Below are 144,179 nucleotides of genomic sequence, written 5' to 3' on the forward strand. Positions count from 1 at the left end.
TCATCATAGTCAGGTCAACTTAATTTTCCTGAAGCTACAGCGGAAGCTACAGCTAACCGCTAACTTTTAGTATTGACTCCAGTGTCACAGACCGAACAATCCCCCTAAAAACTAATCTCCCCGATGATGCGGTTCATGGATTAACACCTCGTTTCTGCTTCAAACTGCTCTCCAGTTATCATCTATCTCAGCAACAGATATCTGAAGCTTTTGCATAATGATCATTTCCACATAAATTCAGCATTATTTCATCATAAAAGGCGGCATAAGCGATCAGACCTCTACGGGTAAACGAGCTGCTAGCTGATGCATTCACTGCGCGTCGGGCATTTTAAAGTGTCATGGAATTTCACCTCGTTTCTGCTTAAAACAGCCTTGTTTCTGCTTAAAACTGATTTTAGAATGATTTAAGCAGTTTTACTATCATCTGATGGTTAATAATTCCATTAATCCATTGATCGCTTTGGGTGAAGAGACTCCGTCTCAGACGTGCTGCTGTGGTCCGAAATGATGCATGCACAGATGTAAAAGGTGGACCGATTATTAGGGATGGACCATTCGGTCTGTGACACTGGTACACTGTCAGCTACTGACAAGCCAGTTTTGAGGTTAAGCACAGCCAGCGTTTCTGAGTAAAAACAAAGGCGATCACAAATCCAATACAAACGAGTGAGAGCTTCTGTCTTTGAGTTCAGGAGAAAGTGTCATTTACTTTCAACGTGGAACAGTACTGACATTTCACAGAAGACATTAAAAGCAAAGCAGTTTTGAATTATGGTTTTGATTCATAAGCCAAAGTAATTCCAGACAGTTTATCAACAATGAGTGAAAAACAGGTTGGAGAGAGCACTGGTAGTCCAAACATGGGCTCACCATGGATGTGTGTGGGCGGGAATGCGTGAAGTACAACCCCAATTCCAGTGACGTTGGGATTCATTGTATTCTGTTTTTATTTACATTTTACGAGCACAAAAAAAGCTTATTTCTCAACTTTTCCATTTATTTGGGCCTATTTTTTTCCTACTCTGAAAAAAAACTTAAGTTGTCTAAGCTTCTTTTTTTTTTTCTTTAGAGTAACAAGCCTTTCCTTTATGATGTATTTGAAGTAGAAAATGCATTCAAGCATCATTAAGGGCAACAAACTAAAAACAGATTCACACTGATGTGCAGGATCAAGGTAGGTGGCTTTGACTTTGACTAACATCTGCAGGACAACATTCAGCTTCTGCTTGGTCTTTATGAGCACAACATCAGGATCTGATCAAGACTGACCCTGACTTGATGGCCAATCTAAAGACGTCTACAACTAATTTGAAAAATTAGGCTTCATTAATATTGAGCCTATACAAACTATATTTCATTCAGTTAATGTAATCACCTGTTTGCATTACATTTGTCGTTACTTTTCTTCAGGGGTTTATCCAATCAGATTTTTAATGATGTAGTTGACTCCACCCGTCATAGAGGTTTATTTCTGAAACTTTTCAGCACCAGAAGTCATGAAGTGCTTCAGAATTAAATATGTATATTAAACAGAATGCAGGCACATTAAGACCAGGTAAAGGTTGGTTGTTATTATTCAGCTGAGCCATGTTCTGCCCAGGTGCTTTTCTAGTTTTTACATTGAAATCTTAGATTGAATTTTCTTTGTAGATGATTTAACTTAAAGTGTTTCGTTTTTCGCATTTGTTCCAGTTGAACTAATCTTGTTTTATGGCCATTTAAATTTTGATCTGCTTGATCATGATGATGAGACTGAAGGGCTGGTGCACATGGCCGAGGTCATGATGCATTGTTTCCGTGATCCCGGATACCCCGAGCACACAGCTCCTCCTCCTGCACCTCCTGTGGAAGAACAGGTAGGGTTGGACAGAACACACAGTCAGCAGGAGTATTTTGTCATTACATCATAAATGAAAAGTTACAAAACAATTTAAAGTGTCACAAAAGCAACAAATAAAAACATTAAATACTGTGTGTGTTCAGTAACACATGGATGTAGATTTGACAGATCTACCACTCACACAGTATCAAAAACAGATGAGTACTAATATTTCTCAGTACTCCTAATGATACTTTATGTTGTAAATTAGGCATGTGAATCTCATCACTGACAATTATTCGATACACACCTTGATACACTACCAGCAATACGATACATATAGCGATACATGATGATACGTTGCGGCACGAGTCACCGATGTTCCCGATTCTATGCGATTTGATACGTATTTGATGGCAATTCAATTCCTCACAATGCGATAAGATGCAATTTGGTGGGATACGATTAGGGATGGATAGTGATAAGATTTTATCAATATCGATGCCATTATCGATTCTGCTTTTCGACCCGATTCTTTATCGATTCCCTTATTAATATCCTTTGTGAATTTTCTGTGTACTAAAAGTAGGCTTTACAGGTTTTCCATGTCAACAGCATTTTATTGAGTCTTAAAATAAATAAATATGAAATTTGTCACTGGATCCTTGATCTCTGGACATAAATAAAAATCAATAAATTCTGTACATGGTCACTGGATCCTTTGTGGTGCATTAAAAAAAAATAGATGCAAGCAGGCAGCGAGCGAAGCAACATGATTCAACCCCTCAATTGAAACGATGCACATTGAAGGAATCGATGCACTCGCATCGCTCATGTTTGTATCTACAACCCCTGGCAAAAATTATGGAATCACCGGCCTCGGAGGATGTTCATTCAGTTGTTTAATTTTGTAGAAAAAAAGCAGATCACAGACATGACACAAAACTAAAGTCATTTCAAATGGCAACTTTCTGGCTTTAAGAAACACTATAAGAAATCAAGAAAAAAAGATTGTGGCAGTCAGTAACGGTTACTTTTTTAGACCAAGCAGAGGGAAAAAAATATGGAATCACTCAATTCTGAGGAAAAAATTATGGAATCACCCTGTAAATTTTCATCCCCAAAACTAACACCTGCATCATATCAGATCTGCTCATTAGTCTGCATCTAAAAAGGAGTGATCACACCTTGGAGAGCTGTTGCACCAAGTGAACTGACATGAATCATGGCTCCAACACGAGAGATGTCAATTGAAACAAAGGAGAGGATTATCAAACTCTTAAAAGAGAGTAAATCATCACGCAATGTTGCAAAAGATGTTGGTTGTTCACAGTCAGCTGTGTCTAAACTCTGGACCAAATACAAACAACATGGGAAGGTTGTTAAAGGCAAACATACTGGTAGACCAAGGAAGACATCAAAGCGTCAAGACAGAAAACTTAAAGCAATATGTCTCAAAAATCGAAAAATGTACAACAAAACAAATGAGGAACGAATGGGAGGAAACTGGAGTCAACATCTGTGACCGAACTGTAAGAAACCGCCTAAAGGAAATGGGATTTACATACAGAAAAGCTAAACGAAAGGCATCATTAACACCTAAACAGAAAAAACAAGGTTACAATGGGCTAAGGAAAAGCAATTGTGGACTGTGGATGACTGGATGAAAGTCATATTCAGTGATGAATCTCGAATCTGCATTGGGCAAGGTGATGATGCTGGAACTTTTGTTTGGTGCCTTTCCAATGAGATTTATAAAGATGACTGCCTGAAGAGAACATGTCAATTTCCACAGTCATTGATGATATGGGGCTGCATGTCAGGTAAAGGCACTGGGGAGATGGCTGTCATTACATCATCAATAAATGCACAAGTTTATGTTGATATTTTGGACAACTGAAAGGATGTTTGGGGATGATGAAATCATTTTTCAAGATGATAATGCATCTTGCCCTAGAGCAAAAACTGCAAAAAACATTCCTTGCAAAAAGACACATAGGGTCAATGTCATGGCATAGGGTCAATGTCAATGAGCAGATCTGATTTGATGCAGGTGTTAATTTGGGGGATGAAAATTTACAGGGTGATTCCATAATTTTTTCCTCAGAATTGAGTGATTCCATATTTTTTTCCTCTGCTTGGTCTAAAAAAGTAACTGTTACTGACTGCCACAATCTTTTTTTCTTGATTTCTTATAGTGTTTCTTAAAGCCAGAAAGTTGCCATTTGAAATGACTTTAGTTTTGTGTCATGTCTGTGATCTGCTTTTTTTCTACAAAATTAAACAACTGAATGAACATCCTCTGAGGCCGGTGATTCCATAATTTTTGCCAGGGGTTGTAGATACTGATTCATATCAATTAATCGCCTATTGTAATTGAAAATGGAGCTGTTGTGATTCAGAATTTTAATGAATGGAGAGATGGATTTGTGAAAATGTGGACAGATGACATCTTGTAATCACTGGTTGTGTCTGTCTGTCTCTCCAGGATCAGGATCCCCTGATCATGGACCTCGGAAGCCCTCAGACCATCAGTGCTCCTGGTCCACAAACTATTTTGTTGCCGGTTGTCCCTCCTTATACCACTGCCCCTCCCACATTTTATCTAGCCCAACAACCAGCCAGGCTATGAACTTGGCCGAGTACTGGCCTCCCTTTTGGAATGAGATTTCTCAGTCCTATACGACCAATAGGAGAGCAGTTTTTCCTGTGCCGCCGCACCGCGTCGGCTGCGTCCCGACGCGCGGACCCGTCCGCACATCTTTCATTAAAAAAAATCTCCTTTAACAGTGGAATATCCGGATAAAATGCTGAAACCGACTTCTTCTGAAACTTCTCTGTTCTCTCACGACGTCCTGGATCAATAGAGCCTGAAATGTGGAGGTTTTCAGCTTGAAACAGGCTGACGACGGCTCCTGGGAGTGCTGCGCGACGTCTCGCACCGTGGGAAGTCCTTAAAGCGACAGTATCACCTCAAAATCTCTCATCAGCCGTTAAAATTTTCAGTGAAAACCAGCTTAATTTTTCGAACCGTGTCCACTTCGATGTGTCTCACAGGTTTAGAAAAAATTTTGATCAAACAAATCGCCAGTCTCTCAGCAACTTTTCAGACAAAGGAATTCCGACGAGGGGCTGGACGACTCCTCCCACAAGGAGTGCTCACAGGCGAATGACGTCACCGACAGGCGTGGAAAAACTCACGCATGCGCACGAGGGTTCAAGCATGTCTGACGTAAAAACATATGAATGAAATCCATATAGTTTTTGAAAAAAAATAAAAAGGACCTATACTTTATTGACAGCCCTCGTATATTTATGTTTCTGTGTGCAGGTTAAAAAGGTCAAACAGTCTTGTCCCTGACTTTCAAGCGGCCTGTAGAAATCATCCAATCCACTTTATTTATTAGCTGTAAATATGACATTTTAATAAATTGTCTTTTTAAAATAAAATGTTCGCTTTGTTTTGTTTTTGTGCATTTTTCAAAGAACTAACAGGTCACTGATTCCATCCTTACTGCACAGAATTCATCTGTGAGCTGACAGAAAGTCCATATCTCCTGAAAATAACATATTCCTGACTTTTTCCAATGTAAGAAATAGAGCTGTTCAGGTAGGCTGTAAAAACAGTGTCGTGGTGGAGTTTGAGCATGTTCTCCACGTGTTCACATGGCTTTTCTCTGAGGAACAAGTGGGAAGAGTCACAACAGAAACACAAAGCAGGTGAGAGGGACCAGTGGCGTTGCTAGGGTCTCTTGGGGCTCCAAGCAAGAAATCCATGGGGCCACCACCCCACCTGTGCATACTGCAAAAATGTAGTTTTTCCACACGTAATTGCATTATTTCCGGGACATTTGAGATCAATTTCCCTGAAGGAGTCTTCCCAACGATCAGTAAAGTTCTATCTAATCTAATCTAATGAATACTGAAAAAATAGACGAGTGGTTCTCAAAGTGAGGTCCAGGAACCAACAGAGGTCTCTGAAAGCCCAGACCTATCAATAATCATTGTTGTAAATAATCTGACACCAACAAAAATATATAAAACATGAACTTTCCTTTATTCCAGAAGTGCTCTGCAAATAAGTATAACCAAATATAAAAAATACAAACCTGAGTAAATAAATAAACAACGTATAAGGCCACATCAAAAGAAAAATAAAATTGCCACAAATACATATAAAACAATCAAATAGTGGAAATAAATAACATCAAAATAAAAAAATTGTACAAAATTAGGCTTGGCTAGAACAAAATTCACAGTGGAATAGTAGTGGACTGAAACTCCCAGGGTACCCATAGGTCCACTAGTTCTAAAAATGGTGCTTACGAGCCTTTGTTTGTGCCAAAGCTGTCACAAGGTTGTCCAGATCCAAAGACATTCACACACTGGGCTCTATGGAAATAAGAGCAAGTACAGAAAGTCTCTCCTGGGCCATGGTTGACCTGCTTATGTGTTTTTGACATTAAAGTATGCAAAATTATCTTTTACTACCTTTTATTTAGCAGTACTGTGGTGGCTCCAGAGAGATTTTTTTCTCTTCTTCTTCTTCTTGCTGGGGCTGTGTGGGTAGGGCATGATTATTTAAAGTGGGTTTCAAGTGTCTACTGCGTAAACTGTTAATTCACAATGACCAAACACAACAGACAGAAGTAACAATATTTTAAATCTTAAAAATCACAGCAGTCACCTTTCTCACATAACGCAAATGTAAACTGTGAAAAAAAAGTTACAGGCAGGTCAGGTTTGGTCTTGGGGCATAGCCTCATCCACCATGGATTTTAGTCTTTATCCAGGACAATTCCAAGCCTCTGTCTCCTCACTCAAGTTCTGCAACTGCATCTATTGATTCCACGAAGATCATTCCTATGTAAAGTCCTGGGCCCGTACGAGCTCCTAACTTAGCCTAAAATTTACTGCCAAGGAATCCTAGCCTAAGAGAGATCCAGGAGTAGTCTGAGAGCAAGTCTGAGCAAGGAGGGGACAGAAACTCACCCCCTTGCTAGATATGACACAGTCCTCTAAGAGCTGTGATTGGTTGTCACAGAAATGGAAGGATAAATAAAAAAAACAAATGTGCTCCTTGCTCCTAGTTATGAATGGACAGTAAAATAAACTATATTATATATACAGTATAATGTGAATTATATAACAGCTGAGTGGATCGTTGTCATTTGATTGGTGGGTTGTATATCACATGACATGGATAAGTCATACCATTTGCTGTTGTGTTTCATTGACCGTGCAATAGTTCTTTTTTGGCGTGCAATTTTGGTGCTATATGAAATTTGTTATTGCATGCCTGACCACCATGTATGCTCACACTACCGGAGGCAGAGTATAGGTAAACATGGCAGAGTTTGGTTTGCGGACGGACGATGATTTGAAGGAGCTAATGGACAGTGCTAATTCTTCTAACACATAAAAACAAAACAAACAAACAAAAAAAAAAATCCACTACGCTGTAAGCCATCTGGAGGCATGAAGAGCTGTTAGGATGAAAAGCTGAAAAGCTTGAGAAATTTCTGACGTGATTTTTCGCTGGACTGAGGAACTACACAAAGTCTTTTTTTTTTTTTTTTTTTATTTGTTTGTTTTTTTTTGTTTTTTTTTTGTTAGTACGTAATGTCTGTGCACAGTATCACGAACTACATCGCCGCAATTTTGCACTCCTATTTAAAGTTCGTGTTGGACTGTTTTTCCCCACTGGCAACAACTGTTGCCGAAGTGTATCACTGTCATTTTCTATTCACAATAATAAAATTTCAACGGTACTAATGCAACTTTTTCCACTTATAAAACAAATCTGGGCACAACCTTTTCTGTTGTTTATAAATTAATAAAGTATCAAATGACAAGAATCTATCTTAGCCCTTATATAAAACAAATAATGAATGTTTTTTAATTGTTTCAATGGAACAAATATTTAATTCTGTGAATTAAGAAATATTTAAATTCATGAAATATTCATACCATTGAACTCATAAACATTCATTATTTGTATACTGTATGAAGACGTGTAATCATGAGAATAACTTAATGTCATGATGATGAAAATTAAATGATTTCTTAAACTGCTTAAAAATGTTTGAATTTATGTGATTCACTTGCTGATTATCTATATATTAAATGCATGCAATGTACGTGCATGTGTGCGTGCGTGCGTGAGTTTATTTAGTAAGTCAATTGTAAGTACATAATATAACTGTAAATACATTAAAAATACATGGATAACACAAGGAAGTGAAAACATTTATTTCCACTGGGGTCCATTTAAAATCAAAAGACAGGATAGAAGTAATAATAAACTAAAATAACAACAATAATACTGACAGTAATAATAAATAGTAATAAAATAAAATAACAATAATAATACTGATAGTAATAATAAAGATAATGAGAACATTAAAAATGTGTATATGATAACACAAACCTAAACAATTAATAAATACATTAAGACAGTAAATTAACTGTAAAAAAATTACCATTATGAAGAAACTCTGACACTATTCTTTGCTGCGCATCAAATGTTTTGTTGAATGATGAAAACCTTTTGTGTTCTAAAAAATGTCTTGAGTGATAAAAAGGAACATGCAGTAACTGCAAAATATTGTGAAAGGTGTTTTTGTCTTAAACGTCTGGTACTGCTTCTGCAAAAATGAGGCCGAAACCGAATAAAAAAGACCGAATTGGCAAAGCTCAAAAAATTCCAGCCGCTGTCAGGAGGGACAGACGGTTGGACAGCCATGTACGGATGCTGTAACGGTCTCGCAGCGATGGTATGGTGCATGCTTGTGTGCACATGCATGAACACAGTGTGACCATGTGAGAGGTGTGATACCATATCACTCTCACACAGCAGTGGAAGCAAATAAATGTTGTAGAAATGTACATAAATCGAAGAAAATGTGTAAGGACCAAATAATGAGAGAGCACAGAACATTATAAGAACAATAAATGTATTGTTTAAATGTAAGACAATCGTGTTACTGGTAATGATGTGTAATTGATGCCTGATGACTTAACGGTCTGTGTTGGAATTGAGGAAACAAATGGATTTCGTTTTGTCTGTTAAAATATTTTATTCCTGTTATAAAGAGCAGACAATACAAGAATTATCATCCTTCTGTTCCTTTATGTTCATGAACTATGGCCATGGATGTAAACAAGGAATTAATGAACTGACATGAATGAATTAACACACTCACATCATGCAGCCACACAGATGGTTCGTCTGTGCATCCAGCTGTCTCTGCCCAATTGGCACACGGCACACGAAAGGACATGCATCATCTGGACTATATCTCACATGGTAGACATAACATTTGTCTCGCCAGCTGGCCATTCACATGATCAGAAGGATATTTGCACATGGGGCAGGCTGGCTGATGGTGTCTGTATTGCGCACTGAGGTGCAGCTGATAGCGTTCCAAAGGTGATATGTGTTTTATTTTTCACGATGTCATGAGAGCCTGCACATACATGTGCATCACGGTGGCGTGTTGAGAGGTGATGTTCATCATGGCATGATATGTGTTCTCCAGCTGTGAGTAGTGATGGCACAGTGGTCAGCTGTGACATGATGACTGCCTCCCCGGCGATACACCCAGATTTCCGGAGCAGAAAAGCATTCACATGAATGGGCTCACGGCTCCAGGATGTGGGCAAACGAGCTGCCCACACTGGTCTGTCAGTCATGCTGACAGTCAGGATGTCACATGGCAGACAGAAAATGTGTACGTTGTGATTGCATGCCACATGAGGCGCAACGGGTCAGTGAGCTGTTTTGATTTTCCACCATGTCATGAGAGCCTGCCTACACTGCACATGTGCATTGCAGTGGCATGTTGAGAGGTGATGCTCTTCATGCCACGATATGTGTTCTCCAGCTTTGAGTAGCAATGACACAGTGGTCAGCTGTGACATGATGGTCGCCTTGGTGAATGCACTTGTGATCATCTGACGGCTTTGGTGCACCAGTGTATGCTGGCATCATCTGATTGCCTCAGTGGGTGCGCCTGGGCTGTGATCACATGTCACCTGATGTGGCTATCCGGTCGGATGGCGTGCTAACACTGTGACATGCAGCTGGAGCAGCGGGGTTGTTATTTCTATCTCTTTTGTGGTGGTGTGAGCACACTGCTGGCCGGTGATTCCACCTCCAGTGTTCCACAGCTGTCAGCTGTTCCATCATGGACATGACAGCTGCTCAGGTGTGTGCGCTGTGCTGGACAGCGATCACGCTGCACTTCGGCCACCGTTCAGGCCTTTTCCACCTCAGCTGCACCTCGACAATGTTGAAACGTGGGGTATGTGTGTGTGTGTGTGTGTGGGGGGGGGGGGACACAACACACTCGCATGCCTTTCGTGTAGCTGGGGGAGGGGAACGACACACTCGCATGCCATTTGTGTTGCTTTTTGGCAGACACGACACACTGGCCAACCTTTGAGCTTTCATCACCTGGACTGCAGCTCGAAAATGGTGTCCTGCGCGCTACATTCGTGCTGGCCGCATGAATGGCCCCATATTTTCTAAGTGCCCAGTGACTGCTGTTGGAAGTTCATGGGTGGCACCTCGATTCTGACTGAGCATGGGTCAAATTGCCATTTGGCACCATTCGCTCTCATTCAGCCGCTGGTGTGAAGGCTAGCTTGTTCACCATATTTGGCCAGAGTGCGATGTGGCTGATCATTTCGTGCAGCGCCTCGACCATGGTCCGAATGGTCCAACCTGTGTACGACATGCTGTACGAATGTTGTGACCATGGTCAGATGGCAGTACGACCTCATCATGATTAGGGATGGGTATTGATAAGGTTTTATCGATATCGATGCCATTATCGATTCTGCTTATCGATCCGATTCCTTATCGATTCCCTTATCGATACCTCATGAATTTTGTACTAAAAGTAGGCTTTACAGGTTTTCTATGTATTTCCTTGAGTCTTAAAGTAAATAAATATGAAATTAGTCACTGTATCCTTGATCTCTGGACATAAATAAAAATAAACAGAACTGTGTTTCGCTTTGAAGTTATTAATTCAGACTGAATTCTATCATTCTATATTGACTGTCACAGAGCCGCGCAACATTTGGAGCTGTGTGAACAGAACGGAGGATGATTCTCGTTTCTTTCTCGCAACAAGACAGGAGTGTTGGGAAAGTGTAGTGACACGGACCCACAACAGGGGGCGCAAATGAATGGACAATGGAGGAAGTCAAATAACAACACTTTACTGTTGTGAATAAGCACAACAAACACAGCAGATTACAATAATAGTCAATGAAGTCAATTCACAAAAATGTGTCGCGTGGGCAGGCTCGAAGATAAGAGACGTCTGTCCAAAGCAGAACCGGAACCACACGATTTCCTCCGCCACCGAACCCCGGGAATACTGGAGCCGCCAAGTCCCGAACTCCCAGGTGGCCACTGCCTCCGCTTGTCGGATCTGGTACTGCTGGCGAGAAACAAAAACAGTTAGATGTGGGTGCGTCTGCACCCAGCAACACGTATGGTGGAAAACCACCTCCACCTCTCGTCGGAAAAAAGGAAACAAAATATCTGCTATCCAACACACAAAGTAACAGGTATTCCTGTCAGGAAGACAACAAAGTCGGCTGAGTACGTTACCTCCTCGGTAGAGCGATATCTCGGCAAAGAGGTGGAGATGTCGTCCTGCTGATATACCACTGCTGATCGGATGATTGGTGACAGCTGTTGTAGGCGATAAGTGACAGCTGTCACCCCGGCTGCTCCTGTGAGGCGGCAGCACCCTCTGGTGCCTGGAGCCCGCACTCCAGACAGGGCGCCCTCTGGTGGTGGTGGGCCAGCAGTACCTCCTCTTCAGCGGCCCACACAACAGGACCCCCCCCTCAACGGGCGCCTCCTGGCGCCCGACCAGGCTTGTCCGGGTGGCGGCGGTAGAAATCGGCCAGGAGGGCCGGGTCCAGGATGAAGCTCCTCTTCACCCAGGAGCGTTCTTCGGGTCCGTACCCCTCCCAGTCCACCAAATACTGGAAGCCCCGGCCCATCCTACGGACATCCAAGAGCCGGCGCACAGTCCAAGCCGGCTCGCCATCGATGATCCGGGCAGGAGGCGGCGCCGGACCCGGAGCACAGGGTGGTGAGGTGTGATGTGGCTTTATCCGGGACACAAGGAAAACAGGATGGATCCGCAGTGAGGCCGGAAGCTGAAGCCTCACTGCGGCTGGACTGATGACCTTAAGGATTTTGAAGGGGCCGATGTAACGGTCCTGTAGTTTGGGGGAGTCCACTCTTAGGGGAATGTCCTTTGTGGACAACCACACCTCCTGCCCTGGCCGATACGCAGGGGCCGGGGTCCGCCGACGGTCTGCATGGGCTTTTGCCATCGTCCGGGCCTTTAGCAAAGCAGAACGGGCGGCGTGCCACACCCGACGGCACTTCCGCAGGTGGGCCTGGACCGAGGGCACACCGACCTCTCCCTCAACCACCGGAAACAACGAGGGCTGATACCCCAGACACACCTCAAAAGGGGAGAGGCCGGTGGCTGAAGACACCTGGCTGTTATGGGCATACTCAATCCAGGCCAAATGGGTACTCCAGGCCGCCGGGTGCGCGGCCGTCACGCAGCGCAGGGCCTGTTCCACCTCCTGATTCACCTGTTCTGCTTGCCCGTTGGTCTGAGGATGATACCCGGACGAGAGACTCACCGTGGCCCCCACTTCCCGGCAGAAGCTCCTCCAGACTTGCGAGGAGAACTGGGGACCGTGATCGGAGACGATGTCTGTTGGAATCCCATGCAGCCGGACGACGTGGTGGACCAGGAGGTCCGCTGTCTCCTGGGCAGTCGGGAGCTTCGGGAGGGCCACAAAGTGGGCCGCCTTGGAGAATCGGTCCACTATCGTGAGGATGGTGGTGTTGCCCTGGGACGGCGGGAGGCCTGTGACAAAATCCAGGCCGATGTGGGACCAGGGGCGATGAGGCACAGGCAGCGGCTGCAGCAGTCCCGATGCCCTGCGGTGGTCAGCCTTGCCCCTGGCGCAGGTGGTGCAGGCCTGATATAATCCCGGACGTCGGCCTCCAGGGATGCCCACCAGAAGCGCTGCCGGACAACTGCCACGGTCCTACGCACCCCTGGATGACAGGAGAACTTGGAGCCGTGACAGAAGTCCAGGACTGCAGCCCTGGCCTCTGGTGGGACGTAAAGTTTGTTCTTCGGCCCAGTTCCAGGATCCAGGCTCCGTGCCAGGGCCTCCCGGACGGTTTTCTCTACGTCCCAGGTGAGGATGGCCACGATAGCGGACTCCGGGATGATAGGTTCCGGTGGATCCGACAACTCCGTTTTGACTTCGTCTTCATGCACCCGGGACAAGGCATCCGATCTCTGGTTCTTGGTCCCGGGGCGGTAGGTGATCCGGAAGTCAAAACGGCCGAAGAACAGTGACCAGCGGGCTTGCCTGGGGTTCAGCCGCTTGGCGGTCCTGATATACTCCAGGTTCCGGTGGTCAGTGAAAACCGTGAATGGCACGGACGTTCCCTCCAACAGATGTCTCCACTCTTCAAGAGCCTCTTTCACCGCAAGGAGTTCTCAATTGCCGAAGTCATAGTTCCGTTCAGCCGGGGTCAACCTGCGTGAAAAGTAGGCACACGGGTGAAGTACCTTATCGGTCTCTCCGCTCTGGGACAGCACGGCTCCTATCCCTGAGTCAGAGGCGTCCACTTCAACCATGAACTGGCGGCTAGGGTCGGGCTGCACCAAAACTGGCGCAGTAGAGAACCGTCGTTTCAACTCCTTGAACGCGGCTTCGCACCGATCCGACCAGGTGAAGGGGACTTTTGGAGAGGTCAGGGCTGTCAGGGGGCTAACTACCTGACTGTAGCCCTTAATGAACCTCCTATAGAAATTAGCGAAGCCGAGGAACTGTTGCAGCTTCCTACGGCTTGTTGGTTGGGGCCAATCTCTCACCGCCGCAACCTTGGCCGGATCAGGGGCGACGGAGTTAGAGGAGATGATAAACCCCAGGAAGGACAAAGACGTGCGGTGAAACTCGCACTTCTCGCCCTTCACAAACAGTCGGTTCTCTAACAACCGCTGCAGGACCTGACGTACATGCTGGACATGGGTCTCAGGATCCGGAGAAAAGATGAGAATATCGTCCAGATATACGAAGACGAATCGGTGCAGGAAGTCCCGCAAGACGTCGTTAACCAAGGCTTGGAACGTCGCAGGGGCGTTGGTGAGGCCGAACGGCATGACCAGGTACTCAAAGTGACCTAATGGGGTGTTAAATGCCGTCTTCCATTCGTCTCCCTTCCGGATCCGAACCAGGTGATACGCATTTCTAAGATCCAGCTTAGTAAAGATTTTGGCTCCATGCAGGGGGGTGAACACGGAATCTAACAATGGCAACGGGTATCGGTTGCGAACCGTAATCTCATTCAGCCCCCTGTAATCAATACATGGACGAAGTCCGCCATCTTTCTTGCCCACAAAAAAGAAACCTGCCCCCATCGGGGAGGTGGAGTTCCGGATCAGCCCGGCAGCTAATGAGTCCCGGATGTAGGTCTCCATTGATTCGCGCTCAGGTCGTGAGAGGTTGTACAGCCTGCTGGACGGGAACTCAGCGCCTGGAACCAAATCAATGGCACAATCGTACGGACGGTGCGGGGGAAGGGTGAGTGCCAGATCCTTACTGAAGACGTCAGCAAGATCGTGGTACTCAACCGGCACTGCCGTCAGATTGGGAGGGACTTTGACCTCCTCCTTAGCCTGTGAACCGGGAGGAACCGAGGATCCTAAACACCCCCGATGGCAGGTTTCGCTCCACTGAACCACCACCCCAGACGGCCAATCAATCCGGGGATTGTGCTTCAACATCCATGGGATGCCCAAAATCACGCGGGAGGTAGAAGGAGTTACAAAAAACTCAATCTCCTCCCGGTTGTTTCCAGACACTACCAGAGTTACTGGTGGTGTCTTGTGTGTGAGTAAAGGGAGGAGGGTGCCATCTAGTGCCCGCACCTGCAACGGCGAAGGAAGCGCCACCAGAGGGAGCCCTACCTCCCTTGCCCATCTGCTGTCTAGCAGATTCCCTTCTGACCCTGTGTCCACCAGTGCTTGGGCTTGAAGGGTTAAATCCCCGCTCAGGATTGTGACTGGGAGTCGTGTGGCAATTTGTGTGTGTCTCACTTGAATGTTTTGACCCCCCTTAGCCCAGTCTCTAAGGGCGAGTGTTGTCGTTTTGGCCGTTTGGGGCAGTTTCTCTGTGTGTGCTCAGTTGAGCTGCAGAGAAAACACTCTCCACGGATCAGCCTCCCCATTTTGGCCCTGTGCGTTTCCCTAACAACGTCAGCAGGGGGAGCTGTTGCCCCACAAAGCGCTGCGGCTGTGGAGCGTGGGGAGGGCGGCCCCTTTTCGAACCCGGAAGGGAGAGGGGCGGCGCGTATCCGGTCACGTCCTTCGCCTCGCTCCCGACGGCGTTCCTCCAACCGATTGTCTAACCGTATAACGAGATCGATAAGCCCGTCTAAATCCCACGGTTCCTCCTTAGCTACCAGCTGCTCCTTCAGAACCAACGACAGTCCGTTTATGAAGGCGGCGCGGAGCGCAACGTTATTCCAGCCGGACCTCGCAGCCGCGATGCGGAAGTTGACTGCATAAGCGGCTGCGCTCTCGCGTCCCTGTCTCATTGACAGCAGCACGGTTGAAGCGGTCTCTCCTCTGTTAGGGTGATCAAACACTGTTCTGAACTCCCCCACAAACCCAGTGTATGCTGATAACAACCGTGAGTTCTGTTCCCAGAGCGCTGTAGCCCAGGCGCGTGCTTTACCCCGAAGCAGAGCAATCACATAAGCTATTTTACTAGCATCTGACGCGTACATGACGAGACGTTGTGCGAAGACGAGCGAACACTGCATAAGAAAATCCGCGCACGTCTCCACACAACCTCCGTACGGCTCAGGAGGGCTTATGTATGCTTCAGGGGATGGTGGGAGGGGTTGTTGAACCACCACTGGAACGTTTATATCCTGCACAGGGTCGGCACGAGGACGAGCTGCAGCAGCGCCCTGAGCGCTCGCCGCCATCTGTGTGGAGAGAGCCTCCACCCTGCGGTTCAGGAGGATGTTTTGCTCAGTCATTTGATCCAACTGAGCCGTAAAGGCGGTGAGAATGGGCTGCAGCTCACCAATCACGTCTCCTGCAGACGCCTGTGCTCCCTGCTCTCCCATTGGTCGTTCAACAGCCGGGTGACGCCCCTCGGAGTCCATGACGCTGGCCGAGATATCCTGTTGGGAAAGTGTAGTGACACGGACCCACAACAGGGGGCGCAAATGAACGGACAATGGGGAAAGTCAAATAACAACACTTTACTGTTGTGAATAAGCACAACAAACAGCAGATTACAATAATAGTCAATGAAGTCAATTCACAAAAATGTGTCGCGTGGGCAGGCTCGAAGATAAGAGACGTCTGTCCAAAGCAGAACCGGAACCACACGATTTCCTCCGCCACCGAACCCCGGGAATACTGGAGCCGCCAAGTCCCGAACTCCCAGGTGGCCACTGCCTCCGCTTGTCGGATCTGGTACTGCTGGCGAGGAACAAAAACAGTTAGATGTGGGTGCGTCTGCACCCAGCAACACGTATGGTGGAAAACCACCTCCACCTCTCGTCGGAAAACAAAATATCTGCTATCCAACACACAAAGTAACAGGTATTCCTGTCAGGAAGACAACAAAGTCGGCTGAGTACGTTACCTCCTCGGTAGAGCAATATCTCGGCAAAGAGGTGGAGATGTCGTCCTGCTGATATACCACTGCTGATCGGATGATTGGTGACAGCTGTTGTAGGCGATAAGTGACAGCTGTCACCCCGGCTGCTCCTGTGAGGCGGCAGCGCCCTCTGGTGCCTGGAGCCCGCACTCCAGACAGGGCGCCCTCTGGTGGTGGTGGGCCAGCAGTACCTCCTCTTCAGCGGCCCACACAACAAGGAGTCCCAGTTAGTAACTTTAATCCGCACAAAAGTGAATCACAACTCATCTTCAGGGATGAAAGTGGTGAAAAACAAAAAAAGCTGAAACCCAAAATTACCCCCCAACACCACCTGCATGAAAATGTTTGAATTCTAGAAGCTCTGAAATGCAATCTGGAACTATTCCAGACAATAAACTGGAGTGAGTGCTGAATCCATTTAGGTGAGAAAAAAAAATACAACTTTCCTTATTCAAATTCATTCCAGTAGTATTCTGCTCTTACAAGGATGCAGCAGTTTTCTAGTTTGGCAGATAGTTCTGGAGGAAATCACTGAAGAAATTAACAAACTGAAAATATGGTTTGACCGAAACAAACTGTCATTAAACTTAAATAAGACAGGGATGAAATGGAGGTGTAAGAGTCACGAGGTGTTCACAGGAAACACTTATTTATTTCTGTATGTATTTATTTATTTATGTTAGTTGCTATTATATATTTTCTGTTGTGTTTCTACTCAGGTTCTTTTTGTCTCTTTCTCTAAAATTGTATATAATAATCATTAGATTATTCATATATAAGCAAAAATAAATTTAAGGAATATTACAATTTGAAAACAAATGCACCCGAACGTGATGACGGCTGCAATTGCTAAATGCTAACTTTTAACATGGAAAACGCCATAGACATGCTAACGCGTTAGCATCGCTCCCGTTTTTAAGTTATAAAATACATCTATCAACTGTTTCAAAGACCATAACAGGTCGATTTAACATAGAAAAGGTAAATAATACTCACAGATGTATGCTCTTTAGGGTTTTACCAGGGGAAAATTAAGCAAAAGAAAGAAATAAACGAAGCAATGACCGAAGCATTGCTTCAATCTGCGACCACGCTTCGATTGGTTCAAGGTTCAAAGCAAAGCCGCGCTACATAAAACTTGATTAAGGACCCGCTGCAGGGTCTGTAATCAATGTAGAGAAATGATCATTTTCCTGACAAACACCCGCCAAAACAACGACCACTCTGAAGGACCGATAACAGAATCGTTAAGCACAAAGCTTATTGATGTCGGTGGATCGAATCATTTCTTAACGATACCCGAAAAGAACCGGTTCTCGATACCCATCCCTAATCATGATGTGCTTCGAATGGATTTCCAGCACAAGCGCAACATGAATGTGGAGTGCATGTGCTGTGGCTGAATGGTTGTGCCGACTGCTGTACGAGGTATTTGAGGCGGCTCAGATTTTTCACGAGTGCCATGCGAATCCTCCTTTGTGCGCCATTCGGCCTCAATCTTGTGTGAAGGGGCCATTAAGAAAGAAATGAATGTGTCCAGCTACAAAACCATCTGGGATAGAAGAATCCACCCACTCAGAAGTATTGTATAAATAAAGTTGTGAAACCATTTGCATGTTGTACTAACTCTGCTGAATTACACTCTGTAAGTGTAAGGGCCCCTTCACACATAATGCAAATTTAGTTGATTTGCACAGAAAGTGACAGCCACCTCCAGTGCCTTGTACACCTGTTGCTACAACTATTTGCGCACACCAGCGGCTGAAAGAGTGTGCACTGTGCGAGCCCATCAAACCGCGGCAGGTGTCGGCCAAATTCCAGCTGACACGCACGAACATCTAACACCGCTCGCATGGCACTTAGAAAATGTGTGGCCATTCATACTATTAATATGAAAATCTGCAGACAATCACTGTCGAGTGGGATGTGAAATTTGTCTAAGTGTCCCATGACTGTGAAATTGCCGAGTGTACATGTGGCCAGAGTGTCGGCTCCCCCACAACACGTTTGCGTGTGTTTCATGCACTCCCCCCCTGCTCCCCCCCACAACACATCTGTGCATGTGGTCCCCCCGCAGGCGAGGCATCTCTCATCTAACCACAGAGTGACTTCTTGGGGGGCGTGGCTGGCTGCCCACAGGTGTTGAGACATCTCTGGTTCTGGACATCACAGCTGCAGCACACACCCTGTGTTTTGATGGACACGTGTGTGTGTGCTTGTTTGGAAATACATAAAAACATATATCACTTTTGTGATGGGAGGAGAAACAGGCCGTCAGTCCGTTTGGACATGGAGCAGGTGATCTGAATGTCAAGTCTGACAAGACACGTGTGTCGGGCCATGAGGCACGCAGCGCGCCACCAGGGCAAGCCAACAGTATAACAAATACACCACTTTCAGTCATGTATCAGATGTATCAGCAGAAATACACTGTACCAAACAGTTATCACGACATTTTTTTTATTTTTTTTTAGAAAATATGTTTATGTGCTTGTTGATTTTATCCATTTCACGCTCTTGTTATAAGATAGTAGCGTAGTGGTAAAGTTTCCATTTGGTAATCAGAATGTGTGGGTTTGAATCCCATGTTGTTTTTTTCTTTTAATTTAACCAGGATTATTTAATGGCACCTTCATGACTGTATGTCTGTGACCATGGGTCATCTACAGAGGAACAGATGGATCATATTTGTACGCATTCCTCGCTTGATAAATGCAGTGTTTTTATATGGTGTGTGGGTTTATTTCATTTTAAATACATCCATCTCCTTCCTTATATAAGGTAGTTTCCCGCAACTTTCACAGGACTGTGATCGTAGCTCAGTGGTAAAGTTCTGACTGGCATTCAGAGCTTTTGGAAGGTGTGTGTTCAAGTCCCAATTTTTTTTATTATTATTATTTTCACAGCAGCTGTGAAAAGCTGCTGTGTTCCCGCGTGCATAAAACCATTGCAGCATGTATTCTTTTATTTTTTATTCATTTTTTTTCTTCACAGCAGCTGCACTACCTACCTAACTAAAAGATACATCCTAAGATGCTCTGGGACACATCTTCAGTGATGTTCCGGAGCTCATTGGAGGTTTCGGGTCTTTCAACATCATACGCCCTCCCTCCGTTGAGCCAGCCAGGGTTGATCCGGCCCTGGCTTGTGTCCCAGTAGCTTTTGCTCACAGATCACTCCTCCTGATCCAAAGTCATCTGGAGCCTCTCTCTGCTGCCTCCATGGCGGACTTGATGGCTTTCCTTTTTGCAGCCCCCGTGATGCCAAGCAGCGAGTACACCTTGCACAGTGAGCGGCCAGCAAAACCCCTACACCCCACTTCAATGGGCTCGCAGTGTGCTTTCCAGCCTCCTCTTTGGCATTGCTTGGCCAGCTCCTGGTACTTTGACCGCTTTCACTCATTTGCCTCCTATGCAATCCACCCAGGGAACTGTCAGCTCAGTCAATAGCACCTGCCTTGAGGAAACTGAGGACAGAGTCTGCACCAACTGAAACCTGTGCACAGTCGAATCTGGGACTCAGAGAGAAGACTTATACTCTGAATTGAGTGACAACCAGAGGCCAGTTGGTCAATCTTGTAGCAGTCCTGTGAGAGTGACAAGACTCCGATGACACCATATGAGACAACCAAGGTGAGGATTTAACACAAACAGGATGAGTGACGAGGACAAGCCAAAGTGAATAGGTTTTTCAAAGATACGAGTAACTCAGTGTAACATGTTAAAAAAAATAAGACTTGGGGGCACCAAAAAAGAAATAAGAATCAGGGACTCCAAACAGCTTTATACCGGTAGAGAAAAAGTTCAGAAATAAATACAATAAAGGAAAACAAAAAAGAAAAAAAGAGGGGGAAGTGAGTGAATGGTTCTGTGCGAATGAAGGTTCTCCAGTTGTTGGAATCAGCGGGTGGGTGGAAACCTTACGGTGTTAATTGAAACTCACTGTCAGTTGAAGTACGCCTCTGGAGTAACCTTATGCTTTGAGTTCAGAAAAAAATGCGTTCATGTTGTAGTTGTTGCAAAAAGGATGAGGAAGAAATTAAGGGGATGTAAAATACATGAACAACAAGGATGCAAAAAATATGAAGAAAAAAAAACTTAATGAGCTATGAGCCTAAATTAGAGGTAACAGCTTGCACCACTTTGGTAGAAAAAAAATAAAAGTAAATCAAAAGATAACCCAAAAAACAGGAGAAAGGAGGCCTTGAGGAAGCAAAAAAATGACTAGAAGAAGCTGAAAAAAGGGGAAAAGGCAGACAGAAAAACATTCATGACAAAAATCAGGACAGGAAGGTGGAAGAACCGGCTCCCTTACCAGTTCCAGTAAATCCCCCACAGCCCATACGACCTCCTTATGAGAATCCTCCAAATACATTGCAATTATATCCCTGCCTGACAAATACATTTTGCCCCATGATAGAAATGCTAAACCCCAGAGGGGGTGCCATCGCAACTCCAAGAGTGCGTGCTTTCTGACCCTGAACTGAGACGCGGTAAAAGGTGTGAGGTCTCCTAACGAGAACCCATTTGAGTATGTACAGCAGGAGTTCAGTTCAGGATTTTTTATTTACATTATCACCACACACTAACATAAACAAAAAGATTAAAAGAAGAAATATAAAATAATCATAGGTAAGACGTAAGCCTGTCCAGTAACTTAGAAGCTAATCTAGTAGGACAGCCAAGAATTAGTTATAAAATAAAGAAAACAGAGATTATACAAGACATAGTATAAGCCAAAAATAAACAAAAAATAAATACTGATAATGAAATGCATTCTCCCTTAATATAGCACCACTTGGGCACATATTGCAGCGTTTTGGGGTTACCTTTGACTGCTATGCTGATGATACTCAGTTATACATGCCGATAACTGCTGGTAATCTCGTTCACATAAAATCCTTAGAAGATTGCCTTGCATCAGTGAGAAGATGGATGTCTAGAAACTTCCTACTTTTAAACTCTGATAAGACTGAAATGATGGTTCTTGGTCCAGTGAGACATCAGCATCAATTTGACCAGTTAACGCTTGCCTAGGCTCGTGTGTCATACATCACACTGACAAAGTGAGGAGCCTTGGGATAATTTTTGATCCTACGCTGTCCTTTGACCTCCACATTAGAAATATTACAAGGACTGCTTTCTTCCACCTGCGAAATATAGCGAAGATTCATCCCATCCTCTCTATGGCTGATGCTGAGACCCTGATTCATGCGTTTTTCTCTTCTACAACCCCTGGCAAAAATTATGGAATCACCGGCCTCGGAGGATGTTTATTCAGTTGTTTAATTTTGTAGAAAAAAAGCAGATCACAGACATGACACAAAACTAAAGTCATTTCAAATGGCAACTTTCTGGCTTTAAGAAACACTATAAGAAATCAGGAAAAAAAAAATTGTGGCAGTCAGTAACGGTTACTTTTTTAGACCAAGCAGAGGGAAAAAAATATGGAATCAATTCTGAGGAAAAAATTATGGAATCATGAAAAACAAAAGAATGCTCCAACACATCACTAGTATTTTGTTGCACCACCTCGGGCTTTTATAACAGCTTGCCGTCTCTGAGGCATGGACTTAATGAGTGACAAACAGTACTCTTCATCAATGTGGCTCCAACTTTCTCTGATTGCTGTTGCCAGATCAGCTTTGCAGGTTAGAGCCTTGTCATGGACCATTTTCTTCAACTTCCACCAAAGATTTTCAATTGGATTAAGATCCGGACTATTTGCAGGCCATGACATTGACCCTATGTGTCTTTTGCAAGGAATGTTTTCACAGTTTTTGCTCTATGGCAAGATGCATTATCATCTTGAAAAATGATTTCATCATCCCCAAACATCCTTTCAATTGATGGGATAAGAAAAGTGTCCAAAATATCAACATAAACTTGTGCATTTATTGATGACATAATGACAGCCATCTCCCCAGTGCCTTTACCTGACATGCAGCCCCATATCATCAATGACTGTGGAAATTTACATGTTCTCTTCAGGCAGTCATCTTTATAAATCTCATTGGAACGGCACCAAACAAAAGTTCCAGCATCATCACCTTGCCCAATGCAGATTCGAGATTCATCACTAAATATGACTTTCATCCAGTCATCCACAGTCCACGATTGCTTTTCCTTAGCCCATTGTAACCTTGTTTTTTTCTGTTTAGGTGTTAATGATGGCTTTCATTTAGCTTTTCTGTATGTAAATCCCATTTCCTTTAGGCGGTTTCTTACAGTTTGGTCACAGACGTTGACTCCAGTTTCCTCCCATTTGTTCCTCATTTGTTTTGTTGTGCATTTTCTATTTTTGAGACATATTGCTTTAAGTTTTCTTTCTTGACGCTTTGATGTCTTCCTTGGTCTACCAGTATGTTTGCCTTTAACAACCTTCCCATGTTGTTTGTATTTGGTCCAGAGTTTAGACACAGCTGACTGTGAACAACCAACATCTTTTGCAACATTGCGTGATTTACCCTCTTTTAAGAGTTTGATAATCCTCTACTTTGTTTCAATTGACATCTCTTGTGTTGGAGCCATGATTCATGTCAGACCACTTGGTGCAACAGCTCTCCAAGGTGTGATCACTCCTTTTTAGATGCAGACTAACGAGCAGATCTGATTTGATGCAGGTGTTAGTTTTGGGGCTGAAAATTTACAGGGTGATTCCATAATTTTTTCCTCAGAATTGAGTGATTCCATATTTTTTTCCCTCTGCTTGGTCTAAAAAAGTAACCGTTACTGACTGCCACAATTTTTTTTCCTGATTTCTTATAGTGTTTCTTAAAGCCAGAAAGTTGGCATTTGAAATGACTTTAGTTTTGTGTCATATCTGTGATCTGCTTTTTTTCTACAAAATTAAACAACTGAATGAACATCCTCCGAGGCCGGTGATACCATAATTATTGCCAGGGGTTGTAGATTGGACTATTGCAATGTTCTATTTTCTGGTTTACTGCAGTCTAGCATTAGGGCTCTCCCATTCATTCAAAATGCTGCAGCCAGACTTTTGACACGAAGCAGAAAGTTCGACTACATTACACCCATTTTGGCATCCCTTACTGGCTTCCTGTCCCAGTGAGATCAGATTTTAAGGTTCTGCTACTAGTCTATAAAATTGTTCACGGACTGGCACATCCCTATCTAGCTGACCTAATTAAACCTTACGTACCGGCCTGGACTTTGTGTTCTCAGGGTGCAGGACTACATTGTGTCCTTAGAGTGAATAAGAAGTCTGCAGGTCACAGAGCTTTCTCTTATCATGCCCCTGTTCTGTGGAATGATCTCCCTGCATCAATAAAACAGTCAAATTCTGTGGAGACTTTCAAGTCCAGACTTAAGACGCACTTATTTTCCCTTTCGTATGGCTGGCATACTGGTATAGTTCTGTTTTACGCTTTTTACTCTTTTAATTCATTTTATTAGGAAATGGAGCGTGCTGCGGCCTCAACGTTACCTAAATTCTGGGTCTTTTAGTGAAGCTTAGGGCTAGTGGCCGGTGATCACCTTAGTATTTCCTGTTTTTCTTGTTGTTTAATGCTGGCAAATTATACTATGTTTCTTGTCTTTCTGATGCCTGATTCTGTTTTTTTTTCTCTCTCTCTGTTTAAGGTGCAGCTCCATCCAGAGGTGGGAGTTGTATTTGTGCTGGAGACCCTCCTGTCCTGTGCACAAACAGCATTTCCTGTATATTCTTTTTGGGAATTGTTTCTGTGAATTGTTCTGTAATTTATGTTTGTAGCATGGCCCAAGCAGAGGGTCACCCCTTTGAGTCTGGTCTGCTTGAGGTTTCTTCCTCAGAGGTTGTTTTTTCTTACCACTGTCATGTATTGCGTGGTCGTGCCTTGGTTGGGGTTTCTGTTTCTTTCTCTGTGTTGTCCCTGCATGGTTATTATGTTTTTATCGGGGTAGTTGTTGGTTTGTGCTGTTTGCATTACTTCTCTTGCTGGGTGTTTCCTGCTTGGGCTTCTCTGTTCCTGTTTCTCTTGCCTGTCTCACTTGGTGCTTGGTGGCAGGGGATACACTCTTTCTAGGCCACACCCTGTTCCAGTTCTTTCCACAGGTGTTCCTAATCTGTAGCTCACTGCCGGATATATTTAAGCTTCACTGGTTGCACTGATTGTTTGCCTGATCGTTGCGCCTTGTGCCCTCGCTTCTAGCTCCGTCTTTGTATTATTCAAGTCCTGCTGCCACATGTGTGTTTTCACCCTTCGCCTGTTTTTCTCGACCACGTTACCTGCCTGATGATTTTGATCTGTTTGCTACTCTTGGACTGCCTCTCTGTGTACCGGACCCCAGTGACACCGTCAGTAAATGTCCTATTGAACCAGAACTACTGTGTCCAGTCTTGCATTTGTCTCCAGCCATCCCAGCTAAAGTATCCTGTCAGAACGATCAGGTCAACGATGGAGACATCGGACTCGGACCCATTCTAGTTGGCGGTTCGCCACCATAGCCGCCAGCTGGCAGAACAGGAAGATCGCCTAACAGCTATAGGTGCTGGTCTATCAGATCTTGCCAAGAGGCAGGACACTTTTATGACTTCTGTAAGTGCTCAGATCGATCAACTGGTCACCTCTGTGACTCATCAGGCCTCACCCACCCCGGTCACTGCCAATCCACCACCACCGGGGCCCAGTGCTGCCCCGCCTGTGCTTACAGCATCCCCTGTTGTTTGCAACCAGCTTTCACGGCCAGAACGGTTCTCCGGAGAGACTGGAGACCGCGAAACCCTTCCTCACTCAGTGTGACCTCCATTTGAATTAGCATCAGCAATGTTTCCATCTGACAGGACAAAGATCGCATTCATTATTACTCACCTGACTGGCTGGGCAGCAGCGTGGGCTTCAGCTGAGTGGAGCAGGCAATCTCCAGCTTGCGTCTCCCTCCAGGTGTTCAAGACAGCATTCCTCCAGGTGTTCCAACACACATCTCCAGGCCGGGAAGCGGCCCGTTCCCTGATGCGGCTTCATCAAGGAAACCGACGTATCGCAGATTATGCCATCGACTTCCGCATCTTGGCAGTTAAGAGCGAGTGGAACCCGGCTGCTCTCTACAATGTGTTTTTCCAAGGCCTGTCAGCACAGATCCAGGATCAACTGATCGCTGTCGACCTCCCGGAAGAGCTGGACCAGCTGATTGCGCTGGCTATCCGCACCGACCACCGGCTGGTGGACCAGCCTTAATGTGACGCATGCCCCCCGGCCCAGCGCTCGGAGGCATTTCCTGTTCATCGCGCTGGGCCCTCTTCCTCCAGCTCCGGCTCCAGTTTGTCTCACTCTCCCCCGGAGGAGCCCATGGAGTTGGGTCGCACCCGGCTGTCCACAGAGGAGCTGCAGCGCCAAAAGGACCAGGGCCTGTGTTTTTATTGTGGTCAAGCAGGTCATATGGTCACAGAATGCCAAGCCAGGGGTGCCCCCGTGCGGTCGCCATCGGTACGACGGGTGAGTCAGAATTCCATAACTTCAATAACCCCCCAGAATGTTATCACGGCAAGCTTCGTTTCCGATCATTCGTCATGTTCTGTACCAGTGTTTATTGATTCTGGTTCAGATGCAAACTTACTGCAATCCTCTCTTGCCAGGTCTCTACACCTAAAGCTGTACCGTCTCTCATGTCCTCTGGTTATGTCTGCCGTAGATGGCCATGAACTCGGTCAGATCACTCACCGCACCCAGTCAGTTCAATTGATCATAGCCGGAACACATTCCGAAGCCATAAGCTTCCACGTATTCAATAGAATGACTCACTCCGCAATTTTGGGGCATCCCTGGCTAAAGAAACACTGTTCACAGATAGACTGGTCTGCGGGACGAATTAGTTTGCGGGGTCCTGCGTGTTCAGGGCGATGTATAGTTACGTCCGCAAGGATCACTTGTTCTCCAAATCCCGATCTTAGCGGAGTTCCTCCGGATTATCACGACCTAGCAGAGGTGTTTAGCAAAACAAGGGCTAAATCGCTTCGTCCACACAGAGCTTATGACTGCGCTATTGAGCTGCTCCCCGGGGCCAGCCCTCCTCGGGGAAAGTTGTTTTCTATGACTGCACCTGAACGCATCACCATGAATGTTTACATCCGCGAGTCTTTAGAGGCTGGCTTGATTCGTCCGTCGTCCTCTCCCGCCGGGGTGGGGTTCTTTTTTGTCAAAAAGAAAGACAAGTCACTCCGGCCCTGTATTGACTACAGGGGACTTAATGAAGTTACTGTTAAGAACCGTTATCCCCTACCACTAATCGCTACGGCATTTGAGCCACTAGAGGGCGCCGACATCTTCACTAAACTCGATCTCCGCAATGCGTACCATTTAGTGCGGATAAAACAAGGTGATGAGTGGAAGACCGCATTCAACACTCCTACTGGTCATTATGAATATTTAGTGATGCCCTTTGGCTTGACAAATGCTCCTGCAGTGTTTCAAAATCTGATCAATGATTTCTATGGGACTTCCTGAATAGGTTTGTGTTTGTATATTTGGATGACATTCTGATCTACTCTCCCGATGTAGATGCTCACTGCTGACATGTGCAGTTAGTCCTAGAAACTTTATTACGCAACCAGTTGTTTGTCAAACCCGAGAAGTGTGAGTTTCACAAATCGACAATATCATTTTTAGGATTCGTAATTTCCCCAGGGAGGATACAAATGGACCCAGAAAAAGTGGCTGCAGTGTGGGAGTGGTCAATTCCAAAGGACCGTAAGGAGGACCAGAGGTTTGTGGGTTTTGCTCATTTTTACCGAAAGTTCATTCCTAATTTTAGTTCAGTAGCAGCTCCCCTACACAAGTTAACCTCGTCTCTCCAAACTTTTCAGTGGTCGCCTGAGTGTGACAAAGCTTTTCAGGTCCTAAAGAAACGGTTCACAATGGCCCCCGTGCTTCTCCTCCCTGACCCCGCCAGACAGTTCGTGGTCGAAGTGGACGCTTCCGACGTAGGTATTGAGGCCGTTTTGTCTCATATCAATCCAGTTGTTAAAAGGTTACATCCTTGTGCCTTTTTATCAAGAAAATTAAGTCCGGCTGAACGCAATTACCATATCGGCGATCGCGAACTGTTGGCGGTCAAACTGGCCTTGGAGGAGTGGCGCCACTGGTTGGAAGGGGCACAAGTACCATTTTTAGTATGGACCGATCATAAGAACCTTGAATACCTGCGTTCTGCTAAGAGACTAAATTCCAGGCAAGCTCGGTGGTCACATTTTTTCAGTCGGTTCAGTTTCGTACTATCATTCAGGCCGGGATCCAAGAACGGAAAGCCAGATGCTCTCTCCCGACGGGAGGACCCCGTCGGGAGAGACGTCTGACCATGACACTATCCTACCCACATCCTGTTTCCTCTCTGCGCTCACTTGGGATATTGAGACCAAGATCCGGACCGCCGCACAAGACCTTCCCGTCCCTCCGGGTTGTCCTCCGGATAGGCTATTCATTCCGGAATCTTTACGAGGGAGGTCATATGTTGGCACACAACAGTCGTTTCGCTTGTCATCCGGGTATCACTAACACGGTGACTCTCCTCCGAGAGAGGTTCTGGTGGCCGCGATTACTTTCTGACGTCACTGAATATGTGGGGGCTTGTCCTACCTGCACTATGTGCAAGTCCTCTACCCGACCACCTACTGGCAAGATTTTTCCGCTGCCCATTCCTACTCGACCGTGGTCGCACATCTCGGTGGATTTCGTAACGGGCCTACCACTTTCCAAGGGTAATACTGTAATTCTGACAGTTGTGGATCGCCTATCTAAGATGGCATACTTTGTGCCTCTTCTGAGAATACCAACCGCTAGAAAGATCGCTGAAACACTATTGAACTACGTCTTTAGACTACATGGTTTTAATCAGGACATAGTTTTCGGATCGGGGTCCACAGTTCGTCTCCCCTGTTTTGGGATGAATTCTGCCGATTACTGGGCGTTACCTCCATCTCACCTCCGGGTACCACCCACAGGCAAATGGACAATCCGAGAGGATCAATCAGGAACTGGAAAAGGGTCTTCGCATTCTCGCATCACAACACCCAACATCCTGGTCTATACAATTAGTTTGGGTAGAACTTGCCCACAACAGTCTGCCGTCTGCATCCACTGGCTACTCCCCGTTTCATGTGTCGCATGGGTTTCAGCTTACTCTGTTCTCCTCCACAGACCTGACTACTCGTGTGCCCTCGGCTCTCTCTCTCATCCTCTGCTGCCGACGGACCTGGGAGCGGGCCCGTCGAGCCTTACTACATTCCACAGCAGCCTACAAGGCCTCCGCGGACAGGAAACGGTCTCAGGAGCCTGCATACTCACCTGGACAACATGTGTGGCTCTCCACCCGCCACCTGGCCCTTCGGGGTCTACCACGGAAGCTTGCTCCCAGGTTTCTGGGTCCATTTCCCATTACTAAGATCATTAACCCAGTTTCTGTTCGCCTTCAGCTGCCCAGGTCCATGAGGATACACCCCACTTTTCACATCAGCCAGGTGAAGCCTGCCCGTGCCAGCCCTCTGTGCTCTCCTGCCATTCCCCCGCCGCCCGCCCGGTTCGTGGATGGTGGGCCTGTCTTTTCTGTGCGGCGCCTCTTGGCATCTCGGCGGCGTGGGAGGGGGGTGCAGTATCTGGTGGACTGGGACGGGTACGGGCCTGAGGAGTGTTCCTGGGTTCCCGCCCGCTTCATCCTGGACCCGGACCTGATTTCTGACTTTCACGCTCGGCATCCTGGCTCCCCTGGGTTGTCAGGTGCCAGTCGTTAGGTGGGGGGTACTGTCATGTAATGGGTGGTCGTGCCTTGGTTGGGGTTTCTGTTTCTTTCTCTGTGTTGTCCCTGCATGGTTATTATGTTTTTATCGGGGTAGTTGTTTGGTTTGTGCTGTTGCGTTACTTCTCTTGCTGGGTGTTTCCTGCTTGGGCTTCTCTGTTCCTATTTCTCTTGCCTGTCTCACTTGGTGCTTAGTGGGAGGGGATACACTCTGTCTAGGCCACACCCTGTTCCGGTTCTTTCCACCGGTGTTCCTAATCTGTAGCTCACTGCTGGATATATTTAAGATTCACTGGTTGCACTGATTGTTTGCCTGATCGTTGCGCCTTGTGCCCTCGCTTCTAGCTCCGTCTTTGTATTATTCAAGTCCTGCTGCCATGTGTGTGTTTTGACCCTTGCCTGTTTTTCCTTCCTCGACCACGTTACCTGCCTGATGATTTTGATCTGTTTGCTACTCTTGGACTGCCTCTCTGTGCAACGTATAAATTTATTCTGCCTAACAGAAACCTGGTTACAGCAGGATGAATATGTTAGTTTAAATGAGTCAACACCCCCGAGTCACACTACTGTCAGAATGCTCGTAGTACGGGCCGGGGCGGAGGATTAGCAGCAATCTTCCATTCCAGCTTATTAATTAATCAAAAACCTAGACAGAGCTTTAATTCATTTGAAAGCTTGTCTCTTAGTCTTTCCATCCAAATTGGAAGTCCCAAAAACCAGTTTTATTGTTATTATCTATCGTCCACCTGGTCGTTACTGTGAGTTCTTCTGTGAATTTTCAGACCTTCTGTCTGACTTAGTGCTTAGCTCAGATAAGATACTTATAGTGGGCGATTTTAACATCCACACAGATGCTGAGAATGACAGCCTCAACACTGCATTTAATCTATTATTAGACTCTATTGGCTTTGCTCAAAAAGTAAATGAGTCCACCCACCACTTTAATCATATCTTAGATCTTGTTTTGACTTATGGTATGGAAATAGAAGACTTAACAGTATTCCCTGAAACTCCCTTCTGTCTGATCATTTTTAATAACATTTACATTTACCCTGATGGACTACCCTGCAGTGGGGAATAAGTTTCATTACACTAGAAGTCTTTCAGAAAGCGCTGTAACTAGGTTTAAGGATATGATTCCTTCTTTATGTTCTCTAATGTCATATACCAACACAGAGCAGAGTAGCTACCTAAACTCTGTAAGGGAGTTAGAGTATCTCGTCAATGGTTTTACATCCTCATTGAACTTTGGATGCTGTAGCTCCTCTGAAAAAGAGAGCTTTAAATCAGAAGTGTCTGACTCCGTGGTATAACTCACAAACTCGTAGCTTAAAGCAGATAACCCGTAAGTTGGAGAGGAAATGGCGTCTCACTAATTTAGAAGATCTTCACTTAGCCTGGAAAAAGGAGTTTGTTGCTCTATAAAAAAGCCCTCCGTAAAGCTAGGACATCTTTCTACTCATCACTAATTGAAGAAAATAAGAACAACCCCAGGTTTCTTTTCAGCACTGTAGCCAGGCTGACAAAGAGTCAGAGCTCTATTGAGCTGAGTATTCCATTAACTTTAACTAGTAATGACTTCATGACTTTCTTTGCTAACAAAATTTTGACTATTAGAGAAAAAATTACTCATAATCATCCCAAAGATGTATCGTTATCTTTGGCTGCTTTCAGTGATGCCGGTATTTGGTTAGACTCTTTCTCTCCGATTGTTCTGTCTGAGTTATTTTCATTAGTTACTTCATCCAAACCATCAACATGTTTATTACACCATTCCTGCCAGGCTGCTCAAGGAAGTCCTACCATTATTTAATGCTTCAATCTTAAATATGATCAACTTATCTTTGTTAGTTGGCTATGTACCACAGGCTTTTAAGGTGGCAGTAATTAAACCATTACTTAAAAAGCCATCACTTGACCCAGCTATCTTAGCTAATTATAGGCCAATCTCCAACCTTCCTTTTCTCTCAAAGATTCTTGAGAGGGTAGTTGTAAAACAGCTAACTGATCACCTGCAGAGGAATGGTCTATTTGAAGAGGTTCAGTCAGGTTTTAGAATTCATCATAGTACAGAAACAGCATTAGTGAAGGTTACAAATGATCTTCTTATGGCTTCGGACAGTGGACTTATCTCTGTGCTTGTTCTGTTGGACCTCAGTGCTGCTTTTGATACTGTTGACCATAAAATTTTATTACAGAGATTAGAGCATGTCATAGGTATTAAGGGCACTGCGCTGCGGTGGTTTGAATCATATTTGTCTAATAGATTACAGTTTGTTCATGTAAATGGGGAATCTTCTTCACAGACTAAAGTTAATTATGGAGTTCCACAAGGTTCTGTGCTAGGACCAATTTTATTCACTTTATACATGCTTCCTTAGGCAGTATTATTAGACGGTATTGCTTAAATTTTCATTGTTTACGCAGATGATACCCAGCTTTATCTATCCATGAACCAGAGGACACACACCATTAGCTAAACTGCAGGATTGTCTTTACAGACATAAAGACATGGATGACCTCTAATTTCCCTGCTTTTAAACTCAGATAAACGGAAGTTATTGTACTTGGCCCCACAAAATCTTAGAAGCAGGTACTCTAACCAGATCTTTAATCTGGATTGGCATTCCCTGACCTCTAGTATACTGTGAGAAATCTTGGAGTCATTTTGATCAGGATATGTCATTCAAAGGCCATATTAAACAAATATGTAGGATCTGCCTTTTTTTGCATTTACGCAATATCTCTAATAATCAGAAAGGTCTTGTCCTCAGAGTGATGCTGAAAAACTAATTCATGCATTTAATTACTCTAGGCTGGACTATTGTAATTCATTATTATCAGGTTGTCCTAAAAGTTCCCTAAAAAGCCTTCAGTTAATTTCAAAATGCTGCAGCTAGAGTACTGACGGGACTAGCAGAGAGAGCATATCTCACCCGTGTTGGCCTCTCTTCATTGGCTTTCCTGTTAATTCTAGAATAGAATTTAAAAATTCTTCTTCTTACTTATAAGGTTTGAATAATCAGGTCCATCTTATCTTAGGGACCATCGTAGTACCATATACCCCATTAGAGCGCTTCGCTCCTCAGACTGCAGGCTTACTTGTATTTCCTAGGGGTTTGTAAGAGTAGAATGGGAGGCAGAGCCTTCAGCTTTCAGGCTCCTCTCCTGTGAACCACTCCCAATTCAGATCAGGGAGACAAGTACAACCTCTCTACTTTTAAAGATTAGGCTTAAAACTCCTTTTCGCTAAAAGTCTTATAGTTAGGGCTGGGATCAGGTGACCCTGGAATCATCCCTTGGTTATGCTGCTTTAGACGTAGACTGTGGGGGGTTCCCATGATGCACTGTTCTTTCTCTTTTTGCTCTGTATGCATCACTCCGCATTTAATCATTAGTGATCGATCTCTGCCCCCTTCCACAGCATGTCTTTTTCCTGGTCTTTCCCTCAGCCCCAACCAGTCTCAGCAGAAGACTGCCCCTCCTGAGCCTGGTTCTGCTGGAGGTTTCTTCCTGTTAAAAGGGAGTTTTTCCTTCCCACTGTAGCCAAGTGCTTGGCTCACAGGGTGTCGTTTTGACCGTTGGGGTTTTTCATAATTATTGTATGGCCTTGCCTTACAATATAAGCGCCTCGGGGCAACTGTTGTTGTGATTTGGCCGTATATAAAAAAAAAGTGATTGATTGATTGATTGTACCAGGACCCCCAGTGACACCGTCAGTAAATGTCCTATTGAACCAGAATTACTGTGTCCAGTCTCGCATTGTCTCCAGCCCTCCCAGCTAAGTATCATGTCAACCACTGTTGCTCTGGGGGTTGGTAAAGGTTAGACCTTACTTGTGTGAAGCTCCTTGAGGCAACTCGGGTGTGTGATTTTTGGCGGCTATATAAATGAAAATAAATTGAAAATTATCGTCCTACTTCTCCAACCTCCAGCCTGTCTCTCCAGCCTCTCAACATCTCTGACTAAGACGCGTGTGTGCGCGCACATGTTGTCAAGACAACGCAGCTGCAGGGAGTCTGTGCTGTCCACAGACTTACTGCAGAAATGATCACTTTGCTGGCAGCTTCGTGTTGATTTTGGTTTATTAGTGTCAAGGTCGCCATTCACTTTGTTTTTCTTTTATTAGTTTTGGTTTCATTTGGTCTTTTATGCGCTATGCACTCGCAGGCTTTTTGGTGATGGGAGAAGTCCAGGCTCAGTTCATCCACTTTTCTCAATGATTTGTGACTCTGGGGACTTTTTTCCAACAGCATTTCTTGTATATTCGTTTTGTGAATTGTTCTGTAATTTATGTCTGCAGCATGGCCCAAGCAGAGGGTCACCCCTTGAGTCTGGTCTGCTTGACGTTTCTTCCTCAGAGGGAGTTTTTTCCTCCACCACTGTTGCTCTGGGGGTTAATAAGGTTAGACCTTACTTGTGTGAAGCGCCTTGAGGCAACTCTGTTGTGATTTGGCGCTATATAAATGAAAATAAAATGAAATTGAATTGAAATGACAATGACATATATAATTACTGATAAAGAATCTAATATGAAAATAGAAGTTTTGTTTGTAACTGATATTTAAATTTACCAATATTCTTCATTCAGATTGTTCCACATAGGAGCCCCTTTGAATCGAATATTAAATTTTCCATAGTCCTGTATATCCTGAGGGTAGTGAGTAAGCAGATCTTAATGCCAGTCCTGGTGTTATATTTGTGCCCTGATGAAATAGAAGTAAATAGTTATCAACGAAGGAGGAATTCTAATGTTGCTGGTTGGGTGTTTCATGTGTCATTAATTGTTGCTATAATCGTCGCGTGCCCTCCTCACCCATGTTGAAAATCTGAACTTTTTGTCTTGTCGCATCGCGATGACCAATCAGGGACTGGATATGTAGTGACGTGGAGATGTCTGGAGTTTTATACTTGATGTTGTCATGTCCTGTCTCTGGCAGCCAGTCTGTGAGCAGGACTTATGTCCCTTTTGTCCTTTATTTCACAATTATGACAGAGTTTGTGGGGAATGCAAGCAGCAGCACCGCAGCAGCGGCAGCAGCCAGCTTTTTTTTCACGTGCATGCGTGAAAGAATCATCCGTAAGATTAATTTTATTAACTACACAGATGTATAATAAAACAATGGTGACTGGTTTATAACACTATTATGACAGAGTTTGAGGGTGAGAGCGAGCAGCAGCACCTGTAGCAGCAGCGGCAGCCAGGTTTTCACGTGTGCACCGCGAACGGGACAGGAGGTCCTCAAACTGGGTCCTGGAGAGATAGAAGTACCACTGAAAGCGTTCCGTCATCCAGACGCAGCTCCTGCAGCAAATAATTGAAACTCCCCGAATTGGAACGTCTCATGAGGATGTTGTGAACTAGGGACGGGGCCGCTGGTGATGTTTGTCATCTTTCCACAACAAATAGAGCACAGTGACTTGCTCCGTGTGATCAAGGTCCGGCATGTTGACACAGTGAGTGGAATGGAAGCTTCTCCTATTTGATGACGCATTTGGGCGAAGGTGGCACATCCATCGCCAGGCAAGGGATGCAAATTTGTGGCATCGCGTGTCATCCGGTGTGAATGCGGCATAAGCTTCACGTACCCAGTGGAGCAAGCAGGCCATGGAGAGACAGCACCTTACTGGCTGGGGGCTGCCAAGCTTGAGGCAGACAGTAGCTGTCTAATGAGATGGGATGATCCCTCCCACCGTCAGAAGTGACCTCTGGGGCTGGTTTCCTTCGCCAAACAGATGAACATCTCACCGACAAATTGCCACTTCTCGTGTTGTGCCAGCATCATGTGATGAATGCTGGAGTGGCCTCTCCAGTGGACTACAAAGCCTGGATGGGCAATATTTGAGATTCGCTGTTGCCATTAGCAGTCCCCCTCTCATCCAAGCTTCGTCACTGGGTCCCAAGGACAGCCAGAAGCCAATGCAGTTTGGTATTTGAAGTGTCGCAGGAGTTGCTGAGAAAGTGCTGAAGTTCATCAACAGACCACCTATGGGATCTGACTCTGGATTGTTTCTCAAGGTTTTTTCCTGAAAGACTGTTCCAAGCCTGGATTATAGCTGCAAGGGTAGCGGAGGTTTGAGATCAGAGTTTCCTTCTCCTACAGGAACTGCCTTCCTCGGCTGACGAGTTCCATCTAACCCTTAACAAACAGCTAAAAAAATGAATAAATACAAGGTCTGTTAGAAACTATCCTTTTTATTTTTTGCAAAAACTATATGGATTTGAATCAGTGTGCGCTTGCATCAGCCAAGCTTGAACCTTCGGCGCATGCGTGAGTTTTTTCACGCCTGTTGGTTGCGTCATTCGCCTGTGAGCACGCTTTGAGTGAGCAGTGGTCCACCCCCCCTCGTCGGATTTTTATTGTGAGGAAAATGTCTGAATGATTTGGAGCTTTGCTGCATCAATTTTTTTTCCAGAAGCTGTGAGAGACAGCCAGGTGGAAACCATTCGGAAGATTCAGACGGCTTTCAGGGACGATTGTATAGGGATCACACAGATTAAGGAGTGTTACTACCGGTTTAAATCGGGCGCACAATGGCGGAGGCGCGCCGCACTCCGAGCGGCGATCGACAGGCTGAACGACCAGATCATTTCCAAACTGAACGCTGTGTTGATCCGGGACGTCATCTGACTACTACAGAAATGGCAGAAGAGGTGGACATACCACTTTTTCGGCACATTCCACTGTTACAGGAGTTTTTGTCATGGAAAGAGGAGCGGAGGAATTCGCCACGGAGCAGCTAATGGCGTGGGACAAAAGCACCTCCGTGTTGGTCTCACAGGACATGTTGTAACATGTCCAGCTCTTGCACCATTCGGAAGATTCAGATGGCTTTCGGTGGCTTTTCAGTCGTGTGACTATCCGAGAAATTGTGGACGAGCTGGACATGCCACAGCATGTCCTGTGAGGCTTCATCACGGCGTTGCTTTTGTCCCGCGCCATTAGCGGCTCCGTCCCGATGCGCGGATTCCTCCACACGTCTTTTCATGACAAAAACTCCTGTAACAGTGGAATGTTGCGAAAAAGTGGTATGTCCACCTCTTCTGCCATTTCTGTAGTAGTCAGACGATGTCCCGGATCAACACAGCGTTCAGTTTGGAAATGATCTGGTCATTTCAGCCTGTCGATCGCCGCTCGGAGCGCGGCACACCCTCCGCCATTGTGCGCCATCTTTAAACCGGTTGTCACACTCCTTAATCTGTGTGATCCCCATAGAATCGTCCCTGAAAGCCGTCTGAATCTTCCAAATGGTTTCCACCTGGCTGTCTCTCACAGTTTCTGGAAAAATTTGATGCAGCAAAGCTCCAAATCGTTCAGACATTTTCCTCATAAAAATCCGACAACGGGGGTGGACCACTGCTCACTCAAAGCATGCTCACAGGCGAATGATGCAACCGACAGGCGTGAAAAACCTCACACATGCGCACAAAGGTTCAAGCTTGGCTGATGCAAGCGCACATGATTCAAATCCATATAGTTTTTGCAAAAAATAAAAAGGTCAGATAGTTTTCTAACAGACCTCGTACATACATACATGTGAAGTAAGAATAAAAATAACAAAGAACTTTATTAATCCCAAAGGAAATTATTTTGCCAGAGTGCCGAAACAGTAAACAGTAAACATTGCTTCTTTTTTTTGTTACAGTAAGAACAGTGAGTACAACATTTTTATACAAATTGACTGAAATCCACTTGCACAAGATGTTTGACAGTATTGCACACAGCTCTAAGTAACTGAAAACTCTGTTCGCTATGTATTCATCCTGCTGAAGGGGGAGGAGTTATACAGTCTGATTGCCACAGGTAGGAAAGACCTCCTGTGGTGTTCTGTGGCGCATCTCGGTGGCCTCAGTCTTTGGCTAAAGGTGCTCTAACAGGACATCAGTGTGGCATGCAGGGGGTGGGAGGTGTTGTCCCAGATGGTGAGCAGTTTTCTCAATATGCTCTCAGATGCCTCCACCACCGACTCCAGTTCCACCCCCAGTACAGAGCCAGCCCTCCTGATGAACTTGTTCAGTTTGTTCATGTCAGCTGCCTTCAGCCTGCTGCCTCAGCTCACTACACCACAGAAGATGACACCAGAGACCACTGAGTGATAAAACATCTGAAACATATTTCTGCAGACATTGAAACATCTGAGCCTCCTGAGGAAGTACAGTCAGCTCTGAACTTTCTTATAAACAGCATCTGTGTTTACAATCCAGTCCAGTTTGCTGTCTATGTGGACACGCAGGTACTTGTAGTAGTCCACAATGTCCACCTTTATTCCATTGATGGTAACTGGGTTTTGACATGTCTTTTGTCTTCTGAAGTCCACCACCAGCTCCTTCATCTTAGATATGTTGAGCTGCAGGTGGGTGAGTCCACACCACTCCACATACCTGTCCACCACACTCCTGTACTCAGCCTCCTGGTCACTGTCAATGCAGCCCACAATGGCAAAGTCGTCCAAAAACATCTGCAGGTGGCAGGACTGTGACCACAACCTGAAGTCTGTGGTGTAGAGTATGAACAGAAAGGGAGACAGGACTGTCCCCTGTGGTGCCCCTGTTCTGCTCCTGATGGTTTTTGATGTAATGTCCCGAAGCCTCACATACTGTGGATGGTCCGTGAGGTAGTTGGTAATCCAGGCCACCCGTGGACCCTCCATCTTCATGTCACGTAGCTTATCACTGAGTAAGTCAGGCAGGATGGTGCTGAACACACTGGAGAAGTTGAAGAATATGAAGATGATGGCATCCTCCACTCCCCTGTTGGGCTGGTATGCAAACTGCAGGGGGTCTAGTGATGGTGCGACAATTGTGCGGAGGTGCCTCAAGATGAACCTCACAAGTGACTTCATAACATGTGATGTTAGGGCCACAGGTCTGTAGTCATTAAGTGTGTTGGGGTTCTTCTTCTTGGGCACAGGAGCCAGACATGAGGTTATCCATCGCTCCGGAACAACCATCTGGCAAAGGCTCAAGATGAATATGTGCTGGAAAATCCCATACAGCTGGATAGCACATCCCTTCAGCACTCTGGGGCTGAGGCCGTCAGACCTGGACACAGGCGACTAAATTCTCTTCTTACATCCTCAGCAGTGGTGGTGATGGGAGGTGTTTGGGGAGATGAGGGAGTGGTGGAGGGAGGGGAGAGGAGGCAGGTTGGTGGGAGGAGGGGGTGGTGTTGATTGGGGTGTGAGATGAGTGCATGGGGAGAGGGGGAGCAGTGAGAGGAGCTGGGGGAAGGGTGGGCAGAGTCCATGTCATCAAACCTGTTGAAGAACAGATTTAACTCATTGGCCTCAGGAAGGTCTCCTTCCATTACCTGGTCTGCCTTCTTACCATGACTAGTGATGGTTCTCATCCCCACCCCCTTCCTGGAATTTAGCTTATGAAAAGCCACTTCTAACAGAACTTTGACCTTGAAATTTTTTTTCCAAGGTAAATCTTTTGTGGAATTGGAAACTTGTGTTGAGGTTTGCACTCTATGAGTGCAGTGCTGTAGTTTACTCTTGCATTGGATGATTTGTTTAGTATAGATTTGAAATTAGTAATTGTGTTTCTGTTCAAGATTCAAAATTCAGAGGCAAGGGAACGGATAACTTAAAGCTAGATGATAAAAAGTCACTGGTGAGTCAAATCTATTATGTCACAGAGCTGAAAACATGGAACTGAAAAAAAATTAGTACACACATGAAATCAAATCCTTGGATTATATTATGGACAATAATGGGCCTTTCACACTGAATACTTCAGGCCAATCCGTCGCGTCGGACGCGTCAGACGCGACGGATTGGCCTGACATCTCGCTTCGCTTCGGAAGTGGTAAGGGGCGGAGAGTGCTACGTCACACTGTGGCTGTTTCCACAACCTGAAAAAAGTTCAGCGATCGCCATCTTGAATTTGCGTCGCCTGAACCACAAAAAAGCTTTTAAAAACAGCAGTAGAATGATTCTCCCATCACCCTGCTGGGAGAAGCTTTTTTTTTTCAGCTACTTTTCGGAGTCACGTCGACCGGGGGAGGACTGACGACTTGGTGGGATATCAATCGAACCGTGACAGCGCGCCAACCCGCACGAAGAAGCCGGCCTTCAGGCATCATCACTAGGCAGACCGAGGCAGGCAGCCGGGGTGACGGAGCAAACTCACTCAGTCCAAAATCTCCCACTTTTTGGATATATGCAAAGTCCCAGTTTGAACAACGGCGTTTAGTTCTGCAGCTTTATCAAGGTGAGAATAAAATAAAAGTAAAACGTGACATTTCTGCACTGCTATGAAGGTTTATTGGGGGGGTTTATAGGGGAGGTGATGGTCTAGTGGTTAAGGTGTTGGGCTTGAGACCAGAAGATCCTGGGTTCAAATCCCAGCCTGACTGGAAAATCACTAAGGGCCCTTGGCAAGGTCTTTAATCCCCTATTGCTCCCGGTGTGTAGTGAGCGCCTTGTATGGCAGCACCCTGACATCGGGGTGAATGTGAGGCATAATTGTAAAGCGCTTTGAGCGCCTGATGCAGATGGAAAAGCGCTATATAAATGCAGTCCATTTACCATTTATGCAGTCCATTTATTGATCGGCTAACGTTAGTTTAGCTTTTTAGCACAGTTGATCTGAGTGAATGCTTTAATTTGTAAATGCTTCAGTCTTTCTTATTTTTACCAAATAAAGTTACAGCTTTTTTTCAGAGACCACAAATTTCAACTTTAAATAACTTTTATTTTCGGGCATTTTTTTCCATCTTTTTTTTCCCCTTTTTTTTCTTTTTTATATATAAACTGTTTAGTATTTCTTTATATTTAAAGAAATATTTTTATTTGTCCCAATCAGGAACATTTGCTGTGCAGACAACCAAACTTCCATTGATGAGCTGAACACCATGAAGTCCAGTCGAAAGAAAACATCTCTGCTCTTCAAAATAGGACAAAAGTGTCTTCAGCAACACCACCAGAGCTCAAAGCTGCAGAAGAGACCTTCATCTGGTCCCGAGAATCCAGCATAACATCACCTGCTTCTAAATAAAAGGCTCTATCAACAGCAACTATTTTATTATTTTTTAAAAAGCTGTTTCATTTTCGGGCGGCACGGTGACTTAGTGGTTAGCACTGTTGCCTCACAGCGAGAAGGTCGTGGGTTCAATTCCCGTGGCCTTTCTGTGTGGAGTTTGCATGTTCTCCCTGTGTTTGTGTGGGTTTCCTCCAGGTGCTCCGGTTTCCTCCCACATCCAAAGACATGCGGGTTACGTGGATTGGAATCTTTAAATTGTCCTTAGGTGTGCGTGTGGGTGTGTCTGTGTTTGTTTGTCTGTTTGTGGCCCTGCGACAGACTGGTGTCCTGTCTTGGGTGTACCCCGCCTCACACCCTATGACTGCTGGGATAGGCTCCAGCCCCCCGCGACCCTTAATTGGACTAAGCGGTAGAAGATGAATGAATGAATGAATGTTTCATTTTATATTTTAACAATAAATGAACGGATCATTAAAAATGTCCACGAATAAAAGTCAAAAGACATTTGCACAGGTAGAAGCTCTCCACTTATTGCGCTCAAATTCATATTTCAGAAATGACTGTCCTGATAACAACATTAAAGGCAATTACATATTTTGGCGAAATTACAAGTTGAAATGACTATAAAAAAAATTCATCATGAGGTTTATGTCACAGAAATCCTACTTTACAATCACACTGCAGTCAAGTGTTCTAAACTTTTTTTTAACAGTAATCAGAAATTCTGAGGTAACAAACAACAACAAAAAACGTTTCCAAGGATTTTTCTTCAGAGTCCTGTGACACGTTTGTTTTGCACAGATCAGTGGTTTCTGCACCGATCCATTTTGTAGAGATCAGTGGTTTCTGCCACTGGTCTTCCATGTTTTGGCCTGACGCGTCGTTCCTATTGGACAGCGCGAAGGTACGTCACAGTTCAGAGCGTCGAAAGTTGGATTGGATTGAACTTTGAGTGCGTCAGCCTGCTGACAAGCGGCAATGTGCACTTCCATCAGAAGCGTCGGTTTAGCTCGGCTTTTGACGCGACGCTTCTGACGCATCTAAAAAGCAATGCGTCTCATTGAAAATAATGCTCTTTAGACCGATTTTTGACGCATTTGATGCTTCGAAATGTTCAGTGTGAAAGGCCCATAACATAAACAATATTAGTAAAAATATTGAACCAGTTTCCATGAAATGTGAAAAAACAGAAAAGGGTGGAAGTATCTTGGATTATCAGCTTGGGACTCAGACGAGGGCGGTCACATCTCCTCCTCTCTCCTCTATCTCTGCTCCAACCTTCAAAGTCCCTACTTCACCAGGCTGTGAATTCTTCAAACTATATTGGATTAATCATGGAATTGATCAGCTGTTCTCTGAACGCTATTGACACCATTTTTTTTTACAAGAAGATCAGGGCCGGGGGACCCTGCATGCCCGGATGGAACTTACCCTGCAGGCTATATTCTCGACGCGTGGGAGACTTGGCGGGTCACATGCTTTCCGCCTTTCTCTGTGCAGGACGTCAAGGATTTATTCATATTTGGATTCATAGTAGGAGGGCTGGTACTTATTGGCTTATGTGCTGCCCTGAGCTACAAGAAGATTGGCAAGATGGCTGCCGCCAAAACCACGACCCCTCGCTTGTCCGTCATGATTAATGAATTGGGCAAGGCGATGCATTCTCAGACTGCGTTAACCCTTGAACTCAGACGCAAATTGGATAACATCTCGGAGCAAATGCGTGCCTTGCAGGAGAAAGTGAAGATTTCAGAGGCCGGAGAATTTTTCATAATTGCGTTTTGTTTGTTCATGTGAAGCTGGAAAAGTGTTTTTCACTACTCAACCACAAACACGGCAGGCTTATCAGCCTGTCAAGGATAAAATGCCCATTGTTTATCCTCCAGAAGAACTTCTATGGCCTTGGGAAGATTTCCCTTCTACCTCCCCTCCTGTCCCCATCACACACCCCATCCCGGCCACCGCTCACGCCACCCCTTTCCCCTCTGGGGGCTGCGTGATTTTAGCTGCGGCAGGTCCCCGTTCCCTCAAGCTAGCAGCAGCGTGACTCCAGTTGCAGTGGCTACCACACACTCACATCGCCTCAATTTGGATAACGGACTGTTTCAAGTTTAGTGCACATAAACAATGTTAAATGTATATATGTTGTCTTAATTCTGATGTGTGCCATTATTACGGTAAACAAGTAATAATTGTGGATTAATTGCTGTTTGTCTGTGGTAATGTGAGTGTGGACGTAATCTCGTTGTTGTTGCACTTGTAATGACAATGACAATATGAGGTCTGTCCATAAAGTATCGTACCTTTTTATTTTTTTCAAAAACTATATGGATTTCATTCATATGTTTTTACGTCAGACATGCTTGAACCCTCGTGCACATGCGTGAGTTTTTCCACGCCTGTCGGTGACATCATTCGCCTGTGAGCACGCCTTGTGGAAGGAGTGGTCCCGCCCCCTCGTCGGATTTTCATTGTCTGGAAATGGCGGAATGAAAAGGACTTTTTTCCATCAGAATTTTTTCAGAAGCTGTTAGAGACTGGCACCTGGAAACCATTCGAAAAATTTATCTGGCTTTCAGTGAAAATTTACGGGCTTCACAGAGAATAAGGACTTTAACTACAGGTTTAAGGACCCCTTTAAGGACGGTCGGTGCGCCGCGCTGCGAGCTGCGACGATGCGGCACAAACCACTGGATCATTTCTAAGCTGTTGGCTCTGTGGATACGAGACCGTCGTGTGCTCTTTCTCTGGTTATCACAAGACCTGGACATCAGCCATTTTCCGGCAGATTTCACTTTTAACAAGAGATTTTGTCATGGAAAGCCGCGCGGAGGCTTCGCACGTCACGACCGATTCGCTGATGAAGCGAGACAAAGGAACACCTCCGTTTCGGAGTGTTAGAGGACAAGTTGGGACTGTCCAGCTCTCCACAAGTTATTTTATACTCACTTGACTGGTAAGCACTGAAAGCCGAGATAGACATGTCCCAACCTTTCCTCTAACACTCTGAAACGGAGGTGTTCCTTTGTCTCGCTTCATCAGCGAATCGGTCGTGACGCGCGAAGCCTCCGCGCGGCTTTCCATGACAAAATCTCTTGTTAAAAGTGAAATCTGCCGGAAAATGGCTGATGTCCAGGTCTTGTGATAACCAGAGAAAGAGCACACGACGGTCTCGTATCCACAGAGACATCAGCTTAGAAATGATCCAGTGGTTTGTGTCGCATCATCGCAGCTCGCAGCGCGGCGCACCGACCATCCTTAAAGGGGTCCTTAAACCTGTAGTTAAAGTCCTTATTCTCTGTGAAGCCCGTAAAATTTTCACTGAAAGCCAGATAAATTTTTCAAATGGTTTCTAGGTGCCAGTCTCTAACAGCTTCTGAAAAAATTCTGATGGAAAAAAAAGTCCTTTTCATTCCGCCATTTCCAGACAATGAAAATCCGACGAGGGGGCGGGACCACTCCTTCCACAAGGCGTGCTCACAGGCGAATGACGTCACCGACAGGCGTGGAAAAACTCACGCATGTGCACGAGGGTTCAAGCATGTCTGACGTAAAAACATATGAAATCCATATAGTTTTTAAAAATAATAAAAAGGACCATTAATTTATGGACAGACCACGTAAATCTCATCCATCCAATATATTTCATTAACTGGAGCCAGGACATTTAAAAAAAAAAAAAAAAAACACCCACGATGGACTGGTTTGTCCAATTAACAAATTTCTTGTTGAACTTGATGAAATATGTGATCTGACCTGAAACAGGCACTACTACATTTTGAGGCTCATCGCTACAAAAGGAACCAAGCCAGGAAATTTCAAATTCTATTTAAATGGCAAAACAGGGCACGTTATTTGAGTCCATTTTCTCGAAACTTGCTGAAAAGTCTGGCAAGGAATAGATCCCAATACATTTGGAAATGGATATCCCAAAAAGGAGCACAGCCAGAAAATATGAAAAGGTTTTTGAAAGACATTCAGTGTTTTGAATGCGCACTAATGAATGCCTTTCTGGTTGTTTTTTGATTGTTTGTGTTAAGCCATGACCAAATGATAAATGATAGGCACTTCATGTTTGTAAAAAGCTTGACAGATGAAAGAAAGTAATCATAGCTCTGCGTCAGTCAGACCAGAAAAGTGAATGGAAATATAAATGGAAGGGTGTGGTATGCTGCAATTTAACTCAAAGTGGTGATTGTGCAAACAGAATATGGATGCATTCTGTTACTGGTTCTTTTTTCTAAACGTTGTGGGGGTTTTCTGGTAAAATGCTGTTTTCAGCAGAAAATCACTCTGTGGTGGATCTGTTCACAATACTTGGACATGTGCAAACTATAATGATGGGTTAGAAGCCAGCAAAGCTTCATTTTGAGAGATAACAAGCTGGAACATTCTGGAAACTACTAGTGCACCTTTTTAAACATCAACCCTCCAAAAGTATCATTTCAGTCAACTATTATGTTTTTATTATTTTGCTTATTTGTTTGAATAATTATTAAAAACTGATGGAACAGCATGTCAAAAAGGTGAAACTGGACCAGACAAGTTACCAAGTGAATTTTTTTTTCTTTGTTCGCTTTTTGAGCAGCTTTAGATAATTACATAAGGCGTTACAGCTTCATCTACATTGCCTCAGTCCACCCATTTATAAATGCATACTGGTGTTGCAGTCTGAATAGTCCCCCCTAAAAATTGTCCCCCCACTCCACCCCTTCAAAGCACATGTATCATTCTGGAGCGTCAGTGGCATTTCACCCATTATCAGCTTGTTTCTGATTAAAACTGCACTCCAGTCATCATCTATGTCAGCGACAGATACCTGAAGCTTTTGTACAACAATCATTTCCACAAAAGTCCAGCATTATTTCATAATAAAAGACGGGGGAGCGATCAGAGCGCCACAGCAGCACGTCTGAGTCTGACTCTCTGAGTCTGACTCTACACCCAAACTGATCAAAGGGAATAATGTGATTATTAACCATCAGATGACAAAGTAAAACCTCTTAAATCATTCTAAAGTCAGTTTAAAGCAGAAACAAAGCGATAATCTGTTAATTGCTGTTGATGCTCCAAAATAACTATTGATTTCTATTTAACACACTAGACCAGGCAACTTGTTCCACAAAGGGCCAAGAGGGTGCAGGTTTTCGTTGCAGCCAATGACTCCACCAGATGGTTTCACTGATTAATATCACTTTGAGCAGATGGAATCAGTTAATCATTTAATCAATTTAACAGTTTTATTTCGGACATGAAAAACAAAACAAATAAAGAAGAACAACAACAAACATAGAAAAACAAATCATATCAAACTTAACTTCATAATGAAATGAATTAAGGCTCAGACTAGTATCTCATGTTGTGGCAGACATAGTGTGTTTAAATGTTTATGTTTGACAAACTGATGGTATTATTTTCTATCATGATAAAGATAATGACTTAAGTGGTCAGGATAGTATAAACAAAACTCTTCCCAACAGCTGGACTGGAATTCATTTGTCTATTATATAAATGATCTGATCCTCTTCTGTATTTGTTTTGACAAATATTGATTGTACAAATATGGGACAGCATTTGAATACAGCACAGTAATAGCACGAAAATGCAGATTTATGGTGAAACTCTCTTAAAAACATTGATCATGCCCATCGATTTCTATTTAGACGATAACGAAGATGGCGGCACTCTGGCAACAGCCAGTAAATGAGTGGATTGCCACAGGCCTTCATCTTGTGATTTAATAAAAATTGACAGAAATGACGCATGGTTTGAAGGCAGGGGGACTGATCAGACGGGGGGACCAATAAGACTGCCACACTGGCCTTGGCTGAGGTAGCACCTGTTAGGACTTAGGGGTGTCTCCTGACCTCGCCTTACCCCTGTACCTTGTCCCGTGCGTCCTCTGATTAAATGAAGTAAGTACCAATTATTTAAAATTGAACACAATTACTCCGGCAGATAGACCTCCACATGGAGATTTATTAAACAGAATTTAAATGTAACAGAATGAGTAAGGTGAGTTTACCATACACAGAATTCTGCGGGTCCGTTCAGCTGCCTGTCCTTGACGTAAGCTTAGCAGGTCATCAGCGGGTGAGACTGGAACTATCTTTCACTGGCTCCTTTTTGTACACGTTGTCCTTTATCTGACTGACCTTGACCATCTTCTTCGGGGCATGCTCCTGCCCACGGGCACCATTAAGTCTTCATTATTCTTTTTCCTAAAATGACACCGGGCCTATCCTAATAAGGCAGAAACTTCTAACTGTAGCACCAAATTATCTTCTAACTATCAGCAAGCCTCATCCCCATGGTTACACCACCGATATTTTGACATTTCAAAGTTGTACAACATCCTGACAAACAAGTCTAATCATACCCGTGCAGCAGTTTCATTTCCTGTTCCACAAACATGTTCTTACACAGTATGCATGTTTCTCACTTGACATCAGTATAGCAACAGCAAAAGTCACCTCAACTTCACAGCACTTCAAAAATGGTTGTATGAGTAATGCTGTGTTTACACATAACGACGGCAAGTCACAAATGCCACGGGAGTCTGGCACAGGGGGCGGATGGCTGCTGTGGGTTTGGGGGCCGCGGTTTCCGTGGTGTAGGGTGTTGCCCCATTCTTGCTTAGGCAGTTCACGACCTTGGGCTTGGTTCCGGGGTGGGATCCGGTGTGGGGGTGGTTTGGGTGCTGGGGGTATCTGGGGGGTCCTGCGGGCTGCTTGGGGGGTCTCAAGTGTCAGGGGGACCTCGTGTGCTTCCTGGCCCGGGGGTGGGTCTCGCCTCCTTTCCTGCCCAGACAGCAAATAGATCCGGGCCGGATGTAGTCCAACATCTGGTACCAATCCTGAAAACAGATCCGGTCCAGACAGTTTTTGCACCCTGGCCCAGATCCGGCACGGCTCTGCTTTACAGTTCTGGAACAGATCCGGACCAGATCTGAACTGGATCTGCAAAAGACCAACCGTTTACAGACCATATCTGGCACGGATCTGGGGCAGATGTGGACCGCATCACAGCACCGTGGCAGGAACAAGTTTTACAGGGGTAAGTTCTGTGGATCTGAGGAAACTGATTTGTATCTATAACACACAGATCAGTGTCCCTGGACTTATAAAACTTAATTGTCATAAAGAAACAAACCACTTTGCAATAAACATTTAAAAAAGCCTCAGTGACGATCACGATTACAGAATACAGAGTTTACAACCGCTAATGGATAGTTTCTACCGAGTGCAGATAAAATTGCTTATCGTTATGCCCCATGTTCCTGCCACGGTGCTGTGATGTGGACCACATCTGTCCCAGATCCGTGCCAGTTATGGTCTGTAAACGGTTGGTGTTTTGCGGATCCAGTTCAGATCTGGTCCGGATCTGTTCCAGAACTGTAAAGCGGAGCCGTGCCGGATCTGGGCCAGGGTGCAAAAACTGTCTGGACCGGATCTGTTTTCAGGATTGGTACCAGATGTTGGACTACATCCGGCCCGGATGTATTTGCTGTCTGGGTGAGGGCTGGGCCCCGCCCTCATGTGCCGGTGGTCCCTGCCTGCGCTCTGGGTTCAGTTGCGGTGTCTCCTTTGCCCCCGTCCCCGCCGCCGCTTGCTCCTCCCTCCAGGGTCGTGGGCGGGGCGGTGCAGTTCTGGGACCCTTCCCTCTTGGTGGGCCCTGCCGGCACCCTGCGTGCTTCCCTCGGGTGTGGGGTTAGTTCCTGTGCCTCTGTTGGGAGGGGTGGTTCGGTGGGGTGTTCCGGCGCCGTCAGGCGCTCCCTTGTTGGTCCGTTGTGCTGCCCCGGTGGCTCTGGTGGCTGCCCTTCCTGGCCCCTGTGCCCTTCCGCTTCCCTTTTTCTCCTGGTTCCTCCTGGGGCCCTGCGTCCTGGGCCCTTTTCCGTTGTCGCTTGTGGTTGGCCACATGGCTTCTGACGTGCCGGAGTGGTCTATGTCTTATGGTAGGGTTCTGTACTTTTATCTTGGCCCAACACACCAGCCACAGTAGTGATCGGATATATAGCTGTGATCTGGGGTCTCTGTGTGTGGTTGGTTATATGTTCGTGGCCGACACCACAATTCGGTTTTGGGTGCCCCCATGGGATCAAGAATCTGGTGTCCTAGATTAGGGAATGAATGCTCACTAACTAGACAACAGACTGTCGCTGTCACTGCTTGTTCATGTGTGGTGGTTTGTTCTGGCATGTTTTATGTTGGGGCCCCATCTCCTCGGTGTCCTCACTTCACAGTTATTGCTTTCACCACTTGTCTTTCGTTTTTGTCTGTCTTCGTGTTGTTTTGGTGGTCAGTCCCTACTGATAGAAGTTGTCAGTTGGCTTTGAGTAGGATCTTGTAGGGTCATCAGGAAGGGCGGATGGGGGTCACACATGCACAACACATTCACTCATGCACTACATACCTTCTGTCCTGCAAGAATAAATTGCATATATGTGTATTAATGTTCATAAATGGTTCTGCCAGTGTGGCATTTACCATTACTATATATGAAGACAGGGAACAAAAACAAATGCCACGAAGTATACATTCTTGGCCGCTGATGACAAATGTGATGATTCGCGGCAGAGGTGTCAGGTGTCCTCAGGAACTGCTGCAACCTGTTACCACACGTTATGATAATGCATGTGTTGCTGGAGAATTATCAGGAACCATTACGCACGGTCAAGAATAATGTTCCGCGTTGTTGCACGCTGTTGCAAGCATCGTTAAGTTCTGTCACATGCCCATATTCATCCAACCGTCAGTTGCTGAACAATTCAGATCGCTTTAGTTTGCTCCTCAAAATCTAGATTAATACACAGCAGAAGAACCTTGTGATTGCATGCTTAGTTGGGCTGTGTGCCATGGAGTGGCACAGAGAGGAGGAGGAGACTGAAAGAGCCAGATGTGTGGCTTCACATGGCTCTCATCTCGCTCCTTTTTCCAAACATCAGGCCCATGCAGCAGGTGGAATTATATGTAATTAATCGTAATTAATTACAGCGTAATTAATCTTAGCTGATTGCTAGACATTGATATATGTTGATTACTATGCAAGTATAAGTAATATATCCTTCATACCATATCCAAGCTTTGGGTGGACAGATGCTTCACTCATGCATCTGTCCACACCCTCTTCAAGCAGAATTTTGTGGGGAACACACTGGGTGTAACGATGCACGAGTACAGTAACTGTGTTGGACTGACAGTGTATCCATGGGGAGGTGTAGGCTGTGTCTCACTTAAGGGGCTGCATCATTTCAAGGCTGCATTCATCAACAGTGTGCATCACAGTGGTACATTTAAGCTGTCCGATTTCAATAGCTCCATGGAGTGCTGCTGATAAATGTAGCCTTCTTTCTCCGGAAAACAAAGGACACAACAGGTGCACCTTCATGGCACAAACAATCCCAAGACTCACTATGCAATCCCCCAACCCAAAATGGTTGTCAAAAATGAAACAGGACAATTCCAGACTCCATATCTACAACTGTAAATAAGTGTAAGTGCAATAACTTTTGAAAAATCATTACTAAGCTGCAAGTTACACCCACTACGCTAGCTTGTCACATGCAGTCGTGGATGTTGTGAGGAATTTTTGGGCAGCTCGCACTACCATAGTTTACGTGCATGCTGCCACCTACTACAGAGTAAAACTAAAAATCAAGACATCACTGACGAAAAGCAAAAAACAGGCACTCCCACACCCAGCGCAGTTGACGCAACATCATAGCTCGTGTCTGCAACCCCCAGATACTTTTCACTTGCAGTGATTTTGAGTCATACAGTTCGATTGTCAGTTTGATGATGTCAGCCAAAAATAACAGAAAAGTAGATTTGGTCACCAAGCAGTGTGTCTTCATTCATTGGCTCACATTTCTGACAATTCTGCAGGACAGTTTGTTGTGATGAGACAGTGGGTGGGGGCACTGCAGTGTTCATTTTTCCTGCCTGCACCTTCCTCTGCTTTCTTGCTGGCCTCTCAGCCTCTACGCAGTCGTCTCTGTGGTTGTAGCATTTGCCTGATGCGCCTTCCTCACGTGCTGTATTCATACTGGCCTCTGCGTTACAGTCCACCAACGAAGCAAGAATTGTTTTTTAAGGACAGAAAAAGCCACTTTTACACAGACTTTTTCAGCATGAACGTCTGCCACCTTTTCTTTATTCTTCTTCTGTCCTCTTTTTCTTCACAACACACTCTGTTCCCACAACAGCAGAAGCAGGCTTAACCAGTCGATCACTGATTAACATATTCACAATAAGACAAAATAAACTAGAAATATCAACGTTTTCAAACACAACTTAAAGTGTACTTTTCCTTATAGCAAAGGGAATTAATAGACTGTAAACAAAAATAATCACCATCTGTAGGCATACAATTCTCATCTCTTGTCACCTGCAAGACAAAACTAATCAATCACAGATAGCTGATCCCTGTATCACTGTTAACATTTGTAAATTGGACCATATATGACAATGAAATGTTATGTCCTTTGGAACATTCTTAATCATGAACTATGTTTTCAAATATACTTAATAATGTCTTAGTCTTTTTTATTACTTTAAAGCGATGAATCCTGTTTTTAATTACCCTAGTCAATAAAGTTGATCTTTTTATGAGCATATTGAGTCCAGGTTTTGCTGTAATCATTACACAGTGTTTGTTACATCATATTCTAACCATGACACATTCCCCTTCAACATAAATGTCGGCCTCGACATCTCAAGCAGCAGGTGAGTCATGCTGATCAGATCAACTATGTAACAGTCTGTTTACGATCACTCTGTTTACCTTCAAGCCCAGAAATGTACGTAGCTTTCACTTTGTCTATCAGTCCATCCGTAACTGTATAATTATGTGTGTGAATGAATCAACAGTCCATAAATACATGGATGAGTATATCAACACTTAAATGTCCAACAGTCCATTAATGAGTGATGTGTGTGTGTGTGTGAGCATACCAACACTCAGTGTCCAAAGTCCATCAATGAGTGTATGATATATAGGTGTGTGAGTACTTGTGTTTTCTTCATTCAGTAGCTCAGTACAGCAAGTTGATGATTCCAGCACTGGACTGGGACTGTCCAGGTATTCACCACGTGCACGGGTTCATAGAATGTTGGAGGATAGAAGTGTCTGATGTTACCTGAGAGCCTGGTGCCACAGCAACTGGGGTTGCCCAACTGGTGATATGTGAAGATTTGCACGGGTCGTCTCTCTCAAACTGGTCACTGGTGCTGTTGTTCACTTTCACCGAGATTGCCATCTTGAACAGGTGGTGGTGGTGTTGCTACTGGGACTCCCTCCTCCAATGCCTCCTCCTCTTGAAATGACATGTCCTCCTCTAAGGGCCCTGTCCCACTGGCGTTTAGGAGGATTTGCAGATGGCATGCGCACAAAAGTGGCCCACATCCGCCAAACAACCGCAATAACCGTGTAACATTCCTGTATGAGTCGGCCGCCATCCGAACATGTCCGTGATCATCCGCAGAGGCACGCATGTCCGCAGCCAGAATTTTTGAGCGGCTCCAAAATCCTGCTGCGGATGAGATCCGCATCACTGCCTGAACACATACTGAAGACATACACAACCAATGCACCGCATATCCCCTGTCATCCGCTGATATCCGCAACCGACGGGTTGGCGCGGCATGGCAGCGGACCGGGACAGCGTGCAAAACAGATATGACGCGTGCCCAGCACGGCCACATCACGGTCACAAATGGTATGTCACGCATGCAGACAGAGTGGGCACGGATGGAGCGAGTGCATCACGGCCGCTGTGCCCCTCATGGGGGCGCCTCCGCGGTCGCCTTTGCTTCTGTTCCCTGTTATATCCGCTTTTCTTCCTCATGTATTCGCTGATCCACCCAGGGACATTTGTCATTTCCGCCCTCCTTTGTTGCGGACGCTCAGCTTTTGTCTCCTCATTTCATGCGCAAATCCTCCTAAACGCCAGTGGGACAGGGCCCTAACAGTGGATCCCTTGCATCCTGCTCCAACTGAATGATGTCCTGGTGCTCAGGGTCAGCATTATGCATGAGCTGTGTGACTTCTTCATCAGTATCCTCTCGGTCTGTGTGCACTTGAGGCCGTGGCACAGGAAGTGACTGATCTCTGAGGGGATAGTATCCATAGTCATTCACTTCACTATCACCACTGTCTGCCTCTTGGTCTCTTTGATCCTGATCTCTGTTCATCTGAGCTGTAACTCGTCTTTTCACTGTGGCTGGTTTCAACTGTATTTCGAGGGGTAGGTGGTCACATGGCATCAAGAGGTTACGGTGCAGAATCCTACGTCCTCTTGCTTTGCCCTGCTCAGGTATCACTTCATATATGGGCATATCTTCACCCACCTGACAAATGCAATCCTCCCAGTGGATCCTGAGCTTCCCTGTACCTCCTCTTGGTGTCATATACTTAATGAGAACATGGTCGCCCTCGTGCAAGACAGAACTCACTTTGATATCGCGATTCCTCTTGCTCCTCTCAGCACATTTTTTTGTGTGTGTTTGCTGTTGTGATTTCATACACCTCTTGCATGTGTTGTTTCCACTTTTTCATGTAGTCCTGATGGTCAGCGGTTCCTTTCTCAGGAGACAAGCCAAACAGCAAGTCTACAGGGGAGTCTTGGTGACCTACTGGACAGGAGGTAAAATGGTGAAAATCCTGTCACTTCACTTCTGGTGCTGTTATATATGAAGCAGCAGGACCTTCGTGGCCGGGACAACGGTGGGGGATCGAACCCATGTGGCTTGCACCAAAAGACCATTCCTCTACCAGGTCAGCCAAAGGGGAACTCCCCGTTAGCCAAGCTAGCGGGAACGTCTTTTCAACTGGGACCCGGGACTTTTATCCCGCTACACATCTCCCCACCATTTCTGACTTCGTCCCGAAGTCACAGGTGCATGTTAGCATACTCTGTGACCCACATCCTGTTCGTGACGCCAGATTGAAGCAGCAGGACCTTCGTGGCCGGGACGATGGTGGGGGATCGAACCCACGCGGCTCGCACCAAAAGACCGTTCCTCTACCAGGTCAGCCAAAGGGGAACTCCCCGTTAGCCAAGCTAGCGGGAACATCTTTTCAATTAGGACCCGGGACTTTCATCCCACTACATATACATAGATGAGCTTAGGCAATGCCTCTCTCCAATTTGATTTCTCCTTCTCAGTGAGTGTCTTCAGCAACTGGAGCAGGGGTCCTGTTAGAGACGTTCAACCTGCCATTGCCTTGTGGGTGATACGGTGTGCAGTTTTTCTTCAGCTGTTTGAATAGCTAAGTCTCAAATTCACCTCCCTGGTCGTGGTGAAACCTCAAAGGGAATCCAATCGCATAGTCATTGAATATTTTATCAGCAACAGTCGTGGCAGATTTTGATGTTGTGAGGGAGGCTTGTGCAAAGTGCATGAAATGATCTACTGTCACCAATATGTATTCATATCCACCTTTACACTTATCGAGATGTAGGAAGTCGATAGATACAAGTTTGAATGGCTGGGCGGTGACAAGGGGTACAAGTAGAGCTCTTGTCTCTCTACAGGGCTTTTTCTGTTTCTGTTTCATTTACAGCTTTGCCTGACATTTTGTTCAATCTCTTGCTGCATGTGTGGCCAGAGGAAGTGGTCTTGGATGAGTGATGTGCATTTCACCCCTTGATGTCCCATTTCATTGTGGAGCTGTTTCAAAAGTGTTGATTTGTATCTTTCAGGCAAGACAAGCTGAGTTCTTGTGGCAGTCTTTCGGTGAAGTACAACCCCAATTCCAATGAAGTTGGGACGTTGTGTAAAATGTAAATAAAACAGAATACGATTTGCAAATCCTCTTCAGCCTATATTCAATTGAATACACCACAAAGACAACATATTTAATGTTCAAACTGATAAATTGTATTGTTTTTGTGCAAATATTTTCTCATTTTGAAATGGATGCCTGCAACACGTTTCAAGAAAGCTGGGACTGTTGGGAAAGTGTAGTGACACGGACCCACAACAGGGGGCGTAAATGAACGGACAATGGATAAGCCAAAAACAACAATTTACTGTTGTGAATGTGCACAACGACATACAAACAATCACAGATTTTGAAGACAGTCAATGTACAAAGGTGACGTGTGGGCAGGCTCGAGGATAGAAGATGTCTGTCCAGAGAAGAGCCGGGTCCCACACGATTTCCACTGCCAACGGATCTGGAACACACCGGAGCCACCAAGTCCTGAATCCCCAGGTGGCCACCGTCTCCAGCTGTCAGACCTGGTACTGCTGGCAGGAAGCAGAAACAGTTAATGGTGGGTGTGTGTGCACACACCCAGCAAAACAGTCAGCAAGCAGTTCCTTTTTAGTGGGAAGAACACTTCCACCTCCTGATTTCACTATGTCCAAAGTTCGTGCAGATCCCAAATTACACTCAACCACTGCAGGAGTGAGGAGCGGGAACGCCAACTCCTCCCAACTTCTACAACCTCAGCTTCAAGCTGCAAGTGTAACGGGTTACGTTTGCAAACTCAGAATTGACAGTTTAACAGCTCTCCAAGCCTAGATGCAAAGAACGTTACAACTAAACTTGCTGCAAACTAAATATGTGCGAACTGCACCAGACGGCTGAGTCGTTTTACCTGAAAGGTTTGACGATTTCTCGGCAGGGAGGTGGAGTTGCTGCCCGGCTTATATGGGATGTGGTGATGAAGTGGTGATGAGTGACAGCTGTCAGGTGGTAATGAGTGGCAGCTGTCATTCCCGGCTGCGCCCTCTCGTGCCTGAAGCCCGCCATTCAGGCAGGACGCCCTCTGGTGGTGGGCCAGCAGTACTTCCTCTTCAGCGGCCCACACAACAGGGACAGTGGTATGTTTACCACTGTGTTACATCACCTTTCCTTCTAACAACACTCAATAAGCATTTGGTAACTGAGGACACTAATTGTTGAAGCTTTGTAGGTGGAATTCTTTCCTATTCTTGCTTGATGTACGACTTCAGTTGTTCAACAGTCCAATGTCTCCATTGTCGTATTTTGCGCTTTGTAATGCGCCACACATGTTCAATGGGCGACAGGTCTGGACTGCAGGCAGGCCAGTCTAGTACCCGCACTCTTTTACTATGAAGCCACGCTGTTGTAACGTGCAGAATGTGGCTTGGCATTGTCTTGTTGAAATAAGCAGGGACGTCCCTGAAAAAGATGTTTGGATGGCAGCATGTGTTGCTCCAAAACCTGGATGTACCTTTCAAAATTGTTGGTGCCATCTGTAGGGACGAGGATGTGAGGAGATGGCATTTGATTAATGCGCGACATTGTGCATTTTCACTTGGGCGGACTGATAAATGGAGATGAAAACCTGATGGATGACCATCTGTGTGCGGGATAAGGTATTTTACTCTCACTGAGATATGGGCGTTATAGAAAGCAGATACGTCTAGTTTATCATCAAAGACCTTGTCTATGTCATTTTGTGGACCATATAACCAGTGGGACACTTGCAAAAAGCTGTCCCCAACATTGTGCACTGTTTAACGAAATTCCCAATTTCTGCAGGTGCAATAGTTGTTATGCTGTATATAGAACACCAAGGTGTCATACATCATCCTTCCATCCATTTTCTATACCTGCTTACTCCAATTAAGGGTCTTGGGGGGGGCTGTAGCCAATCCCAGCAGTCATAGGGCATAAGGCAGGGTTCACCCTGGATAAGATGGTCTGAGTTGTTTTCATTAGTTACTTCATCCAAACCATCAACATGCTTATTAGACCCCATTCCTGCCAGGCTGCTCAAGGAAGTCCTACCATTATTTAATGCTTCAATCTTAAATATGATCAATCTATCTTTGTTAGTTGGTTATGTACCACAGGCCTTTAAGGTGGCAGTAATTAAACCATTACTTAAAAAGCCATCACTTGACCCAGCTATCTTAGCTAATTATAGGCCAATCTCCAACCTTCCTTTTCTCTCAAAGATTCTTGAGAGGGTAGTTGTAAAACAGCTAACTGATCACCTGCAGAAGAATGGTCTATTTGAAGAGTTTCAGTCAGGTTTTAGAATTCATCATAGTACAGAAACAGCATTAGTGAAGGTTACAAATGATCTTCTTATGGCTTCGGACAGTGGACTTATCTCTGTGCTTGTTCTGTTGGACCTCAGTGCTGCTTTTGATACTGTTGACCATAAAATTTTATTACAGAGATTAGAGCATGTCATAGGTATTAAAGGCATTGCACTGCGGTGGTTGAATCATATTTGTCTAATAGATTACAGTTTGTTCATGTAAATGGGGAATCTTCTTCACAGACTAAAGTTAATTATGGAGTTCCACAAGGTTCTGTGCTAGGACCAATTTTATTCACTTTATACATGCTTCCCTTGGGCAGTATTATTAGACGGTATTGCTTAAATTTTCATTGTTACGCAGATGATACCCAGCTTTATCTATCCATGAAGCCAGAGGATACGCACCAATTAGCTAAACTGCAGGATTGTCTTACAGACATAAAGACATGGATGACCTCTAATTTCCTGCTTTTAAACTCAGATAAAACTGAAGTTATTGTACTTGGCCCACAAATCTTAGAAGCATGGTGTCTAACCAGATCGTTACTCTGGATGGCATTTCCCTGATCTCTAGTTATACTGTGAGAAATCTTGGAGTTATTTTGATCAGGATATGTCATTCAAAGCGCATATTAAACAAATATGTAGGACTGCCTTTTTGCATTTACGCAATATCTCTAAAATCAGAAAGGTCTTGTCTCAGAGTGATGCTGAAAAACTAATTCATGCATTTGTTTCCTCTAGGCTGGACTATTGTAATTCATTATTATCAGGTTGTCCTAAAAGTTCCCTAAAAAGCCTTCAGTTGGTTCAGAATGCTGCAGCTAGAGTACTGACGGGGACTAGCAGGAGAGAGCATATCTCACCCGTGTTGGCCTCCCTTCATTGCTTCCTGTTAATGCTAGAATAGAATTTAAAATTCTTCTTCTTACTTATAAGGTTTTGAATAATCAGGTCCCATCTTATCTTAGGGACCTCGTAGTACCATATTACCCCATTAGAGCGCTTCGCTCTCAGACTGCGGGCTTACTTGTAGTTCCTAGGGTTTGTAAGAGTAGAATGGGAGGCAGAGCCTTCAGCTTTCAGGCTCCTCTCCTGTGGAACCAGCTCCCAATTCAGATCAGGGAGACAGATACCCTCTCTACTTTTAAGATTAGGCTTAAAACTTTCCTTTTCGCTAAGGCTTATAGTTAGGGCTGGATCGGGTGACCCTGGACCATCCCTTGGTTATGTTGCTTTAGACGTAGACTGTGTTTCATAATTATTGTATGGCCTTGCCTTGCAATGTGGAGCGCCTTGGGGCAACTGTTTGTTGTGATTTGGCGCTATACAAGAAAAAAGTTGATTGATTGATAAGATGCCAGTCGTTCCTAAGGCATCATATAGCATAATACAGCTTTCTTATGGTATCCACATTGAACATGTATATTTCATACCATAAAAACAACAGCATAAAGTGTCATTGTACCCCTCATATTTATTGGCTGAAACATTGACCAAACTTGTAGTATGGATACTGTCATATATACACCTATAACTACTACTACATACCGTTTTTTTCACTGTTACAGTTTCATTTCATGTTCTAGAGGCCTCAAGGTTTCCAAAAGACCTTGGTTCTAAGATGTGGGTAGTTTCACACACACCAACCCTAGCCCATGGCCTAATTAGGTTCTGTTGTACCTGTTCACATCATTGATGCACCACTGCATGGAAATGTCTTGTACTGTTAGACACTACCGCTTAAGATATGAGTCTTCTACCTGAAGCCATTCCCTGTTGCTTGTACCCCTTGATTTTTCGACTACTTGCCATAATCTCCTCCTGCTCATTTTGTTGTGGATGTTAGTTTGGTGTCAAAGATCGTGCCCAGAGAAAAATGCCGTACCTGACATTTCTTCACACTGCAAGTGGTAGTCTTCATCTCTTTAGTCTCCCGAAGTAAGAATTTGTGTGACACAAAGTCATTCCAGCGGTACCCAAGGATCCTCTGAAGAGACCTAATGCCAAGTACATCTGGTCATTACTTTAGTTTACTGTTTAGCATCCAAGTCTTGCAGCCAACCATGCAGTAAGATAGGAAACATCAAAACCCTAGAGACTTGGAACTTCATTCTCCTTCAAAGATATTGACATCAACTAACACCTCCATCCAGGGACCTCAGAGGTCTCTTAACCTCAAAGGCAGAGGACCCGGACAGACATAAACCTCACTGTTGAAAAAATTGGGAAAAGACCCTATTACCAGTAATCCTCAGTGGGTGTATCATGTACATTTTAAGGTCACAAAAATGGTTCTACCCAAAAGCAGAGGAACCTGAGTTGCTCTGGATGCATTTTCTTCGTCTTCATTGGATGTTAAAATCCAAACGATCATCCACATCATGACAACTGGGTAATGGATCAAGTAGGGTATTGACTGTTGTGGTAAAATTCAGTGGGGACCTTGTGTGCCTATCGCCACTATGAAATCCTGAGCGTGAAACAGCTAATGGGGCTACATCATGTCCTCAGACCCCAATCGTCTGGGATCTCCCAGCCATCGGACCAGGCTAACGATTTGTCAAGGACTGTGTGTTTATCTGCACACAGCGACATTCCAACTTGCAACAAACCCACACGCAAGCATGTCTAGATCAACTCTAGGTGTTGATGTTCTCTGTGTCCACCATCCCATCTGGAAGAATTTTCCTTTCATATGAGTAAAATAAAAGCCATCTTTGGGGTTTCCTTGTGTCTGGTGTAGATGTTCTAATCACAACAAATGCACCTGAACACATGTTTTTACACTATGGTTATGCCTGTTAGGAAAATCTTCCATGAGCCTGCAATTGATCTGAAGCAATACCCAGTAGAGTCAAATAAATGAAATGTCAACATCTATGACATGTGATGAAAATTAATGTATTGCACATGGGAAAAGTGACAGCAAAGTTAGACTATGGTCACATCAACTGTCATTTCTGTTCAGGTAGTCGAGGCAAATTAAATTTATTCTGCAGTGTTCAAAGTGCATGACATCTGTAATAGCCAAAGGCAGAGTGTCTTTCCAGAAAGCAATAACTTTGATGATAAATATACATGCAAACATCTCCAACTCTGCCACGTTTATGACACAACGTTCTCAGCACTAACCAGGACATGATTTCTCTTCATTTCATGTTTAAACCTGTGCATGGTCTGTTGGGCCACACATTCAGATTGGCAAATCTATTGGCACAATGTCTTGAGAGTGGTAGCATTAGCGTAGCTTGGTCTCCCAGAGGTTTGCACACCATCTTCCACTAAGGCCCCACAGCTCCTTTTTAAGCCCTGAACCACATTCCAAAATGTATTAGACCCTAGACATTCACGCCATCCTGAAAACACTCACCTTTGATCCTGATTGTTCAGCTTTCTGAACTGTGTGATTCTGAACCTGATCTTTAATCTGGATTATACATTGCTTATCCTGATTGATGATCAAAGGACAGTGGCTGTCTTCAGTGTTTGATTCCTTTGAAAGAGGTGCTGACTTTGATCACTGATGTCTGGTCTTGATTTAGGATCAAAGATGAGTGATCAGGATCAAAGATAGATACTCATTGGTCAAGGGCAATGCCTGTGTTCGATATTTGATTATGATTTCTTTAATAGCGGTACTGCCTTTGATTATTGGTCTCTGATCTTGATGGCAAGATGGAATCAAACAGGATCAAAGGTCAGAATCAATGTTGAGGGATCAGGATCAAAGCTAAATTAATCTTGATCCTGATCCATTTTATAGTGATACTGGCTTTTATCATTGATGCCTATTCTTGATTACATCATGGAAGCATTCAGGATCAAAGGTCAGTGATGACGGACCTGATCCACCCCTTGATCCAAATCTGCACTAAATCCTAGTGGTTATTCCTTGATCCAAGGCCTACCTCTATTAAATTTGATTTGATTGATCGTTTCATAACTTTTTGAGATATCTTGCTGACAACAGACAGATATTAAAAAAAAAACCTTTTCTAATATATCCCAAATACATTATTGCATTACACTGCTGCCATTATTTAATTATAATCAGGTCCCATCTTATCTTAGGGACCTCGTAGTACCATATCACCCCAATAGAGCGCTTCGCTCTCAGATTGCAGGCTTACTTGTAGTTCCTAGGGTTTGTAAGAGTAGAATGGGAGGCAGAGCCTTCAGCTTTCAGGCTCCTCTCCTGTGGAACCAGCTCCCAATTCAGATCAGGGAGACAGACACCCTCTCTACTTTTAAGATTAGGCTTAAAACTTTCCTTTTTGCTAAAGCTTATAGTTAGGGCTGGATCAGGTGACCCTGAACCATCCCTTAGTTATGCTGCTATAGACGTAGACTGCTGGGGGGTTCCCATGATGCACTGTTTCTTTCCTCTTTTTGCTCTGTATGCACCACTCTGCATTTAATCATTAGTGATCGATCTCTGCTCCCCTCCACAGCATGTCTTTTTCCTGGTTCTCTCCCTCAGCCCCAACCAGTCCCAGCAGAAGACTGCCCCTCCCTGAGCCTGGTTCTGCTGGAGGTTTCTTCCTGTTAAAAGGGAGTTTTTCCTTCCCACTGTAGCCAAGTGCTTGCTCACAGGGGGTCGTTTTGACCGTTGGGGTTGAGATAATTATTGTATGGCCTTGCCTTACAATATAAAGCGCCTTGGGGCAACTGTTTGTTGTGATTTGGCGCTATATAAAAAAATTGATTGATTGATTGATTATTTTAATTTTTTTTTTTTTTTTTTTTGAACCATAAAGGATGCGTGACAGCTTGGGGCTTCTTGTAGATGTTAAACCAGCTGCACACACATCCCAGCGGTGCCTCCAAATGTTACAGTCCACAGACGGAGCAAGAACTGTTTTTTTAAGGACAGAAAAAGACACTTTTATACGGATTTTTTCAGCGCGAACATCTGCCGCCTTTTCTTTATTCTTCTTCTCTCTTCTTTTTTCTTCACAACACACTCTGTTCCCACAGCAGAAGCAGGCTTAACCAGTCGCTCACTGATTAACATAGTCACAATAAAACAAAATAAACTAGCAAGATCAATGTTTTCAAACACAACTTAACAGTGCACTTTTCCTTATAGCAAAGGAAATTAATACACTGTAAACAAAAATAATCACCATCTACAGGCATACGATTCTCATCTCTTCTCATCAGATAGCTGATCCCTGTATCACTGTTAACAGCATTTGTAAATTGGACCATATATGACAATGAAAGGTTATGTTCTTTAGAACATTCTTAATCATGAACGATGTTTTCAAGTATACTTAATAATGATTTAGTCTTTTTTATCACTTTAAAGCGATAAATCCTGTTTTTTTAATTACCCTAGGCAATAAAGTTATTCGTTTTATTAGTATATTGAGTCCAGGTTTCACTGTAATCATTGCGCAGTGTTTGTTTACATTGTGTTCATATTCTGACTATGACATATGCTCATACATACAGCAGCCACACGACCAAACCACTGACAGTTGGCCCATTATAAGGCCTAACTTGACAACTCAAATGCCCTGTAAACACTCTGCTGGCCAGTACTTCTGCATTAAATGTCAGCATGACAGAAGAGCTGCCAGCTGAGCCCAGGGTTACACACGAGTGTGCAGTGAGACAGAAATGCAGGGAAATGGTGGAAGAGAGTGGTGGTTTCCAGATGGTGACATGATTGGTGGTTGAGACATGGTGAGGAGTCCGGTGACCGTGGGCAACCAACTGGGGGAGTCAGGCGGAGGCTTGAAGGTGCCGGGGGGGGCATCGAGTGATGGTGATGGTGGGGCTGGTTTGGGGTAAGGGGGGTTTAGAGGGTGCTGTTGGGGACTGGGGATTGTGGGTCACATTGCCACACAGTCGACCTTGCTAGAGCTTTGGGCAAAGTGGGTGATTTCAAGCGGGCTAGAATTTTGCAAAGCAGAGCATAGTTGCTTGTTTACAGTGATAACAACCAGTTGTATGGGTGTGTGTGTGTGTGTGTGTGTGTGTGTGTGTGTGTGTGTGTGTGTGTGTGTGTGTGTGTGTGTGTGTGTGTGTGTGTGTGTGTGTGTGTGTGTGTGTGTGTTGGGGGGATGGGGATGATGCAGCCAAGTAGGGTTTTGAGAAGGAGTTTGAAGGTCGAAGAACTGTGCAGGAGGCATTTAATCAAAAGGAGTGTTATGTGGTGTTTCTGTTGCTATGACCACAGACAAGATGTTAGAGGAGGTGTGTGGAGATGGAGTGGTGTCTGCCAAGTGCCTTGAGATGAAAATGGATGGAGAGTGCGTTGACGGCACTTCTCTCATGCTGACATTTTAAGCAGATGTACAGCCCAGTGGAGTGTTTATAGGATGTTTAAGCAAACGAGATGAACTCTAAAAGCAGTCCCCGCTCAGGTGCTATAATTGTGATCATGTGACAGCTGTGGGCAGGAGTAAACAGCAGGCGGTGTGACGGCCACCACAAATATGGAAAGTGTAAGGAGGGTGCAACAGTGAAGTTAACATTTCACCAAGCGCATCAGCGCCTCCTTGTTGCTTTTCATGTTGGACATGGCTGCAGGTGTAAAACTTGTTTCCCAAGTGGCAGTGGTGGGCACAGCTAACCGAACAGTTAGCTTTGATAACCATAACACTGGTACCACAGTCTCTTGTACAAAGAGACTGGTAGAGTGTTTTTGAAAACATGGCTGTGATTGGTCCATCTGATACGTCGGCCACTATTGGCTATCATGCCACGCTCTGTGATTGGCTGTGGCGCAACCGCAGAAAATGTGAAAAACAAACTGAAAGACTTGAAAAGTGAGACAAACTAGTTGCAAAATGTCGCAAATGTCAGGAGTAGGAGTTTATCTCACCCCTGTCAAACCGAAATGGAAACCAGGTATGTGCTTTGTGTGTCTGGAATTTGCACGGCAACCAAAAACATTTGGAGGTTTGAGGAGTGGAACCAACTTACGATCCTCATTGCATTGCCGCCATTCTGATTTTGAAACGTTGTAAACAAAGGCTGCAGCCAATCAGAGAGTGGCGTGTCTCAGCCAATCAGCAAAATGTCAGAATCCTGACTAAACGTCACGTGACCAAATAACCCGATTCCGACTCCTTTGCCTTGGCTGGAGGAGTGGAACCAACTTACGATAACCATTAAACCACTGAGTGAAAAGTTAACTTTTATAACGCTAAACCAATAAACTGATAAAAAAAATTTAAATATAGCGGAGGGTTACTGTTAACCATTAATTTTTAGTACTGACTTGGTCACAGCCACATCAGATTACACAGTTGGCAACTGATAAGCCAGTTTCGTGTTTAAGAACTAATAAATATCAAATAAAAGTCCAAACTCTGTCATCATCTTTATCAAAAGCAATAAATCGCAGCATTAGAAGTAACAATTTCTGTCTATATTATATATTTATAAGCCATCAATGGAGCTACAGCTCACCTGTATTGCATTCACAAACACAAAACAAATGCACGAAAAATAAATAAATAAAAATACTGACTTTTGAGCTGCTTACATACTGTTTTTGTCTACAGTGTAACTTCTTGTCTTTTTTCCAGTGCTTGTGTGCTTTGACCTGTGAACCGGAAGTGTTAGCTAGCTCTACATTCATAAACAGGAACTAACATGTATGATTTTAGGGTTTACAAACATTTTTGACTGTTAAATTTGCTCACTTTACCAGCAAAAAAAAAAAAATGTTAGCAGACTGAAAATTAGCAGAATTAAATTTTGCTGAACCAAATTTAGCGGTCCGCTTATGCCTTTCAAAGTTAGCTGAAAAACTAATCTGCTAACGAAAATGTCAGCTTCACTAATTAGCAGTTAGTGGATTAGCGGAACTGTCCACTGGGTCCGGGGCGCTCCATAGTGTGCGACCCGAGCAGAGTATTTGTCTGTTTGATTTTTCTGAGTGTGTGATTGTTCTGTTACCATCTCATTATATGTATACTCAGATTGGAATACTTGTTGCTTTTGTGTGGACTGTTTCTCGCGATTTGTACAAGTTATGAGACACGCAAACCCAGCGTGCTCTGGGGGGGAGTTTTCCCGCGCATTACCTTTAGCCGGGAATCCTTACTTCAGCTCCGGCTCCCTGCGTATGGTGTGGGGCCATCTCCGGTCATCCCGCAGGAGATTCGGCGCACGGCTGCTAAACCCGGGCGGCGCAAGCGGGGGAAACGAGGTGGATTACTCCGGAGATTGAATCACATGGATCTACTGGACCGGCGTAGGCTGCCTGCTCTCCCATCGATTGTTTTGGGAAACGCACAATCAATCCGTAACAAACTGGATGAGATTGAAGCTTGGATCACGGTTAGGCCAGAGATCAAGAATGCATGCCTGCTTGTCTTCACAGAATCCTGGCTCAGCAATTCTGATTGGGATGAGGAGCTGTCATTGAGTGGGTTTGGGGTCCCGCTCAGACTGGATCGTAACAAGGAAGTTACTAACAGGTCAGGCGGAGGTGGAGTGTGATGCTACGTAAACAAAAGGTACTGTAACACCATTGTGGTGCGAGAGAGAATCTGTACTCCCGATATTGAACTTTTGTGTTTCTCTCTCCGACCCTTTTACTTGCCGCGTGAGTTCCAACAGCTGTTTTTCACTGTTGTGTATGTGCATCCTCGCGCTGACGCTGCGGCCGCAGCACAGCTGATCGGTGACGCCACGCACCGGCTCGACACCATCTGTCCAGATGCACCGAAATTCATTTTAGGAGATTTTAATCATTGTCGTCTTGGTGATACCCTTAAGACGTATGAACAATACATCACTTGTGCTACAACGCAGAGGGACACGACTTTAGACTTGTGCTATGGCTCTGTGGAGGGTGCGTTCAAGTCCCTCCCGCTTCCTCCACTTGGATCCTTGTATCATAGCTGTGTGTATCTCATGCCGCATTACGTCCCTGTGTTTAGGCGTCTGCCAAATGAGGTAAAGACAGTGAAATGTTGGTCTGAGGACAGCATTTCTCTCCTTCAAGCCTCATTTGAGTGCACAGATTGGGACTGTTTCTTTGATGCCTCTGATGATATAGATGAACTTTGTGACTCTATCTCCTCTTACATAACGTTTTGTGTTGACTCCATTGTCCCGTCAAAAAAAGTTGTTATTTATCCAAATAACAAACCATGGGTAACTAAAGAGCTGAAATCAATAATTAATAAAAAGAAAGTGGTTTATTGCACTGGTGACCAATTAGAGAAAAAAGAAGTCTCCAGAGAAGTGAAAGGAGAGTTAAGAAAAGCTAGATTAAAATACAAAGAGAAAGTGGAGGCGCAGTACAGCAGTGGTGATCTCAGAACAGCTTGGCGTGACATTAAGAATATGGCCTCCTGCAGCCACCATAAAGAGGACAGGAAACCTGTTACTGTTAGTGGTGTGCCTGATTATGACCTGCCAAGTGCATTTAATTCCTTTTTCTCTCGTTTTGAGAGAACTGATGTGGTTGGAAATGTATCTGATTGCAGAAACTCTCTTAAACCTGAAAAAGAAATTGTAATTTCACAGAATCAAGTCACTGCCCTATTTAAGAAGGTAAAGGAAGGGAAAGCTAGGGGTCCTGACGCCATCTGTGGGCGAATCTTGCACCACTGTGCCACCCAGCTCAGTGCTGTGTTTACAAGACTGTTTCAATCATGTGTTGATCAGTGTAAAATTCCCTCTTTGTGGAAGACATCTACAGTTATCCCCCTTCCAAAATCAAATAAATCTAGGGAACTGAGTGAGTTCAGGCCGGTCGCACTCATATCTCTTGTAATGAAAACCTTCGAACAAATCTTATGCGCCCATATTTTGCCTTTCACCACGGATAAATTAGATCCACTCCAATTTGCCTATCAATCTAGCAAAGGTGTGGAGGATGCTAAACTTTTTCTTTTGAACACTGTCTACAAGCACCTGGAAAAGGTGGGCGCCCAAGTTAGACTTTTATTTGCAGACTTTTCTTCTGCTTTTAATAAAATGCAACCTCATGTTTTGATTCAAAGGCTTGCTGAGGATTTTAAACCTTCCTGACCAACTGCTGTCATTGATTTTAGATTTTCTCACTGATGGGGTCCAGCGTGTTTTGGTTAATGGTTGCTTGTCTCCTCCCACCATCTCTAACACCGGGTCTCCTCAGGGCTATGTCCTGTCTCCTCTCCTCTTTATTCTGTACACAAACAGCTGCAGGTCTTCTGAGGAGAACAGATTTCTGATTAAATTTTCAGATGACACAGTCCTGGTCTCATTATTGTCAGGAGATGAGGTGGATCATGGTCCTGTTCTGGGGCAGTTTGTCCAGTGGTGCGAAGACAATTACCTTGATCTGAATGTTTTAAAAACCAAAGACATGGTGATTGATTTTAGACGTGCTTCACCTCACAGTGTTAGGGTCATTAGTGGGGAAAATGTAGAAATTGTCAGTAGCTACAAGTACCTGGGCACTGTGATTGATGATAAATTGGCCTCTACTGGTGGTTGTCTCTCACTGCGGTATTGTATCACTTCCTGTTCCGGAGCACAGCGGTGTTTTTCTGTATCTGTTAGCTGTTTAATCTGCGCAGTTAGATTGATCTAGTTATCTAGATTGCGATTTGTTTCCCAGTGTAATCTTTACGTGCCTTAACTAAAGCACTCCTTCTGCTGAATCACCTCTAAATTATTTACACATTATTCACTTTGCGTGTTTTTAGGAATCCGCTAGCTTAGCGCAGCTACTAGCTCTTAGCCGATTTAGCATGGCGGCTTCTCCTGTCTCTCCTGCACTTTTCTGCTCTGGGTGTGAAATGTTTAGTTATTCCTCGGCCTCCTTTAGCAGTAATGGTACTTGTAATAAGTGTAGCTTATTCGTAGCTTTGGAGGCCAGGCTGGGCGAATTGGAGACTCGGCTCCGCACCGTGGAAAATTCTACAGCTAGCCAGGCCCCTGTAGTCGGTGCGGACCAAGGTAGCTTAGCCGCCGTTAGTTCCCTCCTGGCAGATCCCGAGCAGCCGGGAAAGCAGGCTGACTGGGTGACTGTGAGGAGGAAGCGTAGTCCTAAACAGAAGCCCTGTGTACACCGCCAACCCGTTCACATTTCTAACCGTTTTTCCCCACTCGGCGACACACCCGCCGAGGATCAAACTCTGGTTATTGGCGACTCTGTTTTGAGAAATGTGAAGTTAGCGACACCAGCAACCATAGTCAATTGTCTTCCGGGGGCCAGAGCAGGCGACATTGAAGGAAATTTGAAACTGCTGGCTAAGGCTAAGCGTAAATTTGGTAAGATTGTAATTCACGTCGGCAGTATTGACACCCGGTTACGCCAATCGGAGGTCACTAAAATTAACATTAAATCGGTGTGTAACTTTGCAAAAACAATGTCGGACTCTGTAGTTTTCTCTGGGCCCCTCCCCAACCGGACCGGGAGTGACATGTTTAGCCGCATGTTCTCCCTGAATTGCTGGCTGTCTGAGTGGTGTCCAAAAAATGAGGTGGGCTTCATAGATAATTGGCAAAGCTTCTGGGGAAAACCTGGTCTTGTTAGGAGAGACGGCATCCATCCCACTTTGGATGGAGCAGCTCTCATTTCTAGAAATCTGGCCAATTTTCTTAAATCCTCCAAACCGTGACTATCCAGGGTTGGGACCACGAAGCAGAGTTGTAGTCTTACACTCCTCTCTGCAGCTTCTCTCCCCCTGCCATCCCCTCATTACCCCATCCCCGTAGAGACGGTGTCTGCTCCCAGACCACCAATAACCAGCAAAAATCTATTTAAGCATAAAAATTCAAAAAGAAAAAATAATATAGCACCTTCAACTGCACCACAGACTAAAACAGTTAAATGTGGTCTATTAAACATTAGGTCTCTCTCTTCTAAGTCCCTGTTGGTAAATGATATAATAATTGATCAACATATTGATTTATTCTGCCTTACAGAAACCTGGTTACAGCAGGATGAATATGTTAGTTTAAATGAGTCAACACCCCCGAGTCACACTAACTGTCAGAACGCTCGTAGCACGGGCCGGGGCGGAGGATTAGCAGCAATCTTCCATTCCAGCTTATTAATTAATCAAAAACCCAGACAGAGCTTTAATTCATTTGAAAGCTTGACTCTTAGTCTTGTCCATCCAAATTGGAAGTCCCAAAAACAAGTTTTATTTGTTATTATCTATCGTCCACCTGGTCGTTACTGTGAGTTTCTCTGTGAATTTTCAGACCTTTTGTCTGACTTAGTGCTTAGCTCAGATAAGATAATTATAGTGGGCGATTTTAACATCCACACAGATGCTGAGAATGACAGCCTCAACACTGCATTTAATCTATTATTAGACTCTATTGGCTTTGCTCAAAAAGAAAATGAGTCCACCCACCACTTTAATCATATCTTAGATCTTGTTCTGACTTATGGTATGGAAATAGAAGACTTAACAGTATTCCCTGAAAACTCCCTGCTGTCTGATCATTTTTTAATAACATTTACATTTACTCTGATGGACTACCCAGCAGTGGGGAATAAGTTTCATTACACTAGAAGTCTTTCAGAAAGCGCTGTAACTAGGTTTAAGGATATGATTCCTTCTTTATGTTCTCTAATGCCATATACCAACACAGTGCAGAGTAGCTACCTAAACTCTGTAAGTGAGATAGAGTATCTCGTCAATAGTTTTACATCCTCATTGAAGACAACTTTGGATGCTGTAGCTCCTCTGAAAAAGAGAGCTTTAAATCAGAAGTGCCTGACTCCGTGGTATAACTCACAAACTCGTAGCTTAAAGCAGATAACCCGTAAGTTGGAGAGGAAATGGCGTCTCACTAATTTAGACGATCTTCACTTAGCCTGGAAAAAGAGTCTGTTGCTCTATAAAAAAGCCCTCCGTAAAGCTAGGACATCTTTCTACTCATCACTAATTGAAGAAAATAAGAACAACCCCAGGTTTCTTTTCAGCACTGTAGCCAGGCTGACAAAGAGTCAGAGCTCTATTGAGCTGAGTATTCCATTAACTTTAACTAGTAATGACTTCATGACTTTCTTTGCTAACAAAATTTTAACTATTAGAGAAAAAATTACTCATAACCATCCCAAAGACGTATCGTTATCTTTGGCTGCTTTCAGTGATGCCGGTAATTGGTTAGACTCATTCTCTCCGATTGTTCTGTCTGAGTTATTTTCATTAGTTACTTCATCCAAACCATCAACATGTTTATTAGACCCCATTCCTACCAGGCTGCTCAAGGAAGCCCTACCATTATTTAATGCTTCGATCTTAAATATGATCAATCTATCTTTGTTAGTTGGCTATGTACCACAGGCTTTTAAGGTGGCAGTAATTAAACCATTACTTAAAAAGCCATCACTTGACCCAGCTATCTTAGCTAATTATAGGCCAATCTCCAACCTTCCTTTTCTCTCAAAAATTCTTGAAAGGGTAGTTGTAAAACAGCTAACTGATCATCTGCAGAGGAATGGTCTATTTGAAGAGTTTCAGTCAGGTTTTACAATTCATCATAGTACAGAAACAGCATTAGTGAAGGTTACAAATGATCTTCTTATGGCCTCGGACAGTGGACTCATCTCTGTGCTTGTTCTGTTAGACCTCAGTGCTGCTTTTGATACTGTTGACCATAAAATTTTATTACAGAGATTAGAGCATGCCATAGGTATTAAAGGCACTGCGCTGCGGTGGTTTGAATCATATTTGTCTAATAGATTACAATTTGTTCATGTACATGGGGAATCTTCTTCACAGACTAGGGTTAATTATGGAGTTCCACAAGGTTCTGTGCTAGGACCAATTTTATTCACTTTATACATGCTTCCCTTAGGTAGTATTATTAGACGGTATTGCTTAAATTTTCATTGTTACGCAGATGATACCCAGCTTTATCTATCCATGAAGCCAGAGAACACACACCAATTAGCTAAACTGCAGGATTGTCTTACAGACATAAAGACATGGATGACCTCTAATTTCCTGCTTTTAAACTCAGATAAAACTGAAGTTATTGTACTTGGCCCCACAAATCTTAGAAACATGGTGTCTAACCAGATCCTTACTCTGGATGGCATTGCCCTGGCCTCTAGTAATACTGTGAGAAATCTTGGAGTCATTTTTGATCAGGATATGTCATTCAAAGCGCATATTAAACAAATATGTAGGACTGCTTTTTTGCATTTACGCAATATCTCTAAAATCAGAAAGGTCTTGTCTCAGAGTGATGCTGAAAAACTAATTCATGCATTTATTTCCTCTAGGCTGGACTATTGTAATTCATTATTATCAGGTTGTCCTAAAAGTTCCCTAAAAAGCCTTCAGTTAATTCAAAATGCTGCAGCTAGAGTACTGATGGGGACTAGAAGGAGAGAGCATATCTCACCCATATTGGCCTCTCTTCATTGGCTTCCTGTTAATTCTAGAATAGAATTTAAAATTCTTCTTCTTACTTATAAGGTTTTGAATAATCAGGTCCCATCTTATCTTAGGGACCTCGTAGTACCATATCACCCCAATAGAGCGCTTCGCTCTCAGACTGCAGGCTTACTTGTAGTTCCTAGGGTTTGTAAGAGTAGATTGGGAGGCAGAGCCTTCAGCTTTCAGGCTCCTCTCCTGTGGAACCAGCTCCCAATTCAGATCAGGGAGACAGACACCCTCTCTACTTTTAAGATTAGGCTTAAAATTTTCCTTTTTGCTAAAGCTTATAGTTAGGGCTGGATCGGGTGACCCTGAACCATCCCTTAGTTATGCTGCTATAGACTTAGACTGCTGGGGGGTTCCCATGATGCACTGTTTCTTTCTCTTTTTGGCTCTGTATGCACCACTCTGCATTTAATCATTAGTGATCGATCTCTGCTCCCCTCCACAGCATGTGTTTTTCCTGGTTCTCTCCCTCAGCCCCAACCAGTCCCAGCAGAAGACTGCCCCTCCCTGAGCCTGGTTCTGCTGGAGGTTTCTTCCTGTTAAAAGGGAGTTTTTCCTTCCCACTGTAGCCACGTGCTTGCTCACAGGGGGTCGTTTTGACCGTTGGGGTTTTACATAATTATTGTATGGCCTTGCCTTACAATACAAAGCGCCTTGGGGCAACTGTTTGTTGTGATTTGGCGCTATATAAAAAAAATTGATTGATTGATTGATTGATAAATTGAAGTTTGACCTGAACACTGATAGCATTGTTAAAAAAGGTCAGCAAAGAACTTACCTTCTGAGGAAGCTGAACTCTTTTAATGTGAGTAAAACTATTTTAACCAATTTTATTGTTCTTTTATTGAAAGTTTATTGACGTTTTCTTTTATCTGCTGGTTTCAATCCCTGTCTGTGAAGGACAAAAACAAACTGCAGGGCATTGTCAAAACCGGTTCTAAAATCACAGGCGTTAAATTGAGAGACTTACAGTCGCTGTGGGAGCAACAGGTGCTGAGTAAAGCAAAGTGTCTCCTGGCTCAGCCGCTCCATCCTCTGACTCCAGAATTCATCTTGATGCCTCCAGGGCTCGGAAAACTAATCGTTTCTCAACTTCCTTTGTGCCTTCTGCTATTAAATTGATGAACTCTAAGGGGACTGGGTTTTTTTAAATGTCGTATAACTTTATTGTTCCACCAGAGTTCCACTTGTAATTGAAATGGATGGTAGTATGTTGTGTGTATGCGAGAACTGTTCTGGAATGCTGCAAATGAATTGCCCTCTGGGATCAATAACGTTTTCTGAATCTGAATCAAGTTGTTGTGGCTAAAGGTGTGAGACATTTCCGTGCATTCCCACTAGTAGGATTGTATATTTGTGGCGCCAACATTCTAAGTGGATACAAAGAACCCAGGAGTATTTTTTCCCAAGTGCTTTGAGTGTTAAAGACATTAAAGATTGGCAAAGGCTATACGCCCAACCGTTGGGCAAATAAATATAATGTCTTACCTTATTCGCCCAACCGTTGGCCAGATAAGTTATACATTGAACGTTACATGCACAAACGTTGGGCAAATAAATATAATGTCTTATCTTATTCGCTCAACTGGGATTGTGTATTTGACATGTTTTGTGCATCTAAACTATGTTTTTACACCACTTTTTAAGGCTGTATTGTGGCGTATGTTTGACACATTTAATGGCGTCTTTAATTACTGCGAAAACACCACAATGGATGAAAACAGACAAACTTCATAAGCATTTTGAATGGAAACCTGTTCAAACAGTTTTTGAACAAAATGCTGCTTGTTGGCTGTAAGATGGTGTTAGTTTGACACAGAACCGCTTTAGATCACAGCTCCTCCACGAGCTGCGAACCCTCCCACAGCCAGCAAGAAAATATCTGCCTTTTTTCCATCCCGCGTTGAAACCAGAAGTGAGCTTACAAACGTGCTCACTGGTCGGTTGTGGTTGGGCGTATATACTCACGAATTTACTTTGTTGACCCAATGGTTGGGCGTATAGCCACTCTCTTAAAGATTACCTCACAGTTGGGCTGAAACAATTAGTCGAATAACTCAAATAATTCGATTACAAAAAATGTTTGAGGCAAATTCTGTGCCTCGAAGCTTTGTTTAACATTGTAGTACATGTGCCAGGCCTGTGTGTAGTGCTGCAACGTCCCAGGAACAAAAAAACAGAAGAAGACTAGAGCATAACAGCTAATCAAATTAGCAATGATAGCAAGCTTTCCAATGCATCACTTCTTCTTCTTCTTTGTCTTTCGGCTGTTCCCGTTAGGGGTCGCCACAGCAGATCAATCGTTTCCATCTCACCCTGTCCTCTGTATCTTCCTCTGTCACACCAACCACCTGCATGTCCTCTCTCAGCACATCCATAAACCTCCTCTTTGGTCTCCCGCTTCTCCTCCTGCCTGCTGGCTCCATCCTCAGCATCCTTCTCCCTATATACCCTCCTCTGCACATGTCCAAACCATCTCAATCTCGCCTCTCTGACTTTGTCTCCAAACTGTCCCACCTGAGCTGTCCCTCTGATATGTTCATTCCTAATCTTGTCCATTCTTGTCACTCCCAAAGAGAATCTCAACATCTTCAGCTCTGCCACCTCCAGCTCTGCCTCCTGTCTTTTTGTTAGTGCCACTGTCTCTAAACCATACAGCATAGCTGGTCTCACTACTGTTTTGTAAACTTTCCCCTTCACTCTTGCTGATATTCTTCGGTCACAAATCACTCCTGCCACCTTTCTCCACCCACTCCACCCTGCCTGCACTCTCTTCTTCACCTCTCTACCACACTCTCCATTACTTTGAACAGTTGAGCCCAAATATTTAAACTCATCTACTTTCGCCACTTCTACTCCTTGTAACTGCACTATTCCACTGGGCTCCCTCTCATTCACACACATGTACTCAGTCTTGCTTCTACTGACTTTCATTCCCCTTCTCTCCAAAGCATATCTCCACTTCTCCAGACTAGACTCAACTTGCTCTCTACTCTCACTACAGATCACAATGTCATCTGCAAACATAATAGTCCATGGGGACTCCTGTCTGATCTCATCTGTCAACCTGTCCATCACCACTGCAAACAAGAAAGGACTCAGAGCTGATCTTTGGTGTAATCCCACCTCCACCTTGAATGAGTCTGTCATTCCGACTGCGCATCTCACCGCTGTCACACTATTCTTATACATGTCCTGCACTACCCTAACATACTTCTCTGCCACTCCAGACGTCCTAATACAATGCCACAGCTCTTCTCTTGGCACCCTATCATAAGCTTTTTCTAAGTCCACAAACACACAATGTAACTCTTTCTGTCCTTCTCTGTACTTTTCCAACAGTATTCTCAGAGCAAACATTGCATCTGTAGTGCTCTTTCTCGGCATGAAACCATATTGCTGCTCACAGATCTTCACCTGTTTTCTAAGCCTAGCTTCTACTACTCTTTCCCATAACTTCATGCTGTGGCTGATCAGCTTTATGCCTCTGTAGTTACTGCAGCTCTGCACATCACCCTTGTTCTTGAAAATAGGAACCAGCACACTTCGTCTCCACTCCTCAGGCATCCTCTCACTTTCCAAGATTTTATTAAACAATCTGGTTAGAAACTCTACTGCCATCTCTCCTAGACATTTCCATGCCTCCATTGGAATGTCATCTGGACCAACTGCCTTTCCACTCTTCATCCTCTTCATAGCAGCCCTCACTTCTTCCTTGCTAATCTCTTTTACTTCCTGATTTACTCTCACCACATCATCCAGCCTTTTCTCTCGCTCATTTTCTTTATTCATCAACTCTTCGCCTATTTGGCTTTATTTTGTTATGTCATGGAAAGAGGATCCACGCTAATCATCTGAAATAGACTTACTTCACTTATTTAAAGTGAAGCAGTGTGTTTGTCTATTTTTAAAAAAACACACGGTCCGCTCGATGTGGGGAGTGACTATTGACCCGGCAGCCGCCAGCAACTCACACCAAGCCAGCAGCTCGGCTCCGTCCCCGGCTACACTGAAGCGGCAGAAGTCCAGCCTTTCTTCTGTGTTTCGCTTTTTAATTTTCACTTTTTTGGGCAACACACAACACTTCACAAACATGGTAACTTAAATAAAATAAGAAAACACGCACTGCACAAAATTGTCTCATACCTGTAGCCACTACCACTTGGGTTTTGTACCGGTAACCACAAAGTGGCAAGAATGATGTATAGACAAGCTCATTGAAATGCTAACTGACTCTAAACCGCACTGAACGTGCAGCTAGCTGAGCAATAAATGAACTGACGATGAAGCAGACAGACATAAAGCAAACTGAAGAAAAGATAACTGACCCTACATCAAACATAAAACCAAAAAAATATAAGCTAACTAGCCAAAATGTCCTTAACTACCCGAAATACCAGTTGGGTAGAATAGTTAATGGAAAAGACAGTAACTAATAAATACTGTGACAATATTATATTCGTCAGACAATGAACTGTTTCAAAAAAGACTGCAAATACTGGCCAGATGTGCTGTCTTTTTTTTTTTCCTTTTTTTTTTGTGGGAAGACAATGGTTATTGTCATTATCTTTGAACACATTGTCATTCAGTGCTCTGCTCAAGCAATTTGAAAAAAAATGAAAACATCTTTTATCAAATACATGTACAATTAATGCCAGTAGTGTATTTAAATATGCATTTACTGCCTTCATCATCATGATGTTCACTATCACACTCGCTGAAGCGCACTTATCCAAACATATTCGAGGCATGACAGCTTTCACTGACACCTCGTGTGTTGTTGCTGCCGAAGTCAGAGGCTGTTGGCTGCAGCTGCAGGCAAGTGAAATGATTTTGGATGCAATTTTTGATGCTAACAGCATGAGCATTTGTAGCAACTATCATCATTTTTAATGACCACATCAAAGCAAAAAGCATTATAAGAACCACCGCTCAGCTTCCCAAAACCTAAACAAACAAAATGAGGTTAGCTTGTTAGTTGAGCTTGTCTTTAATTCTTAAGACTTCACTCACACTACACCTCTTTGCTGCTCTCTCTCACACACACACACACACACACACACACACACACACACACACACACACACACACACACACACACACACACACACACACAAGGTACCGTATATATAGGATAAAGCCAAAAAACATTTAAAGTAACTGGAAATGTGACTGAGTGAAAAACTACCTGAATATCGAGAGAGTGGAAGAAGTAAGTTCTATATACGAAAGGCCCTGAGGCATTGGTGCTTACCCTCTGGGTCTTCCCCAGCCAAGGGTGGCACCCATTTATGGGTTGGTGGACTAGAACAACACAGATGAAGTGTTTTCCCCAAAGACACAGGTAGTGTGACTAGGAATCCAACGCAGGTCAAAATATTGGTCACCTAACTCCTTATCCCACTGAGCAATCTGCTCTACACATAGAACTGAGTGTAAAAAGTTTAGAGGCTGGAATGCTGTGTGGATTTAAATGTACAATGCAGCATTATGGTGAGCTTTATTTTACTTTTTTCAAAAAATATCATTGTGTTGACACTAAAATACTAAAATGTTGCATCCCTACAGTGTGTCACACTCTCATGCATCTTCTTCATTCGGCTGCTCTCATTAGGGGTTGCCATAGTAGATCAATCGTTTCCATCTCACCCTGTCCTCTGTAACTTCCTCTGTCACACCAACCACCTGCATGTCCTCCCTCAGCACATCCATAAATCTCCTCTTTGGCCTCTCTCTTCTCCTCCTGCTTGGTGGCTCTATCCTCAGCATCCTTCTCCCTATATACCCTCCTCTGCACATGTCCAAACCATCTCAATGAATGAATGAATGAAAATGAATGAATGAATGAATGAATGAATGAATGAATGAATGAAAACTGTTTATTTCGAACATTTGATACAACAACAATTACAAGATAGATCAGTAAAGACAACAACAAAAAAGTTCCTACTGTGTACCCAACATGTCCGAAAAGGGGTAGGGTGAAGCATCAGCTTATTTATCCCTACCCCTTCTTCCCCACAACCAGTAATACCCTTTGCCACATATACACATAAATTCCTACACACCTAAACCGATATCAATATATATATATATATATATACATATATATACACACACATACATATACACATCAACATACACATATATACACATATACATATATACACGTATATATACACAAACATAAATATACACCTACACATACCTACTTACATACAAAATACTATATATTTACAAGCCGAAGCAAACAACAAAAACACCCTAACCCTCATTACCCTTCCTCCTCCCTATACCCAGAAAAAAACCATATTTTGTACCGCTGTTTGAACTGGTTCATGCTTGGACATTGCTTGAGCCCCACTCCCAATCTGTTCCACATCCTCACCCCACAGACAGAAATACAGAAACCTTTTAATGTTGTTCGTGCCCACTGATGCTTTAAATTAAATTTCCCCCTCAGACTGTAATCCCCTGATCTGTTAAAAAACATATTTTTAATATTTGCTGGAAGTAAATTGTTTATTGCTTTATACACAATTTGTACTGTTTGAAATGAACCAAGTCTGTGAATTTTAATAATTTGGATTGTAAAAATAGTGGATTTGTATGATCTCTATAGCCAGTATTATGAATAATTCTTATAGCTCTTTTCTGCATTACTGATAGTGATTGTGTTGTACCTTTATAAGTATTACCCCATACCTCTGCACAGTACTGTAAATATGGTAAAACCAGTGAGCAGTAAAGAATGCGGAGTGAGTTGTGGTCCAGAATATGTTTCGCTTTGTTTAGAACTGAAATGCTTCTTGACAGTTTACTTTGTATATGTTTTATATGAGTCTTCCAGTTTATCTTATCATCTATTATCACCTCCAGAAACTTATTTTCATGTACCCTTTCAATATCTACCCCCTCGACTTGTAACTGAACCTGTATGTCTGTATTACAATAGCCAAATAACATGTATTTTGTTTTACTTAAGTTTAATGATAATTTATTTCTGTCAAACCATATTTTCAATTTTCCCATTTCTATACTGATCCTCCTCAATAACTCCTGCAAATCCCCCCCTGAACAAAAAATGCTTGTGTCATCTGCAAATAATACTAATTTTAATATTTGGAAACATTGACAATATCATTTATATAAATTAGAAACAGTTTTGGACCCAATACTGACCCCTGTGGGACGCCACAAGCATTGTCCAAGCATGATGATGTATATTCCCCCAACTTCACAAACTGTTTTCTGTTACTTAAGTAGCTTCTCACCCAGTGCAACACCAACCCCCTAATCCCATACTGTTCAAGTTTACTGATTAATATGTCATGATTGATTGTATCAAAAGCCTTTTTAAGGTCTATAAATATTCCAACTGAATGTAATTTGTGGTCTATGGCGTTTGTAATCTCCTCAACTGATTCTATTAATGCAAGTGATGTTGAACTATGTGCTCTGAATCCATATTGACTATCAGTAAGTAATTTATGTTTATTTATGAATTTGTCTAATCTATTATTGAATAACTTTTCTAATAATTTGGAAAATTGTGGAAGCAAAGAAACAGGTCTATAATTTGTGAAGTGGTGTCTATCCCCAGTCTTATACAGCGGCACAACCTTAGCTATTTTCATTTGATTGGGAAATTTACCGGTTTGAAATGATAAGTTACAGATGTATGTTAATGGTTCTACAATCCATTCAATGACCTGTTTTACATCCACCATATCAATTTCATTTAAATCGGTAGATGTTTTATATTTACAATTATTCACAATGTCTATAATTTCATTTCCATCCACTGCTGTGAGGAACATTGAACAGGGATTTCTTTCTATGAGATTATTATCCCAATCCTCAGGTTGGGAATCGGGAATTTTTTCTGCCAAGCTTGGTCCAATATTTACAAAAAAATTATTAAAACCGTTGACTACCTCATCCTTATTTTCCTTCTTGACATTATTATCAATGAAATACTGAGGGTAACTCTGTTTTTTATTACCATTTTTGATAATGCTATTTAATATATCCCATATTCCTTTAATATTGTTTTTGTTATTATATAATATGTTACTATAATATTCCTTCCTACATACCCGTATAATATTAGTTAATCTATTTTTGTATTTCTTATATCTATTTTCTGCCTCTTTAGTCTTTAGTTTTATGAATTCTCTATACAGTGTATTTTTCTTATTACATGCATTTCGTAACCCTTTCGTCATCCATGGTCGAGCTTGGATTTTTTGTTTTCTGTAGTCTTGTTTAATTGGACAATTTTTATCATATAATGATGTAAATATTTGTAAAAAGTTTCATATGCACTATCAACATCACTTTCACTGTATACCTTTTCCCAGTTTTGCTCCTGTAAATCCTTCTTTAGTGTGTTCATGTTTTCCTCTGTCCGCACTCGCCTGTATTTTATTTTCTCCTCTGGCTGATTCCGCCGATGGTTTCTATTATAAACGATGAAAACTGGTAGATGATCACTAATGTCATTGATTATAATCCACTCACAGTGTTATTCTCAATATCATTGCTGAATATATTATCAATTAAGGTGGCACTATGGGATGTAATTCTGCTTGGCCTGGTGATTTTTGGATATAAACTCATACTGTACATTATACTGATAATTCATCTGTTATTTTATGCTTATTTGGATTGAGCAGATCAATATTTAAGTCACCACAAATGAACACAGTTTTTTGATTAGTTTTTGAGAACATTTTTTCCCATACAGTCAGTGAATGTTTCAATACTAGATCCTGGTGCTCTATATATACAGCTGACTAATACATTTTTGCTTTTTTCTTCACATATTTCAATAGTTATACATTCTAATAAGTTATCAATCACAGTTGTCATATTGTCTACTATTTTATAATCCATGTTCTTATCCACATACACAGCCACTCCTCCTCCACTCTTATTTTTTCTGTTTACACAATTAAATTCATATCCATCCAGTTCAAAATCCATTCCTTTATCTTCATTGATCCATGTTTCTGATATAGCAATTATGTTAAATATTTTTTTAAACTGACTTAAATATTCTTTAATGTTGTTAAGTTTGCATATAGACTTCTGCTGTTGAAATGGATTATTGATAATTTGTTATCCGTTTTAATGATCCGATTAAACTGTTCATCTGTATAATAGCAACAACTGTCATTGATATTTGAGAAGAAATTATTGTCCGGGTCTATATCGTGCTCCAAGTCCAGTACATTGTGGTCTGTGTATTTAAATGTTCTCAGTTCTACTTTTCCATGATCAGCAATCCTTTGAGTTATATCCTTCTTGTCTCCAGATGTAGATGAATAGGTAGTAGATGAATAGGTTCCTCTGGTCTGTGTCATGGTGTTGTGATGTGTTTGTGTCCATCATACCTTATTGGTCATATCTGTCCAGATCCTCGCTTTAAGAAACACTATTGTTCATATTTGTCCAGCTCCTCGATGTTCCTTATTGCCATGACTTTGCTTGTTCTGGTGATCCGTTCAGTTTGATGAATATTTTACAGTTTGAAGTCCATGTGTGCTGGATTTTTCCCTGTTTCTTCAAGAAGCGTGCTTTCCTGGCGATGTCGGCATTCCGTTTGGTGAGATGTCATTGATGAATACGTTTGTCCCTTTCAGTTTTCTTCCTTGTTTTAACAGTGCTGTTTTGTGTTTTCTGTTGATGAATCTCATGATGACGGTTCGTTTATCACCGTCATTTCTCCGGGGCAGAGGGTGGCATGCTTCAATGTTATTTAAATCCATTTCTATACCTTTAGATAGGAGGGAAATCAGCAACCTGTTTTTCCACAGAGCTGACCTCCTGTTCACTGGGCTCCCCTCCGCTCTCATCTGTTACCGCCCGTGCGTAGGACCGTGGTTTGATATGAAGACCTGTGATGATGACGTCGTTAATTCTGGTGTACTGCTCCAATTCAGCCACTCTATTTTCCAGCTGCACCAGATGCCGGTCTTTCTCGGCATTCTGGAGCCGTAATGCCTTCACCTCCTCCACCAGATCCATGATTGATTTCTGTTGCTGCTTCACAACAGAAATCTCCTCTGATAAAAAGTCCAGAGATTTTTTAATATCGTCACCTTCCTCCGCTGTCAGAACCTTCTTAGGCCCCATGGTCGGCTTATGAGCAGCTTGTCGATCGCCGATGTTAACAGCCTGCGTTGTTTGTCACCGGGATGGATCTGCACTTCGCTGGTGCCGCGCGGCCTCGGTGTTTCCCGCGCTGATGGATGCGCTGGGTGGCTGCACGAGGCCTCGGGGGAAGCGGCACTCGTGACGCGCGGCTCTAATGATGCAGCGCGCGGCCTCATGTGAATTCACCACGTTGGGCCTCGGACGTTGTTGCTGTCCAGTCGCGGGGCTAAGTTGCCGGTTGAGGTGGTATTCCCACTGTCCGGGTTGGCAAACACCGGCGTGGCAGATGGCAACTACAAACACCACCTCTGAAAACTCAGGTACAAACTTTTTGCAGCTCACTCTGACGACACGCAGCTCTGACTGACTGTGACTGACGCAGCTCTGACGTGTAGGTGTGAAGACCTCCTCACCTCAATCTCGCCTCTCTGACTTTGTCTCCAAACTGTCCCACCTGAGCTGTCCCTCTGATATGTTCATTCCTAATCCTGTCCATTCTCATCACTCGCAAAGAGAATCGAAACATCTTCAGTTCTGCCCACCTCCAGCTCTGCCTCCTGTCTTTTTGTTAGTGCCAACGTCTCTAGGCTGTACAACATAGCCGTTCTCATTACTGTTTTGTAGACTTTCCCTTCACTCTTGTTGATATTCTTTGGTCACAAATCACTTCTGCCACCTTTTTCCACCCACTCCGCACTCTCTTCTTCACCTCTCTACCACACTCTCCATTACTTTGGAGAGTTGACCCCAAGTATTTAAACACATCTACTTTCACCACCTCTACTCATTGTAACCACACTATTCCACTGGGCTCCCTCTCATTCACACACATGTACACACAGTCAGTCTTGCTCCCACTGACTTTCATTCCCCTTCTCTCCACAGCATATCTCCACCTCTCCAGACTAGACTCACCCTGCTCTCTGCTCTCACTACAGACCACAATGTCATCTTCAAACATCATAGTCCATGCGGACTCCTGTCTAATCACATCTGTCAACCTGTCCATCACCACTGTGAACAAAAAAGGACTCAGAGCTTATCTTTGGTGTAATCCTATCTCCACCTTGAAGGAGTCTGTCATTCCTACTGTGCATCTCACCACTGTCACACTATCCTTGTACATGTCCTGAACTACCCTCACATACTTCTCTGCCACTCCAGACTTCCTCTTACAAAACCATAAATGTTCTCTTGGCACCCTGTCATAAGCTAAATCCACACTGTAACTCCTTCTGGCCTTCTCTATTTCTCTATCAGTATTGTCAGAGCAAACATTGCGTCTGTAGTGCTCATTCTCGGCATGAAACATATTGCTGCTCACAGATCTTCACCTGTTTTATAAGCCTAGCATCTACTTTCCCATAACTTCATGCTGTGGCTGTAACTTTATGCCTCCGTAATTACTGCAGCTCTGCATATCACCCTTGTTCTTAAAAATAGGAAACAACACACTTTTTCTCCAGTTCTCAGGCATGCTCTCTCTTTTCAAGATGAAATTCCACTTACCAAGGTGGATGCGGGGGTGGGGTACATGGGTTTGGCCAATACAGTAGTGTTCAGAATAATAGTAGTGCTATGTGACTAAAAAGAAAGGAGTAATCCAGGTTTTGAGTATATTTCTTATTGTTACATGGGAAACAAGGTACCAGTAGATTCTCACAAATCCAACAAGACCAAGCATTCATGATATGCACACTCTTAAGGCTATGAAATTGGGCTATTAGTAAAAAAAGTAGAAAAGGGGGTGTTCACAATAAACTCAAAACAACAAACTCAAATCTATTATGTTCAAACTGCTTTTTTAGCAATCCTGTGAATCACTAAACTAGTATGTAGTTGTATAACCACAGTTTTTCATGATTTCTTCACATCTGTGAGGCTTTAATTTTGCTCATTTAGTAGTGTGCTTGGGGTCATTGTCTTGTTGAAACACCCATTTCAAGGGCATGTCCTCTTCAGCATAAGGCAACATGACCTCTTCAAATATTTTGACATATCAAACTGATCCATGATACCTGGTATGCGATATATAGGCCCAACACCATAGTAGGAGAAACATGCCCATATCATGATGCTTGCACCATCATGGTTCACTGTCTTCACTGTGAACTGTGGCTTAAATTCAGAGTTTGGGGGTCGTCTCACAAACGGTCTGCAGCCCTTGGACCCAAAAAGAACAATTTTTACTCTCATCAGTCCACAAAATATTCCTCCATTTCTCTTTAGGCTAGTTGATGTGTTCTTTGGCAAATTGTAACCTCTTCTGCACGTCTTTTATTTAACAGAGGGACTTTGCTGGGGATTCTTGCAAATAAATTTACTTCACACAGGCGTCCTTCTAACTGTCACAGCACTTACAGGTAACTCCAGACTGTCTTTGATCATCCTGGAGCTAATCAATGGGTGAGCCTTTGCCATTCTGGCTATTCTTCTATCCATCTTGATGGTTGTTTTTCCGTATTCTTCCACACGTCTCTGGTTTTTTGTCCATTTTAAAGCACTGGAGATCATTGTAGATGACCAGCCTATAATTTTTTTGCACCTGCGTATAAGTTTTTCCCCTCTCTAATCAACTTTTTAATCAAACTACGCTGTTCTTCTGAACAATGTCTTGAACGGTCCCATTTTCCTCAGGCTTTCAAAGAGAAAAGCATGTTCAACAGGTGCTGGCTTCATCCTTAAATAGGGGACACCTGATTCACACCTGTTTTGTTCCACAAAACTGACGAACTCACTGACTGAATGCCACACTACTATTATTGTTAACACCCCCTTTTCTACTTTTTTACTAATAGCCCAATTTCATAGCCTTAAGAGTGTGTATATCATGAAAGCTTGGTCTTGTTGGATTTGTGAGAATCTACTGAATCTACTGTTACCTTGTTTCCCATGTAACAATAAGAAATATACTCAAAACCTGGATTAGTCTTTTAGTCACATAGCACTACTATTATTCTGAACACTACTGTACCTGATCCCATGCACACACACACACACACACCCCCACCCCCCCCACACCCATGTCCAAGCAAAACCAATTTTTTTGTGAAGCCTACACATGTCCTTTATCCAAATTTGACTGGTAACAGTGTATAAACTGGGATGCACTTATGCAATTTTGTATAATTGAACTTTGATAAATTTCATCTCAAATTTCTCAAAAATGGCTAGTAATACATTGTCAGAAGGACCACCAATGGAGTCCGTGGCCTGAAAAACATAAGTTTCGACACCAAGATTATGATTCTACGGCAAACAGAAGCAGAGATATGATGAAAACTACAACTTTACAGTCTACTGCGGATTCTTCAATGCAGTTGATGGTATCAATGGTAATATGTTAAAATTGCATAGTGCATCCCAGTTTATACACTGTTATCAGTCAAATTTGGATAAAGGACATGTTTAGGCTTAAGAAAGAATTGTTTCGCTCTGACGTGGAGGGTGCATGGGGTTGGGTATTGGCCAGTGGCCTAACTGCCATGTCTCCTAGACATTTCCATGTCTCCACTGGAATGTCATCTGGACCAACTACCTTTGCATTCTTCACAGCTGCCATCCTTAATAATGTGTGTCACTTCCTGATTTACTCTCTCCACATCATCTAGCCTTTTCTCTCTCATTTTCTTCATTCATTAGCTCCAGAAAATATTCCCTCCACCTTCTCAACACACTCTCCTCCCTTGTCAGCACATTACCATCTGCATCTTTTACCACCATAACCTGCTGTACACCTTTCTAGCTCTGTCCTTTTTTACACTTCACCTTCTTGTGCAGCTCCCTATATGCCTTTTCCTTTGCCACTTCTCTTTTTGCCTTACGCCGCATCTCCTTGTATTACTCTACTTTCTTCATCTCCCTGACTATCCCTTTTTTGCCAACCTCTTTCTCCTTATGTTTTCCTGGAGATCTTCCACCACCAGTCTCCTGGTCTGCCTTCCACTGTCCAGATGTCACACCCACTATCAGGCTCGCTGTCTCCCTTACCACATCTGCAGTACTTTTCCAGTTGTCCAAAATTGCTTCCCCTCCATCCAGTGCCTTTCTCACCTGCCCACTGAATTTCACACAACAGTCTTCCTCTTTCAGCTTCCACCATATGATCCTTTGTTGAGCTCTGATTCTCTTTCCTCTTCTTCACCTACAAACCACCATCCTATGCTGTCTAGGTACACTCTCTCCTGCCACCACCATACAGTTTCTAATTTATTTTATCTTGCATATTCTACAAAGACTGTGGTCCACCTATGTGCACCTTCCTCCACTCTTATATGCCACCCTGTGCTCCTCCCTTTTCTTAAAGCATGTGTTCACCCAGCCATTCCCATCCTTTTTGCAAAATCAACTGCCATCTGCCTGTCCACATTCCTATCCTTGATACCATATTTACCCATACTTCCACATCAGCCTTGTTCCCTTCACCAACATGCCATTCACGTCGGCTCCTATCATGACTCTTTCATGCTTGGACACACTCTCCACCACCTCATCTAACTCACTCTAAAAGTCCTCTTTCTCCATCATCTGACAACCTGCCTGTGGGACATATGCACTCATGATATTCATCATCACCCCTTCAATTTCCAACTTCACACTCATCACCCTGTCTAGCACTCACTTAACCTCTAACACACTCTTAACATACTCTTCCTTTAAAATGACTTCAACACCGTCTCTGTTCCTATCCTCACCATGATACAACAACTTGAACCCACCCCGATGCTCCTGGTCTTACTTCCCTTCCACTTGGTCTCTTGCACACACAATATGTCAGTCTTTCTCCTCTCCATCATATCGGCCAGCTCTCTACCTTTACAAATCATACTGCCAACATTCAAGGTCCAGACTCTCACTTCCATGCTTCTAGTTTTCCTCTTCTGCTGTCTGTTGGCATGTTCTCCTCTACTTTTTCTTCACCCAATAGTAGCCCAATTTCCACTGGCACCCTGCTGGGCAACAGCACAGGTGGTGGTCATTGTTAACCCAGGCCTTGGCTGATCCCGTATGGAAATTCAATTTGTACTCTGCATGGTTATGTTGGGCAGCGATGGTGGCCAAGTGGTTAGTGCACTTGGTTTCAGTGGCAGAAGGTTCGTGGTACAAATTAGCCACATTTCTCCATGTAATGTGGAGTTGCATCAGGAATGGCATCCGGTGTGTAAAAGTTGTGCCAAAACAACACGCAGATCCACCTTGGAGCTCCTGTGGTGATCCTGAGTGAAAACAGGGGAGGAGCCAAAGGGACTTACTTCCTGACGCAACCCTACTCATTTATCCGGGCTTGTGACTGCCACTCAGAGTGTACTGGCTGCACACCCCATGTGGCTGAGTTCACACACACGTATGTATACACAGCAACAAAAGCAACAAATCTCCAGCTATTACACAACCACATTATTTTCTTTCAGAGGCTGGAACACAAGAAACCTCAAGAGGCTAATTTTCCTCAAGTCTCAAAAAGGAGACAGCACTGTGAAAAAGGAGCACGGTGGCCACGGGAAGAGAGAACACGCTAACTTTTCCTCACATCTCACAACTGTGAAACTTCAATCTGTAGTCAGCTGTCAAGAGGATCTCCACTTTTATCTCCACCAGTGTTGGAGCTGGTGCCCTGATTCTCTTATATGTTCAGTCACTGAAGCTATTAAACTCTTGTCGCTTAGGATGTAGAAATAAACAAAACAACAACAGCAGGTCTGTAATGTGTCAGCAATCACAGTTAATGTGGAGTAACATCTGGCATGTGAATTTAAGCAGTACGTCATCTGGACTTTGTTCTGTCTAACAATCAGTCTCAGTTTAATCAACAATCTAAAGTCAATATAGCTGTGAATATTTATTATCACGCCACAGGCTCAGATTACTTCATTGCTGTTATTTTTGTTTGTTTGTTTTTCAACCAAGTAAGAAAATGTATTTAAATTGTATTGTGCTATTTGTGTAGACTTGATTTAAAAAAAAAAAAAAACATCTCTGTCATGGCTCTGTTTTTTTTTTTTTTTTCCTCCAAGCAGCCTAGTTATGTCTTCTCACACCTCAACAGTGGATGGAATTCCTACGCTGACAGCTGCTCATTATTACTGTGACAGCAGCGCTGGAAGCAAACACACATCTAGTCATAAGATGACAGCTTTTGTCCCATACATGTGTTACAGCTGACTACAGGCGGAGGGAAAAAACACATCATATTGGGCCAGGCAGGTCATGCAGCAGTTTTTTTTTTTTATTATTATTATTATTTATCATCAATTTTTTTAGGCAGTTTTGGATTCACAGTACAAAAGTGAAGTGCATGAGATGAAGTGGGGCTTCACTTGATGCAGTCGTTTTGCATTGTTGCCATGCTTTAAGAAAGTCCTAGGTTTGACTGTCTATATACTCAACAAACCCTAATGTTGCGTTCACACCGGCGCGATGCGAGCGACAGTAGCGACAGGTTGCCATGTAATCCCTATGGAACGACGCGTTTTGGCGCCAAGAATGGAACGCTCTCCTATTTGATGACGCACCGGGGCGAATTTTCGCAGCAAAAGCAGAGCGGACACATCTGGCAATGGTGGCGCGTCCGTCCCACGCGACCACCACAAATTTGTGGCGTCTGATCGCGCCCGATCTGAATGCAGCATAACACACCCATATGTCTTCTGAAAAGTGGGTTTGAAGCTCAAATGGGGTGGGTCTGTTTGTTGCCATCTTGACCCCGCCTCAGTCCTGGGCTAATTTATAAATGGTTTAGATGTGGAGCAATGGAAAGACACAGACGTTAACATATAAGGGATAAATCACGGTGTCGCAGATTGAACACTCCTCCCCCCCCCCCAGATCAGTATTGTCCCAACAATCATTTCAACATAAAGTATGGCCATAGCAGATGCTCACCCTCTGAGTCTGGTCTGTTTGAAGTTTCTGTCAGGCCGGGTAGCCTGCCCGGCACTCGAAGCAGCTGGACCTGCAATGCCGACTCCCAGACGAGGCTTTGGTTTAAGAGGAAATCATTGTCTTTATTCCAAACTTAGGTTCGATGCACAGGTAGTCAAGGCAGTGGAGCAGAGGTACAAACAGGGTCAGGCAGATACGCAGTCATAATCAAGCAGGGTTCTGTGGCACGAGCAAACACAGGCAAAAAGGCGTACACAAACAATACAGAGCGGAATATGGTACATGGCAAGGCGAAACAGGACTGAATGCAAAGGCTGGAATATGTACAAAAGACAACAACTGGCAGAGGTGTGGTGACTAGGAGGAGGTTAAATAAGCAGGTGTTAACAAGGTGCACATGAGGAGAATGATCTAGAAAGGGGGCGTGGCTGGTGGACAAAGATTAAGCACTGTGCAAGATAGTGAGGAAGGAAAAACAAGGTGGAGTGATGTAAGATACAAAGATGTATGGACAGGTGCAAAGAGTGTGAGTGAAAGGAAACACAAAGCAGGTAGAAACAAAATGATAGACGAGGACACAATGGCAGATACAGTGATGTTAACACAAACAAATGGCATGAAGTAACAACTGAGAACAGGGATCAGACAGATTATAATACAACTATGAACAGGGCATGATCATGAGAACTAAAAAAGGGAACCAAGAGAAATAAGTACAAAAGAAAAAACTACATGAGAAGTGATCAGAGAATAAATGGAAAATAATAGGTCTGTGAGAAAAGTATCGTACCTTTTTATTTTTTTCAAAAACTATATGGATTTGATTCATATGTTACGTCAGCCAAGCTTGAACCTTCATGCGCATGCGTGAGTTTTTCCACACCTGTCGGTTGCGTCATTCGCCTGTGGGCAGGCTTTGAGTGAGCACTGCTCCACCCCTCTCGTCGTTGTTTCATTGCGAGGAAATGGCGGAATGATTTGGGCTTTTTTTGCCATCAGAATTTTTTCAGAAACTGTTAGAGACTGGCAGCTAGAAACCATTCGAAAAATTTATCTGGCTTTCGGTGAAAATTTTACGGGCTTCACAGAGAATAAGGTGTTACTACAGCTTTAAGGACAGCCCACAATGGCTGCACCGGCGCGGCGCGCTCCAAGCCGCCATCAAGAGGCAGAAACCACCACATCATTCTAAACGGATGGCTGTGTGGAGCCGGGACCGTCGTGTGCAATTTCTCTGGTTATCACAAGAGCGGACATCAGCCATTTTCCGTCAGATTTCACTTTTAACAAGAGATTTTGTCATGGAAAGCCGCACGGAGGCTTCGCGTGTCACGACCAATTCGCTGATGGAGCGAGACAAAGGAAAAAAGAAAGAGGGTAAAAACTGAATCAAAGCCCGGATCCGGCCCTAAATCATGACAGTTCCATTCTGCAATACCTGAGGCAGATTTTCTTTACCACTGTTGCTGATGTGCTTGGTCAGGAGGGTGGGTAATGTTAGATATTACTCTTGTGAAGCACCATGAGATGACTTTTGTTGTGATTTGGTGCTGTATAAATAAATTGAATTGCCTTTTCTATTCTTGGTGGCCTACAGTCACTGATAGTAGGTAATTTTTTTATCGTAATATCATTTTTGTTTTTAATGCATTTTTATGCAAATTTGAAGTGGACATCTCAGACAAGTCTAAACTGATCAAGGACCAAATTATTTAATATATTATTCCCTGGCAGCTGTAGATGTTTTTGTTTTGGTTTTTTTACCCCTACCAGTGTCTAACAGGTTCAATAACCCAAAATGGCTGGACACAAATGCTGAGCTCAGATACAGGAGTAAGATGTTCAAAAGGTTTTACTGGTATTACTTCCAAGATTCAGTACGCAAGGAGGCAGTCAAATATCAGCAATGGTAACCAAAACATGAGGCAAAAGGCAGGGCCCAGGAAACTGACAGATAGTTCAAAAAAACCATGACAGGGCAACACTAGACAAAAACTCAGAAGATAGGCTGGAATGAATGCAGGGAAGTACACGATCTGGCAGAGGAGAAGAGGGAAAAGAGAGGCTTAAATACAGGAAATGATGAGCAGGAGATGAGAGACAGGTGTGAGAGAAAGATCCATAACAGGGCATGGAAACAAGAGGGAACCGCCCAACACTAAGCACCCAGTGAAAGACAAAAAAGCGGTGACACAAAGCCCAAACAGAAAATAAAAGACAACAACACCCAAAAAGCCCTCCACACAGTCCAATACCAACAGTATCAACTGGTTCTTTCATATCACTGCCCTAAAAAAAAACAGCCACAGAAAATACCACTATTTGTTATTCTATAAATTACAAACCTTCAAGCGTGAAATTCTGAAGGCAGAACAACTAATATTTATTTTGCCAAATCCCAAGGGGCCATGGATACAGTGGATCTGGAAAGTATTCACAGCGCTTCGCTTTTTCCTCAGTCTTATTCCAAAATGGAGTAAATTCATTTTTACCCTCAAAACTGAACTCACAACACCCCATAATGACAACATGAAAAAATTATTTTGAATTTTTTAAAAATGTAATAAAAATAGAAAACTAAGAAATCGCATGTGCATACGTATTCACACCCTTTGCTCAATACTTTGTTGATGGACTTTTGGCAGCAATTACAACCTCAAGTCTTCTTGAATATGATGCCACAAGCTTGGCACATTTATCTTTGGGCAGTTTTACCCATTCCTCTTTGTAGCACCTCTCAAGCTCCATCGGGTTGGATGGGAAGTGTCGGTGCACAGCCATTTTCATATCTCTCCAGAGATGTTGTATTGGATTCAGGTCTGGGCTCTGGCTGGGCCACTCAAGGACATTCACAGAGTTGTCCTTGAAGCCACTCTGATATCTTGGTTGTGTGTTTAGAGTTATTGTCCTGTTGAAAGATGAACTATCACCCCAGTCTGAGGTCAACAGCGCTCTGGAGCAGGTTTTTAATCAGGATGGTCTCTGTACATTGCTGCATTCATCTTTCCCTCAATCCTGACTAGTCTCCCAGTTCCTGCCACTAAAAAACATCCCCACCGCATGATGCTGCCACCACCATGCTTCACTGTAGGGATGGTGCCTGGTTTCCTCCAAACATGATACCTGGCATTCACACCAAAGAGTTCAATCTTTGTCTCATCAGACCAGAGAATTTTGTTTCTCATGGTCTGAGAGTCCTTCAGGTGCCTTTTGGCAAACTCCAGGCAGGCTGCCATGTGCCTTTTACAACCCCAATTCCAATGAAGTTGGGACGTTTTGTAAAATGTAAATAAAACAGAATACGATTGGCAAATCCTCTTCAACCTATTCAATTGAATACACCACAAAGACAAGATATTTAATGTTCACAACTGATAAACTTTGTCAAACTGATAAAGTTTATAGTTTTGTGGTGTATTCAATTGAATATAGGTTGAAGAGCATTTGCAAATCATTGTATTCTGTTTTTATTTACATTTTACACAACGTCCCAACTTCATTGGAATTGGGGTTGTACTAAGGAGTGGCTTCTGTCTGGCCACTCTACCATATAGGCCTGCTTGGTGGATGCTGCAGAGCTGGTTGTCCTTCTCAAAGGTTCTCCTCTCTCCACAGAGGAATGCTGGAGCTCTGATAGAGTGACCATTGGGTTCTAATCACCTCCCTGACTAAGGCTCTTCTCTCCCGATCACTCAGTTTACACGAGTGGCCCGCTCTAGGAAGAGTCCTCGTGGATCCGTACTTCTTCCATTTATGGACAATGAAGGCCATTGTGCTCATTGGGATCTGCAAAGCAGCAGAAATGTTTCTGTACCCTTCCTCAGATTTGTGACTCAAGACAATCCTGTGTTGGAGGTCTACAGACAATTCCTATGACTTCATGCTTGGTTTGTGCTCTGACATGTACTGTCAACTGTGGACCTTATATGTAGACAGGTGTGTGTCTTTCCAAATAATGTCTAATCAACTGAATTTACCCCAGGTGGACTCCCATTAAGTTGGTAGAAACATTTCAAGGATGATCTGAGAAACAGGATGCACCTGAGCTCAATTTTGAGCTTCATGGCAAAGGCTGTGAATACTTAGGTACATGTGATTTCTTAGTTTTTTATTTTTAATAAATTTGCAAAAATCTACAAATAAATTAATAAATAAAATAAAACATTTCACATTGTCATGATGGAGTATGGTGTGCAGATTTGGGGGGGGGGGGGTTATAATAAGGCTGTAACAAAACAAAATGGGGAAGGAGTGAAGTGCTATGAATACTTTCCAGATGCACTGTACATCAACTACACAGCTGGCTGCATTTATTCCCAAATACATTATCAGAACACAAAGGTCATGCTTCAGTGAATATCTCTCTAATTTATCGCCCAAGGTGTCAAGCCAACACTAAGTCAACTGATTGCTATGGTACAATTAAGATAAGACTTATTATATTATAACAGATCCACCATCTCAGCACACAGTTATTGCAATTGAAATTCCAAGTACATGCACACATTTGCCCATCTTCAGATACTTTATACACTTATGTGATGAGGCATAGGAAAGGTATGTGGTAAGATATTTTGTAGTTAAGATGCAGCCTGGATAATTTAATATGTGGCTTTTTCGTGCTTCCTGATTTAAAGTTGTCAGCTGCTCAAGGTCTATATCCTCAACATGATAAAATTATAATAAACAATCTGTATTTTACTGAATAAATGATTGAAGTGACATACCTGATCAAAGAAGACTTTCCCCATGAGTACTCTGCCCATTTGGTTGGTTGTAAACATTAGCTGGGCTTGAAGGTGTTGATTATTACGGAGTATAACTTTTGTGTTTTTGTTGTTTTGATTTTGACAGCATGCACTCAGTCATGGTGATGCAAAACCTTGTTTGAATGCCATCCTTGACACTGGTTTTCCAGCAACTTCTAGTTCACAGCAAGCCTGTGCATTGGTGGTTCCTCACCATCCAAACCAGTTTCTCAACTGAGGGTAACATTTAGGTCTTCTTCCAGATGTTGTCAAAGTGGCTACAGTTTCCACTTAAATGTACCGTATGTGTGAACATTTGTATGAATTGGTGCTTTTGTAATCTGCGTTTGATTTGGCTGCTACATGTTTCCCAGACAGACTGATTCCTCAGCGACTGGACTGAATGGCGCTCTTCTATTTAATACAAGGTTGTAAACATCGTTTGCTGTCTGTGAACCATTTTTCAGCCTTAGCTATGCATATTGATATCCCTCCAAGCCCACTGGTATCTTCTATCCTGTCTCTGCGCCAGAAGACCGTACATTAGTGATAGGGGATTCTATTATATACAATTTTAGACTTTTGATTTCGGTGTAGGGGCAGCACGGTGGCTTAGTGGTTAGCACTGTTGCCTCACAGCGAGAAGGTCATGGGTTCAATTCCCGTGGCCTTTCTGTGTGGAGTTTGCATGTTCTCCCCGTGTTTGCGTGGGTTTCCTCCAGGTGCTCCGGTTTCCTCCCACATGCAAAGACATGCGGGTTAGGTGGATTGGAATCTTTAAAATTGTCCTTAGGTGTGCGTGTGGGTGTGTCTGTTTGTTTGTCTATTTGTGGCCCCTGCGACAGACTGGCGTCCTGTCCTGGGTGTACCCCGCCTCACGCCTATGACTGCTGGGATAGGCTCCAGCCCCCCGCGACCCTTAATTGGACTAAGCGGTAGAAGATGGATGGATGGATGGATTTCGGTGTACCCGTGATTATGCAGACCTGGTCAGGACAGGGTTCACCGCGGCCTTGGTAAAGAAGAAAATTGGGAGTTTGTCAAACATACTAAAACTGAAAAATCATCTCAAGTTTCAACTCTTTACTGATACTGTCATACTGCACCAACTGACATCCCATCGATCGACTGGAGATGCCTGTTAAGTCCGTGATGAAGGGTCATCAGGTTTGTTTTCTAGAAAGTTCACCATTCGCCTGTCTAGCTTCCGCGTAAAATCGACCGAGTACGCCGTCTAGCATCCGTCTGTCATAAGTTTCAAAGTTGGGCTCATGTCCCTTTTCAGTGATGTACTTGCGAAAACAGGTTGGCTGCTGACTGTGTATTTCTGCAGGTGTTCTTCGCATCTTTTTCGTGTAAAGTTCATTTTAAGTCTGTGTCGCTAACAGACGCAAACCTGTCTTCTTCTGCTATCTTGTCAACAAACCGACAGCCAAAGTAGGCATTTTATCGCATTATGTGATTGGTCGTTATTGATCAAAGGCATCGCTCGATTAGCTAGCGCTATGCTGCACGTGAGGTGTACTCATTTTGTATGCGTGGTCTAGCTTCTGTGTAATATCGCCCGAGTACTCCGTCAAGCATCCGTCTGTCATAAGTTTCAAAGTTGGGGTCATGTCCCTTTTCAGTGATGTACTTGCGAAACAGGTTGGCTGCTGACTGTGTGTTTCTGCGGGTGTTCTTCGCATCTTTTTCGTGTAAAATTCATTTTAAGTCTGCGTCACTAATAGACGCAAACCTGTCTTCTGCCATCTTGTCAACAAACCCGACAGGCAAAGTAGGCATTGTATCACGTTATCTGATTGGTTGTTATCGATAGAAGGTGTCGCGCGATAGCTAGCGCTACGTTGCGCTCGAGGGTGGACTCGTTTAGCATGCGTGGTCTACTCGGCTCCACCGGCGGTCAACTCGCATGTGTACAGCTCAGAAAGTGGCGAATGGGCCAACCAGAGGTTTGCAAAAATCCCATTCCATATAAGAATCCTGCAAAGTTAGATTTGAGACACCAGCCAACAGAGTTGACGAAGTCACCATCAAGTCACTTCAAGTCATGAATGAGCAAGTCCCAAGTCAAGTCCTCAAGTCATAATGACCACCAATTGTTTGCTAGCTGACTTGAGACATTGACTTTGGACTTGCAGATTGATGACTTGAGAATGACTTCACAGTGACTTTGTCCACACCTCTGACAGCTGATGTTACAATGTATCCTGGGGTCAGAGCGCCCGACATTGCCTCTCACCTTAGGGTGCTGACTTGTACAAGGACAGACAGAAAATGGTAACACAAGTTATACCCACATCATTATCCTTGTTGGTGACAATGATGTCTGGATTTGACAATTAGAGGGTGACAAAAAATGGACATAGAGAGGACTTGTGTCCTTGCCTGTAAAGATGTGTTGGCATTGATTAATAGTCTCTGGTCCCCTCCCCTCAGGGAATGATGAGGAGTTTGGCAGGCTGGCATCTTTAATAGGTGGCTGGCACAGTTTTGCAGACAGCTCGGTTTTAGTTTTATTGATAACTGGCCCTCTTTCTTGGGTCGCTGTGTCTTGCTGATGCTAGATGGCCTCCACCCTACTGGGGAAGGTGACACCATCTCACCTGCGAACATAAGTAGAGTCCTACAGGAAGGGTGTTAACCCCCAAAACATGAATCTGCTGCATATCATGAATTATCCACAAATCGTTAATTGCAAAACGTGAAAACTGAAAAATGATCTCCCAAAATGTGAACGCAGGTCTCACAACATGTGAATATTATTCATAATATACATATAGAAATACTTTTTCAGTTTAAGTAGTTTATGGATTTCAGTTTATGCATCAATTACTGCAGGAAAGCTTGATCGCAAGCCCTATCACCACAAAAATTATTTTTGGAAGGGTGGGGGAATTACTACAGCCGGCGAGGTGGTGAGGTGAGCCAGGAGTAGCTCTCACTTCTGCTGTGATGTGCCAAGTCCCACTGGGTGTGTCCCGCTCTGGGGACAGTAACAGGTGTGGAGCTTGACTAGGACGGTACACCTGTCAAACGGTAACGTAGGTGTCAATCTCAGGGAGGACAGAAACCTCCGCTGGAAACTCAAGTTAGAAAGATATTCCAGCCCAGTCTCACTTTTTTTTTTTTTCTCATGCCCCCGTCAGGAAATGAGTTGTGACGGGTTTTTTTTTAACTCACTATTACTAGCCCTACTCCTACCCCCAACCCCAACCTTAACCATAACCTGACCCTACTCCTTCCCCCAAACCTGACCATAACCACCCCAACCCCTCCACCCACTTCACTTTTAATTTTGTGCAGCCGTTACGGAATGAATTTGAATTAATTTGTGCCGCTGTGATGAAAATGAGGCGCTTTTCGTCACAATATCTCAAACCAATAAATTAATGTATATTTCGTGCTGCAGAATCACGACTTGCCATGAGACTGGGTTGGATATTCACAGATTTGTAGTTCACGGCTCAACAATCTTAAGAGAAATGTTGTAAAAAACAAACAACACTAGTTTCTAACCTCAAGAAGGTAGACAAAAAAAAAAAAAAAAAAAAATCATTTTTTCAGTGCTAATTATTTGCTTTTGTGGATTACCTGTTTTTGTGGATTACTTGCTTTAAACTGTAAATTAAAAATGAAAAGCTAAAATTGGAAAACATTTTCATTGTCCTAGCTTTGGGCTAGCAAAAGACATTATGAAGTGTCAGTAAAAACCTTTGACAAACAATCTATATATAATAGCCAAGTGGCCTCTGTGGGCATGCCTGTGTATGGCTTCAATCACGGTGAAACCGGAGAGACCTGACATTTGCCGTGTGGTATGCTTTTGTATTTTGGGTCAAGGATAGGGTAACCAGATGTCCCACTTTGTACAGCAAGTAGAGATTGTTTCTGGCATTGACAGTCAGGCTTCAGGTTTGAAATGCGTATTTTAAAAATGTGTGTTTTAAACACGTATTTCAAAACTGAAGCCTGACTGTTAATAACAGTGCCAGAAACTATCTCAATTTGTGGCACAAAGTGGAACATCTGGTCTCCCTAGTCAAGAATGAACATTGCAAAAAGGTAAAGTTGATGGGACAAATATTTTTTGAGAAATGAACGATTTTAGCTAACCAGTGAATAATGGACATTGTACTGCAGTGCATCATGGGAGTTCAGGGTTTTGGGGTTTTAAATGTTGTTATGATGGTTCATGTTAGTTTAATAGTGTTGTGTTAGTGTTATTGATTAATTGTGTTTTTGTAGTTGAATTGGTTTATTCAGTTTAGTTAAATGGTGTATGCCTTGGTTTGCTATTTTGTTCTGTATTTTTTAGATTTGTTATTCCTTTCTCCCTATAAATACTTTACAGTTATTGTAATGCTGCTATTGTGAAGCACTTTGAACAACTGCAGTTGTTTTTAAATGTGCTATATAAATAAACTTTAATTGAATTGAATAGTTAAGGGCTATGTTGCTGTGACCTTGAGTGACTTAGCCTTATGCTCCCAGTACCATAAGTGAAAGCATAGTGCTTTTAATGTCTTCCACCACCATCTTTGTTTGTGTGTCAAATTAAAAGCACATGTTTGCAGCAGAATACAGAAAAGACAAAAAGCTGTATGTCCATGCGTGTGTGCATGCGTGCATGCAATTTTGATCATGCACAAACTGTGGAGAGCTGACATTTGCCGTTTGGTATGCTTATGTATTTTGGGTCAAGGATGAACAGCGCCAAACTTAACACTGATAGGACTCATATTTTTAGAGAAGCTACATATATTAGTTAACAACACTGAACAATGGACATTAATATTAAGTGTGTGAGTGCGTGCATGATTGTATTTAGTAAGTTCAATCTACGTAAATACTACTACATAATATAATTGTAAATGTGTTAAAAATACATGGATAACACAAGAAAGTGAAAACATTTTTTCTGTTGTGGTCCATTTAAAAATGACAAATGACAAAATAGAAGTAAAAAATAAAGCAATAATAATAATAATAATAATAATAACAATAGTGTGTATATGATAAGAACCTAAACAATTTCTAAATACATTAAGACTGTAAATTAAATTTCAAAAATTACGTAATTAACAGGAAATAAAAGGGTAGAGTTCTTCTAAAAACTGTTGAGGTCTAAGGTTGAAGGTTCTTAAAACATTCTGGACTCACACACCATTCCAACTCACTACTGAAACTTTTTCACAGTTTATTACCACCCTTGTCAAATTGTTAGCTACCTATTGTATAAACACTACACAATCTAGAGCCCATGGATTCTCATGGGCAATGCGCTAGTTTTAATTTATTTCTCTTCATAAATTTTGAAGTAAAATTTGGGTTGTCAAAGCTATCAAAAATGAAAAATTTACATCTGTTTAAGAATGACATACAAGCAGCTGTTTAGTTGTTCGCTTTTGCTGTAATTTAAGCATAAGGCTTCAGATCATAAAATAGATGTGTTCAGGGAGGTGTGTTATCTAATGCAAAATTTAACCCTGGCATTAAAATGTATTTTGGGTGATCAGAATGCAGATGGATCATATTTGACGACGTAAACATACAGGTGTAAATGCACCCAAAATGGATTGAGGATGGATTTTGATCCAATCAGCCAAACCACCCCCTGGTAAACAAGGATGTGTCATGAACATCAATGCAAATGTCAGTGCATTTCCAGTTCATATACAAATTCTTGGAAGGTACCAAATGGTCACCATGACACTTTTCTCCCCCTGTAATCGATGACCGCATGTCCTTGTCTCTTCCGGACATGGTCTTCACAAAATAAAACAGATTGCAGATTACCACTTTGTACTTTGTTGACTTTACTATTTCACAGGAACTTGAGTTTCTGGCTTCACAGGTTGCAACTGTTGGCTCATTTCCCAGTTAATTGAGTCACACCCTTTATAACTGTCACAGCCCTTCATTACAGTGCCAGATTATCCTGCTCTTGTGCCTGCTTTCTCGTGTTTAGTCTTCATGTTTAAGTCCCAGCTGTCAACTTGTGTGGCTTCCTTGTGTTTTCCAAGTTTAGACTGCTGGTACATGGTAGGGAGATTGCTGTGTTCTGACAATCTACATGTTTACCTGGATTCACCGTGGGCTGCTACCCTCATGGACACTGTTGCCTTTTGCACGAATTTCCTTACGAATGCCATTCACTGATCTGTCCATGTCCATTGGGATTTCACTGCTTTCCTGTGTACTGAATTTAGACCTGTGTCCTCGACCATGCTTCTAGCTTGTTTCCACACAGACACATTTGTTGCATAGATTCCTGCTGCTATGTGATTCCACTGCTACAGTTCCACCACACACAAATAAAGACTGTCTATACTTTTCACCAGTGTTGTTCTCTGCTCAGGGGTCTCCAGTTGTGTTAAAGTCATTACAGTTATACTCCCGTCACACATAGCTGGAATCAAGCAGAGTGGCGTCGAACTTATGAATTGGCGCACATCCAAAAAGTGTTGGATTTCAGTTCTAAAACATTCTGACAGCCATCTGCGGAATTCAACACAGTTGGTCAAAATCGGCCGCGGCCCCGAGTGTGATGCACATGTTCAAAACTCTCCAGGTGCCATCGAGATGGACACCTATCCGACTGCGATCCATATATAATCTGACGACCATCTGACCACAATTTACATATTCTAATGGTATAAAAACACCATTTGAAACACTCTGATCACGGTTGATTGAGCTCTGAGATTGATCTGTCACAGCGAAGCCTGCCGACATGCTGTGCCATGTTTGTCTACCTCCACTGGACCCCGGCCAGGGAGGGTGAAGGAATGTAAAAATGTAAAACATGTATGTGGCACTGTGCGCATGTCAGAGGCTAGGTGTAGCGCCCCAACGCAGCTGAACGGGATGTCACTGCTGTAACGCACATATTATTACACATACACCTCCTAAATCTGTAGCAGGTATGATGTGGAAATGTTTTCCCAGCACATGACGGCTGACCATGCCTCTTTCCCCCCCAACTGCATCACATTATGGCAATATTTGCTGTGTCGGAATGGTTCCTCCACTCCTCCATTCCTCCACTCTTGCTATGTCTGGCTCATTTTGAAATCACTCCTGCCACCTTTCTCCACCCACTCCACCCTGCCTGCACTCTCTTCTTCACCTCTCTACCACACTCTCCATTACTTTGAACAGTTGAGCCCAAATATTTAAACTCATCTACTTTCGCCACTTCTACTCCTTGTAACTGCACTATTCCACTGGGCTCCCTCTCATTCACACACATGTACTCAGTCTTGCTTCTACTGACTTTCATTCCCCTTCTCTCCAAAGCATATCTCCACTTCTCCAGACTAGACTCAACTTGCTCTCTACTCTCACTACAGATCACAATGTCATCTGCAAACATAATAGTCCATGGGGACTCCTGTCTGATCTCATCTGTCAACCTGTCCATCACCACTGCAAACAAGAAAGGACTCAGAGCTGATCTTTGGTGTAATCCCACCTCCACCTTGAATGAGTCTGTCATTCCGACTGCGCATCTCACCGCCCGCTGTCACACTATTCTTATACATGTCCTGCACTACCCTAACATACTTCTCTGCCACTCCAGACGTCCTAATACAATGCCACAGCTCTTCTCTTGGCACCCTATCATAAGCTTTTTCTAAGTCCACAACACACAATGTAACTCTTTCTGTCCTTCTCTGTACTTTTCCAACAGTATTCTCAGAGCAAACATTGCATCTGTAGTGCTCTTTCTCGGCATGAAACCATATTGCTGCTCACAGATCTTCACCTGTTTTCTAAGCCTAGCTTCTACTACTCTTTCCCATAACTTCATGCTGTGGCTGATCAGCTTTATGCCTCTGTAGTTACTGCAGCTCTGCACATCACCCTTGTTCTTGAAAATAGGAACCAGCACACTTCGTCTCCACTCCTCAGGCATCCTCTCACTTTCCAAGATTTTATTAAACAATCTGGTTAGAAACTCTACTGCCATCTCTCCTAGACATTTCCATGCCTCCATTGGAATGTCATCTGGACCAACTGCCTTTCCACTCTTCATCCTCTTCATAGCAGCCCTCACTTCTTCCTTGCTAATCTCTTTTACTTCCTGATTTACTCTCACCACATCATCCAGCCTTTTCTCTCGCTCATTTTCTTTATTCATCAACTCTTCGCCTATTTGGCTTTATTTTGTTATGTCATGGAAAGAGGATCCACGCTAATCATCTGAAATAGACTTACTTCACTTATTTAAAGTGAAGCAGTGTGTTTGTCTATTTTTAAAAAAACACACGGTCCGCTCGATGTGGGGAGTGACTATTGACCCGGCAGCCGCCAGCAACTCACACCAAGCCAGCAGCTCGGCTCCGTCCCCGGCTACACTGAAGCGGCAGAAGTCCAGCCTTTCTTCTGTGTTTCGCTTTTTAATTTTCACTTTTTTGGGCAACACACAACACTTCACAAACATGGTAACTTAAATAAAATAAGAAAACACGCACTGCACAAAATTGTCTCATACCTGTAGCCACTACCACTTGGGTTTTGTACCGGTAACCACAAAGTGGCAAGAATGATGTATAGACAAGCTCATTGAAATGCTAACTGACTCTAAACCGCACTGAACGTGCAGCTAGCTGAGCAATAAATGAACTGACGATGAAGCAGACAGACATAAAGCAAACTGAAGAAAAGATAACTGACCCTACATCAAACATAAAACCAAAAAAATATAAAGCTAACTAGCCAAAAATGTCCTTAACTACCCGAAATACCAGTTGGGTAGAATAGTTAATGGAAAAGACAGTAACTAAATAAATACTGTGACAATATTATATTCGTCAGACAATGAACTGTTTCAAAAAAGACTGCAAATACTGGCCAGATGTGCTGTCTTTTTTTTTTCCTTTTTTTTTTGTGGGAAGACAATGGTTATTGTCATTATCTTTGAACACATTGTCATTCAGTGCTCTGCTCAAGCAATTTGAAAAAAATGAAAACATCTTTTATCAAATACATGTACAATTAATGCCAGTAGTGTATTTAAATATGCATTTACTGCCTTCATCATCATGATGTTCACTATCACACTCGCTGAAGCGCACTTATCCAAACATATTCGAGGCATGACAGCTTTCACTGACACCTCGTGTGTTGTTGCTGCCGAAGTCAGAGGCTGTTGGCTGCAGCTGCAGGCAAGTGAAATGATTTTGGATGCAATTTTTGATGCTAACAGCATGAGCATTTGTAGCAACGTATCATCATTTTTATGACCACGATCAAAGAGCAAAAAGCATTATAAGAACCACCGCTCAGCTTCCCAAAAACCTAAACAAACAAAATGAGTTAGCTTGTGTTAGTTAGCTTGTCTTATGCTTATACTTCACTCACACTACACTCTTTGTCTGCTCTCTCTCACACACACACACACCACACACACACACACCCACACACACAGCACCACCCACACACACACACACACACACACACACACAAGGTACCGTATATATAGGATAAAGCCAAAAAACATTAAAGTACTGAAATGTGACTGAGTGAAAAACTCTAACCTGAGATATCGAGAGAGTGGAAGAAGTAAGTTCTATATACGAAGGCCCTGAGGCATTGGTGCTTACCCTCTGGGTCTTCCCCAGCCAAGGGTGCACCCATTTATGGGTTTGGTGGACTAGAACAACACAGATGAAGTGTTTTCCCAAAGACACAGGTAGTGTGACTAGGGAATCCAACGGCAGGTCAAAATATTGTCACCTAACTCCTTATCCCACTGAGCAATCTGCTCTAGCACATAGAACTGAGTGTAAAAAGTTTAGAGGCTGGAATGCTGTGTGGATTTAAATGTACAATGCAGCATTAATGGTGAGCTTTATTTTACTTTTTTCAAAAATATCATTGTGTTGACACTAAAATACTACAAATGTTGCATCCCTACAGTGTTCACACGTCTCATGCATCGTCTTCATTCGGCTGCTCTCATTAGGGGTTGCCATAGTAGATCAATCGTTTCCATCTCACCCTGTCCTCTGTAACTTCCTCTGTCACACCAACCACCTGCATGTCCTCCCTCAGCACATCCATAAATCTCCTCTTTGGCCTCTCTCTTCTCCTCCTGCTTGGTGGCTCTATCCTCAGCATCCTTCTCCCTATATACCCGCCTCTGCACATGTCCAAACCATCTCAATGATGAATGAATGAAAATGAATGAATGAATGAATGAATGAATGAATGAATGAATGAAAACTGGTTATTTCGAACATTTGATACAACAACAATTACAAGATAGATCAGTAAAGACAACAACAAAAAAGTTCCTACTGTGTACCCAACATGTCCGAAAAGGGGTAGGGTGAAGCATCAGCTTATTTATCCTACCCTTCTTCCCCACAACCAGTAATACCCTTTGCCACATATACACATAAATTCCTACACACCTAAACCGATATCAATATATATATATATATATATACATATATATACAACACATACATATACACATCAACATACACATATATACACATATACATATATACACGATATATACACAAACATAAATATACACCTACACATACCTACTTACATACAAAATACTATATATTTACAAGCCGAAGCAAACAACAAAACACCCTAACCCTCATTACCCTTTCCTCCTCCCTATACCCAGAAAAAACCATATTTTTGTACCGCTGTTTGAAACTGGTTCATGCTTGGACATTGCTTGAGCCCCACTCCCAATCTGTTCCACATCCTCACCCCACAGACAGAAATACAGAAACCTTTTAATGTTGTTCGTGCCCACTGATGCTTTAAATTAAATTTCCCCCTCAGACTGTAAGACCCTGATCTGTTAAAAAAACATATTTTTAATATTGGCTGGAAGTAAATTGTTTATTGCTTTATACACAATTTGTACTGTTTGAAAATGAACCAAGTCTGTGAATTTTAATAATTTGGATTGTAAAAAATAGTGGATTTGTATGATCTCTATAGCCAGTATTATGAATAATTCTTATAGCTCTTTTCTGCATTACTGATAGTGATTGTGTTGTACCTTTATAAGTATTACCCCATACCTCTGCACAGTACTGTAAATATGGTAAAACCAGGTGAGCAGTAAAAGATGCGGAGTGAGTTGTGGTCCAGAATATGTTTCGCTTTGTTTAGAACTGAAATGCTTCTTGACAGTTTACTTTGTATATGTTTTATATGAGTCTTCCAGTTTAATCTTATCATCTATTATCACCTCCAGAAACTTATTTTCATGTACCCTTTCAATATCTACCCCCTCGACTTGTAACTGAACCTGTATGTCTGTATTACAATAGCCAAATAACATGTATTTTGTTTTACTTAAGTTTAATGATAATTTATTTCTGTCAAACCATATTTTCAATTTTCCCATTTCTATACTGATCCTCCTCAATAACTCCTGCAAATCCCCCCCTGAACAAAAAAATGCTTGTGTCATCTGCAAATATACTAATTTTAATATTTTGGAAACATTGACAATATCATTTATATAAATTAGAAACAGTTTTGGACCCAATACTGACCCCTGTGGGACGCCACAAGCATTGTCCAAGCATGATGATGTATATTCCCCCAACTTCACAAACTGTTTTCTGTTACTTAAGTAGCTTCTCACCCAGTGCAACACCAACCCCCTAATCCCATACTGTTCAAGTTTACTGATTAATATGTCATGATTGATTGTATCAAAAGCCTTTTTAAGGTCTATAAATATTCCAACTGAATGTAATTTGTGGTCTATGGCGTTTGTAATCTCCTCAACTGATTCTATTAATGCAAGTGATGTTGAACTATGTGCTCTGAATCCATATTGACTATCAGTAAGTAATTTATGTTTATTTATGAATTTGTCTAATCTATTATTGAATAACTTTTCTAATAATTTGGAAAATTGTGGAAGCAAAGAAACAGGTCTATAATTTGTGAAGTGGTGTCTATCCCCAGTCTTATACAGCGGCACAACCTTAGCTATTTTCATTTGATTGGGAAATTTACCGGTTTGAAATGATAAGTTACAGATGTATGTTAATGTTCTACAATCCATTCAATGACCTGTTTTACATCCACCATATCAATTTCATTTAAATCGGTAGATGTTTTATATTTACAATTATTCACAATGTCTATAATTTCATTTCCATCCCACTGCTGTGAGGAACATTGAACAGGGATTCTTTCTATGAGATTATTACCCAATCCTCAGGTTGGGAATCGGGAATTTTTTCTGCCAAGCTTGGTCCATATTTACAAAAAAATTATTAAAACCGTTGACTACCTCATCCTATTTTCCTTCTTGACATTAATATCAATGAAATCTGAGGGTAACTCTGTTTTTTATTACCATTTTTGATAATGCTATTTAATATATCCCATATTCCTTTAATATTGTTTTTGTTATATATAATATGTTACTATAATATTCCTTCCTACTAACCCGTATAATATTAGTTAATCTATTTTTGTATTTCTTATATCTATTTTCTGCCTCTTTAGTCTTTAGTTTATGAATTCTCTATACAGTGTATTTTCTTATTACATGCATTTCGTAACCCTTTCGTCATCCATGTCGAGCTTGGATTTTTTGTTTTCTGTAGTCTTGTTTAATTGGACAATTTTTATCATATAATGATGTAAATATTTGTAAAAAGTTTCATATGCACTATCAACATCACTTTCACTGTATACCTTTTCCCAGTTTTGCTCCTGTAAATCCTTCTTTAGTGTGTTCATGTTTTCCTCTGTCCGCACTCGCCTGTATTTTATTTTCTCCTCTGGCTGATTCCGCCGATGGTTTCTATTATAAACGATGAAAACTGGTAGATGATCACTAATGTCATTGATTAATAATCCACTCACAGTGTTATTCTCAATATCATTGCTGAATATATTATCAATTAAGGTGGCACTATGGGATGTAATTCTGCTTGGCCTGGTGATTTTTGGATATAAACTCATACTGTACATTATACTGATAAATTCATCTGTTATTTTATGCTTATTTGGATTGAGCAGATCAATATTTAAGTCACCACAAATGAACACAGTTTTTGGATTAGTTTTTGAGAACATTTTTCCCATACAGTCAGTGAATGTTCAATACTAGATCCTGGTGCTCTATATATACAGCTGACTAATACATTTTTGCTTTTTTTCTTCACATATTTCAATAGTTATACATTCTAATAAGTTATCAATCACAGTTGTCATATTGTCTACTATTTTATAATCCATGTTCTTATCCACATACACAGCCACTCCTCCTCCACTCTTATTTTTTCTGTTTACACAATTAATTCATATCCATCCAGTTCAAAATCCATTCCTTTATCTTCATTGATCCATGTTTCTGATATAGCAATTATGTTAAATATTTTTTAAACTGACTTAAATATTCTTTAATGTTGTTAAAGTTTGCATATAGACTTCTGCTGTTGAAATGGATTATTGATAATTTGTTATCCGTTTTAATGATCCGATTAAACTGTTCATCTGTATAATAGCAACAACTGTCATTGATATTTGAGAAGAAATTATTGTCCGGGTCTATATCGTGCTCCAAGTCCAGTACATTGTGGTCTGTGTATTTAAATGTTCTCAGTTCTACTTTTCCATGATCAGCAATCCTTTGAGTTATATCCTTCTTGTCTCCAGATGTAGATGAATAGGTAGTAGATGAATAGGTTCCTCTGGTCTGTGTCATGGTGTTGTGATGTGTTTGTGTCCTCACCTTATTGGTCATATCTGTCCAGATCCTCGCTTTAAGAAACACTATTGTTCATATTTGTCCAGCTCCTCGATGTTCCTTATTGCCATGACTTTTGCTTGTTCTGGTGATCCGTTCAGTTTGATGAATATTTACAGTTTGAAGTCCATGTGTGCTGGATTTTTCCCTGTTTCTTCAAGAAGCGTGCTTTCCTGGCGATGTCGGCATTCCGTTTGGTGAGATGTTCATTGATGAATACGTTTGTCCCTTTCAGTTTTCTTCCTTGTTTTAACAGTGCTGTTTTGTGTTTTCCTGTTGATGAATCTCATGATGACGGTTCGTTTATCACCGTCATTTCTCCGGGGCAGAGGGTGGCATGCTTCAATGTTATTTAAATCCATTTCTATACCTTTAGATAGGAGGAAATCAGCACCTGTTTTTCCACAGAGCTGACCTCCTGTTCACTGGGCTCCCCTCCGCTCTCATCTGTTACCGCCCGTGCGTAGGACCGTGGTTTGATATGAAGACCTGTGATGATGACGTCGTTAATTCTGGTGTACTGCTCCAATTCAGCCACTCTATTTTCCAGCTGCACCAGATGCCGGTCTTTCTCTCGGCATTCTGGAGCCGTAATGCCTTCACCTCCTCCACCAGATCCATGATTGATTTCTGTTGCTGCTTCACAACAGAAATCTCCTCTGATAAAAAGTCCAGAGATTTTTTAATATCGTCACCTTCCTCCGCTGTCAGAACCTTCTTAGGCCCCATGGTCGGCTTATGAGCAGCTTGTCGATCGCCGATGTTAACAGCCTGCGTTGTTTGTCACCGGGATGGATCTGCACTTCGCTGGTGCCGCGCGGCCTCGGTGTTTCCGCGCTGATGGATGCGCGGTGGCTGCACGAGGCCTCGGGGAAGCGGCACTCGTGACGCGCGGCTCTAATGATGCAGCGCGCGGCCTCAGTGAATTCACCACGTTGGGCCTCGGACGTTGTTGCTGTCCAGTCGCGGGGCTAAGTTGCCGGTTGAGGTGGTATTCCCACTGTCCGGGTTGGCAAACACCGGCGTGGCAGATGGCAACTACAAACACCACCTCTGAAAACTCAGGTACAAACTTTTTGCAGCTCACTCTGACGACACGCAGCTCTGACTGACTGTGACTGACGCAGCTCTGACGTGTAGGTGTGAAGACCTCCTCACCTCAATCTCGCCTCTCTGACTTTGTCTCCAAACTGTCCCACCTGAGCTGTCCCTCTGATATGTTCATTCCTAATCCTGTCCATTCTCATCACTCGCAAAGAGAATCGAAACATCTTCAGTTCTGCCACCTCCAGCTCTGCCTCCTGTCTTTTTGTTAGTGCCAACGTCTCTAGGCTGTACAACATAGCCGTTCTCATTACTGTTTTGTAGACTTTCCCTTTCACTCTTGTTGATATTCTTTGGTCACAAATCACTTCTGCCACCTTTTTCCACCCACTCCGCCACTCTCTTCTTCACCTCTCTACCACACTCTCCATTACTTTGGAGAGTTGACCCCAAGTATTTAAACACATCTACTTTCACCACCTCTACTCATTGTAACCACACTATTCCACTGGGCTCCCTCTCATTCACACACATGTACACACAGTCAGTCTTGCTCCCACTGACTTTCATTCCCCTTCTCTCCACAGCATATCTCCACCTCTCCAGACTAGACTCACCCTGCTCTCTGCTCTCACTACAGACCACAATGTCATCTTCAAACATCATAGTCCATGCGGACTCCTGTCTAATCACATCTGTCAACCTGTCCATCACCACTGTGAACAAAAAAGGACTCAGAGCTTATCTTTGGTGTAATCCTATCTCCACCTTGAAGGAGTCTGTCATTCCTACTGTGCATCTCACCACTGTCACACTATCCTTGTACATGTCCTGAACTACCCTCACATACTTCTCTGCCACTCCAGACTTCCTCTTACAAAACCATAAATGTTCTCTTGGCACCCTGTCATAAGCTAAATCCACACTGTAACTCCTTCTGGCCTTCTCTATTTCTCTATCAGTATTGTCAGAGCAAACATTGCGTCTGTAGTGCTCATTCTCGGCATGAAACCATATTGCTGCTCACAGATCTTCACCTGTTTTATAAGCCTAGCATCTACTTTCCCATAACTTCATGCTGTGGCTGTAACTTTATGCCTCCGTAATTACTGCAGCTCTGCATATCACCCTTGTTCTTAAAAATAGGAAACAACACACTTTTTCTCCAGTTCTCAGGCATGCTCTCTCTTTCAAGATGAAATTCCACTTACCAAGGTGGATGCGGGGGTGGGGTACATGGGTTTGGCCAATACAGTAGTGTTCAGAATAATAGTAGTGCTATGTGACTAAAAAGAAAGGAGTAATCCAGGTTTTGAGTATATTTCTTATTGTTACATGGGAAACAAGGTACCAGTAGATTCTCACAAATCCAACAAGACCAAGCATTCATGATATGCACACTCTTAAGGCTATGAAATTGGGCTATTAGTAAAAAAAAGTAGAAAAGGGGGTGTTCACAATAAACTCAAAACAACAAACTCAAATCTATTATGTTCAAACTGCTTTTTTAGCAATCCTGTGAATCACTAAACTAGTATGTAGTTGTATAACCACAGTTTTTCATGATTTCTTCACATCTGTGAGGCTTTAATTTTGCTCATTTAGTAGTGTGCTTGGGGTCATTGTCTTGTTGAAACACCCATTTCAAGGGCATGTCCTCTTCAGCATAAGGCAACATGACCTCTTCAAATATTTTGACATATCCAAACTGATCCATGATACCTGGTATGCGATATATAGGCCCAACACCATAGTAGGAGAAACATGCCCATATCATGATGCTTGCACCATCATGGTTCACTGTCTTCACTGTGAACTGTGGCTTAAATTCAGAGTTTGGGGGTCGTCTCACAAACGGTCTGCAGCCCTTGGACCCAAAAAGAACAATTTTACTCTCATCAGTCCACAAAATATTCCTCCATTTCTCTTTAGGCTAGTTGATGTGTTCTTTGGCAAATTGTAACCTCTTCTGCACGTCTTTTATTTAACAGAGGGACTTTGCTGGGGATTCTTGCAAATAAATTTACTTCACACAGGCGTCTTCTAACTGTCACAGCACTTACAGGTAACTCCAGACTGTCTTTGATCATCCTGGAGCTAATCAATGGGTGAGCCTTTGCCATTCTGGCTATTCTTCTATCCATCTTGATGGTTGTTTTCCGTATTCTTCCACACGTCTCTGGTTTTTTGTCCATTTTAAAGCACTGGAGATCATTGTAGATGACCAGCCTATAATTTTTTTGCACCTGCGTATAAGTTTTCCCCTCTCTAATCAACTTTTTAATCAAACTACGCTGTTCTTCTGAACAATGTCTTGAACGTCCCATTTTCCTCAGGCTTTCAAAGAGAAAAGCATGTTCAACAGGTGCTGGCTTCATCCTTAAATAGGGGACACCTGATTCACACCTGTTTGTTCCACAAAACTGACGAACTCACTGACTGAATGCCACACTACTATTATTGTTAACACCCCCTTTTCTACTTTTTTTACTAATAGCCCAATTTCATAGCCTTAAGAGTGTGTATATCATGAAAGCTTGGTCTTGTTGGATTTGTGAGAATCTACTGAATCTACTGTTACCTTGTTTCCCATGTAACAATAAGAAATATACTCAAAACCTGGATTAGTCTTTTTAGTCACATAGCACTACTATTATTCTGAACACTACTGTACCTGATCCCATGCACACACACACACACACACCCCACCCCCCCACACCCATGTCCAAGCAAAACCAATTTTTTTGTGAAGCCTACACATGTCCTTTATCCAAATTTGACTGGTAACAGTGTATAAACTGGGATGCACTTATGCAATTTTGTATAATTGAACTTTTGATAAATTTCATCTCAAATTTCTCAAAAATGGCTAGTAATACATTGTCAGAAGGACCACCAATGGAGTCCGTGGCCTGAAAAACATAAGTTTCGACACCAAGATTATGATTCTACGGCAAACAGAAGCAGAGATATGATGAAAACTACAACTTTACAGTCTACTGCGGATTCTTCAATGCAGTTGATGGTATCAATGGTAATATGTTAAAATTGCATAGTGCATCCCAGTTTATACACTGTTATCAGTCAAATTTGGATAAAGGACATGTTTAGGCTTAAGAAAAGAATTGTTTCGCTCTGACGTGGAGGGTGCATGGGGTTGGGTATTGGCCAGTGGCCTAACTGCCATGTCTCCTAGACATTTCCATGTCTCCACTGGAATGTCATCTGGACCAACTACCTTTGCATTCTTCACAGCTGCCATCCTTAATAATGTGTGTCACTTCCTGATTTACTCTCTCCACATCATCTAGCCTTTTCTCTCTCATTTTCTTCATTCATTAGCTCCAGAAAATATTCCCTCCACCTTCTCAACACACTCTCCTCCCTTGTCAGCACATTACCATCTGCATCTTTTACCACCATAACCTGCTGTACAACCTTTCTAGCTCTGTCCTTTTTTACACTTCACCTTCTTGTGCAGCTCCCTATATGCCTTTTCCTTTGCCACTTCTCTTTTTGCCTTACGCCGCATCTCCTTGTATTACTCTACTTTCTTCATCTCCCTGACTATCCCTTTTTTTGCCAACCTCTTTCTCCTTATGTTTTCCTGGAGATCTTCCACCACCAAGTCTCCTGGTCTGCCTTCCACTGTCCAGATGTCACACCCACTATCAGGCTCGCTGTCTCCCTTACCACATCTGCAGTACTTTTCCAGTTGTCCAAAATTGCTTCCCCTCCATCCAGTGCCTTTCTCACCTGCCCACTGAATTTCACACAACAGTCTTCCTCTTTCAGCTTCCACCATATGATCCTTTGTTGAGCTCTGATTCTCTTCCTCTTCTTCACCTACAAACCACCATCCTATGCTGTCTAGGTACACTCTCTCCTGCCACCACCATACAGTTTCTAATTTATTTTATCTTGCATATTCTACAAAGACTGTGGTCCACCTATGTGCACCTTCCTCCACTCTTATATGCCACCCTGTGCTCCTCCCTTTTCTTAAAGCATGTGTTCACCACAGCCATTCCCATCCTTTTTGCAAAATCAACTGCCATCTGCCTGTCCACATTCCTATCCTTGATACCATATTTACCCATACTTCCACATCAGCCTTGTTCCCTTCACCAACATGCCCATTCACGTCGGCTCCTATCATGACTCTTTCATGCTTGGACACACTCTCCACCACCTCATCTAACTCACTCTAAAAGTCCTCTTTCTCCATCATCTGACAACCTGCCTGTGGGACATATGCACTCATGATATTCATCATCACCCCTTCAATTTCCAACTTCACACTCATCACCCTGTCTAGCACTCACTTAACCTCTAACACACTCTTAACATACTCTTCCTTTAAAATGACTTCAACACCGTCTCTGTTCCTATCCTCACCATGATACAACAACTTGAACCCACCCCGATGCTCCTGGTCTTACTTCCCTTCCACTTGGTCTCTTGCACACACAATATGTCAGTCTTTCTCCTCTCCATCATATCGGCCAGCTCTCTACCTTTACAAATCATACTGCCAACATTCAAGGTCCAGACTCTCACTTCCATGCTTCTAGTTTTCCTCTTCTGCTGTCTGTTGGCATGTTCTCCTCTACTTTTTCTTCACCCAATAGTAGCCCAATTTCCACTGGCACCCTGCTGGGCAACAGCACAGGTGGTGGTCATTGTTAACCCAGGCCTTGGCTGATCCCGTATGGAAATTCAATTTGTACTCTGCATGGTTATGTTGGGCAGCGATGGTGGCCAAGTGGTTAGTGCACTTGGTTTCAGTGCAGAAGGTTCGTGGTACAAATTAGCCACATTTCTCCATGTAATGTGGAGTTGCATCAGGAATGGCATCCGGTGTAAAAGTTGTGCCAAAACAACACGCAGATCCACCTTGGAGCTCCTGTGGTGATCCTGAGTGAAAACAGGGGAGGAGCCAAAGGGACTTACTTCCTGACGCAACCCTACTCATTTATCCGGGCTTGTGACTGCCACTCAGAGTGTACTGGCTGCACACCCCATGTGGCTGAGTTCACACACACGTATGTATACACAGCAACAAAAGCAACAAATCTCCAGCTATTACACAACCACATTATTTTCTTTCAGAGGCTGGAACACAAGAAACCTCAAGAGGCTAATTTTCCTCAAGTCTCAAAAAGGAGACAGCACTGTGAAAAAGGAGCACGGTGGCCACGGGAAGAGAGAACACGCTAACTTTTCCTCACATCTCACAACTGTGAAACTTCAATCTGTAGTCAGCTGTCAAGAGGATCTCCACTTTTATCTCCACCAGTGTTGGAGCTGGTGCCCTGATTCTCTTATATGTTCAGTCACTGAAGCTATTAAACTCTTGTCGCTTAGGATGTAGAAATAAACAAAACAACAACAGCAGGTCTGTAATGTGTCAGCAATCACAGTTAATGTGGAGTAACATCTGGCATGTGAATTTAAGCAGTACGTCATCTGGACTTTGTTCTGTCTAACATCAGTCTCAGTTTTAATCAACAATCTAAAGTCATATATGCTGTGAATATTATTATCACGCCACAGGCTCAGATTATTCATTGCTGTTATTTTTGTTTGTTTGTTTTTCAACCAAGTAAGAAAATGTATTTAAATTGTATTGTGCTATTTGTGTAGCTTGATTTAAAAAAAAAAAAAAACATCTCTGTCATGGCTCTTGTTTTTTTTTTTTTTTCCTCCAAGCAGCCTAGTTATGTCTTCTCACACCTCAACAGTGGATGGAATTCCTACGCTGACAGCTGCTCATTATTACTGTGACAGCAGCGCTGGAAGCAAACACACATCTAGTCATAAGATGACAGCTTTTGTCCCATACATGTGTTACAGCTGACTACAGGCGGAGGGAAAAACACATCATATTGGGCCAGGCAGGTCATGCAGCAGTTTTTTTTTTTATTATTATTATTATTTATCATCAATTTTTTTAGGCAGTTTTGGATTCACAGTACAAAAGTGAAGTGCATGAGATGAAGTGGGGCTTCACTTGATGCAGTTCGTTTTGCATTGTTGCCATGCTTTAAGAAAGTCCTAGGTTTGACTGTCTATATACTCAACAAACCCTAATGTTGCGTTCACACCGGGCGCGATGCGAGCGACAGTAGCGACAGGTTGCCATGTAATCCCTATGGAACGACGCGTTTTGGCGCCAAGAATGGAAGCTCCTCCTATTTGATGACGCACCGGGGCGAATTTTCGCAGCAAAAGCAGAGCGACACATCTGGCAATGGTGGCGCGTCCGTCCCACGCGACCACCACAAATTTGTGGCGTCTGATCGCGCCCGATCTGAATGCAGCATAACACACCCATATGTCTTCTGAAAAGTGGGTTTGAAGCTCAAATGGGGTGGGTCTGTTTGTTGCCATCTTGACCCCGCCTCAGTCCTGGCTAATTTATAAATGGTTTAGATGTGGAGCAATGGAAAGACCACAGACGTTAACATATAAGGGATAAATCACGGTGTCGCAGATTGAACACTCCCCCCCCCCCCCAGATCAGTATTGTCCAACAATCATTTCAACATAAAGTATGGCCATAGCAGATGCTCACCCTCTGAGTCTGGTCTGTTTGAAGTTTCTGTCAGGCCGGGTAGCTGCCCGGCACTCGAAGCAGCTGGACCTGCAATGCCGACTCCCAGACGAGGCTTTGGTTTAAGAGAAATCATTGTCTTTATTCCAAACTTAGGTTCGATGCACAGGTAGTCAAGCAGTGGAGCAGAGGTACAAACAGGGTCAGGCAGATACGCAGTCATAATCAAGCAGGGTTCTGTGGCACGAGCAAACACAGGCAAAAGGCGTACACAAAAAATACAGAGCGGAATATGGTACATGGCAAGGCGAAACAGGACTGAATGCAAAGGCTGGAATATGTACAAAAGACAACAAACTGGCAGAGGTGTGGTGACTAGGAGGAGGTTAAATAAGCAGGTGTTAACAAGGTGCACATGAGGAGAATGATCTAGAAAGGGGGCGTGGCTGGTGGACAAAGATTAAGCACTGTGCAAGATAGTGAGGAAGGAAAAACAAGGTGGAGTGATGTAAGATACAAAGATGTATGGACAGGTGCAAAGAGTGTGAGTGAAAGGAAACACAAAGCAGGTAGAAACAAAATGATAGACGAGGACACAATGGCAGATACAGTGATGTTAACACAAACAAATGGCATGAAGTAACAACTGAGAACAGGGATCAGACAGATTATAATACAACTATGAACAGGGCATGATCATGAGAACTAAAAAAGGGAACCAAGAGAAAATAAGTACAAAAGAAAAAACTACATGAGAAGTGATCAGAGAATAAATGGAAAATAAATAGGTCTGTGAGAAAAGTATCGTACCTTTTTATTTTTTTCAAAAACTATATGGATTTGATTCATATGTTACGTCAGCCAAGCTTGAACCTTCATGCGCATGCGTGAGTTTTTCCACACCTGTCGGTTGCGTCATTCGCCTGTGGGCAGGCTTTGAGTGAGCACTGCTCCACCCCTCTCGTCGTTGTTTCATTGCGAGGAAATGGCGGAATGATTTGGGCTTTTTTTCCATCAGAATTTTTTCAGAAACTGTTAGAGACTGGCAGCTAGAAACCATTCGAAAAATTTATCTGGCTTTCGGTGAAAATTTTACGGGCTTCACAGAGAATAAGTGTTACTACAGCTTTAAGGACAGCCCACAATGGCGCACGGCGCGGCGCGCTCCAAGCCGCCATCAAGAGGCAGAAACCACCACATCATTTCTAAACGGATGGCTGTGTGGAGCCGGGACCGTCGTGTGCAATTTCTCTGGTTATCACAAGAGCTGGACATCAGCCATTTTCCGTCAGATTTCACTTTTAACAAGAGATTTTGTCATGGAAAGCCGCACGGAGGCTTCGCGTGTCACGACCAATTCGCTGATGGAGCGAGACAAAGGAAAAAGAAAGAGGGGAAAAACTGAATCAAAGCCCGGATCCGGCCTAAATCATGACAGTTCCATTCTGCAATACCTGAGGCAGATTTTCTTTACCACTGTTGCTGATGTGCTTGGTCAGGAGGGTGGGTAATGTTAGATATTACTCTTGTGAAGCACCATGAGATGACTTTTGTTGTGATTTGGTGCTGTATAAATAAATTGAATTGCCTTTTCTATTCTTGGTGGCCTACAGTCACTGATAGTAGGTAATTTTTTTATCGTAATATCATTTTTGTTTTTAATGCATTTTTATGCAAATTTGAAGTGGACATCTCAGACAAGTCTAAACTGATCAAGGACCAAATTATTTTAATATATTATTCCCTGGCAGCTGTAGATGTTTTGTTTTGGTTTTTTTTACCCCTACCAGTGTCTAACAGGTTCAATAACCCAAAATGGCTGGACACAAATGCTGAGCTCAGATACAGGAGTAAGATGTTCAAAAGGTTTTACTGGTATTACTTCCAAGATTCAGTACGCAAGGAGGCAGTCAAATATCAGCAATGGTAACCAAAACATGAGGCAAAAGGCAGGGCCCAGGAAACTGACAGATAGTTCAAAAAAACATGACAGGGCAACACTAGACAAAAACTCAGAAGATAGGCTGGAATGAATGCAGGGAAGTACAACGATCTGGCAGAGAGAAGAGGGAAAAGAGAGGCTTAAATACAGGAAATGATGAGCAGGAGATGAGAGACAGGTGTGAGAGAAAGATCCATAACAGGGCATGGAAAACAAGAGGGAACCGCCCAACACTAAGCACCCAAGTGAAAGACAAAAAAGCGGTGACACAAAGCCCAAACAGAAAATAAAAGACAACAACACCCCAAAAAGCCCTCCACACAGTCCAATACCAACAGTATCAACTGGTTCTTTTCATATCACTGCCCTAAAAAAAAACAGCCACAGAAAATACCACTATTTGTTATTCTATAAATTACAAACCTTCAAGCGTGAAATTCTGAAGGCAGAACAACTAATATTTATTTTGCCAAATCCCAAGGGGCATGGATACAGTGGATCTGGAAAGTATTCACAGCGCTTCGCTTTTTCCTCAGTCTTATTCCAAAATGGAGTAAATTCATTTTTACCCTCAAAACTGAACTCACAACACCCCATAATGACAACATGAAAAAAATTATTTTGAATTTTTTAAAAAATGTAATAAAAATAGAAAACTAAGAAATCGCATGTGCATACGTATTCACACCCTTTGCTCAATACTTTGTTGATGGACTTTTGGCAGCAATTACAACCTCAAGTCTTCTTGAATATGATGCCACAAGCTTGGCACATTTATCTTTGGGCAGTTTTACCCATTCCTCTTTGTAGCACCTCTCAAGCTCCATCGGGTTGGATGGGAAGTGTCGGTGCACAGCCATTTTCATATCTCTCCAGAGATGTTGTATTGGATTCAGGTCTGGGCTCTGGCTGGGCCACTCAAGGACATTCACAGAGTTGTCCTTGAAGCCACTCTGATATCTTGGTTGTGTGTTTAGAGTTATTGTCCTGTTGAAAGATGAACTATCACCCCAGTCTGAGGTCAACAGCGCTCTGGAGCAGGTTTTTAATCAGGATGTCTCTGTACATTGCTGCATTCATCTTTCCCTCAATCCTGACTAGTCTCCCAGTTCCTGCCACTAAAAAACATCCCCACCGCATGATGCTGCCACCACCATGCTTCACTGTAGGGATGGTGCCTGGTTTCCTCCAAACATGATACCTGGCATTCACACCAAAGAGTTCAATCTTTGTCTCATCAGACCAGAGAATTTTGTTTCTCATGGTCTGAGAGTCCTTCAGGTGCCTTTTGGCAAACTCCAGGCAGGCTGCCATGTGCCTTTTACAACCCCAATTCCAATGAAGTTGGGACGTTTTGTAAAATGTAAATAAAACAGAATACGATTGGCAAATCCTCTTCAACCTATTCAATTGAATACACCACAAAGACAAGATATTTAATGTTCAAACTGATAAACTTTGTCAAACTGATAAAGTTTATAGTTTTGTGGTGTATTCAATTGAATATAGGTTGAAGAGCATTTGCAAATCATTGTATTCTGTTTTTATTTACATTTTACACAACGTCCCAACTTCATTGGAATTGGGGTTGTACTAAGGAGTGGCTTCTGTCTGGCCACTCTACCATATAGGCCTGCTTGGTGGATTGCTGCAGAGCTGGTTGTCCTTCTCAAAGGTTCTCCTCTCTCCACAGAGGAATGCTGGAGCTCTGATAGAGTGACCATTGGGTTCTTAATCACCTCCCTGACTAAGGCTCTTCTCTCCCGATCACTCAGTTTACACGAGTGGCCCGCTCTAGGAAGAGTCCTCGTGGATCCGTACTTCTTCCATTTATGGACAATGAAGGCCATTGTGCTCATTGGGATCTGCAAAGCAGCAGAAATGTTTCTGTACCCTTCCTCAGATTTGTGACTCAAGACAATCCTGTGTTGGAGGTCTACAGACAATTCCTATGACTTCATGCTTGGTTTGTGCTCTGACATGTACTGTCAACTGTGGGACCTTATATGTAGACAGGTGTGTGTCTTTCCAAATAATGTCTAATCAACTGAATTTACCCCAGGTGGACTCCAATTAAGTTGTAGAAACATTTCAAGGATGATCTGAGGAAACAGGATGCACCTGAGCTCAATTTTGAGCTTCATGGCAAAGGCTGTGAATACTTAGGTACATGTGATTTCTTAGTTTTTTATTTTTAATAAATTTGCAAAAATCTACAAATAAATTAATAAATAAAATAAAACATTTTCACATTGTCATGATGGAGTATGGTGTGCAGATTTGGGGGGGGGGGGGTTATAATAAGGCTGTAACAAAACAAAATGGGGAATGAGTGAAGTGCTATGAATACTTTCCAGATGCACTGTACATCAACTACACAGCTGGCTGCATTTATTCCCAAATACATTATCAGAACACAAAGGTCATGCTTCAGTGAATATCTCTCTAATTTATCGCCCAAGGTGTTCAAGCCAACACTAAGTCAACTGATTGCTATGGTACAAATTAAGATAAGACTTATTATTATTATAACAGATCCACCATCTCAGCACACAGTTATTGCAATTGAAATTCCAAGTACATGCACACATTTGCCCATCTTCAGATACTTTATACACTTATGTGATGAGGCATAGGAAAGGTATGTGGTAAGATATTTTGTAGTTAAGATGCAGCCTGGATAATTTAATATGTGGCTTTTTCGTGCTTCCTGATTTAAAGTTGTCAGCTGCTCAAGGTCTATATCCTCAACATGATAAAATTATAATAAACAATCTGTATTTTACTGAATAAATGATTGAAGTGACATACCTGATCAAAGAAGACTTTCCCCATGAGTACTCTGCCCATTTGGTTGGTTGTAAACATTAGCTGGGCTTGAAGGTGTTGATTATTACGGAGTATAACTTTTGTGTTTTTTGTTGTTTTGATTTTGACAGCATGCACTCAGTCATGGTGATGCAAAACTTGTTTGAATGCCATCCTTGACACTGGTTTTCCAGCAACTTCTAGTTCACAGCAAGCCTGTGCATTGGTGGTTCCTCACCATCCAAACCAGTTTCTCAACTGAGGGTAACAATTTAGGTCTTCTTCCAGATGTTGTCAAAGTGGCTACAGTTTCCACTTAAATGTACCGTATGTGTGAACATTTGTATGAATTGGTGCTTTTGTAATCTGCGTTTGATTTGGCTGCTACATGTTTCCCAGACAGACTGATTCCTCAGCGACTGGACTGAATGGCGCTCTTCTATTTAATACAAGGTTGTAAACATCGTTTGCTGTCTGTGAACCATTTTTCAGCCTTAGCTATGCATATTGATATCCCTCCAAGCCCACTGGTATCTTCTATCCTTGTCTCTGCGCCAGAAGACCGTACATTAGTGATAGGGGATTCTATTATATACAATTTTAGACTTTTGATTTCGGTGTAGGGGCAGCACGGTGGCTTAGTGGTTAGCACTGTTGCCTCACAGCGAGAAGGTCATGGGTTCAATTCCCGTGGCCTTTCTGTGTGGAGTTTGCATGTTCTCCCCGTGTTTGCGTGGGTTTCCTCCAGGTGCTCCGGTTTCCTCCCACATGCAAAGACATGCGGGTTAGGTGGATTGGAATCTTTAAAATTGTCCTTAGGTGTGCGTGTGGGTGTGTCTGTTTGTTTGTCTATTTGTGGCCCTGCGACAGACTGGCGTCCTGTCCTGGGTGTACCCCGCCTCACGCCCTATGACTGCTGGGATAGGCTCCAGCCCCCCGCGACCCTTAATTGGACTAAGCGGTAGAAGATGGATGGATGGATGGATTTCGGTGTACCCGTGATTATGCAGACCTGGTCAGGACAGGGTTCACCGCGGCCTTGGTAAAGAAGAAAATTGGGAGTTTGTCAAACATACTAAAACTGAAAAATCAATCTCAAGTTTCAACTCTTTACTGATACTGTCATACTGCACCAACTGACATCCCATCGATCGACTGGAGATGCCTGTTAAGTCCGTGATGAAGGGTCATCAGGTTTGTTTTCTTAGAAAGTTCACCATTCGCCTGTCTAGCTTCCGCGTAAAATCGACCGAGTACGCCGTCTAGCATCCGTCTGTCATAAGTTTCAAAGTTGGGCTCATGTCCCTTTTCAGTGATGTACTTGCGAAACAGGTTGGCTGCTGACTGTGTATTTCTGCAGGTGTTCTTCGCATCTTTTTCGTGTAAAGTTCATTTTAAGTCTGTGTCGCTAACAGACGCAAACCTGTCTTCTTCTGCTATCTTGTCAACAAACCGACAGCCAAAGTAGGCATTTTATCGCATTATGTGATTGGTCGTTATTGATCAAAGGCATCGCTCGATTAGCTAGCGCTATGCTGCACGTGAGGTGTACTCATTTTGTATGCGTGGTCTAGCTTCTGTGTAATATCGCCCGAGTACTCCGTCAAGCATCCGTCTGTCATAAGTTTCAAAGTTGGGGTCATGTCCCTTTTCAGTGATGTACTTGCGAAACAGGTTGGCTGCTGACTGTGTGTTTCTGCGGGTGTTCTTCGCATCTTTTTCGTGTAAAATTCATTTTAAGTCTGCGTCACTAATAGACGCAAACCTGTCTTCTGCCATCTTGTCAACAAACCGACAGGCAAAGTAGGCATTGTATCACGTTATCTGATTGGTTGTTATCGATAGAAGGTGTCGCGCGATTAGCTAGCGCTACGTTGCGCTCGAGGTGGACTCGTTTAGCATGCGTGGTCTACTCGGCTCCACCGGCGGTCAACTCGGCATGTGGTACAGCTCAGAAAGTGGCGAATGGGCCAACCAGAGGTTTGCAAAAATCCCATTCCATATAATAATCTGCAAAGTTAGATTTGAGACACCAGCCAACAGAGGTTGGACGAAGTCACCATCAAGTCACTTTCAAGTCATGAATGAGCAAGTCCCAAGTCAAGTCTCAAGTCATAATGACCACCAATTGTTTGCTAGCTGACTTGAGACTTGACTTTGGACTTGCAGATTGATGACTTGAGAATGACTTCACAGTGACTTTGTCCACACCTCTGACAGCTGATGTTACATGTATTCCTGGGGTCAGAGCGCCCGACATTGCCTCTCACCTTAGGGTGCTGACTTTGTACAAGGACAGACAGAAAATGGAACACAAGTTATACCCACATCATTATCCGTGTTGGTGACAATGATGTCTGGATGTGACAATTAGAGGTGACAAAAAATGGACATAGAGAGGACTTGTGTCCTTGCCGTAAAGATGTGTTGGCATTGATTAATAGTCTCTGGTCCCCTCCCCTCAGGGAAATGATGAGGAGTTTGGCAGGCTGGCATCTTTAAATAGGTGGCTGGCACAGTTTTGCAGACAGCTCGGTTTTAGTTTTATTGATAACTGGCCCTCTTTCTTGGGTCGCTGTGTCTTGCTGATGCTAGATGGCCTCCACCCTACTGGGGAAGGTGACACCATCTCACCTGCGAACATAAGTAGAGTCCTACAGGAAGGGTGTTAACCCCCAAAACATGAATCTGCTGCATATCATGAATTATCCACAAATCGTTAATTGCAAAACGTGAAAACTGAAAAATGATCTCCCAAAATGTGAACGCAGGTCTCACAACATGTGAATATTATTCATAATATATACATATAGAAATACTTTTTCAGTTTAAGTAGTTTATGGATTTCAGTTTATGCATCAATTACTGCAGGAAAGCTTGATCGCAAGCCCTATCACCACAAAAATTATTTTTTGGAAGGGTGGGGGAATTACTACAGCCGGCGAGGTGGTGAGGTGAGCCAGGAGTAGCTCTCACTTCTGCTGTGATGTGCCAAGTCCCACTGGGTGTGTCCCGCTCTGGGGACAGTAACAGGTGTGGAGCTTGACTAGGACGGTACACCTGTCAAACGGTAACGTAGGTGTCAATCTCAGGGAGGACAGAAACCTCCGCTGGAAACTCAAGTTAGAAAGATATTCCAGCCCAGTCTCACTTTTTTTTTTTTTCTCATGCCCCCGTCAGGAAATGAGTTGTGACGGGTTTTTTTTTAACTCACTATTACTAGCCCTACTCCTACCCCCAACCCCAACCTTAACCATAACCTGACCCTACTCCTTCCCCCAAACCTGACCATAACCACCCCAACCCCTCCACCCACTTCACTTTTAATTTTGTGCAGCCGTTACGGAATGAATTTGAATTAATTTGTGCCGCTGTGATGAAAATGAGGCGCTTTTCGTCACAATATCTCAAACCAATAAATTAATGTATATTTCGTGCTGCAGAATCACGACTTGCCATGAGACTGGGTTGGATATTCACAGATTTGTAGTTCACGGCTCAACAATCTTAAGAGAAATGTTGTAAAAAACAAACAACACTAGTTTCTAACCTCAAGAAGGTAGACAAAAAAAAAAAAAAAAAAAAAAATCATTTTTTCAGTGCTAATTATTTGCTTTTGTGGATTACCTGTTTTTGTGGATTACTTGCTTTAAACTGTAAATTAAAAATGAAAAGCTAAAATTGGAAAACATTTTCATTGTCCTAGCTTTGGGCTAGCAAAAGACATTATGAAGTGTCAGTAAAAACCTTTGACAAACAATCTATATTATAATAGCCAAGTGGCCTCTGTGGGCATGCCTGTGTATGGCTTCAATCACGGTGAAACCGGAGAGACCTGACATTTGCCGTGTGGTATGCTTTTGTATTTTGGGTCAAGGATAGGGTAACCAGATGTCCCACTTTGTACAGCAAGTAGAGATTGTTTCTGGCATTGACAGTCAGGCTTCAGGTTTGAAATGCGTATTTTAAAAATGTGTGTTTTAAACACGTATTTCAAAACTGAAGCCTGACTGTTAATAACAGTGCCAGAAACTATCTCAATTTGTGGCACAAAGTGGAACATCTGGTCTCCCTAGTCAAGAATGAACATTGCAAAAAGGTAAAGTTGATGGGACAAATATTTTTTGAGAAATGAACGATTTTAGCTAACCAGTGAATAATGGACATTGTACTGCAGTGCATCATGGGAGTTCAGGGTTTTGGGGTTTTAAATGTTGTTATGATGGTTCATGTTAGTTTAATAGTGTTGTTAGTGTTATTGATTAATTGTGTTTTTGTAGTTGAATTGGTTTATTCAGTTTAGTTAAATGGTGTATGCCTTGGTTTGCTATTTTGTTCTGTATTTTTTAGATTTGTTATTCCTTTCTCCCTATAAATACTTTACAGTTATTGTAATGCTGCTATTGTGAAGCACTTTGAACAACTGCAGTTGTTTTTAAATGTGCTATATAAATAAACTTTAATTGAATTGAATAGTTAAGGGCTATGTTGCTGTGACCTTGAGTGACTTAGCCTTATGCTCCCAGTACCATAAGTGAAAGCATAGTGCTTTTAATGTCTTCCACCACCATCTTTGTTTGTGTGTCAAATTAAAAGCACATGTTTGCAGCAGAATACAGAAAAGACAAAAAGCTGTATGTCCATGCGTGTGTGCATGCGTGCATGCAATTTTGATCATGCACAAACTGTGGAGAGCTGACATTTGCCGTTTGGTATGCTTATGTATTTTGGGTCAAGGATGAACAGCGCCAAAACTTAACACTGATAGGACTCATATTTTTAGAGAAGCTACATATATTAGTTAACAACACTGAACAATGGACATTAATATTAAGTGTGTGAGTGCGTGCATGATTGTATTTAGTAAGTTCAATCTACGTAAATACTACTACATAATATAATTGTAAATGTGTTAAAAATACATGGATAACACAAGAAAGTGAAAACATTTTTTCTGTTGTGGTCCATTTAAAAATGACAAATGACAAAATAGAAGTAAAAAATAAAGCAATAATAATAATAATAATAATAATAATAACAATAGTGTGTATATGATAAGAACCTAAACAATTTCTAAATACATTAAGACTGTAAATTAAATTTCAAAAATTACGTAATTAACAGGAAATAAAAGGGTAGAGTTCTTCTAAAAACTGTTGAGGTCTAAGGTTGAAGGTTCTTAAAACATTCTGGACTCACACACCATTCCAACTCACTACTGAAACTTTTTCACAGTTTATTACCACCCTTGTCAAATTGTTAGCTACCTATTGTATAAACACTACACAATCTAGAGCCCATGGATTCTCATGGGCAATGCGCTAGTTTTAATTTATTTCTCTTCATAAATTTTGAAGTAAAATTTGGGTTGTCAAAGCTATCAAAAATGAAAAATTTACATCTGTTTAAGAATGACATACAAGCAGCTGTTTAGTTGTTCGCTTTTGCTGTAATTTAAGCATAAGGCTTCAGATCATAAAATAGATGTGTTCAGGGAGGTGTGTTATCTAATGCAAAATTTAACCCTGGCATTAAAATGTATTTTGGGTGATCAGAATGCAGATGGATCATATTTGACGACGTAAACATACAGGTGTAAATGCACCCAAAATGGATTGAGGATGGATTTTGATCCAATCAGCCAAACCACCCCCTGGTAAACAAGGATGTGTCATGAACATCAATGCAAATGTCAGTGCATTTCCAGTTCATATACAAATTCTTGGAAGGTACCAAATGGTCACCATGACACTTTTCTCCCCCTGTAATCGATGACCGCATGTCCTTGTCTCTTCCGGACATGGTCTTCACAAAATAAAACAGATTGCAGATTACCACTTTGTACTTTGTTGACTTTACTATTTCACAGGAACTTGAGTTTCTGGCTTCACAGGTTGCAACTGTTGGCTCATTTCCCAGTTAATTGAGTCACACCCTTTATAACTGTCACAGCCCTTCATTACAGTGCCAGATTATCCTGCTCTTGTGCCTGCTTTCTCGTGTTTAGTCTTCATGTTTAAGTCCCAGCTGTCAACTTGTGTGGCTTCCTTGTGTTTTCCAAGTTTAGACTGCTGGTACATGGTAGGGTAGATTGCTGTGTTCTGACAATCTACATGTTTACCTGGATTCACCGTGGGCTGCTACCCTCATGGACACTGTTGCCTTTTGCACGAATTTCCTTACGAATGCCATTCACTGATCTGTCCATGTCCATTGGGATTTCACTGCTTTCCTGTGTACTGAATTTAGACCTGTGTCCTCGACCATGCTTCTAGCTTGTTTCCACACAGACACATTTGTTGCATAGATTCCTGCTGCTATGTGATTCCACTGCTACAGTTCCACCACACACAAATAAAGACTGTCTATACTTTTCACCAGTGTTGTTCTCTGCTCAGGGGTCTCCAGTTGTGTTAAAGTCATTACAGTTATACTCCCGTCACACATAGCTGGAATCAAGCAGAGTGGCGTCGAACTTATGAATTGGCGCACATCCAAAAAGTGTTGGATTTCAGTTCTAAAACATTCTGACAGCCATCTGCGGAATTCAACACAGTTGGTCAAAATCGGCCGGCGGCCCCGAGTGTGATGCACATGTTCAAAACTCTCCAGGTGCCATCGAGATGGGACACCTATCCGACTGCGATCCATATATAATCTGACGACCATCTGACCACAATTTACATATTCTAATGGTATAAAAACACCATTTGAAACACTCTGATCACGGTTGATTGAGCTCTGAGATTGATCTGTCACAGCGAAGCCTGCCGACATGCTGTGCCATGTTTGTCTACCTCCACTGGACCCCGGCCAGGGAGGGTGAAGGAAATGTAAAAATGTAAAAACATGTATGTGGCACTGTGCGCATGTCAGAGGCTAGGTGTAGCGCCCCAACGCAGCTGAACGGGATGTCACTGCTGTAACGCACATATTATTACACATACACCTCCTAAATCTGTAGCAGGTATGATGTGGAAATGTTTTCCCAGCACATGACGGCTGACCATGCCTCTTTCCCCCCCAACTGCATCACATTATGGCAATATTTGCTGTGTCGGAATGGTTCCTCCACTCCTCCATTCCTCCACTCTTGCTATGTCTGGCTCATTTTGGCAAATGTAATTAATGTTGGTGTTGATATGATAACTGCCATTGCAGACCTGTGTGCGTCTTATTTGTCTAACCGATATCCAGCAAAACATTCATGTGAAATATGTCAAGATTGTATCTGCAGTGTTTTGCAACAGGTTCTCTGGTGGCCTATGTTTATTATCTGTTTCTGTTTTTGTGTTACCATTTTACATCTTTTTTTTTTTTTTTTTTTTGCACCCAATTGAAGGTTTACCATGTTTCTACAGCTTCATAAAGATAAAAAAAAAAGTCAGTTCTTTTGGCTTCTCCCCTTTAACGTGGGGGTGTAACAGTGGATCCGAATTTTATTTTTAATTTTTTTAAAGGTTAAAATACAAAAACATTGCCTGCTGACTTAGCACTTGTCCACTATATGTTAATTATAAATGGATGATCATGTCATAAATGTGAAATAGTCAATCTGCTCTATGTTTTGGTCAAAGCTTTAAGAAATAAAATACACAGTTGAGTTTCTGCACTGTGGATAAACTCAGTACCATCTGTAGTTCATTAAGCATCCACACTATAATTCCAAACTAAAGCACAACTGTGGTTTCAAACCTCTGCTGTTACTCTTGAGATTTCATTCCTATAACATTAAGATCACTGTCAAATGTTGGTGTCTTTTACACGTGAGATTGTCCACAGTTTATAATCTTCACTGACTGAGCGTGTTGGGATGTTTTTGTTGTCATACTTAGAAAACTGAGTTTAAAAGAAAATCTGTAGTTCTACTTTGAGGTTCCATGGTGTCCACATCACAAGCTTGTGGTCTGAGTCGTTTGTGTGGTGGCTATTTTAGTTATGTTTGACCATGGATTATATGGGAAACCACAGAGCTTTAGCCATGCTGAAAAGTCCCTATAAGAATAATAAACAAATCAAGTTTAATCAAGGTTAAAGTTTGTGACATTTAACTTTGCCAGAGAAATTTGCAGCAATCAGGAAAAGAAATATATCCACACTGATTCACAATGTAATAAAAGATCTGCATATATTTGATATGTGCGTTCTGAGAAAAAAAAATCAAATTTTACTTCTCCACATCACAGATTATTGAAGTCCATAATTACTCAGCTGCCACATGCAATATTAATATACTGGCAAGCTGAATAGGAGTCAGCTGGTCCCACATCTAACTTGTTTTTGTGTTATGAGGGAATAAATCATATTCATGATTTTCTGCCTGTCATTAAATTTGCGCTATGAACCATATTTATAGTCTGGTCAGGGCAGGTTTGGGAGGATGCGCTGGTGCGGAGCCGTGCCACATCCACAACTCTTAAGATCCAGTTAAACCGCACTGGGATCTGATTTGCAACCACCCAAATGGATATTGTGTCCATCCCGCATCTTAAAAGTAGCTGTCTCTCTGGTGATAGTTGGGCTTCTTCTTGGTTTGTTCAAGGTGCTGGGTTTCTCATCTCTGAGGCATCTGGGCCCGGTTTTATAAAGCGGTCTAATTTTGTTTAGTCGACTAAACTCATTTAGTCAACTAATCTTTTAACAACAGTCATTGCACAAAATGCTTAGTCAGCTAATGTGGAATGTTAGCCGACTAAGTTTTTAGCCTGGTATAGAGGAGGCCAATCTTATTTTAGTCGACAAAACTTCAGTGTCTTACCTCAAAAATAGCGGCTACTGTGTACCACCAATGGAGCAGGAAAGAAGGAGAGCCTTGCGGCAGGAGTGGGTGTTTCAGAACCAGAATAATCTATTGGAGATGTTTAGGGACACAGAGGCTGGGAGTGCTTCTCCTCTGGTATGGCGGACTCGGCCATGTTTGTAGCAGATGACCAACCCAGATGTAAACAAAACTCTTGCGCAATGGAGGCATTTATTGGCAAAGGCATTGGCGAGGTCGCTTATGCCCATGAAAATTGTCAACTAATGTTAGATGGCTAATCTACCAGTTTAGCCATCGATGTGAAACACAGATTAGACGGCTAATGTTGGGTGACTAACCTTAGTCCATTAAATCAGTTTAGAAGACTAAAAGATTAGACTGCTTTATGAAATCAAGCCCTGGACATTGAATCATGCTCAGGGAAGCACATCACACGGCTATGGTGTCACAGCTGATGTGCTGTCATAATGCAAGTAGTACACTTTAGCTGAGTCTCCATAATTCTCAATTCTTTTGAAATTACACAAGTCCAGCTGTATCCAAGGATTCAACAGAGAGACCTAGTACCAAAGACATCTGGTCTTCACTTTAGGTCACTAGCTAAAGTTGACCTGAGGCAATCAATGTGATTAAAGCCTATTTCAAATAAATATCTTTCTGATGTGTATCCCATCCACAACATAGAATTGACCTGGAAGATTGAGAGGATTTTTATCGGCTATGTTATCCGACACTACGTTGTCAATATACAGTAGACAAAGAAAAATCCGTTCACACAGAGAAACTCAGTCCCAACTTGGTGAACAGCATTGAAGCTTCTCCATCAACACCATAAAAAGACTCCACTTAGGTGACAAAATTTTAATTTGGAATCACAGCCAAGCTGATCAGGCTTGAAGAGACATTATCACCCATTGAGGTGTTACACTAACCCTGAAGTTCAGCCAAGCACAAATAGAGTCTCACCAGAGAGGATAAATCTATCTGTATGCAGCCGTGTGGGTGGTGGCCAAGGGGTTAGTGCGCTTGGTTTCAGTGCGGAAGGTTCCACCCCTGCCACATTTCTTCATGTAATGTGGAGTTGCATCAGGAAGGGCATCCGGTGTAAAACGTGTGCCAGTTCAATATGCAGATCCATTTTGAATCTGCTGTGGCGACCTCGAGTGACAACAAGGGAGCAGCCGAAGGGACTTACTTACTATCTGCACATAGTCATATTGATCATATTCTATTTGTACGTAGTGCTTCTGATTGGTCAATCTAGGTCACATGATTGTGAGACTACATACTTTTTCTTCTATCTGCAGATAGGGCAGAAATTATACTTTGAAGTGATTATTTAAATACTTTCTCTACTTCCAAAATATTTGTAATTATCTATGATTATGATGATTGTCATATTTACAATTTATACTTGAAGCAGAAAAAGGAAAATGCTGAACGTGAATGCTATTCGAACCCGGGGCCTTTGACTCAGAATCTGATGTCTGTCTATTTTACACAACAGTGTCTCACATGCTACAATTAATCATAGTTTAAAATTATCATACATATGAATGGCTATAGCATAAACCGCAATCCGAACAGAAATGTGTATCATCAACACAGCTACATAAGTAATGACACTTTGAAACTAAATCAACTCTTGTCTATTAGATATTAAAAATGTGAAAGACTACTCTCAAACTGCATGCATCCAGCATGGCAGATATCTGAAAAAAGAAAAAAAGTGGTTTATAGTGAAAACACACACACACACACACACACACACAATACCAGAAGATAATATGGGAAACATCACATTTCACTGTGTTCATGTGATCAGGCAAAATAACTCACAAAACTCTGATCTGCAACCCATCGTCAGTAAATTTGAATACTACGAAATTCAGCTTCCAGTGGGAAGGCAGACAGCTGAAGGGGATGCACTTTAGACTTAATGACTAGTTGTCACTGAAATACTGGACAGGAGCAGGAATCTTTCCCCCATTAGGAAACAACCTCAAAGAAAAAAACAACTTAAGAAAAAAAATGCTGGTGTATCAGTGAACAGCAACAACTTTTTGACTATGTTGCACATTTCTCTAAGCATGATCCAGCACACAGACACCAACAAGAGCCAGTGACCTAAGGTAAAGACGAGATGTATTTGGTACTAGGTCTCTTCAGAGGATCCTTAGGTGCCGCTGAAATAACTTTGTGTCAGTGAGAGGTTACTTAGGGCCCCTTCACACATTCACCCTGATGTCAGGGTGCTGCCATACAAGGCGCTCACTACACACCGGGAGCAATAGGGGATTAAAGGCCTTGCCCAAGGGCCCTTAGTGATTTTCCAGTCAGGCGGGGATTTGAACCCATGATCTTCTGGACTCAAGCCCAACACCTTAACCACTAGACCATCACCTCCCCCAAGTCACATGCAATCGGTGTTGGATGTTCATGTGTGTCACCTGGAATTTGGCCGACACCTGCCGCGAGTTGGATCGAATGGGCTCTCACAGCACACACTCTGTCTTTCAGCCACTGGTGTGCGCAAATAGTTGTAGCAATAGGTGTATGAGGTGTTGGAAGCAGCGCTGATTTTACACATATTGCACACGATTCCTGCTTCATGCGCAATTTGACTGCATTTGTATTATGTGTGAAGGGGCCTTTAGGGAGGAAGTCTCAGCCATACAGTATTACCTGCATGGTGATGGAGCATGAGCTACCACATTTTGGCCATGTGGCATGTTTCTCTACACATATCCAGTGCACAGAGACCTCAGTGTTGAGGAACCCAGCGGATGAAGATGGCTAAAGGAACATCCGTGCTTCACTTGGATGTGGTTGATAGATGTTACTAGTCAGCTTCCTTCCATTGTCATTTACTAAAACAGATATGAATGTTGTCAGTAATGCTCTTGTCACCATATTTAAAAATATACATACACACAAATATATATATCACATCATATAAATACCCTGATTACACGAGCATCATTAAGGGTAAGCATCATCAAATGATACATGTAAATTGATTAATTAATGCCACACACTGCTTTCTTTTACCTTCATAATATAGCAAAGATTCGTCCCATACTGTCTATGGCTGATGCTGAGACTGAACCATGCATTGGTCTCTTCTAGGCTGGACTACTGCAATGTTCATTTCTCAGCCTTACCGCAGTCCAGCATTAGGGGTCGCCAATTGGTTCAAAATGCTGCTGCCAGACAAAAAGCAGAAAGTTCGACCACATTACACTAATTTTAACATCCCTTCATTGCACACAGGACTACTCTGTATCCCTAAGCTAAAAAAGAAAAAGTCTGCAGGCCACAGGGCCTTCTCTTATTGTGCGTCTGTCCTGTGGAATGATCTCCCTGCAGAGATAAAGCTGTCAGATTCCGCAGAGACAATCAAGCCCAGACTAAAGATGCATCTATTGTACCTCTCGTATGACTAACATACCAGTGTAGTATGAAATTATGTTTCCTCCACTTTAAATTCATTGTATTAGCAGGTCTCAGCCTCACTACATCTAAATTCTGGATCTGTTAGTGAAGCACAGTGCTAGCTGCCGGTGACCACCTCAGAAATCTTTTTGCTTCCTTGTTCGGTAAGGCGTGTGCCAGTCAACCTTGCGCCAAGCCATGCCAGCTGTGTGGAATGCAGTCATCTGAATCTCATCCAGATACATTCCAACATTACAGCATATTTTGCATCAAGAGCCAGTTTCCCAAATGTAATCGGAACTATTAACTGCACACATGTTGCTATAAAGGTGCCATCCCATGATGAATTTGTTTCTGTTAATAGGAAACATTTTCATTCCATCAATGTTCAAATCATTTAACACACCCACGCGTTTCCAGTTGTATGGATGGATATAAAAGCATGCGCAAAGTGATTCGTAAAATTATGTTAAAATAGTTTATTCGTGTACTTGTTCCGAACAAAAAACAGCGCAGACAGATTTGTGCATGTGCGCATTCAAATATGTTTTTATTATTAGTATTAATGCCTTTTTTTTTTTTTTGCTTGATGGTGAGCTGCAGAGCATCTTAACAGGCTTCCTGTGTTCAGTATTTGTCAATAAACACGTGTAAATTGTGAACATCACACTGTCCGCAGAGGCACGCCTCACCTTTTTAATGTCAGTGTGTACGCGTTGTTTTGCGTGTCAGCCTCACACACTCACGCGACGTAGCTTCCGCTAACATTTTTCCAGTTTCATGATTAATCCGTTTAACAGCGTACCGAATAAAAAAATACTCCTGCGTGTCTCCACGTAATTTCCAGTCGTCTGTACTATAATTTCTTTTCTGTGTTCATGTTGTCTGATGTGACGTCGTGGGGAATCCCTCCACAAAGGGCCTATTTACATTAAATTGTGTCTTTAAATGGGACGTGGCCAGGGAGGAGTTTGTTTCCACGCTCAATTCCACGTTCAGTGGGATGTACAAATGTAAAATGTGTGAATTCATGCCTACGCACACTTTCATACATCTGAATATATTTGTGCTTATGCCAGATTCAGGGTTTTGGCGTACGACAACTTTTAGTAGAAAGTCAAGGCAAGTCTTTGTACATGAGGCCCCAGGTGATCCAAAACCTGTGGGTACTGTCACAGAGGGTTTGCCCAGTATATAAACAGTCTGTGACAAACATGCATAGTTTTATAGAAATCACTGCAATCACAAGCATTCATGCTTCTGGTGTTGTTGCTAGTGACTTTTTTTCCTTGATGAGCTTGATCATTATGCCATTCTTTCCTTCAGATGATAGTAGTTGGCATTTTGGCATCTCTTCACTCGCTTCCTGTCCCACTGAGATCAGATTTTAAGGTTCTGCTACTAACCTATAAAATTGTTCACAGACTGGCACCTCCCTACCAAGCTGACTTAATTAAACCCTACGTACCGGCCCGGGCTTTGTGTTCTCAAGGTGCAGGACTACTTTGTGTCCCTAGAGTGAATAAAAAGTCTGCGGGTCACAGAGCTTTCTCTTATCGTGCCCCTGTTCTGTGGAATGATCTCCCTGCGTCAATAAAACAGTCAGATTCTGTAGAGACTTTCAAGTCCAGACTTAAGATGCACTTATTTTCCCTTTCGTATGGCTAACATACTGGCATAGTACGTTTTTATGCTTTTTACTCTTTTAATTCATTATATTAGCAAACCGAGCATGCCGCGGCCTCAACTTTATCTAAATTCTGGGTCTTTTAGTGAAGCTTAGGGCTAGTGGCCGGCCCCTTTGAGTCTGGTCTGCTTGGTAAGGTTAGACCTTACTTGTGTGAAGCACGAGGCAACATTGTTGTGATTTAGCACTATATAAATGAAAATAAATTGAAATTGAAATAGTATTTGAAGGAATCCAGCTAACAGGCCAATAAAACAATGACAACAGCAAACACTGTTGAGAACATAGCATGCATGGTGGACGGAGTAATGGAGCACTTTGTTTTGTTTCCAAAACAACTCTGGATATATTCTCTGAGCCACAGGTCAAGTATTGTGAAAACTAGTTTGCACCTTGTAATTATACTATAACCCCCATGTGGTAAATCACAATGAATTGAGGGTTTTAGTGTGTTTTGCAGGTGGACCATGTAGGATATCTGACAGGGAAAGCACTGTGGTGCTATGGGGGATGGGAACAGGTCTACTGTGGACGTTTATTGAGACAAAACACAAACCAGAAGCACTCATAGACCATTTCCCACAGACTGCCATCCATTTGAGGAAATATGAGCTTTGGTTTGCTTTTTTTTCCTTCCTCAGAAACAAGTTAGGAAGGCATTTTGCCCACTTTAGAAAATAAAATTAGATGATCATGAAGAAATTGTGCAGCATTTATAGTTGCACTCCATTCAAGCTCATAATATGTTCACAGACAAGTAGACTCTCCCCATATAATCCTTTCTATAAAGCATATTTTAAAAACTGAATATGCAGGTGGTTTTCATTTGGCAAAGTACCAGCTCTTTGTCATCTTCTGCTTAATAATGATGTAATGGCACTTTTATAGTTTCTGTTCAGTGTTAGTAATGCTTACTGACTCCAAAAATTGTTACAATAAATCCTTCATTTTGATTTTTTTAAAGCAATCTTGTCTATGAGACTCAAACTGAAACAAAAGCTGATGTCGAACCCAAATAGTTATATAGTTAACCTTGATTCCTGGATGTCTAAAATGGAACAATATCATTATCTATTTAAAAACTGCATTTGAAAAAGAATTCAAAGGGTAATACATTTACAAATATATGAATTTTATATTGTTTAATTGTTACAGTGAGGAACACGGAAGATTGAATGGTAGAAACAGATTGGGTATGGCTCTACAAATCCAGTTTGGTTACTGAATCCAAATGTTTTACTTGATTGATAAGATATTAAAATACTTAAAAAAAACACACACACACAAGCACTTGAAATGTATTTTTCTCTCCATCATAAAAAGTGTTTTTTCTATAGCTGGGGAGTCATGCTGAGAATGGCCCTGTATGCAACTCAATGAATAAATTTATGTTTGCCATCTCTGGAAAGGGGACTTTCCAAAGGGTTGATTTTGCCACATGTGAGGTTGGCAAATGGGGACATCACCATGGCACCATGCCACCCAAACATACCCCTAAATATATGGTTAGAGCAAGCCAGTGGCATTTTTCTGTGAATATGGATTATTTCAGTATTCTTTCTCGGTGACGTACAACTGACCTACAGCTCAAACCCCTGGGCTAATCAATGGGATGTGTTAACACTATAAGTTGATTCTGTAGTGACGTGCTAGACCGGTAGATTTGTGTATTAGGACTTCTCTCCCGTTGGAGGTACAAATGATCTTCACCTTAGCTGAGAGATCACCTTGTTTAAAGTACATTCGATTGAATTTATATTTGTCATTGGTAACTACCTGGTGTAGTAACTGGTTGAACATAACCACCAACCCTCCATCATACGCAAGAAGTCACATTTTATCCACATGTGTGCATGTGTATAGGGCATTCATATAACAGTTGTTACCATGCCAATGGGCACATCCCTGCATATAATTAGGGTTTACCTGAAAGCCTAAGAATGGCCTGTTCACTGTGGTACAAAACCATCATTATCCTATAAGCAGGTAGTAATAAATAAAAACATTACTATAATATTTCACATGCCAACAGGTGTTGAGCAGAAGCTCAAAGTTTGTACCCTGGTGTTTGCCTGAGGTCGTTGACCCCAGTGACCTTGACATGTGACTCTGTGACCTATGGATGATACTGTGGCATAAGGGATTCCTGCTGGTTATTTATGGCAGGTTTGGATTTGATTGGCCCTGGGGTTTGAGTTGTAGGTTACCTAGAATGAATACTGAAATAACCTATAATTGCAGAAAAATGCCATTGGCTTGCTCCAAGCACACATTCCGAGGTATGATTTTGGTGGTGTTGCCATGATGATGCCCCCAATTACATGTACTTACGCTAACAGGTATTATGGAGGTGGTCCCCAGGCGCCAGACTGTGGCTGCCCACTGCTCCTAGTGGTTGGATTGCATCTAACTGTAATTACGATGGGTTAAGTGCAGAGGACAAATTTAATTGTATTTATGTATATATGTACAATGACAATAAAAGCTCTATTCTATTCTATTCTATTATAATCTAATCTAATCCTTAATTGACACCTACCTGGTTATAGGTCAGTGCCACTCAAGGAAGGTTACCAGATGTTTGAGCAGTGGTATACTGACACTAGCTTTACCTTAAGGCATGGTAAATTTGAGAAAATATCCTTAGGGTTTTCACCTGAGATGGTACAGAAAACTTATTGGCAAATGAACTATACATAGCACAACAAAGTGAGAGTAAACAAGCATGGATTTAAAAAAATATATATATATATTGTAACCCTCTTCTGGTGACGGGTTTATGCACATTAAAATAATAAAAGTGTTTAATATGTATTGCAGTGTGACTGCAGACCTGTATTTATGCATTACTCTGGTTAACTGTACGTAAAATAGGAATGATTCCAAGAACCGTGCTCTTGGTAAATTAATAGGAATTAATGTATACATAAATATCTTAGCAGCAACAATACCACTGAAATAAATATGCAATTAAGAAGAATAATGAAACTGGCTTCTTCCTTTGCCCTGTGGTGGAGAACTCACTCGATCTGCTTATAGGACACTACACCTCATAATTCAGCATGTCAGCATAACAATTTTCTTTTTCTGCAAGACACAGCTAAAATAGGGTTTAGAAGTTTTATTTTTTTTAACAAATCCATCACTAAAATATGCATAACTGCAGAAAACAGCACAATACATGCTATCAGTTCCATGTTTTCCTGATGGTTCACATTCCATTCCTCGTTAATTTAGGTTGAGGTCAGTCTTTTAATCAGCAGGAGTCTGACTTATAACAATGAGGCCCACTTTAGTGAAACCAAACCTCTTGGCCTGTCCACTTTGAATGCTTTATAATTAATATACTATCAATCAAACAGTCTAACATGTCGTTCTCTTGCAGGACAAAATTCCTTGCATATTGTCGTGAGTCGAAGTAATTCGGATGGAGATCACTTTATTCTCCTGGAATGCATTATGTTGTTCAGGAAAGGAATGTGGAGCATTGAGGGAGATGTCGTGGAATTCCAAATCAAAACAATTAAGCTGCTCAGGCAAATACTTCTTTGAGGTAAGAGAAGAAAAGAGCGAGAACAATACAACTAATCCCATGACTTCACACTTCACAATGCTGACACGCTAAAAAGTTTACAAAGTGTTCATCTGACTCGTGCAGTTAATTTTTGAAACACACGAAGGCAACAAGCTCTGGCGTCTCGGTGAAGGATTACTATCAGGGTCAGGAAGGAGCAAGTTGAATTCCTTCCTCTCTTCACCAAGACTCCCTCAGTGAACTCCTGCTGCTTCACAAATGCTGCCAAAAGAATTCATTCAGAGCATCGCACAGATGGAGGAGCAGGATTAAGTGAAATAATAGAAATCCACAGAAACTGTTTTTCCTCTGTCATGAGTCACTTGCTGTGATAATTCCTTTGGCTAATGTGGAGTTTTTAGTTCCACAGGAAGCATAAATGATACACGCCCTCCAATCATCAGTAAATTATGTTCCTGTATTTGTAGCAGTGGGAAACTTGCATTTACTGTAATCTGTGGCTCTTAGAAGGTTTCATCTCACTAGACACAACTGAAGTATCAGTTGGTCTTTAAATTTTCTCCAAACTGTGACAAAGGAGGGTGGAGGTTATGCGATCACCCCTGTTTCTTTATGGAAATAGAAGACGTAAGTCCATTATACAACCCCTGGCAAAAATTATGGAATCACCGGCCTCGGAGGATGTTCATTCAGTTGTTTAATTTTGTAGAAAAAAAGCAGATCACAGACATGACACAAAACTAAAGTCATTTCAAATGGCAACTTTCTGGCTTTAAGAAACACTATAAGAAATCAAGAAAAAAGATTGTGGCAGTCAGTAATGGTTACTTTTTTAGACCAAGCAGAGGAAAAAAATATGGAATCACTCAATTCTGAGGAAAGAAATTATGGAATCACCCTGTAAATTTTCATCCTCAAAACTAACACCTGCATCAAATCAGATCTGCTCGTTGACATTGACCCTATGCCATGACATTGACCCTACGTGTCTTTTTGCAAGGAATGTTTTCGCAGTTTTTGCTCTATGGCAAGATGCATTATCATCTTGAAAAATGATTTCATCATCCCCAAACATCCTTTCAATTGTCCAAAATATCAACATAAACTTGTGCATTTATTGATGATGTAATGACAGCCATCTCCCCAGTGCCTTTACCTGACATGCAGCCCCATATCATCAATGACTGTGGAAATTTATATGTTCTCTTCAGGCAGTCATCTTTATAAATCTCATTGGAACGGCACCAAACAAAAGTTCCAGCATCATCACCTTGCCCAATGCAGATTCGAGATTCATCACTGAATATGACTTTCATCCAGTCATCCACAGTCCACGATTGCTTTTCCTTAGCCCATTGTAACCTTGTTTTTTTTTCTGTTTAGGTGTTAATGATGGCTTTCGTTTAGCTTTTCTGTATGTAAATCCCATTTCCATTAGGCGGTTTCTTACAGTTCGGTCACAGACGTTGACTCCAGTTTCCTCCCATGCGTTCCTCATTTGTTTTGTTGTGCATTTTTCGATTTTTGAGACATATTGCTTTAAGTTTTCTGTCTTGACGCTTTGATGTCTTCCTTGGTCTACCAGTATGTTTGCCTTTAACAACCTTCTCATGTTGTTTGTATTTGGTCCAGAGTTTAGACACAGCTGACTGTGAACAACCAACATCTTTTGCAGCATTGCATGATGATTTACTCTCTTTTAAGAGTTTGATAATCCTCTCCTTTGTTTCAATTGACATAGCTCGTGTTGGAGCCATGATTCATGTCAGTCCACTTGGTGCAACAGCTCTCCAAGGTGTGATCACTCCTTTTTAGATGCAGACTAACGAGCAGATCTGATATGATGCAGGTGTTAGTTTTAGGGATGAAAATTTACAGGGTGATTCCATAATTTTTTCCTCAGAATTGAGTGATTCCATATTTTTTTCCTCTGCTTGGTCTAAAAAAGTAACCATTACTGACTGCCACAAACTTTGTTCTTGATTTCTTATAGTGTTTCTTAAAGCCAGAAAGTTGCCATTTGAAATTACTTTAGTTTTGTGTCATGTCTGTGATCTGCTTTTTTTCTACAAAATTAAACAACTGAATGAACATCCCCCGAGGCCGGTGATTCCATAATTTTTGCCAGGGGTTGTAGACCCTGAGGCCCACTGATGCCTGAAGTGTGAAGCAGATGAGAGACTACAACCCTCAGCTGATCTGCAAGTCCATCAGAGGTGACTCACTCAACCACGTCCAGTGACCATTTATACACTGAGAAGATGACTTAAGTATATACACTGGTTGCACATGATCAGAATGTGTATAAATAACTTAATGTTCTTATGTTGTTCTTATCTAATTGATAAACATAAGGAAATTCAATTATTATTATTTATTTGGACACATTCATTCATGTTAGGTCCCATGTCCATATAACAAGCACTAAAAGTGCGTCCACTAACATTTTCTTCCCAGCGCTTGTCACAACATGTTCTTGTGACAACACGACACAGCTAATGGCTAGCTTATAATGTACAACGATAAAATGTACACACCCAGAGCAAAGAACTGAGCATCTGTCCAATCTGCTGTCACAGATGACTTTTTCTCTCTATTGCGACAGATTTTCAGTGAGAATCAGCAAAAAAAATAAAAATAAAAAATACACTGCTCTTGTTTGCCTGAGCAGACCCTTGAATTGAGGAAATTTCATCTTTAAGTGCTTTGAGCAAGCACTCAAAAAAAAAAAAAAAGCTATATGGTCTAAATCCAACATACTTTTTTTCAGTGCAGGTGGGTGGACTGGGACAATGCAGATGAAATAATTTATCCAAGAACACAACCAGTAACATAACCAGGAATCAAGCCCATCCCACTGAGCTACCTGCTTTTGTCAAAATATTAATCTATATTATAATAGCCATGTGGCCTCTCTCTGTGTGTGTGTGTGTGTGTGTGTGTGTGTGTGTGTGTGTGTGTGTGTGTGTGTGTGTGTGTGTGTGTGTGTGTGTGTGTGTGTGTGTGTGTGTGTGTGTGTGTGTGTGTGTGTGTGTGTGTGTGTGTGTGTGTGTGTGTGGCTTTGATCAAAGAGAAACTGGGGAGAGCTAACATTTGCAGTTTGGTATGCTTATGTATTTCGGGTCAAGGATGAATGCTGCAAAACGGGGCGTTGATAGGACTCCAATTTTTGGAGAAATTAATGATATTAGCTGTTAACAGTAAACAATGGACGTTGTGCTGCAGTGCACCATGGGGTCTGGGGGTTTAAAATGTTGTTATTGTGGTTCATTTTAGTTTGACAGTGTTGTTAGTGTTATTGATTTATTGCGTTTTCGTGCTTCAGTTGGTTTAGTCAGTTTAGTTTAGTGTCATGTTGCCATTACCATGAGTGAAAAATGTAATGCAATGATGTGTAATGTAATTGAAATCTTCCACCACCGACTCTGTTTGTGGGTGTGTAAAACTAAAACACTTGCTGCAGAATGCAGAAAAGACAAAAAGCTCTGTGTGCCTGCCTGCATGAATGCATGCATGTGTATAACTTCAATCACGGACAAACTGGGGAGAGCTGACATTTGCCATTTGGATGCTGATAACTACATTCAGGACTCACAGACCATTCCAGCAAGGGGTGGTAAATCATCTATATATGAAAAGCGTGAATACATGTGTGATTTTATTTTGTAAGTTCAACATAACTACATAATATAATTGTAAATACCTTACAAATACATGGATGACACAAGAAAGTGAAAACACTTATTTCCGTTGCAGTCTATTAAAAAATCAAATGACAAAATAGAAGTAAAAATAAAAAATAAAATAAAATAATAAGGGGTTGAGTTCCTCTTCTAAAAATTGTTGAGGTGTAAGCTTCCGAAAACATTCTGGACTCACACACCATTCAATTCATTATATAAGCTTGGTTAATTTATTACTACCCTTGAAAAATGTCAGCTACCTATTTTATAAGCACTACCCAATCTAGAGCCCGTGGATCCCCATGGGCAACACACTAGTGTGTTTTATATACATCATGCAATATATTTGTCATGAATCAATCCAATTTGTCTCACATTGATATACGCCAGGTTAAGTGATAAATACCATAATTTAAGTTTATTGGTTTTGTTAGAAATGAAATGTTAAGGTAACATGATATGTTCCAGTCCTGTTAAAATTATTTTGAAGTCTTGCAGCCTCTTTCACTATGTTACATTCCAGGTGACGTCATTTAAACCTGTGAGGGTTCAGGGGTCAGGGCTGAGAGAGAACACTGGCATTTGGTCACAGACTAACGTTCTTGCTTGGTTGTTACTTAGGAATGGCTGTGAAAAAACTTAAGGACTTGTTGCTGATGCAAAACTAATATTATAATGCATTCCTCTGTAATACTATTGTGTTACGGAGGAATGCATTATAATATTATTTTGTATGTGACACGTGAGTGCCTATTCACGTGTTGGTTTGTTTTTTATTTATGTTTTATTTTAGGTTTGTAATGTTAGAGCAGGTGGGTGAGTGGATAAGCAGCTGACCTGCCAAAATGTACACCTAGCTTCACGTCCTGCTCATACGAACTGTCTCAGTGCATCCAGCTGTAAATGGGGGCTGATCTCAGCTGGGGAAGTAACCTGTGTCGCTGCCTTTTCCCTTCAGTCATTACCAAGCAGTAAACTTCAGATGAAGTCCAACTGGAAGAAGAAAAAATAGCGACTGACTACAAAACAGAGCAACATCCCATTCAACTCCACATTAAAATGTTCAACATTAGAACAGATATAAACATTTGGTACAAAAAAATGGTTTTGGTCTTTATAAATAGTTTCTCCTTCCATGACAATCATCTTGTATTTAATGTGGTATGCTAACGGCATTAGCACTTTTAGCAGCTATGGGTAGCAAGATCTATTAGGTCAGTTTAATGCGCAATTACTGGGAAAATAAGCAGCTCATAACTTTTAATGTCTACACCAAACAAAATCAGCACCCAAAACCGAGGTTAACCTGTTGGTTTATGCGGTGCAGACTCAAAGAGGGGAGTGCGTTCAGACTTATTTTGTCACACACACACACTGAGCCACCCACACTCCACCTGCATTAATGAGTTCATCACGATGTAGCCAGAATCAGTTTCACTGCTTCTGGCTACATGGCGATGCCCACAGATGGGCTTCACATCAGTGAAGTGTGTGTGTGTGTGTGTGTGTGTGTGTGTGTGTGTGTGTGTGTGTGTGTGTGTGTGTGTGTGTGTGTGTGTGTGTGTGTGTGTGTGTGTGTGTGTGTGTGTGTATAAATATATATATAGTATATATGGTCATTACACACGTGAACTAAAGAAAATTATATCCATGTGTCTTTCTGACAAATATCTTCTTTTCAGTAAATATCTACTTTTCTTTAGAGTTCCCTTATTTAACAGTTCAAGTTTATGAGCTGTGTTAGATGAATCTACAGTTGTATGCAAAATTTTGGGCACCCCTGATTTTTTTTCATGATTTTCCTTTATAAAACATTGGTTGTCTGGATCAGAAATTTCAGTTAAATATATCACATAGCAGATGAATACACTGATATTTGAGAAGTGAAATGAAGTTTCTAGTATCTACAGAAAGTGTGCAATAATTATTTAAACAAAATTGGGCAGGTGCATAAATTTTGGCACCCTTGTCATTTTATTGATTTGAATAAATTTAGTGCTAATTATTGGAACACAAAATTGGTTTGGTAAGCTCATTGACCCTTGACCTCCTTACACAGGTGAATACAATCAATCAATCAGTCAACATTTATTTATAGAGCGCCTTACAGCACCGACTGGTGTCCAAAGCACTTAACATTAAACACACAAATTCACAAAAAGAAAACACATATACAATAAAATTTAAAACAGCAAGTTAAAAACAGAACATGTCACCTCCCCACTAGGTGTTAAAAGCCAGTTTAATCCAGTCATGAGAAAGGGTATTTAAGGTGGCCATTTACAAATGTTTCTCCTCTTTGCATCTCTTCTAATGAGTGGCAACATGGGACCCTCTAAACAACTCTCATATGACCTAAAAACAAAGATTGTTCAATATCATGGTTTAGGGGAAGGATACAAAAACCTATCTCGGAGATTTCAGCTGTCATTTTCCACTGTGAGGAAGATAGTGAGGAAATGGAAAACCGCAGGTACAGTACTAGTTAAGGCCCGAAGTGGCAGGCCAAGAAAAATCATAGATAAGCCTAAGTGAAGGATGGTGGGAACAGTCATATAGTCAACCCACAGACCTGCTCCAAAGACCTACAACATGATCTTGCTGCAGATAGTGTCTCTGTGTATCGATCAACTATATAGCGCACTTTGTACAAGGAGATGCTGTATGAGAGAGTAATGCAGAGGAAGCCTTTTCTGCTTACACGCCACAAACAGAGCCGCTTGATGTATATTAAAGCACATTTGGACAAGCCAGCTTCATTTTGGAATAAGGTGCTGTGGACTGATGAAACTAAAATTGAGTTACACAGCATTCCAAGAAAAATACTTGCTCCGTACAGTAAAATTTGGAGGTGGTTCCATCATGCTGTGGGGCTGTGTGACCAGTGCAGGTACTGGAAATCTTGTTAAAGTTGAGGGTCACATGGATTTCAGTCAATATCAGCAGATTCTTGAGACCAATGTTCATGAATCAGTGATAACTTTGAAGTTGCACCGTGGCTGGATCTATCAACAAGACAACGACCCTAAACACTGCTCAAAATCTACTAAGGCATTCATGCAGAGGAATAAGTACAACATTCTGGAATGGCCATCTCAGTCCCCAGACCTGAATATTATTGAAAATCTGTGGTGTGATTTTTAAGTGGGCTGTCCATGCTCGGAAACCAACAAACCTGAGATGTTTTGTAAAAAAGAATGGTCCAAAATACCTTCAACCGCATTTAGAGGCTGTTATTTCTGCAAAAGGAGGATCTACTAAATATTGCTGTATTTTTTTCTGTTGGGGTGCCCAAATTTATGCACCTGCCTAATTTGTTTCAAGAATTATTGCACACTTTCTGTAAATCCTATAAAGTTCATTTCACTGTGTTTGTCTGCTATATATTTAATTGAAATTGCTGATCCAAACAACCAATGATTTATAAAGGAAAATCATGGAAATCATCAGGGGTGCCCAAACTTTTACATACCGCTTTATGTGCATGCCCACAAGGCTATTTGTAACCTAATATGTTTGAACACTGTGGAGTAATAAAGTAACCTATGTGCTGATGAATGAGCTAGCTACTTTAAGCTGACACGTAGCAGTGCTAATTTCAGTGTTGTCTCTGAAGTCATGGCTGACTGAAGCTATGAAAACAGCCATGCCGCTGGCCTGGTAGCATAGCATATCTTGTGTATATTTTAAAAATATCTACTGAGACAGTGGCTTAGTGGTTCACACTGTTTCCTCACAGAGAATGTCCCAGGTTTTCTTCCAACCCAGTTCTTTCTGTATGGAGTTTGCATGTTCTTTCCATGATTGTTTGGGTTCCATCCGGGTGATCCGGCTTCCATCCACTTCCAGCGACAGGTGAATCGGTTACTCTATACTGCCCGTAGGTGTGAGTGAGGGTGTGAATGTATTTGTCTGTCTATGTGTTTCAGCCCTGCGAACTGGGAACTTCAGGCCCTCGTGACCATTAATTGGAATAAGTAGGTTCAGAAAATGAATGTAGTACTGATTGAGTGCATTGTTGGTGTTGTATGTTTGAAATATGAGAATGTGAGCATAATGGAAATACATTTTCAGCAGGTATGTCTTTGATTAATTACTGTGCTTGTTTATTTTATGTTTATTGCAATCTGTGTTCACTGTATGAAGTTGTTTGAAAAAAAATCAGTCAAATGACCTGAAGAAAGTTGTGTCAGTGTGTCTGTGTGTTTTCTTACAAATATCGCCTTTTGTGGCTTTTACAGATGCAGATCATTTCATGTAGACTGGTAAATATTAGGGATGTCCTGATCAGGTTTTTTTGGCCCCAATCCAATCCCAAGTCATCTGATTTTGAGTATCTGCCAATACCGAGTCCCAATCCGATACTTTAAAAAACTGAATGAACAATGAACAAATGCTAAATATATAATATTTTCATTTTAATCACCTTATTTTATTATTTATCACTTAAACAGTGCACTTCTCCTTGAGGTAGTTTGAACAAGCAAG

The sequence above is a fragment of the Thalassophryne amazonica genome, chromosome 4 (genome assembly GCF_902500255.1).
Source record: "Thalassophryne amazonica chromosome 4, fThaAma1.1, whole genome shotgun sequence".
NCBI lineage: Eukaryota > Metazoa > Chordata > Actinopteri > Batrachoidiformes > Batrachoididae > Thalassophryne > Thalassophryne amazonica.